The 144,179-nt window shown below is 42.7% G+C and overlaps 3 protein-coding genes across 10 annotated transcripts; all 3 read right to left on the reverse strand.

Moving 5' to 3' along the window:
• Positions 1-732: 732 nt before the first annotated feature.
• Positions 733-55,783, reverse strand: chn1 (chimerin 1). 4 transcript variants are annotated; one of them, XM_064327242.1, is made up of 14 exons: positions 55,666-55,783; positions 55,235-55,363; positions 49,127-49,165; positions 48,945-49,000; positions 37,507-37,538; positions 37,130-37,243; positions 32,992-33,283; positions 11,540-11,617; positions 9,412-9,496; positions 4,343-4,516; positions 3,815-3,892; positions 2,753-2,890; positions 1,916-2,021; positions 733-1,670 (listed from the first exon to the last, which is right to left on the reverse strand). In XM_064327242.1, the coding sequence occupies exons 1-14, from the start codon at positions 55,766-55,768 to the stop codon at positions 1,499-1,501; spliced, it is 1,596 nt and encodes a 531-aa protein (XP_064183312.1). In that variant the 5' UTR covers positions 55,769-55,783; the 3' UTR covers positions 733-1,498. The 4 variants fall into 4 exon arrangements, with proteins under 4 accessions (XP_064183312.1, XP_064183310.1, XP_064183314.1 ...); XM_064327240.1 differs by having other exon boundaries at positions 32,983-33,283; XM_064327244.1 differs by having other exon boundaries at positions 32,983-33,283; positions 55,650-55,755.
• An 8,828-nt stretch (positions 55,784-64,611) lies between these two features.
• On the reverse strand, positions 64,612-91,805 carry atf2 (activating transcription factor 2). Of its 4 annotated transcripts, none has more exons than XM_064327245.1 (12): positions 91,492-91,805; positions 88,486-88,555; positions 88,288-88,384; positions 86,639-86,757; positions 86,374-86,499; positions 85,135-85,313; positions 84,354-84,468; positions 83,250-83,336; positions 78,098-78,253; positions 76,852-77,058; positions 71,386-71,491; positions 64,612-66,567 (listed from the first exon to the last, which is right to left on the reverse strand). In XM_064327245.1, exons 2-12 carry the CDS (start codon positions 88,531-88,533, stop codon positions 66,386-66,388), a joined length of 1,422 nt encoding a protein of 473 aa, XP_064183315.1. In that variant the 5' UTR covers positions 88,534-88,555; positions 91,492-91,805; the 3' UTR covers positions 64,612-66,385. The 4 variants fall into 4 exon arrangements, with proteins under 4 accessions (XP_064183315.1, XP_064183316.1, XP_064183318.1 ...); XM_064327246.1 differs by lacking the exon at positions 91,492-91,805 and adding an exon at positions 87,350-87,451 and having other exon boundaries at positions 88,486-88,518; XM_064327247.1 differs by lacking the exon at positions 64,612-66,567 and having other exon boundaries at positions 71,378-71,491.
• A 146-nt stretch (positions 91,806-91,951) lies between these two features.
• On the reverse strand, positions 91,952-94,948 carry LOC135250680 (ATP synthase F(0) complex subunit C3, mitochondrial-like). 2 transcript variants are annotated; one of them, XM_064327250.1, is made up of 5 exons: positions 94,812-94,948; positions 94,494-94,588; positions 93,472-93,549; positions 93,053-93,243; positions 91,952-92,576 (listed from the first exon to the last, which is right to left on the reverse strand). In XM_064327250.1, exons 2-5 carry the CDS (start codon positions 94,530-94,532, stop codon positions 92,462-92,464), a joined length of 423 nt encoding a protein of 140 aa, XP_064183320.1. In that variant the 5' UTR covers positions 94,533-94,588; positions 94,812-94,948; the 3' UTR covers positions 91,952-92,461. The 2 variants fall into 2 exon arrangements, with proteins under 2 accessions (XP_064183320.1, XP_064183319.1); XM_064327249.1 differs by having other exon boundaries at positions 94,797-94,885.
• Positions 94,949-144,179: the final 49,231 nt, after the last annotated feature.

Below are 144,179 nucleotides of genomic sequence, written 5' to 3' on the forward strand. Positions count from 1 at the left end.
TCCGACTGCCAGACAACCGCTCTTACCTCCTGAGCTATGTCGCCCCAGAATGGAATTTTATAGTGAATTTCAAAAAACCAGATGCAAACATTTCCCCATAAACTGCCATTCTGTTGTCTGCTGTGCCAGGACATAAACTTCAAAAGGAAGGCACACCCCCAAGCCCCTCCATGTCCTAGTTTCCCAGAATCTCGTCAGGAAATCTAAAAATAGAGAAATACAATTCCACGCTACTTAAGAGATAAACATGGCACGGCTCTTCCCAGCTATCATAGTTAAATGCTTGTACTGCACGTACAATTACAGCATTGGAATGTGCAGACATTGCACAGGAAAGATTTAGCTTGTGGCAAGGGCTGAAAATAAAATGTGTGAATCAAAGTGACATTGTTTTTTCTATGTGGCCAGCAATTAAGAATGCAGTGACAGGAGATGAGGGTTGCCTTGGGTACCTTGGGCATTAGGGCTGAGAGCGAATCAGTGTGAGGGCAGCCGCAATTACAATGATTGACACAGCGTTAGAGGGGCTGTAGGATGAAGGTTGCGCTGTCACTCCAAATATGCAAATACGAATGCACAAACCTCATTTGTCAAGGTCATTCTTCAAGTGCAAATCAATGTAGAGGAGCACGGAGCAGTCAAAGCTAATTTCTTTCTTTCTGAAATAACACAATACTGCAGTTTCACTCAACGATTGGACTAATGTGCTCAACCAAGGTGACACACGAGACATTTCATTTTGGAAAGCAAGTTTTAATAAATTAATATATTCATGCGCAAATCAAGTACAAAAATATTACAACCAAACCATGAACTAAACACTGAATATTGCAAATTTAACACAATGGAATTTTGAAGGCCGGGTTCATTCAGAGAGGCATGAAGAGAGTACATTGGTTTCTTGGATTCTGTTAGAAAGAAGCTTCAAAATTAACCGAAAATGGTACTGCATATATATAAAAAAAACAAAAAACAAAAACAGAAACAAAAAAAAAAAAAAAAACAATTGGTCAAATATATCATCACAAAGGCATTAAAAAAAATACTGTATCCTATGTCACATCCAGGTACATAGTGTTTCACAAAAACAACGTGCCCATTTGGCAACAATGAGCTACATCCACAGGACAAAAGAGCATAGTCACAATGCTGTACAACCTTAAACACATGCTGGGTTACTGCTAAAAGGCTATCCCAAAATAAAGACGCTCGGCCATGTTTGGTCCATCTCCATTTTAATGACCCCCGACAAAAATGGGGAGGCAGACATGCAAGACCTGGGTTCAAGGTACATAATCCACACCCATCACAGGGGGGGAGGGGGCAAGGTTATTCAGTAAAGGTCCACAGGAAGAGGAAATATGGGGCGGTATCAAAAAAAACAAAACAAAAAAAAAAAAACCTTCATATTGGAGTCTTTGCACCAACGAAACGATATCGAGCTGCATTATATGAAAAAGTGATTCCTTCATTCACCGTTTTGTCGAGTTGATCCCTTTCAGAAGAGAATGTCTTCATTTTTGATGAGCGACTCAACCACCTGCCTCTGGTAGCGGATGTCGTTGAGCGCCGTCATGGCGTCCAGGTCCGGGGCGCGCATCAGCGTGGGCCCGAACACTATCCCCAGATTCTCCGCGTTCATCAGGTTGTCCTTCTCGTTCTGGGTCACCCTGCGGAGAGGAAGGCCGTGGGTGAGGTTGGGGCAGAGCAGCGAGCACGGGAATAACGTGGAGCTGAACGCGCAGGCCTGAGAGACGGCTGAAAGCCTCCCTGGCGGGGCGGGGCGATGCCGCGGGGGGGCGGGGGGGGGGTTCTGGACGGCGGGATGTGGAAGACACAATTTCAGCACCAACATTTGTCAGCCGAGGCTCCCCCACAGACGCGCGCGCCAGCAGAGACGGCGGCTGCAGCTCACCTCTTTAAGTGGGCCATGAGGTACCTCAGGGTCTCACAGTGCGCCAGCGGCAGGAGCTTCAGCGCCTCGTGCAGGGCCTCCAAGCGCTCGTCAGGATCGGTGAGCTCTGGAACACAGCGAGCGTCCTGTCAGACAAGCCTCAGGAGGCGTGGCCTCCCTATCTCCATTAAAAGCAGCGTCCGTCCCCTCTATCCCCCCCACAGTCAGAGAGAGGAAGGCCACACCCCTCTGAGGCTTGTCCTGTCAAACGCCAATTTCAATGTCAGAAAAGCCTCAGGGGGGCGTGGCCTCCCTCTCTGCATCACTCTGCTCACTCTGTTCGCCTTAGTGAGCACCCCCAGTCCTTTCCACAGAGACACACATCAGCATTCCCTCCCATGTTCAGATCAGAGCCTCGCGTCCTCCACAGAGAATCAGAGGAACCACACGAGTGACGACGGTGAGTGAAAACCATCGATCTCCATCGATCTAGCATGGCGTCTGAGGCTACAGCGCGCTCTTCGCGGCACATCAGAACACCAGTCAAGGCATCAAGCTCAGCCCACGTGTTTTAAAGACGACGACGCATCACGCCGGAAGCTCCAATCGCAACGCGGCCCCTTTGTTCCACATCGCGTGGTCTTTCATGCAGAGCGGGAGGCGAATGTTCGCTGAACACCGTTTTCACGCATCGCGTTATCCAAATCGTACCGAAAGTGTCCTCACGCCAAATACGTGTCACTAATGGTTTCTACTACGCTCCTTTTTCCCCCCAAACAGCACTCTTCACTGATGCACATGCACAAGCACACGCACACACCTGCAGGAGGGTAAGACGCATTTGTTTCGCTCACTCACTTGCTGCTTCGATGAACCGGGGGTAGGCATCGTATGTGATGACAGGAATGGGCAAATCCCTGAAGTAAAGTTTAAGTGCACCAGTGATGATATTGATGTCTTCATAAGCATTTACAGAGATGTCTGCCTTCTCTCCATCTGACAAGAGACGAGGGAGAGGTTAGCATCACAGCGCAGGACAGCAGCGATAACGCAGGCCCCTCCCCCTCCCCCTCCAGCTCCAGCTGAGCGAAGCCTGGCCTAATTCTGCAGCAGGGCTGCATCTGTATGGCTGTATGGCACAGCGCTGTGAGGGTGCCTGACACTGCACCAGGAGCATCCAGAGAAAAGGCTCTGCTCTGCTCTGCTAGTCATTGTGTGAGGGGTTTCCCCTGCTCTCACACACACACACACACACTAACACTAATAAACACACACATTAAAACAAACACACACTAAGACAAACACTAAAACAAACCCACACACACACTAAAACACACACAAACACTAAAACAAACACACACACACACAAACACACACTAAAACAAACCCACACACATACATACACACACTAAAACAAACCCACACACACACACACACACACACACACAGACCAACAAACACGCACAGACATGCACAAACACACACGCACGCGCGCACACACACACACACACACAAAACACACAGCGCTGGACAGGCGCATTGCTTTGAACTTTTCCCCCTTGTGTGTGACCTGAAAGACCCTCATAAAACATGGGGCTCTTTAGACAAGAGATCTGATGAGCTGTGTGGAGCTAATGCTGGATGAGTCTGATCAAACAGACAGTGACGCTCCTTGGTTTTGGATCATCTAAGGGTAAGCAATCCTCTTACATGCATGAACTCATCCTCTAATTAATGTACAATCTTCTCCTTAATATCAAATAAATGAACGGTCCATTACATAAATAGTAATGTTCATCACACATTGATGTGAAGATGTTAAATATGCAAATGGCTCTTAGGCACACACCACACAGCTTTCCACATCAATATTTGGGGCACATGCAGTGCCCATCAACAGGAAGTCAAAGGAACACATACCTCTGTCAAATGCCAGCTTGACATCTTCAATTAAATCACTGAATCCTGATATCCTGTACAGCCCCTCAGACTTCAGACCTGAGCGAGACACAAGCACAAAATCAATCTTATCATGCACCGCTGACAGGGACCGCCCACACACGCCAAACGTCTAATTTCAGTTTTTAATAAATGTAAAACACAATTAATATTTAGTCTGTAAAACCCTGAAACACAAACAGTGCAGTCTTTGTGTAGGAGTGGTAGCCTTCATATACACGTATAGCCGGCAGCACGAGGTGGAGTAAAGGCCCCCGAAAGCACCCCCAGCAGACAGACTTAAGAGCTCTCTCCTCCCTGCAGCTGCACCAGGGGGACACAGATCACTCCCTCTGAGGGCGTTAAATCTGTCTGCGCGAGGAGCGTGGGGGGAAATAAAGCCTCCGTGCGAATCGATGAGGCGCAGGGCGCGCGGCGGCTCTCTGCGACAGCAGCACGGGGACGACCCGGACTGGCGCCCGGCGTCCGGCCTGTCCGGTGCAGGCTCACCTCTCGACTCGATCTCCCGGATGCACATGTCCACCACCATGGGCCGCTTGGCGTTGTGGGCCTTCACCAGGGTGGTCAGGTCGCAGCTGTACACCTTCTTTACGTGCTTCAGATCGGGCTTGCAGTCGTTGGGGACCATCTTGGAGCACTGCTTGTGCACGTTGAGCCCGCAGTCTGGAGGAGAGAGATAGGGTGGAAACCCTGAGCAGGATCCTCACAATCCCATTTCCAAAGCAATCCCCCAGACAAACACCATCCCAAGCAGGGGGGCACTGGTCCATTCACAGCTGCTAACACTCTGCTCACCCAGTTAAGGGTTTCAGAAGTCACAGTGTCTAACACGCCTAGTAAATTATAAATAAATGAAAATACATGCATGGAAAAATCAGTGATATGACTGCAGCTGGTCTGGAAGTGAGATCTCATTTCCTCAGGTCCACTGAGAGAGCTAATGGCCGTATTGATTGCTTCTTTGTACGCTGCGGAGACTGTGAGCCTCTTTGATCAATGCTCGCCCTCTGAGTGGCATTGCTCACTACGGTGCTCATTGACGGCTAGTGACATCACTTCCTGGTGGGCTGCTGCCGTCAAGAGTTCGGAGTGAGGAGTGGGGGGGAGAGTACTACACAAACATCGCTTCTGTCTCCTGATTATTCACTGCTTAACTGCAGTACGTGGGCACTGAAAAACTAAATCTACATTTGCCCTTTACCACAAACAGTCTCACATTCCGAGCAGTGGCCAGTGAAGCGTGTCACACGACTGGTTGTTTAGGGAGGGATGCGGTTTTGTCCAGCCAGACGCGCACTGGGCGGAGTTCACATTAACACAGCGGGCAGAGAACAAAGGATGGGCTGAGCTGGAGCTAAAACACCAGACATTTAGAATAGGGCAGGGCCTACCACACTGCCTACTGCCTGAGACTGTTTGGGTGAGGTATATTGTATATTAAAACAGGTAAATCCAATGGCAATTTTAAACACTCATTTACCAGTCATTTAACAAATAATTCATTAAACTGTACCTCAAATGTAGAGCAATCTTGCAAGGAAAGTAATGTTTGACACACTTTGAATCGAAGCCAACGTTTCCCTCTTTCAGTCTGTACGAGATTCATTACAAACAGTCAATGCGCCAGCCAGCTATCACATTCACCTTTACATGAATAAAATGCCACGTGATTGGCTGGGTGGAGACAGGCCAGTTCAATCTGATAAACTGCGTAGCTGTGTCACGCTGTGGTTTGGTTTAATTGGCCAATGGCATGAAGGCAGGTGCGCTGAATGGGCAGGATAATGCGCTTTGTGGGAAGCTGTAGACAATAGCGACCCGTGAGACCTAGCAGGGCTGGGAAGTGCTCATAGATTCAAATGTGCACGGCAGTTTTAATGACGCCTGTTTGTATCAACATTGCACAGCAGGAGAACGGCACACAGTGCATGTAAACACACGCAGACATATGTGTGAGCGTGGGCGTGTACGCACATTCCTTCAGTGGGCGGAAGGGGAACATGTCTTGAAACCTTTCAAAACTGTTTGTAAGCACACAGGCGCTGATTGTACAGTGTGATAAAATGTAGTATGCTATACTCTATCCATTCTATCAACCAGAGAATTTTCAGGTTGGGCTGACAAAGTGAATCAATCATTGGAGCAGAATGCATATTTCTGGCTGGGAATTTACCCAGTTCCCATGTCTGGAAGCCAGTATCAGTATGACCACCATGCCAGACGGTGACTCTTAAGACATAATATGCATTTATATTTTTTCAGTTTTTTTTTCTTCCATAATTTTTAAATGCCACAGATATTACAAGCACACATCAAAACCCATCATCTTGACATGGTCATGATTACTAGTAGTCTCAATAACGTATTCCCTTGCAACAGCAGTTTCAATAAAATAAACTATTTTTAATTTATAATAACTAAGTTTTCCATACTGATTGTTGCTGTGCCAAGCTTTTAAAATGCAGACATGTTCATTTTTACAGAGCCCTTTGCCCTCTATGGATTATTAATCAATGCACTTATATGGAAATAAGGATGAAGCAGGCTCCATGCCCAGCCCCCACGCTAGTGTGCATGTGAATGAGCGGGGCGCAGTGTGTTTGGGGGGTGGGGACCGTGGCCTCAGAGAGCAGGGTTCACCTTGAGCAGACTCAGCGCGGCAGCCAGCAGGCAGATGCAGGGGGAGCCCCCCTCCCCACCGTGAAAACAATGAGCGCAGGCCAGCACGCCCCGCTCTGCTCCCAACCCGCACACTGCTGCAGGCCTCACGCGGCCTGTTCCCCTAGCGCTAAAGGGGGAACGGCCCCAAAGTCGGAACACGCGCGCACAAATACACGATGCGATGAAGAATCACATCAGATGAAAAAAATGTCCATGTTACACACACTACAGTTAGCAATTTTATATTTTCAGAGGAACTCACAAGTCCTTTATTTATATTAACCTATGGGGAAATGTAATTACCTCAAAATACATTATTCTTTCAAGTGCTGGAGACAGCTCTGACAGCTCGATTGTGCCAAATCCAATATTCCCTTTAATACAATGCTGTTGTGTACCTCGAGAGCTCAGTGTTTTGCACTGTGAGCAGTGACCTTCAGTCCCGGGGGGGTTGGGGGGGGGTCTACACACAAGGGGGCTGAACGCAGGCCGGCTGGCTGTGCCCTCAGCTCCACTCTCAGGGCTGGGACAGAGCACCGAGCCCAAGCCACCGTCCCATCTGTCCTGGGGACTGTGCGGGGAAAGCGAGACCCACAGCGGACCGCGCGGCTCACCAGGACGCGGCGAGCTCTCGCTCCGTCACCTCGCCTAACCTTCAGAGCTCCGGAGCCGCTCGACCCGCGCGCTGCGCAGTCAGCCAAACGCACTCCATCCATCGATTGGCTGATGGATTCATTTAGCGACCGCGGGACCGCGGCAGTCGCAAGGCGGCCCGAGGACGTGCCTGGAATGACCTGCGGGGCGGGGCCGGGGGGCGGGGCCGGGTTTGGGCTGCTCAATGTTAATACTCCCACGTGCTCACGCTCTGCGTCTCTGGCCGCTGGGGGCCTTCTGCAGTGACATCTTCACAAACGCGCGCTGGCACGACCTCCTTTCCCAGCACCGCCCCACATAAACATCTCACACAAATGGGGGAGGGGGGGGGGTTACATTTTGGAAACACAAATAAGATGCATATCAAATAAGATGGCTGCCCTAGTTTCTGGTATCCATGTCAGAGGCTGAGGAAGCCAGGGAAGCGCGTCTAAACATATCCTCCCTCCCTAACATGCTTGGCTATGAGTGCCCCATCGGCCACTTTCCAAAGCAACAGATAAATGATTCATCACCCTGCGTCCACAAACAAAGGTGCACAACACTCTTGTTCCATAAATAATGCATGAAGTACACACATCCCACAGCATTACAGCAGTAATCTGTACAGAGCCCCAGAGTCTGCGTTGTATAGAAAATATCTGAAATTCATATTCAACATGCTTGACACATGGTGTCTTTTTAAATTACAGTATCGTTCTGATATGATAGTCACAAGCTGTAATGCACACCAATGACAGCAAGGGACAATGACTTCCCATTACATTTCTCTCTGAATATCCCAACCAAAGTTTTAAGAAGAACAACAGCACGAAAAAAATAATCAATTTCGTTTCTACCAGATCACCAAATGGCTAGTAACACAACGTTTAACTGAATAGAATCGGTCAGAAACTTGGCATCGATTGTAGCATTACCTACCCCTGATTTCTCACAAAGCTCCCATAAAGAGTTCTGATTCCACACTGGTTACATAATTCCTCTGATCCATAGCTAGATTATGGGATTTCCTACAACACATGGTTATTTGGGCCTAAACTGTAATTAAAAATAAAAAAAAACTAGGGCAACGATGTATACTGGGCATATACTGTAAATGGGCTTCACAAAACACATTCACACGGTTAATCTCCATTCAACACATTAACTGTGCACAGTTGCATAATACTTCCAGCTTTGTGTCAGAGCCTTGTAAAGTAGGGAGTGTGCCTTCACATATCAAAATAAAGCTATGAAAAAGATGTACTTCACAGTAAAATCATTTACCTTCACATTATCACAGTAAATGACCACATCAACAGACATCACAGTAAATCGTGTACCGGCAGGTATTACAGTAAAGGGGTATACCTGCAGGTGTCAGTAAAGGGGTATACCTGCAGGTGTCAGTAAAGCGGTATACCGGCAGGTGTCAGTAAAGGGGTATACCGGGAGGTGTAAAGGGGTACCTCCCGGTATACCCCTATACCAGTAAAGGGGTATACCGGGAGGTGTTACAGTAAAGGGGTATACCGGCAGGTGTTACAGTAAAGGGGTATACCGGGAGGTGTTACAGTAAAGGGGTATACCGGGAGGTGTTACAGTAAAGGGGTATACCGGCAGGTGTCAGTAAAGGGGTATACCGGGAGGTGTTACAGTAAAGGGGTATACCGGCAGGTGTCAGTAAAGGGGTATACCGGCAGGTATTACAGTAAAGGGGTATACCTGCAGGTGTCAGTAAAGGGGTATACCTGCAGGTGTCAGTAAAGCGGTATACCGGCAGGTGTCAGTAAAGGGGTATACCGGGAGGTGTTACAGTAAAGGGGTATACCGGGAGGTGTTACAGTAAAGGGGTATACCGGGAGGTGTTACAGTAAAGGGGTATACCGGCAGGTGTTACAGTAAAGGGGTATACCGGGAGGTGTTACAGTAAAGGGGTATACCGGGAGGTGTTACAGTAAAGGGGTATACCGGCAGGTGTCAGTAAAGGGGTATACCGGGAGGTGTTACAGTAAAGGGGTATACCGGCAGGTGTCAGTAAAGGGGTATACCGGCAGGTGTCAGTAAAGGGGTATACCTGCAGGTGTCAGTAAAGGGGTATACCGGCAGGTGTCAGTAAAGGGGTATACCTGCAGGTGTTACAGTAAAGGGATATACTTGCAGGTGTCAATAAAGGGGTGTACCTGCAGGTGTCAGTAAATGGGTGTCCGTGCAGGTGTCAAAGTAAATCATGTACCTGTATGTGTCACAGTAAACACATTTACCTGCACATTTGACTCCCTGAGCAATCAGCCCCCACATGAAGTTGGCGCAGTATTCACACCAGTGAGGCCCGCGGAATGTGTGCACCTGTGGGAGACAGCAGGGTCAGTACTGGGGCCCCACACCCATCCCTTCAGACACACACTAACAGCTCAACTCCATCAGAATATTGTGAAGATATTTCTCTCTAATGTACAATACCTTTAACTTTGCAGAATGTCTTTTGATTGTATATAAAAATAATAAAAACAGTAGTAGCTAATAAACATTAGGCACTGTGCTCGCACAAGGCTCAACAGAATCATTGTCAGTACAATAGAGAATTTAAAAAAATACAGCAGCAGCTCAACATTTGTGTTTAGCTCGTGTAAAACCCAACAAAACACTGGATTAAACAAACAAAAATAATTAGGAGGATCTTTTAGAGGAACTCCCAGCATGCAAAAACTCAGGCCTGACTGGAATGAGCCGAATGTTTGGGATTATCCCTGCGCTGATAAGAGGAATCAGAGCAGAGTCAAATCTGACTGGATGTTTAATCTACTCAAACAATTAACGAGGGAGGGCATGCGAAAAACAGGCGATGCGGAGCGGGGGGAGCTGCCAGCTGAGGGGGCGAGTTGTCATGGAAATCAGCTCAGGCAACGTGAAAAGCTGCCTTCCCACAGAGAGAGGAAGCCTCACTCCGCCAGGTAACAGCGCAGCCAATCAGGAGTGCCCCCTCTCCCTCTCCAGGGACAGGGAAGCCGACTTCCGCAGACTCCTCAGCCAAACCACTTATCCTCCGCAGTTCAGCCGTTTAACTGAACCCTTCCGAGCGCAGAGAGCGGCTCTGGGCTGCCAGCGGAGTTCTCAGCAAACGCAGCACGAGAGGATTAGGCAGATAATGCCACAAAAAGGAGACGCCATTAGGATTAGAAATGAAAAGCATCCCTGCCGAAAAGACCTGGGCAAACCCCAAAAGAAGGCAGTTTCTTTAGCGCACCGCTAACGTACCGTCCGGTCCAGTAGGCCACATTAGGGAATAATTACTGCCAACTGAGTGGAAGGTAACTTTAAAATCGAATGTCTTTGGATACATTTTTTGAATATATTTTCCCAAAAACAAAGCAGTAACTAATGTGGGCTGGTGGCCACACTAAGTTTTATCCTTATTCATAACTGCCTTATGAGGAAATAAAGGAATTCCATCAAGCTCAAGGCTGTTTCTGCCCTGAACGCTTTCACAGTAAACAGCAGGCACAATGCTGTGCGGTTCCTGTCCCCCAGAATGCTCTGAGGCTGGGCGTCTGTCTTTTAGAGGAAAATGCTCAATTCAGGTCAGAGAGCCTGAAAGCAGAAAGGCAGGACAGGACGCTGAGGCACTGCGTGAAGCGGAGGGGATTGCGTGGGGATCTCAGAGGGCACGCGTCCGTCTCCCAAATGGGGCGGCAGTGGTTCAGCTAACAGAAGACAAACAGGGGCACCCTCCTCTGCGTCACCTCCGCCCCCCTGTCCCCCATTCTGTAGCCTAATCTCCCCCATCTGCTGTCCGAAAAGAACAGCGGCACCCCACACGGCTCCCAACAGATCTGCCTCTTTTGAAAAGGGCTCGCAGAACAGAAGCACCCACCCCCAGCCTGTGACATCACCGCAGACAAACATCTCAACTTCCTACACAATAACCGACCTACACAACCACAGTTACTCTCAGTGCATCAGTTCCCATGTGAACAGATAATAAATGCATCTCTACTCACAGCGAGTGGGTACATACACAGCGGGTGGGTACATACACATTCTGTGGGTACATACACAGCAAGTGGGTACATACACAGCAAGTGGGTACATACACAGCGAGTGGGTACATACACAGCGAGTGGGTACATACACAGCGAGTGGGTACATACACAGCGAGTGGGTACATACACAGCGAGTGGGTACACACACAGCGAGTGGGTACACACACAGCGAGTGGGTACACACACAGCGAGTGGGTACATACACATTCTGTGGGTACACACACAGCGAGTGGGTACATACACATTCTGTGGGTACATGCACAGTGCGTGTGGGTACACAAACAGCGAGTGGGTACACACACATTCTGTGAGTGCATACACAGTGAGTGTGGGTTCGGGGGACCCTTACCTTGAAGTTGTGCACTTTCTCGTACTTGGGCGTGCGGTCGTTCTCCTTCAGCGTGGCTCGGCGCACCAGCGAGGTGAGCTGCGAATAAGCAAACAGTTTGAGCGGTTGCCAGAGCGTGGCGGGGGGCTTCTGCGGCCCCATCCTCACCCCCAGCGCCGCCGCCAGGATGTCCTGCTGCCCGCCGTCCTGCTTGGGCTTGTGGACCAGGGACTGGTCCCCTTTCCTGCCCGCACGCGACTCCCTGGACGGCATGGGGACGCTGAAGCACGGCACCCCCCCGGGGGGCTCTGCGCGAAAACGGAGAAACGCAGAGAGCTGCGGTGTGCGGAGGACGCGCGGGCCGACTCTAAAGCCCCGCAGTGCTCAGTCCCGGACCAGACTCTGCGCTGCCTCTGCCATGCCGTCCCAAAGAGATGCCCGTCGCTCTAAGAGCACACGGTGAAACTGAGAGAAGCGAAATAAAAATACAAAAAAAAAAATCCCCAAAACAAAGCAGAAAACTTGCTTGAAATTTCGCAGACGTTTAAGAAGTCCCTTCGCGCAGGCGAGGCTGTGGCAGTCTGGAGCGGCAGATTGGAGACAGAGGGGTGAAAGCCCAGTGTGCGCCTTCTCTGCGCATCTATATGCAGATTTGAGTGCGGTTGTTGTGTTAATCCTCTCCTGTGCGGAGCTGATACTGGAACACAGGCAGCACTGTGTGTGGACTCCGCCAGAGCGGAGGAGAGAAGGAAGAGGAGGGGGGCGGGGCCAGCAGCAGTCACGCTGGATTAGACGGGTCACATTATGGAGCCAGCTAACCAATCAGAGCCGAGCTTACTGTGCCTTATCCCTAATACTCCCTTCCCCCCCCCTAGCAAGCAGGCAGGCCAGTGAGTGGGAGCAGAGAAAGAGGAGGGGGGGAGGGAGGGAGAGAAGAAAGGGATGGTAATGAGTGATGAATGAGTCACGCATCATCACTGAGGTTCAGAGTGGCTCTCAGCGACCACCACGCAGGGCTGGCTTCCGTACCCATCAGGACTGGGAATGTTTACACTGCCAGAGGATCACAAAGAGACCCTCGCCGCACTGGCTGGGAAAAACAACACCGCTCACATTCTGTTCTGTTTTCTGGGCTCACTGACTCAAATCATTCTACTTCAACTTTATCTGTACCCTAAAATAAAGATAACATTAACAAAAAGAAGAAAGTGTTCCATTTGAAACTCATATTTGTTTAAATTTATATCACCCATCAGAACACCATTTTTCATAGAATGTAAAAACTCTATAATATAAACACGGCTCCAGAACAGTCAAGTAACTGGAGAGATATTATGCAAAAGAACAAATTTTTCATAAAAAAGGGTAGCAGATTTCACTCATTAAAACACCCAGAGACAAGCCCATATGTCCTCCCTGGATGCAATTAAAATCTGTTAGATATACTGTTCCCCAGGTTCAACTTTATTCTTCTGATTTAAATGTAAAAATAAATAAATAAAGATGAAAAGGATATGTAAATGAATGCTAATTAGAGCAATGCTATATGCAAAAAAAAAAAACAACTAATAAATGCAAGCTGTTTTTATAAAAACTACCTTCACTAATGCTCCACACAGATGCACACTCAAAACATCAGAAGGCTACAAATATTATTGTTCAACCAGAAAAAAAAAATGCAAAAAGGTGATTTCTGGGACAGTATTTGGATTAATCTATGAAAATGAAAATAAGCAGCCCATCACATTTGGCAGGGTTCTCCCTGCTGCAGTAAAACAAAGGGAGCAGGGCTGCTGAACACTGTGCGCGCTGCGACGGTCACGCTGCAGAGGGACTGATTCACTAACGCCCACGCTCCACATCTGAAGCACTTTCCCTCCCACACCTCAGAGGCTGATTAAGGCCAGCGGAGAGGAGCTCGCCCAGTCGCCCCGCTCCCCAGGCTGAACCAGGCGGGGCTCCAGCCTCCGGCTCACAGCCGGACACGGACCCTGGAAGCTGAGGCCGGAGTGAGCTCCACTCTCACTCTCAGGGAACCCCGCGGTGCCTCAGGACGGGCACCCGAAAGCAGAGGAGCTCTGTCACGAGGACTCCGCCCCCTCCAAACTCACAGCCACTCTCTCGGCCCTTCTGCCAACTGACATTGATGGATCTGCTCATTTGTCAAACGTTTCCCTGGTTGGGTTTTAAAAAGAAAAAAAGAAAAAAAACACACACCAGTTGATTCAATTAATTAGTCTTTTCTGATGGTCTTGTCCATCTGAGAATAAGAATTACTCCTCATGCATCTGCTTCTTTCTGCACAAGTTCAGATGTCATTTGTTACGGCAAAACGTTTGCTGCAATTTTCCCCAAAACAATTCAAATATACAACTCCTTCATAACTTGGAAACTGAAAATGCACATTTCCCTTCATTTCCCCATTGCTCCAGCACTAATCATGAAAGATGTATGAATAAAACTATGAGGGGTGATAGATAGGCTCTGGCTGTCAGGAAGCACATATAATAATGTGTGATAATCATTCTCCTCCCTTCTCCTGCCAGAGATCACTGCTACACAAACACATTAAGAGCACTACATTCAACAAAAGTCTCTTCCCTTCTCTCTTTACCCACAGAATTAAAATGGTCTAATCGATGGTCTAAGCATCAAGGAAGCACACATGACTTCCTGTAAGTGAAGCTGCATGGGGTTATCTCTGAATAGCTACCAACAAAAGCAGACCTTCTGCAGTCTGCACAAAGCCATAATGTCTACCACAAGCGTGCTTCCAGATAGCACTGGAAAATTAAAATTAATTATTTATGAGAAGCAAAACATGGAAACCAAAGGAGCTACATGTGCCATATAAATGGACCAGGCGCTACCAGGCGCATGCATAATGGTGACAATAATGACAACTGGATTTATACAGAGCCTTCAATCTATTAGAAAGGTCCTCAAGAGTACTTCACTGTGAAAAAGGGTCGCCAACCTCAACTGCCGCCAATCTGTGAAATGCAACAGCCATTTTGTGCCTTAAAAGCCACTCATCCAAAGTGGAGAAGCACTACTATTCTATCTGGGGGATGATTTGTGGCCAGATTGGCAGAGCCAGATTGGGGATTTGGCCATGGCACCAGGGAACACCCCTGTGGTTTGTGAGAAGTGCCATGGGACTTTCAATGAGCCTGAACCTCGATTTAAATATTAATGAAGGTGGTGATGTGGATTTAAATAATTTTAAATAATAAAGATCATTAACATTGTGCGGTTAGTCACAGTCAGATTAAAGAACAAATTTGCAGGAACACATAAAATATGTATTTTTTGCCATCTGGAAATATTTCAAACACCCAGAAAACAATATACAATATTCATATACAATATTCTACTTGACAACATAGTGCTCCTAGGATTTAGGAAAATAACTTGGCATAGATAGAAACAACTCTGATCACATAAAATATGAATACTCAATGTATAGATTGCCATTGGTGCTTTCAGCTACATGTTATTAACACTGATCTTAACATTTATACACGTGTGGGTACTTGTCCATTGCCAATTCAGCAATTCAGTGTGTTAACACAATGTTCCCACCTTTCAGACTTGAGCACACAGCCGTTTCCTTGTTTCTCTCACAGTCATAGTCTATGAAGTCCACTAGATGTTGGTGAAATTCTGGATGGGACTTACATTACGAAGCCAGATCTGATATGTGCAAACAGAAAACTGAGTATACCCTAAACAACTAGAGCTTCTCTCGGCCTGGCTAATGTTTCCGCATGAAGAAAGGACACAGGGCAGCATATATGGACATGTCATATCCTTTGTAAGGTCTCATTCTTGTGCTTTTACTTGTTCCAAAGCCATGTATCACATTTGCCGCCCATGTTCTGTATTCTATACTCAGAGGGAAAAAAAACATTTTTAAAAGGGTCTCACCTACATGTTAATGCCACACCCACAGTCTATCAACCAAAAATGGGCTGATTTTCGAGCAGTCATGGAACTGCAACCACCATTTCTGTTCCGCTTAGCTTACACATTCTATTTTAACATTACAAAACACCTATGTGCGTGCATCATGCCTTCCCTAAACTTAATGCAATTGCATTTTTATGAATGCGTGTGGAAGGTGGTGTCTACATTCAGTGTTCACAGCAATGAGGTGAGTGGACATCCAGCACGTTTGTGGTCAATTCCACTAATGCAGTATGAATTAGATTTTCAATCAATTCTCTAAATTCCATTCCTTCTCAATTCTATTAATTCAGCATGTTTAAAAGTATCATTTTGAATTCATTCTACAAACATGAATTGAAATCAATACTTTCCCCAAGCAATTCCTTTCAGCTGCCTTGAGTTCAATACCATTACATCCTTAAACCAAATCCTCTTATTTCAGGGACATCTATAAAACCAGTTCCACTGTTTAAAGGTCATTGGAATGCCACTTTCTGATCAGTTCTCCACTTCTTGTTAAAGTTTTTATGATGAATACAGTTTAATGAATTTTATGATGAATACAGTTTAAATAGGAATGTACCCCAACCAAAGACAATCAGAAAAGGTTAAAGTGTCAAGGTGATCATTAGAACATGTTTTTCATTAATGGTGGATTCATGAAAATTGATGCTGAAGTCCTGTTAGTAGAAAAGCTATCCTGATTTCTCATTAATCAGGCCAGCTCCTGTGGCAAGAGTGAAAAGGAGCTGCAGCAGCAATGTCCACAGTGACCTTCAATAACAACGGATTTAACCCTTCCTGAGCCGAGGGAAAGGCAGAGCAATAACGTCCTCAGCAGGGAAGGGCAGGGACGCGCATACGCCGAAATTCGACAGCACCGATGAGCCGTGCTTCCCACTCACAGAGATAATAAAACACAATCAGCCTGAAAAGCATTCCTTCTGGATGTGAACCAACGTCAGGCTTGACTAAGAGCAGAAAAGATCGCTTTGGCCTCATTTAAAATGTAGCGTGACGGTGCGTCCACAATTAACTCCTGCACAGTGGAGATTTATTGCACATGGGCAGCACTCGAAAAGCACGGAGGCCAGTGGCTAAGTTAAATTAGCCATAGCAGCACTCTAAAATGGGCAAACACCAAAGAGAGATAGGAGTGTGTTTGGAGCTGAGATGCAACACTCCTCTCTCTAAAGGAACGTAGGAGGCCTGTATTACATAATGTTATATAACCCGAAAGGGATGCGTAATTACACGTAGATACAAAGCTCCGGAGTTGGGGAGCGGTAGGATTACTCAGATTGGCGCCCTGGCGTTGATGGTTTCGATCTCGCGTTCGAGTCGTCGGGCCTTGTGTATCATTATCGCCTCTGCCCTCGTGAGATCCGTGTAAAGAACCGGACTCAGGAAAACAGGGCCGGGTCCAGGCATGCCTTAGGGGAGAACGGCCTGCTGGGAGTCAAAGTGCGATAGAGGGCTCTCTGTTCGTACAGCACGGTGATGCTGTAACACCGCAGGTTGGTGATTATGTAAGCCGGTCACAAGGAAGGGCGGGGGAATAAGAAGGCGGGAAGGAGGACGGACGGTAACCTTGAGGAATAACGCCCCTCCTCGCGCAGAGACCTTTGTTGTGTCACCCGGACCGGCAGAGAGAGAATGGCTGTCCAAGTGAAAGCCGGGCAAATTTACGGGAGGCCGCGAGAGGTTACCACAGCTCGCCACGACAATCATACAACCAATCCAAGCACAACAAATGAGATCCGCACAGCGCGCTCCGGGTGCGCGTCCAAGCAGCCGCAAGCTGCACATTCTGCCTCACGCTAATGGGAGCCATTAGTCACTCCCAGATCCCCACGCTAACACAGCCCTGACTTTGTGCTGGGGCACCAAGCACTAACACCGTGTCCGGGGTAGTCACATTTATGGTATGATCGTGAAGCCACGTACATCCTAAGTGCTGAACGTGCGGCTGCATTTGTTCTCTTGTTTATACTGAGCGCATTACATAAAGAGAGACCTGGGACTGCAGGACAGAACTCCAGAAAGAGCAGAGAGCGCGTGATGACTATCACAAGTGCAGAAACTGCATCACAGATTACATAACGGCAGTTTCAGTGTGAAACGCTGAGATTGTGTGGGCACTTTGTTCCGCCTACCTCCCACAGGCGAAGCAGCCTCTGCTCCCAGCATCATCTCTGGGGCAGCGGAAGGACTGAAATAAGAGACTTCCATAGGCGACCAGCCCTGGCTTAATCTGGGGAGATAAGCACTGCAGTGCCCCCAGCGCACAGAGCAGGCCGACCCCCAGCCACCGAAAGCCACAGTCTTTCCGCTTACGCTGCAAAAAGCCGAAGCAAAACAAATTATAGTGTTTCAAGACAAATAAATTACCTGGCTCTGCCCCCCGCCTTGACAGTGATGCATGGGGCTGCATTCACAAGCACATGCTGCCTTGCACACGCCAAGGTCACATGAGAACACACGCTGTGCATGATGCATTAGGGCCGGCATGTTTACATGTGTGTGAGGCTGGCAGGAAGCATGAACGCCTGTGGGTTTCACATACATCCAACCTGCCCTGATGGTACCAAGTCTACTGTGTGATTTCCCTTCTCTTCTTTCAATATGGCCTTTTCATTACAATAAGGTAAACACAAAAATAAGAAAAAATAAAATTATCAAAATTAAGAATTAATGTTGTTCAATGAATAACCACAAATAAATTGGATTAACAGTATATTAAATGATAGAACTTCGACCTTAGTGAAAACTACAGGTTTCAAATAAAGATCTCAGGGTCATGAGGAATCATTTCAGCAGGAAAATGCCTGTTCCATCGCATTTATTAGTCCAGCAGTTCATTAGATAATTTTCCAATTCAAAACCTTCTGAATTATTTATGCCTCATGTGTGTGAATTTCAGCAGACAAATGAATAAGTAATGGCCCCCAGCAAAACCCCAGTCTAAGTGAAATATTTTCCATTCAAACGGCTACTAAAATGAAATACTGATATTTTCATTTCTTTATTTAGTTAAAATGCCTGTCTCGGCAGCATCCAATCTTTCGCTGCCCTGCTTGGCTGCGGTCAATGGTCTGGGATTCGATACCAGACAGTCGGGTGTGCCACAACTTCAAAGACCAGTGTTCAGTAGCACATACCAGTCCTCAGCCCAGCATACAGATATTTACTATGCATGGGCAAAGTACCTGAGTACTTGAATACTCGAAAGACGACTGCTCAAGTACTATATCTCCTTAAAAACAAATTTATGATAATTAATGGAAGTGAATGCGTAATCTTACTTAATTATATTTACGCTGCAGCATTAGCAGATCTGTGTTTAATGAGTAATAATGTTAGCTTCTAGAATCCTTCCTCAACAAAAGGCATTTCCACAGCAGAAGTGGTTTGGACGCTGCCAAGGCACAATGGTGAGTAGCCTACGCTACAGTGTAAGCCTATTCTCTGGTGTTTCGTGTAGCTAGTTATAGCTAATGATTCCGGTTTCCATCTTTGCTATGATGACAGGAACTGAAAGAACTGACAACACCATATATAATCTCTGACCAAAAGCCTTTTCTGACATTTCTCTAACACTAGAATCCCAAATGTCTACCCTCCTGTGTAGTCCATCTCTGCTCGTTGTTTATTTTTCCTTCTAAAAGCTAACCAACAGTATTTGGAAGACATTTGGAAAAAAGTGATTATTACAGGGCAAATTAAACAATGGCAACAAGGCGTGCACAATATATGGCATGTTTTAATTAATTTAAAGTGACAATCTCGAAGATTTCAGTTTCGTTCTCTATGGCGGTGCCAATGGCGAGAAGCGGTAATTGCAGGTGTGTTTTTGGACCTCACTTCCCATAGATCCAACCGGATCCAACCAGTGTCGCCTGTGTGACGTCAGCCAGATGGCACGCCAACTATAACACTTACTATTTACTGAATAAAAAACGATTGTTATAAAAGTAACGTTATGTACATACTCATTCGTTGTCTAACATTAGGCTAACTCAAGATGTCTTTACACTGCCGAGCCGGGTTAAAATGTCGTAGCAAACCTGGGGTAGAATTAGTGATTATCAATTTCTGCAAACGTTCTTTATCCACCGGTATGAACATCTTTACACTGCAGAGAAGAATTTGCGGGATTCGCTGTGGCTTGTGCAATTATGTATCTCGTGCACAATAAGCAGTCTTTTTCGTGCATGATTGTTGTGTAGTATTTTTGAAACAACTGCCTTGCAAAATGTTACCCCTGGTGTTTCTGGTTTTGCTAGCTAAACTGTTTGAGAATAAAGCTGAGCTGGGTGTTAAATTAGCAATCAGAACAAGAAGAATAAAACAAAAACAAAGGAGATTTCATCAAAAAGGGCATAAAGGCTGAAGGAACATATGAGGAAGCGTAATAAAATAATAACAATGCTAATCCATACTGCCGTATTCTTTTATTTCGTTTTCTCCTGCATGACGTCTTCAGAAATCAGACCCGGCTCTGCTCCACATAGCCCGGCTTTATTCCGATCATTATAATATATTGATGAACTCGATGGCAATGTAAATAACGGTAACGTTAAGGCCAGTTCAGATCAATGATTCGCAACAAGGCGAAACAGTTTTAGAATGTTGCAGAGAAAATTGCAGCGGTGTGAACTGGCTAGTAGCAGAGCCGTTGTCTGCCCTGAGGTTTTAAAAGACCGTCCTTGTCAAATCGCCAAGTGCAGTTTTAGAACGTTTACAATCAGACGTCTTGGAATTTTGCAAGTTGCACCCAGTCTCGTTGCGAATCATAGATCTGAACTGGCCTTAAGTTAGCTACACTGTAACAAGGTAGCATTGCATTCGAGAGACGGTTTGCAAGGTCGGTACCGGTCGGTAGCGTTAGCTAGCGTTTTTTTCTAATTGTTAGCCGACATTAGATTGTGTTAATTACATTAGCTAGCTAGCTAGCTAACGCAACGTTACCTGATATGAGAGATGGATACTGTGCGCAACGTTGTCTAAACTAATGTTGTCTTTCTTGACATGGTCCGGTAGCTGTGCAAATAGCTATGTAATTTAGTAAAGTTACATTGTCATTAAATGTAATACGAAATCTACATCAACAAATAATATGATCTCTCATGTTACACAAAAACTTTTTAGGGTTCCATAACTCCCCAACCCCCCTTTCTCTGTTATTGTAACGCATGCAGCACCGCCGCGCTCACACACAAGTGAGTTGAAGCCTGTTGCGTTCGTTCCGCCTACCCTCTCTGGCGGACCAACCACTGGTGGGTGATGAAAAACGCGTCAGTAACTGTGCGCCGCTTGTGATTTTTTCCCGGGAATGTCGCCACAGACACCAAGTTTTTCAATCATGAATTATGATAATAATAGTATAAATTGATATAAAAATAGGCTCAATCACCATTGTATTACCCAATGCAGCAACAGATAGTGACTTAAAAGACACTTATTTTAATGAAAATCTTTACACTTTAAGACAGTGACATAAATAACAGAGTAAGCTGATCATCAGCCTCCTCTAGGTACAGTGTTGTTTCCACACCCTGCACTAACAACACTCCAAACGCAAGCAGGCACTCAAGCTATCCCTCGGCTACTATCCAAATGCCCATCTGTGACATCTCCCTCAAATCTGCTGCTTCCAGAAGACCACACCTTTAAGACCCTTAAAAGAAAGCCTTGCCCACAAAAACAGGAAAAGAAGGGAGTAATCAGTCCACTGGCAGTGAATTCACATTTGCTCAGCTAGACAGCAATGATCCAGAACCAAGCAGGAGCAGGTAAACTCGGCATTTTCTACTGCAGTGCACTGCAGTGGCTGGAGCGAGGCCAAATGCGGAACGTTCTGGCTCTTCACTGAGGCCAAAGTGATTACAGGGGTGTGCGGAGGGGGAAAATGATGCCGTGTAATACGCAGGATGCGTGGGGCTCCCGGCAGGAAGCTGCAGCAAACCGAGATGGACGATTACATTTATTACTGGGAGGTTGCCGGGAGCTTTACAAGTTTACGTAAGTAAATGTCCTCAACTATGCAGGCGGAGAGAGAGCCTGGCTCGTGCGTCAGACGAGGGGAGGTCAAAAACACTAGAGCGGAGCCAGTACTGTACGCTCAGTCCTTGAGTTAATAGCGGCGTCCGCTACTGTTCTACAGCCCACTGTAAGCAATCCTGGCTGCAGCAGATCGATTTGGTTACATAACTGTGCTGCACTTCTTCACCCTCTTCCCCCGCAACACGATGACAACACAGCGCAGGTGCGCCAGCTTTCCATGAGACGCTGAAGTTTCATAACCACAAGCTTCAGCGCTCATCTGCAGCCGCGCTGCTCTGTCCAGAGAATGTGTGCGTGTGATTTAAGCATGAGCTGCTGAGGGACCAAACAAACGCAAAGGAGTCTGGGAAATTAGACAATACAGACGTGAATGAAGGTTATACGAATTGGCGAACTGTCAAAAAGACACCATACCAGGACAAAACAACAACACAAAAAATCTAACAAGCGGACAGATGCTGAATTACCTTTAAAGGGGAACACAACTGAAAATTTCAAAGCACTCTTACCAACCAAAGGTCTGTCAGAGGGCTTCTCACTGTAACACAGGAATAGCTTTGAGTTCCAGTGGCTTGTGATATCAGCTGGATATAAACCACTGACATTTAGACTGGAGTAGATACAGACTTCCTACTGTGTTCACTATTGAAGTCAGAAATATAATAAGGAGAAATCAATGCAAGGTTTGGTGTTCTGTGTCACAAAAAAAGTGCATTGGAGATGTAAAGATTTATCACTTTCACCCAGTAAACAACAATTTCACCTTGGCAAACAGAAGACTGACACTCCTATAATAACCCTACCTATCATACAGTCAGTTCTGCTTTACAGTGTGCTCTTCATATTATATAACAGACTGTGTTCTACTGCATTAAATTATTAATTTCCCAACACAGAACAAGTACCAACAAAAATCTAGCACTGATTTTGTCATATTTAATTTCGGTCTGTCTTCATTAGGGAACATGGCGGAAAAATGTGTTACTAGCCCAGTCTATATACTAATGGATTATATCCAGCTGACATAAGGAAATGTCAAGATGTTCCTGCCTTTCCTGCCTTAACCCTACACCACAATGGAAAGTTCTGGATGAACAAGTACACTTCTCACCAAGGCCCAGCAGAACCTCCAGGAGTGGCAGACACCCTAAGTGCATCAGTACAAAATCAGTTGCCCGTGCCCGTTCACTTGCTTTAGCTAACTGCGCTTCCTACAGCTAGGCCTTTCTCATTACTTGCAGCTAACTGCTAGCTCATAAGCCTAGCCTTTCTACAGTTCACTTGCTTTAGCTAACTGCTAGGCCTTCCATACAGCCTAGGCCTTTCTACAGTTCACTTGCTTTAGCTAACTGCTAGGCCTTCCATACAGCCTAGGCCTTTCTACAGTTCACTTGCTCTAGCCATCTACTTACAGTGCTTTAACCAGCAGGCTAATAATGGCAAGACTTTCCAACCCACATCCTACGTGAATAGTCACATGGTTACGCATGTTTAGCATTGTTTCCAATACAGGGATGATATGCATGAATGACACCAGTACTGAAAGCGGAAGGCAACATGTTTTGCACAAACAGTGGCACCATGGGTTCCACTTATGCACAGAAGAACACAAAGATATTCATAGCTGCAATTGCACATTTTTTTCATTTGTGTGCTGGGGGGGGGGGGTGTCTCAGGGCCAACAAAAGCTCGAGGCCTAGGGGAAGAGGCAGGCTTTACAGCAGAAGTGCTACTAAACGCAGATTTACCATAAAATACGACAGCCACTGATATTCTGGCATACATGGTCTTTATAGTATCCCAAATAAACCATGACTTGGGCTGTTTTTCACTTTTGCGAAATACTTTAATGTCAACAAAATATCTTAATGCAAACAAACCAGCGTAATCTAAGTGGCTTATTAAAACAAAGTAGCACTTTAAATATAATGGCTTAATGCAACAACAGTATCTTCTCAAAAACTCAAAATCACATGTACCTGTATACTTTCATAACCAAAAGACAAAAGTACATCTTGTAGTTGCTCCAGAAATGCCAGGTTTTTGGGGTTTACCCTGACACTAAGCTAGAGAGTGAATTGTTACCCAAGACTCGGTGAAAAATAGAAGTAAGAAGGTATACTCAGAAAAGGGCGAGTAATAAACCATGTCTTACACCCATAACCAGGATACTGGGTTATTTGAGTTTTGGCTACTGTAATAGGGTATTTACATGACTCATAGTCAAAATGCTTGTATATTTGGGTTAACATCAAAATATTAATGCAAGTGACATCAGAGCCAGCTATGGCTACTTTTAATCACAATCGCTGGGCAACTGCCTGAAGTTTCAACCTATTAACAGCCCTAGAATAAATGCCACTGTATATAACAAGCAGCCTTCCTGCCCAGACACTCGACATCTGTGGGTCCCAGAGCACTACAAGGTCGCGGGACACAAATGAGGGTATAAATACAGAACAAAATCAAATCCTTTCATTCACCTCCAAACCAATCCATGACAGGTGGTATATTGTTAGGCACAAATTTCAACAAACAGAGGTAGATTCAATATGTCTGGGTGGACGAGGGGCTTGTTTTCAGACCTCGATTTAACCTGGTCCTGGCAAAAGATAATTTCACATTGCACTGGGTAATCCGAGAACACAGCAGAGCTGGACCTGCCCAGGCTGTAGTGTCCTGCTGTGGTTCAGCTCAGATAAGCCACTGGTAATGTATTAGTGCTTAAGTTTACTTCATCTTCCTGTTCTGACTTTAAATGAGAGCGCATGTGGGGGCGGGGGCACTGTGTTTGCGTCGTCTGGACGGGGCGTAATTAAATCTGCTCTAGAGCACGTGGTTCCCATGGGAACTGGAGCGCTCGTGTCTCCTTCCTGTGTACGCTGGTGCTTATCTTGTTTGCCGAAACGAGCTCGACTGTTTCCAGAGGGAGGGCTGCGTTACCGCCTGCTTTTCAGCTTCACTGTTTGAATAATTAAACGCCCTTATTTTAATACATTCGACAGAGATCTCTGAGCAACAGACATGTCTGAGTGGCCCATTACAGCCCACATTAACAGCTTCAGGAGACTTGCAGTTTACTGACAAAGAGTACACTCCGGCTTAAAGTAAAGAAGGGAAAAAGGTGCAAAGCAAACAATGCTTGCAAAGAGACAATTCACACAGGTTATCCATCTGCACACTGAATAACCAAGATGACAGATGGTGGGTCTTCAACCACTCCAACTGTATTTCCACTTAACCTATAAGCCTGAAGCTTGTTGGTAGTTAAATACAGAAAAATTTAACAAAAAAACATTTGAGTTATAGTGGCACCTGCTTTCTACATGCCACTGACAATTACACTAACCGTTGGTGATCATTTTAATATTTCTACCATCGAGTCACCAGTCTGGCATTTTTGACTTGAGGCAATGATTTAAACCAAGAGGCTCCGTTTCATGAATAAGTAATTCAAACTGACAAACAGATGACAGCTGGTGGTGTTGTGATGAAGATGTCTGCCATTTACTGCTCGTTAGCGTGTAAACAATGGGCGGGGTGAAGAGGGGCCTGGTGACTGTGCGCTGCACGCAGAGGCCTGTGTGGTGCGCATGGCGTCCCGCCTTTACTCGTGGGCGAGTGTGGGCCACATGGGCCGACTGAGTTCCTGCTGGACGCCTCAGACAGACACCTCCCGTGCGCCTCAGGTACAGGGGGCGACACACAAGAGCAGGCCGGGGTAAACCACAAAACTAAATACAATGGTCACCAGCAAAATTCTCCCAAAATATGGATGTTGATGGATGATGCAATACTCCAGTGAGGACAGTCTTATATAAATACCTTTAAGAGAAGCCCACTGACTTGCAAGGAGGCACTGACATAACACACAGTGACCGGTACATTAAACCTATGCATGCAGACACAGTTTTCACCACAGCTTATAGTCACGTAATGCAGTTTCTGGGCATAGTGAACAGTTGCACACTGATGAGGCCTTAAGGAATGCCTTCAGAAAGGCAAGTCTGTCTGGCAGTTAACTAAACAGAGCTGCATCTGTCCACTTAATGCCAGTACTGTCAGTCTGCTTTAAATACATCTAATTAGACCTGGGCCAATTACTTTACCAGCTGGTACAAACACAAGCGCATGTGCAATACAATGGAAATGGCCGCACTCCATTTTCTAATATCTCTAAATATAATGCCAGTGGAAAGGGGAAAAGGACATTCATTTTGCTATGTTTTGTTCACCAGAATTACTGCCAAAATGACCAAGGACAACCGTTGCGTCTGTGACATTATGAAAACGCAAAACCTTTGGGATACAAACACTTTTGGGAGCGAGGGAACTTCAAAACAAAAGAGAACTTCTGTACATTTTCTCCATGGCAAAAATCACATTAATTTAAAGTGCTTTTGGTCAAAAACCTTCCCCAGAGCACAAAAACACTCCAAATCAGATTCAAAACAATTCTCTCTGACAGAGCTTTTTGTCAATATTAGCCCCTCTAGGTAAATAAATTGTGTCTATATGCAGAAAATGGAGAGGAGAGACACTATGAGAGCATTCAGTGAAATGCCACGCAACGGGATAGTTCTCAGCTTCGCATCCAATGCTGCGCTTGTGTTCACTAATTCTTTGCTTAATTTCCAGCTTTAGCCATCAGTCATAAACTATGAAAACACTACTACAACACTGGCATCTACTCGTTTTATGGTACCCTTGGTCATAAAAATCAAAGCCCCACTTTTCATTAGGTTTTTTAACCTAAAAAATAAACTGGTGCACGCGAACATCTCCTCCAACCCCAGACAGATGCTGCTTGCTCCCCTCGGGGATGGTAACTGCCCCTGTGGAAACTGCGCTCAATAGAATGGCTCCACTAAAACCTCTCAGGTCACACACCCGAGGTCTGGCAAAAAATATATATTTTATTAAAACTATGCTGTAATCAATATTTCCTTTACTGCCTTTTCTTTCCATTTAGATAATGGACGGCCCTGCTATTCATGATGGCAATGCCTGATATCCTTTTCAGGTTGCCCAGTTGTTGTCTACTTTTTTCATTTTCGATGTTTATTGCGGTCTATTTGCCGGATATTTGTCTGTTGTAGAAATGCAACCCACTATAAAAGGAAAGGAGAAAAGAAAAAAAAATGACTTAATATGAAGCTGATTACCACAGGTGTTCTCACTGAGTGGCCCTCCCCTAATATGGAGTATAAGATATAGGTCCTATATGTTTTGTGCATCTGACAAAGGTCTTTGACCAAACACTCAGCACTTTCAATAAACATGAAATATGCAACAGAGAAAATACATATACTGTTAAAAATGTGTATTTCACTGTACCTGAGTAGATAATGATTGCATGACTTGCCCCCCTTCAAAAATTATAATTTTCCATGGACCATGATGCACAGTTGGTGGTGCATTTCCAGTTTTTATTAATGGCAAGGGCAACTTGTTTCTGTGTAATAGTCACATTCAGCACCAGTGATAATACCAAAAATAATTTACATCTTTTAATTTAAAAAAAGTGCCTTATTCAAGTAGACAGGAAACACAGAGGGTAACAGATAGAGAAGGGATCACAGTTCCTACAGACAATACCACACGTCTCACCAGAATCTATGTTTTATAATAAGGAGCTTTGATATGACATAACTGCAATGGCTACTTCCAGGTTCACTTCAAACAGGTCAGTTTATAATTCAGGTATTGTTGGAGGCTCCCAGGTAAAACGCTGAAGTGCTAATGTTACTTCGCTAATGCAGTTGCCCCAACGGATCAAGAGAGTTGCATCTGAGACTGGTTCCCTGTTCTGGGGACTTGGCTGAAGCATAAAAATGCTCTCTGTTTTCGGTGCCTTTGAAGTGGAAGTGAAACGCTACTGGGCTTTCGGTTACACAACACAACGCTGCCGTGGTGCCCAGTTTGACTGTAGCAAGTCAGCTGTGGATAAACTCCCGTTTGCACTCCATGTGCTTCAATGGTCTCTGACTCCACTGGAAGTCAAGTCTTAATCATACAGTGGACAGTCTAAGATGGACAAGCTCTCCACTGTGTGCCTTGTTTGTTTGCTTGCTGTTAGTGGATGTTCAATTCCAAGTGAATGGAAACATACCCTGCCATGAGTCAGGGTCGTTCTCATTAGGATTCAGTGCTTGTATATCCATATTGTCTCCACTGTGAATGGATGAACACACAACTGGTCCCACAGACTCACGAGAGAGCCTTGAGATTTGCCACAAAAGTGAATTTATGGAATACTCAAGTAAATGCAATGAAGGTGCGGTTGTAAACCAACATTTTCTCAGGGAAGACTGACACAAGGTGATGCAGCCTGGTACTTGTGTATGTGGCAATGATGGGGGGATCCAGTGTCTTCGCAAGGTAAACTGTAGCCATACAGAACATAGAAGCTAGTGACAGAAAGCTGAACTTTGTCCAAGCTTACTGCTTCTTCAGGTATCTATATTCTAAACAACTATGAGTTCAATAATACTGCTCAACACACTGTTAAATAATAAGTGTGTTCACTTCAACATGAAAGCTAGGCAATGTATCCTTCAAATGCCAGCTTGAAAAATTATATTATCCTTCAAACGTCTTTAAATGAAAATAAACTCAGTAACTGAGCCACCTGCTGAGATCGTGTTCCTCAAAATCAGTTTCTCCAAAATTAAATAATTTGTCAGAGTGATCCAGGTAGGAGATGCAAAAATACATGTATAGCTGCATGTAATTCCACAAATTTCTATTCAGTAAATTACAATGAGGGGTCTTGTGGCATGTGTAAATAGTTATCCTGAATGTATTAGGATGGCAGGTATGCCATCTGCCAAGTAACCTAAAGGCATGCCCAATACCTACACAGCATGAGAGTATTGCATTTTCAGAGTTTCCTACAGAAATAACCAGAATGACCACAGACTTACAGACCTTAACAGCATTAATTTCTGTACTTTCCGACCTCATGTAAACACACAGAATTCACAAAGAACTTCACATATCCACACAGTAAACCTCCAAACTTGGGTTATTTTGTGTTTTTTGCCACCTCCTTTTTCCTGCCAATCACATCATCAGAAATGTTCCAGTATCACTATCAATAACTATCCTCATTGGACAATTAGTTACATCTGCCAACAACATCTCATCTTGAAATTAGCCAATTGCAGAACACTCCATACACAGGCAAAAGGACATAGTAAAGCTTTGTGGTCGCCATCTTGGCTTTGGAACCAATGTTAGACAGGGAGTCACAGACATGCAAATTCATAACTACCGCAAACTTTCTTCCATCAACTACTCGGAAAGGACATTACATTATAGAAGGGCATAGAAGTCAATTTTGGGTGGCCCCTAGTGACCCCCCCCCCCCACTCCTGACACCAACCCTGCACGAAACCCTCAAAATATCCACGCAGCTCCTCATAAAGTGTATGTCAACTAACCTCAAGAACTAAACCATTTCTGTACTTGGAACAATATTTCTTCTACACCAACTGCCAAATTTTGATGGATTTCAATTTTTAAAAAATAATATTCCACTAAAGTCAGTGTCTTCTATATAACCCCAGCTGCGGCCACGTAGTGTTTTCCATTCTGGGCAATTACCAGTCTTGGCATGGTCTCCGTCCAGTCTTTTGGTGGTTTCTACTCTGCCAGGGTGGCAAGAAACTCACAGGCACATCTAAAGACCCATATAAAAATGGCAGGATTGGGCTGCTGTGTGAATCAGTCGGTTAAGGCACCACACTGTAGTGGACGGATGAGCCTCACGGTTACGAATTGAATTTGGACTGTGCCAGTGCCGACTGCGGCCAGTAGCTTGACAGGTTGACACAATTGGAAATTGTGTCACTGAGTATACGGGAGGATTCTGTTGGTTAGGATTCTGAGTTTCATCGCCCTCTCTCTAGCGACCCCTTCTGGTTGGTTAGTCGCTTGTGGACAACATGTTAAAGCTAGATATGAATGGTCTTCCTCTGACTCCACTCTGCAAGCTGAACTGTAGTCTTATTTTCCCATCGCTCACTAGCTAGCAAGCTAACTAATCCAATAATTGGAAATAGCTTTCTAGCCTTTTAATAGCTTAAAGACTTTAATAGAACTCACGATCCCACACCCATATGCTTGGTATCCTGTCAGAATCAGGAATAAATTTCTGTAATGCAAAGGCCAATGCAAAAAATAATAGTCCATCTTCAGATTTTTAGGAGTTCAAGCCTGAAGGGCTGAAACCCTATTTTTTCTGCTTTTGTGCTGGTTTATTATTAATCTTCTTCAGAAATGTTTGCGCAAATACCCGTGAGATGGTAAATGGTAGAGACATGAAATTCTGCCCATTGATTGGGAGTTGTGTGCAAGTGCTGCCCAAGAAATATGACCCCAATCGGCCTGATGGGGGCGCTATAATTAAAGGTCAAAATTTTGAACTTTGAAAAGTCATAACTCCGATGCCGTGAGTTCAATTTACACAAAATTTGCTACAGACATCCATCTATCCTCACTCTACAAATTTGCCTCAAGAACCACTAAAGTCCATGTCACCAGATTACTGGACCAAGCTTATCAAAAGTTATTCAAAGCTTGTTGATATCTTACTGCGTTTTGAAGATATTGACCAATGAACTTCAAAAGGGCGTGGCTCAGCACATAAATAGACCAAAGTCAACAATCGTTGGGCCAATCATAGCTCAGGAGGTAAGACCGATTGTCTGGCAGTCGGAGGGTTGCCGGTTCAAACCCCGCCCTGGGCGTGTCGAAGTGTCCTTGAGCAAGACACCTAACCCCTAGCCCCTAACTGCTCTGGCGAATGAGAGGCATCAATTGTAAAGCGCTTTGGATAAAAGCGCTATATAAATGCAGTCCATTTACCATAACCCTTCCACTTGTAAAGACTAGGACAATTTTAAAAAAGGGCAATTTATCCCAAAAGACTGGATTTTACATTAGCTACATGAAAATACAATTGGCTCAGGGACAATGATTCTCCTTCCATTCCTATAGTCAGTAAAAAAAACACATATACCCTAATATACAAAGCACAGCTTAAATAGAGTGCATGATTGACAGAGCTGAAGTATTTCATAGAGCTTATTTTACCAATGAGGATATTCTGAGGGTACACCCAATCAATATTTTATATTCAGATAATATTAAGAGGGTGTATAAGACTTATAATTAGTGCAAGTATGAAAAAGAAATTGAATTTGAGTCAGGCGCATAAAATGTACTACAGTCTACACTTAAATCCTTCGTATTATCAAATGTTACGTATGCACAGTACCATTTAAAAAATAAAAATAAAAATTGGGGGAGGGGGATCATAATAGTAAAAGAACAATAAAGTTAATTGTCGCAGAACCAAGTAGTGTTTTATGTCTAGTATACAGTTGAGGCCAAAAGTTTACATACACCTAGCCTAAAGACATTAAAATTCAATTTTTCACAACTCCACACATCTCATGTTACCATACATTTCCTGTGTTAAGTCAATTAGGGTATCTACTTTATTTCCATCAGAGTTAATTTCAAAATAACAGCTAAGAGACAGATTTATTTATATTATGGGTCAACAGTTTACATACACTTTGTTAGTATTTGGTGGAATTGCCTTTTAATTGCTTAACTTGAATCAAACGCTTGGGATAGCCTTCTACAAGTTTCTCACAATACTTTGCCAGAATTTTTGCCCATTCCTCCAGACAGAACTGGTGTCAGGTTTCTGGGCCTGCTTGCTTGGACATGCTTTTTCAGTTCAGTTCACATGTTTTATGGGATTCTGGTCAGGGCTTTGTGATGGCCACTCCAATACTTTCACTTTGTTGTTTTTAAGCCATTTTGTTACAACTTTGCAGGTATACTTGGGATCACTGTCCTGCTAGAAGACCTGGCTGCGACCAAGTTTTAACTTTCTAGCTGATATCTTGAGGTGTTGCTTCAGTATTTCTAGATAAATCTCATTCCTCATGATGCCATTTATTTTCTGAAGTGCACCAGTCCCTTTACTAGTAAAACACCCTCACAACATGATGCTGCCACCCCCATGCTTCACAGTTGGGATGGTGTTCTTTGGATTAAAAGGCTCACCCTTTTTCCTCCATACATAGCGCTGATCATTATGGCCAAACAGCTCAATTTCAGTTTCATCTGACCAGAGAACACTCTTCCAAAAGGCTAGGTCTTTGTCCTGATGATCACCTGCAAACTTCATTCTGACTTTTTTACGCCAGTCTTGGAGTAGGGGAATCATCCTTGCGCAACAGCCTTTTAGGCCATGGCGACGTAGGATTCTCTTAATGGTGGATGTAGATACTTTGGTACCTGATGCCTCCAACACCTTCACCAGTTTCTTTGTTGTCTGAACCCGTTGAACCTTTTGTACCAAAGTTCGTTCAGTCTCGGGAGTTAATTTGTGCCTCCTTCCTGAACAATGCATTGCCTGTGTGGTCCCAAGATTGTTTGTATAGATGCTCGTGGTGCCTTCAGTTGGAAATTGCCCCTAAGGAGGAACCAGACTTCGGGAGGTGCACAATTTTTTTACTGAGGTCTTGGCTGAGTTGCTTGGATTCTCCCATGGTATCAAGGGAAAAAGGCAGTGGCTCTAAAGGTAGGCCCTTAAATACAGCCACAGGTGCCAATTAACTCCCAATTAACTCCTAATTATGACAATTAGCCAATCAGAAGCTTCTAAAAAGTCATTACATCAATTTCTGGAATTTTCCAGACTGTTTAAAGAGACAGTCAACTTGGTGTATGTAAACTTTTGACCCACTGGAATTCAGATATAGTGAATTAAAGCTAAAATAAATCTGTCTCCAATCAATTGTTTTAAAATTACCTCTGAAGTGAACAGTAGATGTAGAAGTAGATGCCCTAATTGACTTGCCAAAAAAAATGTATGGTAACATGAAAAAGTTGTGAAAAACTAAGTTTGAATATCTTTAGCCTAGGTGTATGTAAACTTCTATCCTCAACTGTACATGTGATCATATGCAACATTGCTGGACCATACATTCAAGCACAGAAGTTCATCTAAAAAAATATATTTTTTGGAATGGCCTGAACAATAATCTTAGCACGAACCACACTACATGCAGATTAATAGGTTTGGCCCAAAATACACAACCCACTGCTAAATACTCCAATGATGAAGCATTTTCAAAAGATGCACTGTCATATAAAAGATGGGATGAGACCATTAGTGTCCGGTATTTTACTTGCACTGGCTACAGCTTCCTCAAAAAAAAAAAGACATCTTACTTGAGTCGTTGCTCCATAGTGAATGCAGTCTAAAAACATGGGCATGCAGACAGACAGATGGAATATCACATTCTAAAAAGGTCGCTCGATGACTGTTCCCAGAATTAATCAACACAAATGAACATGCCTTAACGAGCATTGCTGTGGAGACTGTAGTTCGCAGCTTTGTTAAGGCGGTGAAAACGCACTTGGCTTACCCTCTCCTCTAGGCTGCCCTCTTCTCCTGTGGGTTCTTTCCCGTCTGGGACGTCCTTGGACAGGACAGGCACGTGTCTCTTGAGCGCCGGCTCCCGGTTGAGCGTGGTGTAGCCTACGTGCTCGTAGATGGGGTTGATTGTCATCTTGGCGATGTACTCGGCGGCCTTGGTCTCGATGTAGAGCGTGATCAGGCCGTCCGTCACCAGGTCGTGGATGGACTCGAAGCGCTTCTCCCCGACAAAGTGCTTCCCATCGTAGTAGAGGCGGAAGTTTCGGGTCTGGTTTCCGAAGCTGGGTCCGAGGGAGAGAGGCAGGGGAGACGCGTTTAGGGGCGCGCTTTCCCCCCTGTTTGAGGTGCTGCCTGCAGCGAGCGAAGGGGGGAAAAGAGCGCAGTGCAGAGAGGCAGGGAGAGGCGCACCCTGTCTAATAAAGATAGATTGCCCGAGACCGGCCGCTCCTAAAAGGAATGGCTTGTTCTCCCCCTCCCGCCTCCTCTGTGCTTTCCCTACAGCTGTGGGGGAAAAGGGAATAAAAGCAATGCAATCCATGCAAGGTTTTAAAACTGTGGCGTCTGGATTGGGGTGTTCGGCCACTGCAACTGCTGGTCATAAATAATGGAGCTTTCTATTAGTGCTGATCGATACCAGTTGTACAGTATGATGTAGGTCCTTCTGTCTGCATCACCTTGGACACAACAGAGGCCTTTCCGAACTCAGGAAGCAAACAAAGCCAACAAATAACCATGTGCATCAGCGGTGCCAAAAACCGTGACAGTTAGGTACAAAAACCAAACTACAAGAAGCATTCTCTGAAGCTGGGCTGAACCCATTTAACACTGTGTGTGTGTGAGTGTGTGGGTGTGCGTGTGCACATGCGTGCGTGAGTGTGTGTGTGTGCTTGTGAGTGTGTGAGTGTGTGTGTGTGTGTTACACTTGTTAAGGGTGGGATGTGAGCAGAGGCCCATAATGCAGTGATCGCTGAAGAAAGAAGGGTAAAAATTATCTCAAAGTGATCATCTCAGAAAAAACCCTTGAGAGAATTCAAAACTCTGACGCAAGTTCATTAACCCAAAAAGCAACCTTTCCAAATTCAGATATAAGCCAGCACCCTGCGCCTCAGTTTAGATCATATTTAAGGAAAGCAATTATATGACAGAATTCGCAAGAGGAAACACTTTGGTGTGAACAGTGTGGGTGGAGCGGGGGGGTGTTGGGAGGCTGAAAATATCATGCTTGTTTGAATAATTGCATTTCCATGAAGCAAAAGCAGAAAAGTTCCCTAGTTGGTAGATACGTAAAATCAGATGAAAGATGAGGGGGGAAAAAAATAGTTTTAGCATCTACTGGACTACCCCCCCCCCCCACAAGCAGAGAAAATATTTGCTGAGCTGCTGCCTTTGGGGATGTGGGAGGGTGGGGGTGCACTTGGGCATTTGATCCTGATTTGCTCTGTCAGCTACCTTAAAGGATACGGTTTTGATCAGCAATAATGGCACTGCATGGAATGAGAATGCAAGGACTTGTAAAATGGTTGGCAGTTCAGTCCAATGAATAGCCAGGGAAAAGGAACAGGGTTTAACACTTGGTGAATTTTATTTTTAATATAAACATGAAAAAGTACTAAAGCACTTAGAACTGCTATGCTTAATTCTGTTTCTGAATAGCAGCATGTCTCCAAAAGTCTACTACAATGCATAAAGAATCAAAGACACAAGGACAGATGGAGAGACTGACAGACGGCCAGACAGAGCTGAGACCTCAAACTACAGCTAAGTTATAGCTGCTAAATTCAACAGTGGAAGGCCCACTGCCTCAACTCTACCAGTGCCTCAAAAGTACGTGACTGTTCCCTCATTGGAATTCCCCTCCATGCCCATAGAAAATATCTTTCAACACAAGACTGAGAAGCTTTCAGAGCATGGGGTTAATCTTTAAAGACAACCACAGCTGCCTCAACATTTTACACTCACAGAAAGGCAGGCACAACTAAATGCTGTTTTTGGATTTAATGTGCAGAAGAAAACATTTCTGCTCATGGCTTTCAGATTTTCCGGGCCGTTTTTCCGTACTGTGCGTTTCCTGTGTGAAATAGTCCCATAGTCTCAAATTGGAGAAAGAATTCATGACGCATGGAAAGATGGGACTTCTTTCAAAACTAACAGTGGGGGTTTTGTGTACTGCAGGCTTCCTGTTTACAGTCTGAAAGTGTAAGCGTGGAAAAACTGTTCCGCAAGTGCAAAGTCATGTTAACATCTACTGAGATAAATATTAGTTCTGCAACACCTCCCATTTCTGAGGTGTTTCCTTACAAAAGCACAGAATTTGATAAACTATATACATATGGAAATTGACACAGAGGCAATAAAAAAAATTGCTGGTCTTGCTGTTCAGAATTTCCATATTACTCATGTGCTGCTATGGCAAAATGGCAAGGATTCCTTAAAAAAATGTTTTTTAATCAAGATGTGAGAAATTTCCCCCGATTTATCAGCTAGTGAATCCCGATCAGTTATACAAACAAGCACAAAGCATTCCCTGCAGTGAAAACACATGCACAGTCCTGCTGCCTGCCAGAGTTTGGGAGGGAGGGGGGGGGGGGCAAGTGATCAGACAGAGGTATTTGATATTTTCACTCCACAAGCAAAACCAGGAATGTGAAAATCCAATTAAAATTACAGCCACCCACTCAGAGGACTGAAAGGTCAAGCATCTGGCCAAAGAGAGCAGGGCTGGAAGAGGTGTTGGAGGAAGGGGGCGAGGCACTGACCACACCTTGCAGGAAATGCGCTGCTTTGGACTAAACAGGAGGAACAGAGACACACGGCAGCACCACATCGGATAACCTAGCGGCCCTGGCTGGACGATCGGGCGGCTGTGGGCTGCATGCCAAAGCTGCATATGAAAGTCAAGGTCTTCCTTCCTGTGAGCTTATCTGTAGTCTGTGTGAAAATAATCAGTCTGTTTCGAGGAAGAACTGTGTGAATGTCTTCACTCTCCAGACTGGGCAGTGGGGACCACTCAATGTACCTGTCGTTGCAAATGGCAAATTGGACAATCTAAATTAGGGTGGGAATTGGACCAGCCCGCCAATATTATTACAACAAAATAAATAAAATCTTCTGCACTACTTGGTCCCGATTTATTCCCATGCTTAAAATTAAAACAAACGGAACAATTCTACTACACTGTGTGCGTCTTCAAACAAATTTCATTCAGGAATAAAAATCCTTCTTAATCCACTAAACATCTGCACCATTTAAAAATATGATTTCAGCAGCTCTAGAAAAGGGGGTAAAATAAATTAGGAAAAATAAATTGGTTCTAGTGATTCAGAACATAATGGGTATGTGTTTCATGTGCATACTGAACAGAAACATTACAGTGCAGTCAGTCCTTCCAGTGAAACAAGTGGTTTCAAACATTGTGTGCTTTAAATAAGAAAGTAAAAAATGTAAAAAATAAAAAAACAAAAAAACTGGAGAGCAAGTTGTCTGGGCAACATCATGTCATCTACATATTTAGTTTCACATCCTGACTCACATATGACTCACACTGCTGTAGTTATTTTTATTACCAGCAAATGTAAAGTGCGATGTAAGAGAAAATCTTCATAGTATTAATGCTCAATGCTCAGTCTCTGAAGGAGCATCTAGAGAGTTTAGTAAACTTCATTGGACAAGTGATTTTACTTGGTGCCAAATTTCTCCTGTTGGATTTTGGTTGGTCAGTGCTTCATTTCATGTGCCCACCCTACAGCTCCCTCAGACTTGTACTTCTTCCTTTTGACAAAACCTCTGACCAAAGGAGGGAACCAATTCTGCGCCGTGCCTTTGTGGTGACTTGGACAAATTAGCTAGCCAAGAGACCAGAGCATTTGTAGACAGATGGGGGGCAGTCCAGTTCACCAGATTATAGTCTTTTCTATATAGTCTATTATAGTCTCTTTTGCTACATACAACATATATGGTGAGGCCTAGGTCAGGATAGAACTCTCTAACAACTTTTAGAGAAGTTTCTTAAAATGGACAGCGCATCCACTACACACATCCTAAAGGAGATGACTCATAACAGAACCCCACCACTGCGTTGACGATTCCACAGCGCCACATTGAGGCCTGAGACCAGGACTTCCACTGACCGTAATGCTAAAGTGTAGGTCCCTGGCTGCCTCTGGCTCTCCCGAATGAGGTAGCTGCCCTCAGCTACACTCAGCAACTGATCAGCTTCTTCCCTGGAGATCATTCCATGATACCTGCACAACAAAAGCCAGATGATACACTCATCAGCTGGAATGATATACCTTTTAATGCCAAATGGAGTCTCAATGCAAGTAGGCATATCATGTTTGGTATACATGTTCTGGAAGTCGCTCTAGAGAACAGAGTCTGCTAAATGCCAGTAATGTAATGTAATATCAAGTCACAAGTATGGTTTGACAAAGTTCATGATAAAATTACACACTATACAAAACCATACACAGAAAAGTTTAGGAAAAAAGCAAAAAACGAAACTCACTCTCGTCCATAGTATTTGGGCCTGTTGTCCACCTGAGAATAGAAGAAAGATGGATTAAAGTACAGGACAACTGGTCAAATGTGATCAGTTTATTTGATGTCTAGTCAAATTTGTAACAAGACCCCTGAGCCCAGTTCAAATGCAGCGGGTGAAACAGCAGACACAATTAGACAGATTAAAATACATTTTCACTTGCTAATGAAGTTCTTTATTAAATCCCTCATTCCAGGAAGTGCAACGTCTTTCAATCTTAAATGCTATCTACGGAGCTGGTGGACCATGTTAGCTTATGACTGGTCACCGTCATCGTTAGAACCTGCTGTAACTAATATGATTTCAGTGCAATGCTTAGCAGCATGAAAGGGCTAGTGTAGGGAACCCTTGCTCTGCAGTTATTAGTAATACCAATATAAGAAGTAGATCAACTGATTACAAAAACACACAAAGAACGAGAAGACCATAAGCAGCCGATTTGAGCATTTAACCTTGAGAGTGACGGCTGAATGTGAAAGGTAATAATCAGTAAAGCTCTATGAATAGAAATGAGGGGCAGATTAAAAAGGCATCGGGTCATTCTCAGAGATATTGAGAGGTGCTGAGTTGCTTTGTGTTCAATCACACGAGACCCCTGGCAGCTCCCTCCCTTCCCTGTATTGAGCTCTGCTCTGGCAGATTAAATGAACATTCGGCGGGTGGGGGTGGTTTGCACAAAGCAGCCCCATGCTAAAGGATCCTAAGAATGGTATCCCTAAAACAGACACAAGCACACATACAAACACACATACAAACACACACACACACACACACACACACTTTCATTGAGCGAGTCATAGGTTAACCCCGGCTTCTTTCAACGTAATTAAGACTGATACACTTTTTTTTTTAAACAATTCCTTATCACGGTCAGGGCTAAAGAGTTAGAGAATGGTGGACAGTGACGTGACCTGCAGGGCAATGAGCAAGCTAATGAAGCAAACAGAGAGAGGCGAGGGAATAAAAACAAATCAGCTGGCTGTGATAAAATGCTATTTTTAACAATGTGCTGCCCAGTCAGTGAGCAGTGGATGGGGAGGGGGAAGGCGTCCAATCGGTGTTTGGTTACGACGATTTGTTGAGCAGTGCATTGTGCACAGCTTCAGAAAGGATTCCACATGAAAAATCTACATCAGCCAGGCTTCAGAGGTTTGGACACCAACCAAATTTTGAGAGCAGCATTAAATGAAGCTCACGCTGCACTCCTAAAACCTATGAACACTTCCTGTAGTGCCACATGAGGATCCTGTATCGATTCACACAATATTAACCTTGAACGATCGTCCTGGGGTGAGATCAAATTACGCAGACAGACCAAAATGAGAGCACAGTATCAGTAGAATACAGTGTAAAATACTCAATTCTCTGCCTGCCTGGAACCTTGAGAAAGAACAGTGTGACCATAACAAAAATAAAAATAAATAATTTAAATAAAAAGGGTCTTATTCTATTAAATGTCCATGAGAAGATATGTATATTCAAGTGCCCAATGTCCACTCGTACACAGTGAGGAACGTGTGCATGTGTCAGATGGTGGGAAGGAAATGGGAGATTTCTCTGGTTTGAAAATTATTCCTTGCTTTTCAACATTACAAACCCACCAAAGTAATGAAAAGAATATTCCATTTCAAATATTTTGGATGAAACTACCCTTCAGCTTCTGTTCATTTAATGAGGGGGACAGAAATTTCAAAGGGGGAGGAAAGAAAGCTGTAATCGAATCGAATTACTACACTTACGAGTAACCGGCTTTGAGTGAAGAGGCCAGCCGGTGTCCATTCAGAAAGCAGGATTACGGAGTTGGCTGAATAACGGCATCGAACCGCTCTTTTTACTTCAGGCCATGTTCCAAATTTGGGAGGGTTCTTGATTTTACTCGGTGTAGTTATCCAGCTGACTCAGTGATCCTGCTTCGTGATGCAGGCCCCAGTAGTCACCAGATGTAAATACACCTGTTTTACACCAGTGAACAGCTCAAACGGACGATTAAAAACCCAAAACTGAAACCACCAAGCATGGAGGAACCTGGCCTGTGACAGCAGAAACTGGGTCACTACTGGAACTTTGTGTTGGCAATGCTTCCAGCTGTGGACCCTTCCCAAGGCAGAATACCCTTCCAGGGGACCAGCTGGCCACACTGCCACGTCCAGATGAAACCCTGATCTGTGAGAGGGACTGCAAGCAGGGATCCCAACAACATAGCAGCAGGCCACCGCCTGGCTACAGAAAGAAGAACACACAGAGAGAGCTTGACGGTTGAAACCAGCGGTCGTGTCAGTTCATGGAATGCAGGACATTTAAAAACCTGCGTTTTACACTAATTCACTTGTTGTTCATAATTTTATTATGACATTTTTAACATTACTAGGATGAAAAATAACACAAATGTTTTGGCATTCTGACCAAAACTCATTTTTGCCACACAGGCTAATAATAAAAAGCCAGAGGAGCGATTTATGTTTAAATGCTCATGGTCTCACTCTCTGCCATCCTTTGAATGGTGTGTCACTGCTTGAGAGACCTACCACTCTCCCACCTTTTTCCATCAGCGCGTCAACTGTGAGGCTAGAGGCACGTCCTGCACGTCCTCCTCTATGGCGGTCAATAGCACCCGATGGCTTTGTGGGTCACCGCAGCACACGTACATCAGCTGCATCAAAAATAACGACCGTTCATGAGTGGAGGAAAAAGGGCGAAGTCTGTCTAACTCTCAGCAGAGTCCAGGCAGCGAGGGGCAGTCGGGCCCCTTTGAAGCACAGGGGCGGCAGGGTGGCAGAGGGCAGGCCATGCTGCCAGGGCCAGGGCGATGAAGACGATGCTCAAACGACGCTCATCTTCAAAGCCCCCGCAGCAGAGCGGAGGCCAGCGAGGCGTGTGCTGCGTGAGCCGGCGCTGGGAGGGCTACGCGCTCATGAGAAACAAAGAGCACACGCCCCTCCCACCAGCAGCGTTCAGAGCACTGGCCGAGGCCTTCACCAAGCGGAGACAAGCACAGAGACGCTACTGCTGCCGTTCTCAAGAGCACTGTGGGGAATATTTAATTAGCACAGCTACATGGTGAACATAAACAACTGTCCAAATTGAATCATTTCATATCAATCAACTTCCAAGCTTCATGGGACTTAGCCAATGTAAACCAAGCGCCTTCATTTTAAAATGGTCACATACTCTTTCAAATCATTTTCTTATCATTAGCGCTTTGTACTTTCAACAGCACTGAATTCATCTTTCCGCTTCCAAAATGTAACCTTGGGAAGGCAAGGTTAATTAAGGCTCCAATCTATCGAGGGCCTTGTGCGATTGCCAATTACGTGACACATCTTTATGCATGCTGCACTTAACAGCACAAGTAAGGCAGAACAGTACGCTAGTCCAATTCTTTTGATGTCCAGCAATATGATTCTCAGTCTGTGGAGCACAGAAGTGGCAAGACAGATCTAGTTCAGATATGAAAAACAATTTGCTCCAGGGTGGCCTGTGTAAAAGGCCCTTTCCATTATGCCTTCATGGGCCCAGCGATCTTTACCACGAAGGTCTTCAATCAAACGGCACGCCATCACATCCTTTACCCAAATTGCGCTTGGCACATAAATATATAACGCAAGTACTGAGTCATCTAGAGATGCAGATGAGAGCTGGAACCCTGAACTCATACAGCCTCTGCTCCAGGTGTCAGTGAGCGAGCGAGCGAGCTGCTGTTTTTAACCAGGGAGAGAGACACGCAAAGGCTAGGCCAGAGGACTTGGTGCTGGTTATTATGCACTGTGAATAGGGACGCGTGTGAATGCATGCTGCGCTAATCGCTCAGTTCAGGAGGAGGTGCCCAGGCGGGGCTTTCCCCACATGTGCTCAGTTGTAACAGGCCACTGATTGGCTGGGGATAGCGGAGCTGGTGCACTCAATGTAATACTAACGATTAGATGAGCGGTCCAAGGTAAGTCACACGTCAAGCACAATCACAAAGGCTGCTGACCAGCCTAAAGTGCATGGAAAATGCATGAACGCACTGAATACAAACACAAATAGCCAAAGATTCCTGATCCTGCTTCAGTGATGCAACACAGGATTTGCACAGAATAGCCTTCCCTGCAGAATTCCATTATTCTTCTAATCTGGTTCATTTAAAGAGACAGTAATGAAATATTTCAACCAACAAATATCTGCCAACTAAACTGTGCGAACGAATGCGCATACACAGCCACAATGTCAGATGTGGCTTCCTCAGGCCAGAATTAGCACTCCACGAGCAGAACTGCAGCTTTATAAACACATAGTCATACTTCAGCTGTTCAGTCCTGAACTGCTCTCTTCGTAGTGCAGGTGCTCGCACGCAAATGCTTATAATGCAAATGTTAAGAAATTGCAAACGGGAAGAAAAGGCAAGCACTTGGGAATAGGATGCACTGAGTGCGCTAGTAGAAACAAAAGATGTTACAGGCACAAACACAGCCAACCGGTTAAATTAAAAGCATGTGGTTAATATGAAATAGCAGTTTTAAATTCAACACATTAAAAAAAATAAAACAAAAAATAAAACTTACTTTTTACTTTTATTTATAAAACATCATCTTGGATATTCACATTATGCTGGTTACTGTCATACCCTGGGCAGTATAATGACATTTTGTACTTTCTTTTCTACGTTCAACACCCTTCGGGACAAAAACACAAATTCAAAATGGAGATAACTCACAATTAATTTCACTGACTGTTGAGGATTTACACAATGACCTGGTAAAGAGTGCATTTACGGTGTCTTCTGGCTCAGTTTGCAGCTGGCAAAGCCTAATTTGCATATTTCAAATGAGGTGTCAAATCAGGCTGGATTTCCTGAATTATAAGCCGGAGTGTAAAAGCAAAGACAGGCGGTGTTTGCTGTGAGCCGAAACCTCTCCCTGGAGAGAACAGCATTCTGGGCAAAAACCTGAGGGTCCAAACTGACTACATACCCATTTTATCATATAGCTGCCTAGGCTCGTTATAATGCTTAAAAAAAATAAAAAATAAAATGGTGGGAGATTCAGAAAAAGATCAAGGTGCTTCTTGTGATATAATTCACATGAAAGACCCCGTTCCACACTTAATTCTGGGCCTAATTAAGTGAGCACCCGATCTGCTGAGACAGCCTCTGCCACGGACCGCGGCTCAGTACCGGTCCTATTAAAGAGCGGCAGCGGCGTCCGCCCTGTCAGCACCGCGGCCCTTTATTAACATTCCAGCCATTAGCTAGGGGGCAGAGTGGGAAACACAGAGCAACCGGCCCGCTCCGTCGCGCTGTCACCGCTCTGCTCCTCCCGTTTGCTTCCTGAACGCAGCGCAGCGCCCATGTATAATTCAGCATTTGGCACAATTCCACTCCGCGCTGGGGGCTCCGGGCCCTCGAAAGAGCTCCAGAACAGAAAAGCTGCTGTACTGTGAGGCAAGAGCATAAGCAGATGTGATCTGCCGTACCTCATGGAAAAGACTGTCATTTTTAACCAATAAGAGACCTGGAACGCACAGATCCGGGAAGGCGTGAATGAGGAGGGGCTGGCAGACTCGCATGCTCAGAGCATGAACGGTCCAGCCTCCGGCACATCCAGCTTCACATACTAATGATACATGCTAATGAATTATGCACAACCGTTACCTCAAAGTTTTTAATTAAAGCCAGAGTCAGCTTAGCGAAATTCATTTCTTTTTTTAGGAAGCTGGGGTAAGGAATAAATCCATCTTAGGTTGTTCATTATAGCTCAACAGACAACCAGATCATCTGGATGAACAGTACATAAAATTTAATCTCTGTATGTTTCAAAGAAAAATTTACATTCCATGCTCTGAGATTTAATCACTATTGTTGTCATTAAAAATTTGATTTCTCTACTATTCTTCCAAACCACATCAAAAAATAAGTCTTTAAATCATTATATAATGACCTAATAAAATAATTCTGAGGTTTCAATCTGTTTGTGTCATAAATACTGTGATTTTAATTTTGAAGAAATGAATTTTTGTTACATGAGCCTTGGCTAAAGAAGAAATATCACCCTCCTTACCATTGGTAAGATTTGCCTAAGCATAATATATCAGCATTAATTTTACAGCTGTTTTGATGCAAGAGCAAACCAAGCGAATGCCATACATTTTTGAATAGAATTAATGTGCATCCATTTAAGCTTATATACCTTTAGGTTAACTTGTCATAGGTAATAGGCAGGTCCCATCACCGATGAACTACGACCTTTGTCTAAAGTCATGATTTCCCTTATCCACTCCGAGAGGCAGAGTTGCTGACACTGCCCTGAAACCTGTTTTTCCTGCTTGGTCTTTACTCCTACCGAGAGGCAACCTACTGTGGCCCTACTGGCCATGCTGAAAATCCGACTACATTTACTGAATGTATTACTTTTTATTGCTACTGCTACTTTTTTGGTTTTTACTTCAACAATAATAATAAAATACAAAAGTAGCTAATACAGTTAAAACAAAAGTAGCTAATATAGTTCCAGTTACAAATAAACACAAGAAAAAGCATAAAAGTAACAGTAAAAGTAAGGTAAAATATACAGTCCTAAGAAAGACAATATATCAAAACAAAACAAAAGAAACCATAATAATATTAATTCTAAGCAAGTCTAAAATAATGTGTAGTTAAAGGGGCAGTTCACCCAAAAATTTAAGTACATTTACACTTACACCGAGTGCCATCTACCCACTCAGAGAGGATTTGACAAGTTCTCTAGATTCAGTGTGATCTGCATCACTGTGACACAATGGACCCATATTTTGGTGGCACCATGGTTTTTGCGAGTAATGCCATGGTTACTCACAGACATCCACATAGCTTAATTTGCACATGGTTTCATACAAAACTACTTCTAACCACTCTAGTACCAAAACAGCAGCTTACAATTTAAAATGTCATGACGTACACTTCAGTTCACCAGCAGTGACCTGGGAAACAGAAAGTGAAATTCCACTCGGCATCTTAAACATGGAACGCTGCATATTCATCAATACCATGGAGGATCTGAGTTCTAATATTGCCAGTTTTTTAAACTGTCTCATAGTTCTTTGGAAGACAGAAGATTGGCACTAGGAGATGGATTTACAAATTTGTTACAAGTGCTAGATATAATTAGATTTGAACAATAGTTTGCTCTTGCTATATTTACTGAATTACTGAATATTTACATACCTGTCTTTCATTAAGCAGTAGTCATTATTCAATTTGGAGGACTTACACTTCCTCACTGCCTTCCTTTATTTGGAAAATATGTTCATTCATCCAGGGGCTAATTCCATTTGTAGAGTGATTTAACCTTGAAAGGTGCCACACAGTCAAGATTTGACACGCACCTTGTATTAAACCTGACATCTAATTCCTCAGTTAGGTGAGCTTAAGACGGGCTTGCAGAAGGGTGTCAGAAACTTTTTCTGCCATAGAGGAAGTAATAATACGAAAGCGCACACTTTGTACACTGTTCTCACTGGTGGTAGGATGCTTCAATTAAAAAGTACGCAAGACCATATGTCAAGACCAGATGTAATGCGTGTAAAAGTGTGAGAGTAGGCCCAGAGACATGCCAAGTGAAACTAAAACATTCAATAAAATTTTAAAATTCCATAGTAAAGAGATCTGGTAAATCTTCAATATCAATATAAAAATCACAAAGTATAATGATTCTATCATACATCATAACTGCTAGCAATAAACAATCTGAAAACTCAAAATATAAGACTTGGGTCTGGTTTCGGGCGATAAATGAGGACACAGAGAAGAGGATTATGTTTGTACCAATACACCAACAGTTCAAAAGATGAGAACTCCCGAAAGTAAACATGATTCAATTTAAAATTAACTATGAATAACAGCTGAGCCACCACACCCTGTCCAGTTTGCCAAGGTTTGTTCAATTGGTTGCAAATGGGAGGACAAGCTTTAATCAGTGGCACTTGATCATTAGCTTTTAGCCATGTTTCAGTAGGTATGATCAAAAACATTAGCAGAAATAATATCATTTACAATAAAAGTTTTGTTTGATACTGATCTACAATTCAGTAGGCTGACAGTAACCTTCTCAACAGTATTTGCACAGAGAGAGATTTTGTCATGACTGTAATGAGCTTATTAATATACTAGGATATAGGCCTATATAGTAAAAATTCATAATTCTGTGATAAAATCACTTCGGTAATTCTGTTTTCATTTACTTGTGCAGAAGACGACAACAACCCCGACTTCTCTGGAACCGAATTTGAACACTTCACCTAATTCTGAGCTCACGAGGGTAAACACACTGTGCCCTACACTGCACTGCCTGGTTCATGAGAAACAGCTGGAAAGTTAGTGATGGGGACAAAGGTGAGATGGAGGAGAGAAGAAGCGGTGGAAAAGCACAAACAGCGATAAACAACATCTCAGGCATGTGCAGTCCGGAGACAAAGGAAAGGACAGAACGCAATCAATCCTCATCTTCTTCAAAATGAGAAATCCCCTCTTTCATTTTCAGCTTTTATCTTTAAACAAGATAATTAGACAGAATCATACAGTTGAACTGCATTTTAAACGGTCTTGGGCATTCAGATTATAGGCTAGAGGTTAAGGATGCTAATGTGGGGCTAAAAAGGTAACCCATGGATTTGGCATGTTCATGGAAGTGAATAAAGTCAGTCCAATATGTAGCTAGAAAGCTCAGAACACCACAATATATAGAAACAAAACTACCACTATTTTCTATCAATCACAGTACTCTTTATGGCAGGAAATTTGCATTGAGGCTATCCTGTATCAATTTAAAACATATAATTGGAAATACATTAATGTTATAGGCTCCATAAATATTGGCTAGAATTAATACACTTCCTGCTAATTTGAAAGTATCATTACATTATTAAAAAGCAACTGGCCTGTCCATTGTGCTGCATGTATATTGGTGAGTGACCTTCTTTTTCCCATGGCGACGCGCAGGACGCTGCCATGGGCTATGCCTCGCAAATTGTGGTCACTCACACTCACGGACGCCCTTTGTAGACACATGTGCAGGTGGTGCTTCATTTAGTAGGACGCATGCGCAGGAGGTGCGCCGTGGGTCTGGACGGTTTCGTGCTTGTTAAAGTAGGATGAGAGCAGTACTAAAACCACTTCACACATATGCACCCAGACGTTCTAAAGAAATAGCAGCATACATATTTAATTTAAAGGTACCATGTCAGTCAGGTATTTCTGTCATGAGTTTTGTAATGGAAGAAAATGACTAAATTAGAACTATGTGTTTAATATCTACCAGCCACCAGGGGGCGTGTACTTACAGCAGCTTTTTAAAAATAATTTAGTGCTGGCAACCTCTTCATTTCCAAGATTTGTAGTTTCTTATCTCAGGTCAGATGATGTGCATTTGAGATTTGCTTGTATCACAAAAGTCAAATGCACGTCTTATTCCCAATACCTTCAAATCCATTTAATAATTTTCCCCAAACCAAACCCAACCAAACCAAATAATGTTTGATTCCACAGAGCAAGTTACTACAATATGCATAGCATGCCTACTGTATGCATTTGTCTCCACCAGTGATTAAGAGTTCAGATAAACAACAGTTGGCAAGCTGGAATGGACTGCCTGATACAGACAAATAAGAGGTCTGATTGTATGCCACAAGCATTTCAAGCCATTCACTATGACCTTTCTGAACTCGGTGACAATCGCACATGACAACACACAGACTGCCATGTTCCTCTAGTAAAACACAGCAGACAAAACAATGTTGGATCTCAAGGCGGGCAGCATGGAAAATGTAATCCACAAAATGTTTGGAACAGCAAATCCTATGCAATGTATGTAATAGTTTTGTTTGTTTCATCCAACACATTTTTAAATTAAGTTCTTCTCATGAAACGAAAATTGGGGTGTACACACCAGGTACAGTAAGCTCTGTATGTGTAACCCGAATCAGTCAGCAGTACTATAGGACTGCAGCTTAGGCATAAAGTATTATTTTTTGCTGAAGGCTAAATGTAGCTAGCCAGCTGTCAAATGCCTGGAGAGGCTGCCATTCTTGCTGGGATGGACACAGGACAAGTTTAGAGCAGGGGGAAAGCAGAGAGAAGCCCAGCTACTGCTACTAAGAGACAGAAACGGGAACAATGGCCAATATGCACACTGAGTATCTGACAATGCTAATTAGATTTAGACATCATGACATAATTTTGGTAAAAGTGCAGTTCAGTGTGGAATTTTTTCAAGATTTCATGGACACCATCAAGGGACAATTAGCCTCACAGCCTTACACTCAAGCACTAAGGTAAATACTGAATCCTGCACCACCATTAAAACTATTTCACTCTTCAAAGACAGCCACAAGTAACAGGGAAAGGGAACATGGTTAAGAGCAGTCAAATTGTTAAGAGGCCCTTTGAAGGGGTAAAAAAACCTATAGTTAGAAAAACTAAAATCTAATTAAGTATATCACAGTTAAGATTGCTTGTGCAATGAAATGTTCCCAGTGAAACAGAGTACGGCCAGCTATCATTAGCAAATGTTTCAAGAATCATAATGTAGTTGACGTGGTCTTACCAGGAAATTAAATAAGATAGAAGATAGGGAATGATATCTCAGGCCATTGATTTGGATCATTATTACACTGAGTAACCGCATAAGGACAGCACTCTATTCAGTTCATTTTGCCAAAATACTTTTGCTGGTCTTTAGGAAACAACAATTCAATGTAATTTGATCACATGATGTAATAGCAATGATAGCTAGCTTGACGGACGAGGACTCCCTATTCAGAACAGTGACAGAGACAGGATTGTTTTTCCCCTCACCAACTCCACCTACGTGCCTATGACACATTACCGACTGGATATGTCACTCCCCCCTGCCACCCAACTACATCCCCTCCCTCATCCCCTCGGTGCTCTCACTCTCAACCCCAACTGGTATCTTTTAAAACGGTGAAGTGGGTGGAGACGGGCCAAACTGTGGTCTTGCTGTACACTTTAGAGTTGAAGAGGGAGGTGGAGGAGGTCTGAATGGAGGGGATTGAGCTCTGAAGGGGGGGGGGGGGTGGGGCAAGGTCCTGGAGAGAGAGGATCGGGAGGCACAAGACTGTTCATGAAAATTGAAGAATTCATAAACAGGAGTGAGACTGGCAATGTGTGAGTGAGCACAGATGAAATAAACACAAGCTTAATAAGGGAATGGAGTACTGAGAACTGGGCTTGCAGTGTGGAGTAAAGGTCACGGTGAATCGTTCTGCTTTGGGCGGGCAGTGGAAAAACTCATCCTCTTCATTCACAGCCCACTAAAGTGCTATAAAACTCCATGACTGTGAATGGGTATAATTTATCAGATGAGCACTGAGCATGTCCCTCCCCTTCTGCCACCAAAAAGGAGGTCCATTAGGCCCTCTCTGAGATGGCTCACCTCACAGGTGCAGGTGACCCGACGCGGGTGTGGCGCCTCCTGCTGAAGCTGATACACTGCACAAGGCACACAAGCAACACAAAGACACGTCGTTAGAAGAACTGCCAGGACAAACCTGCACAGGAGCCATCCAAATATCTTCAAAGAGGGGTGAGGAATTGACAGAGCAAAACAGTACTTACAATAGGACTTCCACACTGGCGGTCTGTATTCATCATTATCTGAGGAAGACAAAGGCATTAATAGAAGATGTGGCTTGATTATAATTTAACAGAACTCGTAAAATCACCGAAGGGGGGTTTTCAGATACATTTAAACAGATAAAACTTTTGGTTATTTTAGGTATAGCAGAACTCTGGTAAGCAGGCAAGTTATTCCACAAGGAAAATCGGACCTTATTTTTTTTGGCATGAGAAACAGACTTCATGACTGAAGTGCATTGTCCTAAAATGGCTCAGCTGTGAAAAGTTTTTCGAATCCGCATCTCGAGAATATCAGCATACTGACATCCTCAGGGTCAGAGAAGATCCTGTTCCCATGGTGATGGCATAAATGATGAAGGCCTGACATAAAACAGCTACAGTTTCAAGCACAAGCGTTCTCATGGCACACTTTAATCTAGTTAGTTATTCAGGCAAGACAGCACAGCTTCACAACACCAGCCACTGCTCCTTAAATACATCAGACAGACCTAAAGGAGCTAATTAAATTTAGAATTACATTGAGGAATAACCACTTAGAGGTACAGGAACATAAATCTTTTGATATTAAAAATAAATAAACTAGAAATACCGCTTCGCGGTTGTATGCCTCCACCAACCAGTAGCCAGTGCTCTGTTTTTCGCGGTGATGTATATATAATGTCACCACTTCATAATTTTATCCTATTAGACATTTGTGTGAAACTTTGTCATAATTAGCGTATGAATTCTTGAGTTATGGTCAAAAATGTGTTGTGTGAGGTCATTTAACCAGTTTATTCTTGAGTCCAAGCGGACGTTTGTGCCAAAATTGAAGAAATTCCCTCAAGGCGTTCCTGAGATATCGCTTTCACGAGAATCGGGACAGACGGATGGATGGACAACCCGAAAACATAATGCCTCTGGCCAAGGCTGTGCCGTCGCGGAGGCATAAAAATCTGAAAAACTTAACGTGCCCCTCTGGAAATGTAATTGATATTTTTTTGGCCAAAAACATCAAAGTACCAAGTCCTATGGACTCACATAAATTTAAATACCATAAGAGACATGACATGATCCTCTAATAGTTCAGATTCAACCGTTTTTGAGAAGTTACTACAAAAAATTCAATTTGCCAACATGTTGGCTTATGGCATTTGAGTTTATGTGAAGCAATAGTACATGGAGATTCATGATACATGATGTTTCAGTGCCCCCTGGTGGAGCTCACTCCAATTGCATTTTGAATCTATGCAGTGGGACAAAGCAGTGCATTAATCAACACCAGCAATTGTTCACAATTTTGGCATGACCATGAAAAACACACATATACTCTCAGCATTACATCACTGACAATAGGTAGAGACAAAAAGCTATTTTTCTGTCAATTTTTCCATCATCTCCATTCATTTTGTCCACTACGGAAATGAGAATGAAGTGCATACAGTCAGCATACAATGCTTCCATAACATATTGTGCATAAGCTGCAAGCACAGGCATTATGAACACGTTTTCCTGCAATAATACGCAAGTCAGATATGACTAGCAACAGCATGGACTGCCAGTCGTCTTCGGCATTCCTCCTTTATCCGAGGTATTAAGCCAATACGCCCGCCTTCATGTCAACAAATAACAAGCCTGTTGCAGTCGCCATGGACCAAACATACTGATGCACAGAACTCTGGACACATGAAATGTCGATTAAAATCTTTTCTCATTTATGCTATATAATCACAGACTTAGAGAAGAGTTCCAGTCCCAAAGAGTTTCAGCATCTGCAGTTGTTTATATGGCTTCCCCTCAATGAGTAGTCAGTTTAGGTCTTCAAAAAAGTTATTTGGACTCTTTAGCCAATCAATGACTTCAATTAAGCACTTAAGCGCTGAACCACACTGAAAACTAGCAAACACTGCAGTTCTCCAGGACTTTGAGATGGACATCTCTGACTGAAAATGCCAAAAGCAGAGAGGAAGAAAGAAATGAATTGTGAAATAAGGAGAAACTCCAAGTATGCATTAGCATTCGATAAACAATCAAAAGGGGGTCCACTGGGGGAAAAAAATAGTGCAAAGGCATCAGCCTGTGCCAAGCCTACAACATAGCCAGAGGAAAGAAAGTACAATTGGAGAGTATGCTGCCCCCTCCCCCTACAAGGCTGTGTACAGGAAAGCTCTATTGAAATACCTTGGCGTAAGCACTCCAAGAACAATGTGATCCAGGAGAGGAAGACTCAACAACACTTCAACGTGACCTCTCTGAACATGCTGCAGACCACAGATTCCTGTTGCTTCATGTGCCCCCACCCTACATGGTGTTGCTAGCACGTTCCATGACTCAAAGGTGAATCAACAGCAGGGAATCACCTGAAGCTCTCTGGTTAAAAATGTAACACATTGGCACAACCTGCAAGTTTGGACCAAAAATAAACATTTGTATGTAGATACCAACATGTATTAGAATAGCTCTCCTTCTCAACTTACAACATGCAGTATTCAGCCCATGATATTTTTAAAGTCTAGGCCAGGGGTGGGCAAGGAGGGTCGTATATCAGTGTCTAGATTTCATGTCAACTTCATGCCAAATGCAGTTTGTACAGTGGTGTCATGTTCACAGAGGCTGTGCATATGACAGATTAATTCTATAGCATTTACTGAATATTATAAACAAATATCAGTATTTACCCCGCAACATAAGAAACAGTTCATAGATGCAGACAATACCACTGTAGGCATAACGTCTCTGTACAAGCTGCTTTGGAGTTGCCTGAAGTACACTTTCTTGCTTAAGACCACAAATGTTGAATGCCCCAACACCAACCATGGCAAAGCTGCCGGGTCATCGGACACCTCTCTAAATATCTGAAATAGGCCTATTCTTTACCACACACAAACCTGGTCTGGACCACACAAACACATCAAGACTCAAATAGTATAAAACTCCAGCCTGAATCTTCTCCACACTCTTCAGTATAATAGGCCATTTAAATCTGCACATCGTGATTAGGACCACCAGTTTGTCTCCATCACATGGCCCTAAACTTGTATTTAAACTGTTATATATAGTTTTGACATTGATGGATGTCATTTGAGATTTAATACATTTGTTCTTAAGTGCAAATGTTCCACTGGAAAAGTGGATAATCCATAATGACATGCATTTTCAAATAAGCATGCAATAAATGGTGAGCTAATTCAATGAGCTAGACCGCTTCAACAGAGGTTTGTACACAAAATGAAAAATAACCAACTGATCAAAACAAGTGACAGTATCTGTGGTCACGGATAAATCAACAGATGGGACAGACAATTAGACCTATTAGCTTTAATTTTTCCCTCAAGGAAACTCCATCAAAAGTGAAAAGAACATTTACAGCTGATAAACTGTATCTCACTGCAGTGAATTAGCTACTCTTTAGTTGCAGATGAAATAGATAATTAGATCATTTTTTGAAGTTGAAAAAAATGTAACTGTTTGGGAAAGCAATCTCTCTAAAGTTGACAAACTTGTGGCCGCTGGCAAAATAAGTTTTTTAATACTATCCAAGCGGGAAAATAAACATACAGAAATATGAAACATTAAGAATGTGATTATAGGCCATGGTTCTTCTCTGTTCATAAAGTTCCCCCCGAACAATGAAAAACCAATGGGCAATTAGATTCTGCTACAGAGTACCATTCAAGGCATGCCAGGTTTTATCCCAGATTTGTGGAAATGCAGACAGATCAAAAACAGGTCACATCAAAAACTGTTGTGCAGACATGGTTCAAGGCATTATTGAGGAACAAGGATTTTGTGAAAGAGCTGTCCTTAACTACTTAAAACAGAAAGTTTGGTTGACATGATCCTGTCATTTGAAAGTTGAAATGTCATAATCGACGAAAACTTACAACAAAAATAAACATCTTATAAATTAATAACACACACAGGCTCAGCAGATGCACAGAAATGACAAAACAGTTGAACATTCAATGAAGCTGTAGAAACACTCAGAGTTCTGTCAACCAGCTGACACATTTCCTATGGCTCTCAGGATTTTCGATCCAAGAGTGCAAACTGTACTCAATTCCAAGTTGTGGCAAGAAGCATAGATCCAACCCAGGCAATTAAAATATATTATTTACACAAGAAGCCGGCACTGCAATGTCAGTGGGTGAATTCAGGGAAAGAGTTAAGAAATATTTCCAAATCTTACTTAAGAAGCCAAAAGATACTTGTAAGCTGTAATTGACTCAGGGTGTCTCTCTTCATATGAAGATCTGCTGCAAACTATTGTATTACTATGAAATACTTTTTTATAGCCTATATACAAGTTCTATTCAAGATGAATGTTATTTAACTGTTCTCATCCTAATTTAAACATCCCTCTCTGCTGAAAACCAAATTCAACAGCCCCTTATACAATATTTCAAAACACTGACACATGTCCGTGGTCCTAAATAATTGGACTGAATTTTATATGCAAGAGTTGACTGTAAAAATCACTAAGTCACCATCTGTGCTTAATTAATGTAATCAGTTTATCGACGTAGACGATTCGGGGGGTGCAACTGGGATAACTGCTTAACATGTGGCATGACAAAAAGACTATCAACATTGGCAAGGACTTAGCCTAATGCACATGTGAGAAAGCAAGTGAGGCTGAATGCACGCCTCTTATCATAAGCCACTGAGAGAATCAGAAATTTCAGTGCCCCACAAAGAAACTATCAGTATATTTGATAAGTATACAGGTTTCAAGTTTAGAATCATCATCTCCTGAAATGATTTTTCACAGGAGTCCAGGTTTAGGCGCAACATTAATCCAGTTTCTTTCAGACATGCCACTGTGAGCTGGACTGGGCAGAATTATTTACTGGGACCTTTAAACAGACAGTGTCACGCAGAGCAACACACAGAAGCACAAGGACACAGCCACTCCCCCAGCATCCTCAAACAGCCAAGATGAGAAATGTGTATTTATGCCCATGGTCAAGAAAATGGCACTATTTAACGCAGTTGTGTTCAGATAGGCAGGGAGCTGAGGGGATGTGAATATCTGATACCATTGTCAGCAGCCTCAGTGCTTCCTGCCTCATCCCTGCAGTTTTGGCAGCAGAAAACAGTCTTAACTTGGATTAAACTGCTTCCTGTTCTAATCCTGACCCCCACCCCCCAACCCCACTCACAGCTAGTTGTGAGCTCTTCCTATGATTCAGCATCACTCTGAAATATTGGCACAAAATGGCTGCTCCTTTCCCAAATCAAGCTGGAGAGCTCAAAAGAAATGAGAGCAAGAGTACCTCATCTTTCTCTCACTGACACTTCAATTAGCCTAACTCAAACTTCCTTATACTGAACAGGTGAATCACACCTTTGTGGGTGTGATATTCTGTTATGGTCTGGTGAGATTGTCCTTGAGTAAACAGAATGACTGTTCAGGGTTTTCCATTCTCTAAAATTTTAATCCCACATCAAAATTCTATTTGTTTAACAGTCAGCCTGTGCTGTTCCTCAAAGGCTGTCTTGTATTTCAAGTGGACATACAAACAAAAGTGAGAACTGACTTTAGTTTAGAAAGCAATAGATACAGAAGTTACTATAGCCTAGTCATCCACGAAGCTGTTCGTGAAACGTCTGTCACTATCATAGCATTACAGGCAATGCAGCAACCGCCAGCCTTGAAGCAACTGCCTTGAAATACCTGAAACAGCACCCATTCCAACATACTTTACACGCACACTCATTCTGCAAAATAGCACGCCATACACTCAAAACAATTTACTATCCAGTCTAGTCGTGCACATTGTATTTCAAACAAGGTTCATTACATCTCAGATTTAGCTGTGCGAAGTAAAACATAATTACGGAATCAAAGAGTGGCTCGTCGCCGCTAATGTGCAACAAGCAGTGTCTCGTACTGATGGAAAAAATCGCCAAAAGCGAGGAATCTCCACACGCCCCAGGCTCTGCATCTGGTTGGCGAACCGAACTATCATCAGCGAATGTCATACGATTAAAGTTCCAATATGTAGAAGAAAATTAAACGCTCCTTCAATAAATAAACAAACATTACACTTTGGTTAACTGGCTACAAAATAAAACTGGTGGGTGAAACTGAAACTTTCAACTTACCAAAAACATTTAGAGCCATTTTATTCCTGTTATTCCGAAAGACAAAAGCCTCCTCGACAGTGCGCAGGCATGGATATCCAACTTCCCAGCCCGTTGTCCTTCGATATGCTTTGTTTGGGACACCTGGAACTTCAAATTAAAACGCGAAGGTGAAAATATTTACGATGCAATGAGTACAATATTATGAAGTTAGCCACCAAGCAATACTGCAGCTACTTAATATCAGCTACCCCGGCATCATCCAAGCTAAGAGAAAACACTCAATGGAAGGTTAGCGAGCAAGCCAAAATGATTAATAAAACACTGTCATTACTGTAGCTGTATTCTACAGAACATCAGAAATGTGTGATACAGACCTTAGACAAGAGGCTGCCACCAGTTTGCACAAGCGAGTGTCTGCAATAAGTTGCTGTACCTAACGAGAGACTCACTCAAACCGCATCCATCAGCGTTGAAGACGCCATCTTGTAGTACCACGTGATCCCCAGTCCCTTCTCCTCCGGGGACTGCAGGCTTTCCAGGGCTTGTCACCATGGATACAACTAACGTTTTATTATTTTTGTGAATGCATGATAACAACCGTGAATGTGACTAAGTGGTACTATGCACAGAAATCGCACATCAGAAATCGTATAGTATCGAAACTCAGTGAGGCTTGTTCAAATGTTTAATACAGGTATGTAGACGAAAGCCGCAAGTTCAGATTCAGAAAAGCTGGTAAATTGACATAACGAAACACGAAGGTGTATTTTTAGCTAGACATGCATATTCGTATGCACGCTTTATGTGCATTGCAGAGGTAAAGTCGTTAGCTGATTAAAAAATGTGTTGTACCAGAAAATTACCGTATAGACTAATTCATGTTGTGAATTTAGTTTTCTGGTTAGATTAACGCCCTGTCTTATAACGTAGATCTTAAAAACAGCGCAAAGCATACATATACAGACGGGTGACAAATTAAAGGGAAAAGCTGAATTAGTGTTCTTTATGATACAATTGAGCAATTAGTGTCCTATCATGCTCTGTGGCATGTGTAAAAATGCTAAAAGGCAGTTGACCTCGATTTTGGATCAAGGTGTCAAGAGGAAAAGATCTAAGTGACTCTGGAAGAGGGTTCGTTATTGGGGCACGGATGGCAGGAGCTTCAGTCAGATTAAAGTGACATCTGCATTTAGATCTATGGGAAAGACATCAGAAAATAGGGTCGGAAATTGTGGTCGAAAGCGCACATTCAATGACTGCGATGCTCGTGCTAGTGCGACATGTAAGGAGAAACAGAAGAGCAGCTCTACCTCAGGTGACTGAGAATGTCAATGCAGGACGTGAACAGCCTGTCGACAACTACATAGGGAGAGATATTATAGTAGGGCTGCAGTGCATACACCCCTCATTACAAAGACACATGTTGAGTTCAGTGGTGCAAAAACCATAGGCACTGGTCTACAGAGATGTGGAAAAAAGTGATATAGGCCTAGTCAGATTAAATATCCTTTACCATTTCTCGACAAGTGGGCACGTGCATGTGTGGCATACACCAAGAGAACAGTACAGGCCTGAATGCTTGACCCCTACAGTTAGTGGGTCTGGTGGCTCTGTTATGCTGCGGGGGGCATTTTCCTGGCATGATTTGGATCCACTTGTCCCATTTGAGGGAAAGGTCACTGTAAATCAATACAAAGATATTCTGCATGATCACCTTTATCCTTTAATGAAACTTTTCTATCCTGATGAGAGTGGTCTCTTCCAGGATGACAATGCCCTCATCCACAGGGCATGAGGGGTCACTGAATGGTTTGATGCGTATGAAATGATGTGAATCATATGCTATGGCCTTCGCAGTCACCAGATGTCAAACCAATTGAGCGCCTATGGGAGATGTTAGACAGCGCTCCCCACCACCATCATCAAAACATCAAATGAGGGAATATCTTTTGGAAGGATGCTATTCCATCTATTATGCGAGAACCAGCCCTGAAAGTTGAGCATTTTGTCTAATTAGAGGACAGTATTTTGTCCTCAATATCAGTGTGTAACCTTAAAAAATGTAAAAGATGGAACTATACATGTGGCTGTTGAACACTCTGACAACAGAAAAAAAGAGGAAATACTGTAAAATGCCACTAACTTTAAAAAGATTGCATGGGTACAAATAAACTGGAAAGTAGCTTATCCAGAAGTCTGAGTTTGCCATCCTCCCCATGCAAAGACATGTACAGGCATTTAGGCTACTGTCCGTTAGAGGCAGTGCATGGGTTTAAAATAGCCAGAGTAGGCTACCCTTGCCCATAATCCAAATTCAACCCCTAGCCCCTGGTAGTTCCCCTGGAGTGTCCTCAGTATTATATACATCACATTGAGGGCCACTCACAAATATACAAAGAACTCTGGGATACCCCCTTCAGCCCCTACATTGTTGCTGGCTCAGTCATTTCTGTTGTCTATCACAGAAATATTTCAAAGTATTTTAAAATTGTGTTTGTATTTTAATGTATTTTTAGAAGGCTCTAAAAATACATTAAAATATTTGGAAAGTATTTGGTTTCCCAGGAAAGTACTTATTTAAAGTAGGGCTGTCAAATTAACGCATTATTTTCGATTAATTAATTCATTATAAAATAACGCGTTAAAAAATAACGCAAAACGCATATAATATTATTTATTGATTATGTTAATTAATTGATGTACCGATGTTACTGTAAGTTGCTGCGTGTTGAATAACAGTACCTATATTGCCAAATAACCCAACCGTCGCACTTTGCCACACTGTCAGCCGTTCAGATACTCTGAAAAAAAACTGCCCTTCAGCTGGAGCGGTCGGTGTGGCTCTGAGCCTCTGAGAACAGAACTAATTTATAAACGACAAGAGAACACTCAGGGTGCCACTGACACCACCAAAGTGAATTTATGAACGCACCCCTCTGACACCGTGCGTCGCACAATTCCAACCGGTGGTGCGTTAGTTGCGCATGTAAATAGTAGCCTATGTTAAATAGTTAAACAAGCACGAAACCGTGCAGACCAGAGACTGTAAAAAATAGTCAGACCCACGGCACACCTGTACAAAGTGTCACGAGTAAAACCTGGCTAACTATATAGCTAGGTAACTATGGCATGTCCTTACCTCTGTAACGGTGTTTGTTGTCCTCCGTGTGTCCATACATCTGTATTGGTGGTACGCTCTAAGTAGGTTAACTAAAGCAGGTGAAACGCTAACATGTTAGGGTTAGCTAAAGTAAAAGACGATAAAGCTGTACTTAAAAATCTTGTGCTGTTCGAAGTAGTGATTTTGAGAGATGCACCCGCGCATGCCTCCTACTAAACGAAGCACCACCTGCGCACGCGTCCCACCAAACGTCCCTCTCAGGTCGTCCGTGAGTGAGTGAGTGAGTGAGTGAGTGAGTGACCACAATTTGCCATGCATAGCCCACGGTGGGGAAAAGACGGTTATGGCCACATTGGTGCTTAAGTGATAAGCTTATGTTAAATAATAATAATAAAAAATACTGTTATGACCACATTTTAGGCTAAGTGATAGGCTTATGTTCAATGATAAAACAACATGTATTTGGAAAAATTATTGGAAATAAAACAATTTATTGATTTCTAATGCCCCCTTTTGATATTTCTATTCAATGCTTTACTCATGTGCCACAATAATGTTATGTTTTTGAGTTAAAATATCTTCATTTGGGGGCTTTTCCAAGCAAATATTGATATATGCGATTCATTGCGATTAATTCAATTAATTAATCAGCATATCATGTGATTAATTCGATTAAAATTTTTAACCAATTGACAGCCCTAATTTAAAGGAATGTATTTTTAAAATACAATTTGTTAAAGTATTTTGTTTTCCATACAAAAATAATATAAATAAATCAAATACAAAGTATTTCATGTGTAAATGTATTTGAAAACACTTCAAATATCTACATTTTCAAATACAAATACATATTTGTATTTGACCCAGGTCTGGTTGCCACAAATGTAACAGTTTTTGGTTTTTGCCCATTTGCCCAGAAAATATTTAGCCTAGCACTATGAAATTTAAAGTTACAATCTCGAAGATTTCCGTTTCGTTCTCTTTGGCGGTATCAATGGCGAGAAGCGGTAATTGCAGGTGTGTTTTTGGATCTCACTTCCCATAGATCCAACTGGATCCAGTGTCGCCTGTGTGACGTCAGTCAGTTGGCACCTGGGCCACGCCAACTATAACACTTACTGAATAAAAAATGGTTGTTATAAAAGTAACGTTATATACATACTCATTCATTGTCTAACATTAGGCTAACTTAAGCTGCCTTTACACTGCCGAGCCGCTGTAGCAGACCTGGGGTAAAATTAGAGATGATCAATTTCCACAAACGTTCTTTATCCACGTTTTTCCCGGTATGAACATCTTTACACTGCAGAGAAGAATTCGCGACATTCGCTGTGGCTTGTGCAATTAGCATCTCGTGCACAATAAGCAGTCTTTTTCGTGAATGATTGTTGTGTGATATTTTTGAAACAACTGCCTTGCAAAATGTTACCCCTGGTGTTTCTGGTTTTGCTAGCTAAACTGTTCGAGAATAAAGCTGAGCTGGGTGTTAAATTAGCAAACAGAACAAGAAGAATAAAACAAAAACAAAGGAGATTTCATCAAAAAAGGGCACCAAGGCTGAAGGAACATATGAAGAAGCGTAATAAAATAATAACAACGCTAATCCATACTGCCGTATTCTTTTATTTAGTTTTCTCCGACTTGACATCTTTACACAGAAATCAGACCCGGCTCTGCTCCACCTATTCCCCGGCTTTATTCCGATCAATATATTGAGGAACTTGATGGCAATGTAAATAACGGTAACGTTAAGGCCAGTTCAGATCAATGATTCGCAACGAGACAAAACGGTTTTAGAATGTTGCAGAGAAAATTGCAGCGGTGTGAACTGATTAGTTGCAGAGCGTCTGAAGCCGTTGCCTGGGGTCTCAAAAGACCCACCTTGTCAAATCGCCAAGTGCAGTTTTAGAACGTTTACAATCAGACGTCCTGGAATTTTGCAAGTTGCATCCAGTCTCGTTGCGAATCATTGATCTGAACTGGCCTTTAGTTAGCTACATTGCAACGTTGAAACAAGGTAGCATTGCATTCGAGAGACGGTTTGCGAGGTCGGTACCGGTCGGTAGCGTTAGCTAGCGTTTTTTCTAATTGTTAGCTGACATTAGATTGTGTTAATTACATTAGCTAGCTAGCTAACGCAACGCTACCTGATATGAGCGATGGATACTGCGCTCAACGTTGTCTAAACTAATGTTGCCTTTCTTGACATGGTCCGGTAGCTAGCGTTAGCTGTGCAAATAGCTATGTAATTTAGTAACGTTACATTGTCATCAAATGTAATACGAAATCTACATCAACAAATAATATGATCTCTCATGTTACACAAAAACTTTTTAGGGTTCCATAAACCCCCCCTCCTCCTCTCTGACGGAACAACCACTGATGGGTGATGGAAAACGCGTCACTAACTATGCGCCGCTTGTGAATTTTTCCCGGGAATGTCGCCACAGACACCCAGTTCTTTAATCATTAATTTTTATGATAATAATAATATAAATATAATATAATAATAGGCTCAATCACCATTGTGTTACCTAATTCGGCGATAGATAGTGACTTAACAGACATTTATTTTAATGAAAATCTTCGAGATTATTACTTTAACTTCAAACAGCTTTGACATGTCATTAGCCGTTTCAAGTGCTTTCATAACTTCATCAAGTCAAATACAATTAAAACCAATGTACACACAGTCCGATGTTACATTCATGCCACCTAGTATGATTGTAACAGAGGTGTGGAATAATTGTGACAATACATACTAATGTTAATAAAGGAAAACCATTTCCAGTTGTAACTTGAGGCCAGCCACATCTTCTGATTATGAAGCATGGGGCTGTATTCATGAAAAAAGACATGCGTCTTTTTAACGCAGAAGCAACTTCCTAACCTACTGTGAAGTGATTTGTGGTAACGTCCAAATCAATGAAGAAAACTGTCAACGCAGCAAGCAAATTAGCATAACACATTTAACATTAAAAACTGAACAAATTAAAAAAGTCAAACACACTGATGTGTAAATCAATTTCTTTAATAAATATTAAAACACAATTTCAAATGCCTAAGATCTCCCAAAAGGGACACAAAATGTAGATAGTTTATAACACAATCTAGTGCCCCGAATCTCCCAAGCTGAAGCCCTCTCCATGACCTGCCTGTGTATCAACCCTCTTTTTTCTCTTTAGATGTCATTCTGTAAACATATAACTGCAAAAAAAAAAAAAAAACCATGTTGTTTGTTATAGCAACTCAGAGGCAATATAACAGCTGTTTCATTTATAGAAATGGGGCATCATGTTTTTTTGGTCACTTAAAATCCAGTTCCCTCTAGGATGCACTCCCCCAACCAACTTTTCAAGGACCGATAACTTAAATGATGTATGATTTGATTTATTGTAAATAAAAATAAAGTATATAAAATAGATAAAGCCTAATACCTGAAAATTACTTCCAGAACAGATTTATTCAGCTCGCTCTAAAACAAAAAAAAAAAAAACATTTCCCACAAAAGTTATCATCACATTGCTCCGTTCCTTTGAGAGGTGGTAGAATGCTGAATTTATATAATTTATATAACATTTATAACGACTCTCCCCTACATTAAAAGTTGGCATATGTGCTATAAATAAACAGACAATTTTCCCATAAAGACACAAAACCACAAAAATTTACAAAGGTAGGCGGCTTCTGTTGAAAATCATGTCCATAGCAGACGCCTGAATGGCACGCCTCTTCGGCACTCTGACCGTTTCATTCTTTTATGCAATTAAGTGGATTCTACTGTAGTTAATTTAGCGTTTTCTGGTTGTACATAAACTGCACGTCAAAACTTTCAAAACATGAAATGCCATATCGTTCACAACAAAATTGTACCAATAAATTCACAACAAACAATTAACTTGTCTGTTTGAAGGTAGCCAATTTTGTTATTTATAAGACTGAGAAGAAAATTGAAGAAAGCAGAGAAAATCACTTGTAAAAAGCAGGAAATACAATACCCTGCACATTCCTGTATGAAACAGGGTTATCCAGGTTTACTTTATTCTTTCAATTCATTATCAAAAGGACAACACTAGAGGACATTCAAAATGGGAACCTTTCTAACTCGTTTCAGTTTACCTCCAGCAGACAGCATACTCATGCCCTGAATCTTGCAGATGCTGCAATATGGAAATATACTGCTGAGACCTTGGGCTTCTCAGCATTCCCTGTGTTCATGGATGGCCCTCGTCAGCAAAACACCTGAGTTTGGCAGGTAACTTCTGTTACAGTGCTTGATTTCACATTTTGTCTGAGTTCAGACAGTTTACATCATGGATACGCAAAGCTGGCTCTCAAATCCAAATCTGGCCCTGGTTTTCATTTATCCAAGGTAATTAACTAGACAGTTAGTGCTGCTGATTGGCCAGACTGTTTTCACACCTGACTCCCAGGTAAAGGGAGGGTGGAAAACCAGCAGTTCCCAGTCCTCAGTGACCATGATTTGAGTAACAGGGTTTTGATCGTCAAAACAGCAACGCTAGTAGTTTCATTTTGTGGGCCATTCAGTGCTCTAAATGAACTCAATGAGCTTTATATGGGAATTTGTGTGTAGAAGCCATTGGATTGTGTGTGCGCACATGTGTATGTGTGTGTGTGTGATGTTTTACCAGTAGGTGTCACCACACTATTTGGCAGTAAGATGAAAGGTTATAAAGCTGATGGGCACACTTGTGTCAATCATACTTGGGTTACGGGAGGTCACACGGTTTTACTGTAGTGTAACATAACACACAGCATCGCGCCACGTGCACGCACAGAGCACTATTGTACAAAAAGGTTCCAGTGCAATCCGTCCAGTTGGAAGTTTTCTTCAACGGGTACTATCAAGGTAAATTTTTAACAAGATGTGTGTCAAAAACAGTATCCAGCAAAGTGACTAATTTTGATTTAGTCAAGATAGTCACTTCACTGTTTTTCTTCACGGGAATGTGTAAGTTCTGACAATATTATCAGAGCAATCAGACTCAAATACCTAAAGTCACTTGCTGAAGTCATAATACCCCTTGGATTGACCCAGACACTCTTCAAATGCTTAACCAATCTGAAGATGGTACAGTTAAAAAGGGAATCAAATGTCAAAACTAGAAAAACACACATTTGCTCACTGCACTCACACAATAGAGCTTGACCTCAGCAGCAGCTTAACCTATATTGTGGAGGAATCTGCAATGGCAGATTTGGCACATCTCAGGGTTGTGAAAGTCACCCACAAATAGATTGTGCTCAACTGTCATTTGTAAACACAAAAAAGAACCTCTGGAGCTGTGGTGGAAGTCTGCCTTCCCTAAAAAATAGCTGGAGGCTCCAACCAACAATTTCCTCTCAGCTTCTGTCATGTGCAATAAACCAGAAAAGCTTACAGGGAGACACCTTGATCCTTTAGGTAGAGAACTGATTCTAAAAACGGACATTTCTTGCAGTGCGTAATTCTTTTTGGTGAATCTGTGACAAAAATTTCCTCAAGCGCGTTGTGTCTAGCAAGACAAGACATCCTTGAAAGGGAGGGAGGTCTTTCCCGAGGCAAGACAATCACAGCCGCCCCCTTGCTGTAATAAAATCGGAATAAAACCATAATGTTGTCACAGCGCAGTCAAGACAATACCAAGACTGGCCATCAGCAATAACTTCTGGAGAAAACGCCACTTCCGCCAGAACAATATTTTTGCTGTGATATTCAAATCCATTATGGCTCAGAGTCTTGCAAAACCAGAATCTAGGATGTGTATTTCAGTATTATAAATGCCACTTCGATGCAAAGCCAGATTCAGCGTCAAACAGGATGTAGTCTGTCATTTCTGTGACCCTCACACAGTTCCACACTTAGAAAAAGTTTAAATAACTGAATAATGCATCACGAAAAAAGCACTGCTGATGGTTAGTTGGCATTAATAATTGCTAGTAAATGGACTGTTAAAATCAAACTCAGGAAACTCCATATACAGGTTAAAATATACACTGCTTAGATAGGAGTACACAGAGTGATATTGCACATTGTAAACATCAACTTTTGTAATATGAAAACCCTGGCCTCCACTTACGCAAATACCATTGTCTTTAATTATTGTTACTACTATTCTGGCTGAGATCAGAGATCAAATTTAGCCACAAGATGGTAGTGTTCTCCAAAAGAAAATTATTCTTGTCCACGTGTGAAAGCTAGCTCTAGCTGTACAAGTAGATTATGAAAAATCATGATGATTAAAGCAAGGGTAAGCAAAACAGGAGCCAGTGCTAAAACAGTCATTATTTTACTATAGGGGAACCAAATTAAATACACTGTCGTACAAATTTAGAGGGTTTACATATACTTTAAAATAGTTATTAAAAGATTTATTACTCTATATTCATCTAAAATGCAAAATGCATAACCTTTATGTTAAATGTTTACTGCCAACACAGTAATATAACATGTATTTTATGGACTTAAACCAGGATGAAATTACTTTCAGGACCAGTCCTGATCCCAAAGGCTCCTGGTAACAGGCAACTCAAGGGGATATAGCATGGGCAGTTTTGCTTATTAATCTGAGACACTGCTGTGAAATTGAGATAATTTACTCATGCAAATAGCACAAAACAGTAACTGTACAAATGTAATGCTTGAGGAGAAATAATTTTCTATACAGGATTTCTGAAGTCAAATAATGTAGTGAAGCCTCATGAAACTACACAGTAGTAAGCCATTACATTTAAAGAGGAAAGACTAATAGATTCAAAATAACAATTCTGTGATTTGGAAGCTACAGTAAATAGCTGACATTCTCCATAGAAGCTTAAGTAACTTTTTTTTTTAATTCTACATTGTCTTACATTTTCAACACGTGATTATATTCATATTTTGATGATTGTATTGTAGTTAAAAAATACGACAGACCTGTACAATCCCACAAGGTTTCGATTGGGATGATTTTTCCTTGTAAAAAGAATAAAGCTTATTACTGTGTCTTTAATACAGTATTAAAACAGTCATATTAAAGACATAGATTTTTTGAAAAGTCATTTAAAATTTTCTTAAAATGCCACACGTACAATTCCTTTGGAAAACAAAGAAAAACTATATTTGTTTAGCTTGATACCAATTTCTTGAACAGTCACTTAAAAACAACTGGAAATGCTGTTGTTAAAAATATACTCCTTGATCAAAGTAATTAGGTGGACAGAAACTTTGGTCAAGAGGACAAAGAATCTGAGTGATTTTGTTTTGCATATAGAACAGTCTTAGCAGGAAAGTAATTATAAAAGAAATAATAGCACATTCAGAAAAGACAGCATCAAGGATGTGTCTGAGTGATGTTGTTCAATAAAGCTACAACCACTGTATGTCACATTCAAACTGCACATGGAATGTCAGTCAAAGCACTAAGTTATTCAAAGATTACATTTCACAATTAGCGGCACTGGCAGCATTAAAAGCACACTGTGCGAGTGTTTCAAGTCTCACTCTGTCTCTCTCTCACACACACACGTACACAACCAAACATAATGCAAAGTCAACATGCCTTCCCACCTCTTGTGCAAAATATAAAACACAGTAATGAAAGTGCCTTGTTCCTCCTATGCCTCTCTCTTCCAAGTAGTGTTTAAAAAGATAAAGTTAAAAAACAGCCATTTTATAAATAAGCCAGAAGACATGCTTCAGCTGGGATGCCTCATTATCGAAGCACTGTTAACCCATTCAAAACATCCCATCACCATTCACTAATTTTTACACAAAACACACACACACACATACACACACATCAAATAAACACAGTACATGTTAGAACAAAGGAGAAAAAAGACACTTCTGGCAAAACCATGAGGAGATGATTCCTCCTGCATCCGCATTCACGTCAAATGAGACACATTTGAACAGTGTTAAAGAGCAGTAATAAATTGCTAAACCACAAAGAAACCAATTCAGACATAAATACAGCATTTTCCCACATTGAGATAGTTCCCGAAGCGTCTTCCCCGTCCAGCTTCCTTGCCAGTGTGGCTCGCTGAGAAGGGCGTGACCCCGAGGCTCATGTGATCAGCTCCCTGAGAGCGTGGCTCTGCTCCGCCGCTGGTGCGGGGGTGGCAGCCGGGGCGGAGGAGGAGGAGGAGGAGGAGCCCAGCCCGTTGGAGGTGGTGATGGAGCTGTGCTGGATGGCCCCTGCCTGGGGACTCCCGGGTGCCTCCTCGCAGGTGTCCTCCTCTTCAGCGCCTAGAAGATGGGCACAGCAACACAGGCAATGCCATCAACCCTCCCACTCCGAAAGTTCACCTTCAACAGAATGACTGTTTGCCCCTCGTTTTCACAGTTGTGTTTGTAGGTGCGTGCCATCGCTGAAAAACCTTCCAAAATTTGCGCGGCCAGCCGTGGCTTGTTTGTACTTCACAGTTCACCGGCGGCGCTGCACAGATATGGTACTGAAGGAGGACACTCTGTGTGTGAGTGTCTGAACAAAGCGGGGAACGGTGTGCCAACTGCAGCTCTGCCTCCCTGTGCAACGCCAGTGTCAATATGTGCCACTCAGTTGACCCTGGCATGTTCAGGACTGGACTCCAGACTGCACAGGGTTTATCTGGCTTGCACTATCCCAGAGCACTTCTTTCTATTCATTGAGTATAATTGGATGTAATGTGATGTGGTTTGTTTGACAAACGCTTTTTTTTTCATTGCAGATAGTTGGGTTACTGCTCACGTACACTGACGCCTTTTAGATAAACTCTGCCCTGCATGCGCTATGGACACCTGACAAAGACCTGTTTATCAAAATGTTCCTTTCCCTCCCATTGTTTTTTGGGAATGATGCAGTATTGTGCTGCATAGTATTTATGTTTTTTGGGAGCCTGTTTTAGAGCATATTGACCATAAACATTCACAATGTCCGTTTTTGTAATTTATGCATTTGCTTGGAATTGACCACGATCTGACAGATGGATCTTCGTACAGCTGGACCTCAACTAGAGGAAATCTGTTACAACACGTTTCTAAGGGGTATAAACAGCAGTAGGGTACTGGATTTGAATCCTGTGTGCTAATTCTCTGTCACGCCTCTAGGAATATGCAGTAAGAAAAAATCCCACAACAGCAAAGACAGGCTACCAGAAAAATAAATATAAACACAGTCTGCTATTTCAAATGTGACTTTAAATGTGACCCCAAGAATTGGAAATATCAGCTAAAGGTTTGACTCCATTTTGCTGAATTTAAGATGTACAGAAAGCAAACAATGCTGCTCTGCCATTTATATGAGAATGTGCCTGCCTGTGCGCGCGTGTGAGTGTGTGTGCGCATGTGTGTGTGTGTTTTATCACATCGTGTGTTTTAGTATCCTTAATTAAAGTTACAATGTCAATTTAAACCAACATCATAAGGCTACATTACATTCTTTGGCACACTGTGGAGTTTGAGTATCCCTCATTGTGTTTCCATTTGTTTTTTGTTACCTTGCCAACTACTGCAGCGACAGATGATTACAGCACCTGATCTTAATGATGCTCACACTGGAGAATATGCAAGACTTGGAGTCGAAATGCCACCAGCTGTTAGGCAGTTGCATTGAATTAATTGGATCCTGATGAAAAAAAAACCCTTTATAATGTACTGACTCATAAAGGAATACAGACCACCACAATAATTAATACCACTAATGATAAAAAGTCACTTGAAATGGCACTTGGTAATTAATGATTGGGTTTGGTATTTGAGAATGTGAGATACAGAGTCTTTTATGTAGGCTGCAATAAAATCTCATTTAAAAGGCCTTCTGTGTGCAACGTTTCCCTGAGCATTCTTACTGACTGGATTTTGATCAAATGATTTAGCACAAACGTATGTCAAAGCGCTGTAAATTATTCAGTCGTTTATCCCCGCATAAGGTCGGTCTCAGTGTAAATCAGACTAATTTCTTTGTTCTGTATTCAAATGCATATAATTACTCATGGCATTAAGTATAAGAGAGGAAGATGGGAGTATGGCTGATATATTATAATATGCAAGTTTTCAGGTTCCCAAGGCAGTGTTACACCTCTTTTTTTCTTTATTAATTTCAGTGCTGGTTTTCTCCGCAAGCAGATGGAGGCATAGGCATGCCAAGCAAAAGCGTGGCCCTGCTTGTTTGCAGGGCAGGCTGGGTAATTCCCTCCCACCTGCCATGGCTATATCTCAGCTGGATGATAAAGTGTGTTAACAGACAGGCTGCTGGAGCTGGGGGCCCCCAGGAGGCCCCTTCTCCTTGGCCAGAAAACTTCACAGGAGTTGAGGATCCCCATTTGAGGCCCCACACCAAGAGATAGTGGGGCTTTGAATTGGACCCTCCAATCAGAAGTATACCTCCTTTGGAAGAGGTGAGTAACCAGTTTTTTTTTTAAAGAACACAGTTAGCGGGCACGCTCATTTACATAGTTTGAGCTGTATGAGCTCAATATTTCAGAGACAGTAAAGCACAGGGACTTAATGGTCCGCTCTTCATGGAGGCGGTTTACACGCCGCAGACGATCGAAGCCCATCTTTCATAAAGGGAATCAGAAACAGACCCCCACAAACAAAGTGAAGTATGGCCCAATTGGATCTCAAACACTTCCAAAAACAATTGAGCCAGTGTCAAATGAGCTGTATCGATGACAGCACAATCCCGCTCAGAAGCCATCAGTCCTAGCGTATGCGCGGGCCATGTCAGCTCTGGTTAACAATGGGCGTGTGTAATGAACAGAGTGGCGCCATAACCGCCTCTCACAGGGGGAGAGCCATGGGCTTGTCAGACTCGCCATTATAATGGACTCATTTTGGAAACAATCATTGTCAATACGAGTCAGGGACGGACTTACGGAAAGCGTTAAAGAGGCACGAGACGCAGTTGACCGCGCTGCCGCGCGACTCAGCCAATCGGGGTGCCAAGTCATGGGCATGAAGCTGAGCTGACAAAAATCAATATTCTAAATGCTCGGCGGAACGGGGTATGGGGGAGGAGGGTGAGGCGGGCACAGCGGCATTGAGGGAAAGAAAGTATTGCTTGTTCTTTTAAAAGTGCTTACAGGCACTGTTTCAGCCTGGCAGCCGTTAAGTTTTACAGCGAGCACCTGAGGAACTGTAACTTGCAGGCAGCGCCCCCCCCCCCCCCCAACCCCCCTTTCCACCCCTCTCGCTCCACTGACAGGGGCAAATTGAAATGAAGTGGGTGCATATGGCAGAAACAATCCACAGATTTGCAAATTGCACAACATCATTAAATCATAACGGCGAAAGATGTTGCACTGTACATTCCAGGTGCCCTCTGTCTGTGTTCGGAGGTTCAGTCGCTCGTGACATGTTTCTTTACGGTGAGCCAGGAAAAACAGCAGATGTGACGAGGTCTGTAAAAATGACCCAAAAGCAGGCCTAACAAGTGTCAGCGCAACCAAGTGCTGGAAAACAGGGGAAAGCGCTGACAAGAGGTCGACGCGCCAGCACTGCTGGGGTTTGCAATATGATTTTGAACGTGCAATAAACCCACCAGAGGAATTAATGTGGGGTAAAACGGAACATAAAAAAATGCTTCAAAGCATCTGCTGCTCATGTAAATCCCCGCACTCCTATGCAAACAAAAGCTCCCGCACTGTTCTATCTCTATATTCTGAGTACAAAGCTTTTTTTTTGGCCCAAACATCCGACAATATTTACCCTACAGGTGAATGAGTAGCGCTCAGTCATTGAGACCAGTGATATCTGTGTCCACCAATGGCATCTACCCGTCCAACAGTGTTATCAACATTTTCAAGGGTAATATCACTGCCTTGTTGACCGTGTCAATTTCACTGCCGTACATGATGTCACTGATGGATGTGTAAATATTACTGTTAGTCATGTAGACATCTTTGTCCACAAGTGGTCAGTATACATCCAGCAGCGATACCTACACATCCAGATCGATGGGAGCCACAACCACGGCCCCACTAGGTTATGTAAAAAGCACAGCTGACAAATATCCAATACTATGAACTTCAAAGCACTAAAACCATCCCAGATGTCCCTAGATGGGTCCCATTTAAATGTGATGTACAGTAAAAGATACCACACTGGTGCCTTTTTACAAACAACTACACAGTTTCAAAGCCTAGGTTATTTCCTTAAACTTTGACATTAAATTTAGTGATGCCAAAATTATGAAGGGTCAAATTTTTGACAATTGCTAAGCTGTGTCACATTCATGACTGCCTACTACAAACAGCAGCTAATGATACCAAGACTACCTCTAAATAATAAAAATACTCTATAGCACCTTGCTGATAATTATTATTCAACTAAAAGAAAACACTTTGGGTCCTACAGTACTGGTAAAAATACTTTCCCAAGACACTGTCATCACGTGATGTCAGTAATTTGGAATTAAGTACACAAGACAAAAAAGAAACATAAAAATGTATTATTCATTTTATGTAAAAAAAAAAAAAAAAATACTGGACAAAGAAATACAAGTTCAAGCTGATTATACAATTTCCAGCAGTAAAACACACTTGACTGCTCATTTATGTTGGTAGGAGATAATACATATAAATTACATTTATTATGCAAAAAAGAGAAAATGCTGCAAAATATTTTATTAATTGTCAAACTCTGTTTATAAATGCAGTGTTACCATAACATTTACCAGTGCAAATACACTCAATGGTATTTCCGAAGAGTCTCTTCACTCAGACATTCTGAGATGACCCAGTTAAAAGTAAGGATGCTTTTGAGGATAAAGCTGTCTGTATAAATGGACTGCAGACAGGAAATATAAGCTGTCTCTGGACAAGAACGTCTGCTAAATGTAATGTGATCTCAAGTTCCTTTACACCATGGAAAATCCCTGAGAATTTGGGAGTTTATCAGCAGCTACATTCCTCAGAACTTTTCCCTCCACAAAAAAACAGCGATAATGCGGCCATCGCTCAGTCAGTTTGCGAGTCGCTGAGCCCGGGCGCGAGCGGGACGTGTTCCTCATGCCAGTTTCCCCGGGCTCATTTTGGCGGTATTTCACGGCGGGCCCGAGGCTGGGGATAATGGAGCATTACTCACCGTGATGGCCCGATCTCTTCTGCATGGCGGTTACAGGACAGTCTTTATGAGCCAAGAGGAGCTGCTTCAGCTGCGCCACTTCATTTCTCAGCAGGGCCACTTCGCTCTGCGGGAGGGGAGAACAGAGAGGCCAAGCGCGCACACTCACTCGCGGGTCACACCTGACTTTCTTTTTTTTACGGCTTCTTCTGTGGCCTTGATGCCACGCCCCTGTGGCCCCCGCACCGTACCCCCATGTTACAGAGACAGGAGATTCTTGCAGGAGATGTGTGTGGGATCGGGTAAAATCTTTACCACAGTCCTCAATGAACTCCAAAATATTTACCAATGGACCAAAATAGGCAGAGCCACGATGTATTAACAGTGACTCCCTGATGAGAACTGATTTCAGTGTGTCTCTGTTGATAGGTCTGCATGAGTCAGGATTGACAGCGTACAGTAGATTCAGGTCATGATGCCAAGTATTTCTCTCCTCTAAGACCTGCTTTAAAAGGCCCAGTCCAGCAGAAACTCTGGCCTAGTTTTAGTGTTTTTTTCTTTCAAAAGCAGAAATAGTCCCAAACCTGAACATCCAAGGCAAGAGCACTTTGGGTGAGACATCTTTACTCACTGTTCAAGTATACAGAATGCCCCTGGTATTGTTACTCCTTAAAGGAGTACCATGGTGATTTTCACACTTTCTCGGTTTTATGTGCTATTTGCACAAGAGGCATTGAAGAAACACAATGAGCAAAGTATTAAATATGTCCGTTCTGTATTTTTGGAGAAATATGCGTTTTAAATTCATCATCCTATTTTGAGAAAGTTGTCATTTTTCTACGTCACGAATACAGTAACCACTCCTATTTCCACGCCCCGTAAAGAAATCTGACAGGACACACCGTCCTGCTGTTCAGACAATGCAAATATTTGACTAACGTTAGGTTCACTTAAATTAGAGTGCCTTTAGATTATTTCTGGTTATATTCATTTAGCTAGCTAGCTAACGTTAGCTAGCTAGGAGGTTTGCTTTCATAAGGCAATGCTATCGATAACGTTAGCTTGCTAGTTTGCTTTTATGAGGACGTTATAGTTGTGCTTTCATCTTAACTTGGCTAGCTAGATAGCAAAAATTATAACTGGATATAAGTCAACGTTCTTACCTTAGCTATCTATCGATACTTGATATACTACTAAGCTAGCTAGCTTGTGAAGATTCAGTCTCCCAAAGAGAGCGCGTATCATGGGGGTAGCTATGGTAACCGGGCACGGTCTGTCAATCATAGCTAACTGACAGTTCTCATTACCACGCCCAGACGGTTCGGGTGAATTTTTATAGTGGGAAATTTAGGCTTAGAAAAATACGTTTTAAAGTACATTGAAATGACTGAAGAATAAAAAAATTATGCACATTTGTTTTGTTGTTGCCTGAAGACAACTGGGAAGTGTCACGTTCAACCACCATGGTACTCCTTTAATACTTCATGAGACTCATATTTCTCAGCGCTGAATGTGATGTTGAATGTTAAGTTTAACATATTACCAAAGATTTTGAATAAGATTATGTATTAGTATTAGCACTATGTATTAGTAGCTAAGGGATATGACTACGCCCAATTCTAATCCAGCTCCAATTCACAGGTTCTCTCAGGAAACTGAGATTACACTTATCTGAATGCACTCACAGTACAGGTCAAAGTCTCCTGTAATACACCCTTATTCTGTCTCTCTCTCTCATGACCGAAATAAGAGACACATGATCAGTACATCATTACATATGCCCCCTGTGATAAAGCGCTCATATTTCCACCTGTGGTGGGGGAGGAGACACATACTTTGAGTAGAAGGTAATAGCATAATGGATGCCGTTAGAATAAAGTACGATGCACTTCTTCAATTATGTTGTTCCAGCGATATAATTACGGCCCTTTAATAGCTGCGGACTGGCACATTTGTCAGAGGTGAACTCCTCCGATTGTCACAGCAACTTTGTAGATTCTGCGAAGATTTACACCCCACTGTCATTACAGCCCCCGGGGGAGTCAGGAATTCTGCATGCAGTAAAGGATGTGGTTTCGGGGGGGGGGGGGGGGGTGGAGGGAGAGGAGGTGTATTATTGTGAAGGTGACTTTATCAGGATTTAGCGCAGCCAAGAGCCGATGGAACATCCTGTGGCAGATTTAAGCGCTTTCTGTTCTCTTTAAAGGACCACGGCAGCCTAATCTATTAGTCTAAAAGCAGCCAATTTATTTGAATCCATCTGTTTAGGCTTGCTCCTCTTGGCACGAACAGACTGTTCGTGAAATACATTTGAACACAGCTGGCGAAGCCCCTATGAATTTCAACACCGCACCGTACTCGCTGCCATTTCCCACGATGCACCTGCCCTGCACTGCTTCACGCTGCAAGCTTCACATCATCCTTCCCCAGCATTCACCAAACCAAAATGTTCTGTTGGTAGAAGGACTGCATGTGAAAACCAAAGACAGCAATGACTAACTAGCACTGGGCTGAACATACGGACACCCCCCACATCATCCATGTAGTTTGTAATACAAATTGCATGGCTGCTGGAATGCCTTGTGCGTATCTCCAGGCTTGTGCGTATCTTGTGTACATCATGGCGTAGCTTGATGCACTGCTGTGGATCTTGTCTACACACAAAGAAACACACACACACACACACACACACACACACACACACACACACATATAGTACCCTACAAAATTATTCATGCTATATTTTCATTTAACTATTCATATAACTCTTGATATGAATAAGATAAAAAAATGTTCTCCCGTAATAATGATTTTTTAATAATTATTTTTTTCATTTCAACTTCTTCCAAGTAAAAAAAAAATTATTCCCAAAAAAATTAAAATAATTATTTGCATCACAAAAATTCACACGTTTCCAGTACTTTGTGTTGCCTTCACAAGGACAAGACAACGGAGTGTTTTTGAGATTGGTGAACATATTGGGTGGGGGTCTTTGATCATCCCTCTATACTGAATCATTCAAAATCCTTATGTCTGTGCTTGTGGACTGCCCTTTTAAATTCAAAACATGAATATTCAATCAGGGTTCAAGTCCAGACAAGGATAGCCATTGTAAAAGTGCAGTTTTGTGGTCAGTTAACCACGTCTTGGTTGATTCTGAGGTATGCTTGGGATCTTTGCCTTGCTTGAGTTTGAGCTGGCAGAGGAGACCAGGTTTCTTTGCCAAAATATTTATGTACTTGCCGGAATTCACCTTGAAAGAACTGACTTTAAAAGAGTTCCAGGACCAATAGATGCAAAGCAGTCTCATAACATCATAGATCCACCACCATAATTCACCACAGATACGACATCCTGTTCAACATAAGCATCCTTCTCCTGATGCTAAACCCCCTGCTGGTATGTGTGGCCAGAATGATCTATTTTGGTCTCATAAGAGCATAACACCTGATTCCAATGAAAGTTCCAATGCTGTTTAGCGAACTCCAGGCATGTATTATTTTGTTGATTATCCTCAATAGAGGCTTTTTTTTCTGACAACACTTCCAAAAATCCCATCATCATTCAAGAGGCGTCTCGTGACAGATTTGGAGACTTTGTGCCCCCAAGATGCGACCAAGTTTTGCAGATCTCTAGACTGTGGCCTGTCGATTATTTTGCCACGCAAACCATCTGCCTCACTGTGCGTGTGTGTAAAATGCAAATACAAAATGCAAATGCATCCTCTACCAAGCAGGTTACAACTGTTCCAACTTTTACATTGTTGACCTAAGAGTGGAGAGAGGAAGGTGGTACTTTTATTTTGTTTATTTTTTAGTAACCATCTCCTGACAATGCATTGTCTTGTTTCTCCTGATTTTTCTTTGCCTTTCCCAATGGTGATGAATGACACATGCACTTTACATGTGTGTTACGTCATTTTAATACCCCAGTGATACAGGAAACCATAAGAGGTCACAGCACAGTTCCGTAAGCATGAGATGAACTTAAAAAAGTAGTACAGTATGTTACTCCAGATTATTTTTGTTGGGTTTTATTTAAAGTCATTATTAGTGGTGCGAATAATTTTTATTATAATTTAATAGAAAAAAATTCTGAGAAAATGTATTTGTATAAAATAATGTAATTTTATAATTGGGCTCATTACCTGTATTTCTGGATTGTTGTTTTATGTAGTCCTCTTTGGCCACTTTTATCAAGGCTTTGAATAATTATGGTGTGTGTGTGTGTGTGTGAGGGTAATTTTTTTAAAGTAAACAATTAAAAACGTAATACTGTATCCATTACGTGAATTTCGCATATTTACATGTGAGGTGATACTAAGGGAAAAGATGTAAGGTGTTCTATGCAATTGGCCATGGGCTTTTTTGTAGGATACCTCACAGCTAACATACTATTTCATTGGCCCGACTGAATTTCTCAATCAAAGGCCGGAAAATATAAGGAAGCGCAAAGGCTCATGTGCAGTGCAGCTTTCTGCACTTGCTCTCCATTCTGTCTCCGAGTTTGACGCCACAGACCAAAAGTCATGAAATAGTTTTGTGAATAAAGAGAATGTGTGAATATGGTGCTTCCCATGAGCCCCAGAGCCTCCGCCTGTCCTGACAGCTCATTAAAAAGCCAGTTAAGGATGATGCCCAAGTAATCACGGATCATTAAGGCCCACTCCGCTGATCGGCTGGGTCCCGCGTGCTGGGGCAGCAGCTACCACGCCAGCCTCGCCACTGATTAATGCTTTCATACGTCCAACACTTTCCTTCCTTGACATTCAATTTTTGCCACCAGTCATGGCATCCTTCACAGTTAACAGCTTTCGATACCCCCCCCAAATCCCCAACCCCAACGCCTTCATCCTCTACCACTGCTTTAACCCTTCACTTGCATGTGGGCTACAAAAAGAAGGCCATTTGTATTTTTAAAGCAATATATTCTTACCTCCTCGCACCCATCCCCCTTCTGCCCCTCCCACGTATGTCTCTCCCTAGTTTAATGGACAGAGATGACAGCACACAAATAAACAGCACATCTCATTAAATTGTCTGGAACGCCAATGCGCCGTACCCTGGCTCGCACTTATCAACAGAGACAACGGTTACGTGAACTGTTTCGAACTTGTCAGCATTAGATCCTAATTGCTTTCTGCAAAATGAAGGTTCAAAAAGACACGTTTCCCTGGGAGATTTTTTAAGGCCATCCTGTGAGCCGGAGAGACGGGGGAAGTGGAGACACGCTCGCGCGCCGATGACATCTGGAGATACGTCTTTATTGACAGCGAGGTATCAATGTACGGGCCTGGCGCACCGCCGCTGTCATGCCGCAGCACTTCTTAATCGCCATTAATGACTTCATCACAGTGCGAGGAAAGAGGAAAAAAACAGACTCGCACACGAGACGCGCGCAAAATGAAAGGCTTTTGCCCGGCGGAGGACGGGTCGCTCTCTTGTCGCTGTTACCCATAATGCCTCAACAAGGGACGGCGGGTCGTACCTGCAGCTGCCCGTTCGTGGAGCTCAGGTCCTCAGCCTTCTTCTCCAGAGACTGGACCCACACCTTCCTCTTCTGCCGGCAACGCGAAGCCGCCGCCCGGTTTCGCTCCAGGAATTTGCGCCTCTTCTCGTCCGGGTTCTCGCATGCGGCCCGGCGACGCCTGCCTCCGCCACTCGGGCCGGGGTTGGCGGGCGGGGCTGGGGAGGCCTGCCGCAGGCAGGACGGGAGAAGCCGACAGTCACAGCTTGTCATTACGTTTACCTGAAGCCATGCTGCACAACACAGATTGGTGGACATGTAGCAATAACACATCTCGTTATTTTCCTCATCACTTAATTAGATGTGATTTCCTTATGTGAGTGCAGTCTGACGATGATCAAGATTCAGTCTTGATCTTATTTTATTTTGTTTTTGATAGAAAGGAAGAGAACTACACAGTCCCACGAGATCATCTGCCATTTGTACTATGCCTGCTAATGAGTGCATATCCATTGGAAGTTTTGACATTGACACACTACTTAAAACTGAGTGGTGACTTATGAAGACTTGCCTTCTTTCACACACACACACACACACACGCACACACCAAGCAGCCAAAACCGGGCTGTGTATTTGAAGCTCACTTCCTTGTATTGTTGAGAGATGTTGATCACTAGCACCAGTCTGGTGGCTCCCGTATAGATGTTTCAGCAACCCATTTCAATGTAAGTTGGTGGTAACAACACGGTCAAAATACGTAAAGTAAATAATGTTTTCCGACAAAAACATGTAGTCGCAATAGGTGTTTTTTCTTTGTCTATATCTCGCATGTGCCGAAGTCACTGTGTTATTTGGACATGATTTTAATATTTTGCGGACAAATGAGGGACTCACTGTGGACTGAGTCACTGTATCTCACGCTTAGTGGATATCTGGACTTCATACCCATATAAAGTTCCCCCCTTTTCCCTACTGAGCAGTCTCTTGCTCCAATTTGTACAATATGGCGGCACCCACAATCTGGATTTCCCAGGCTTCAAAAACGCTTTTCACCAAGCCAATGGAGAGTCAACGAGTGACATGACAGTGGCATGGTCCATATTTTTTCTACAGTCAATGGCACACACACACACACACACACACACAAACCATACACACACACACACACATACACACGTTCACACACCACACATGCACAGACACACGCTCACCCATACACACACACACACACACACACACACACACACACACATATGCAGTTGCTTACAGGTGCTTCTGTGGTGGAGGTGGCAGGCTGCTGGGGACAGGGCTCCTCGGGTTGTGCCGGGGGTGGAGTGTGGGTCCACATATCACTGCTCTGAGCCTCGCCTGTCCTCCCATTGGTTAACTGCGGTTGCTGCTGGGTTAGCACAGCTTTGAGCCTCTGGGGGATTGAAAGAGAACAACTAATGACAATAATCTGTCGAAAAAGTGTTTACTCCCAATGTGCATGCGGTTCAGGCAAGGCCAAAGCTGAATCATAAATACAAATAATCCACCCATTATACAAGATACCAAGATACCAAGATAAGATATGGCTCTGCATTCAAATATAAAATTTGCTAGATTTTGCCATTTCAGAGCAGCCAGGCAGTGGCACAGTAGTTGTGGTCTCATCAGAGGCATTTCATGAAAATGAATATGTTTTGTTTGGTAATACTATAGTCCATGTTAGAAGATGGGCAGAGCTTCTGCTGTCCTGACCACAATGGGAAGCTCATTCTACCACCAGGAGGCCAGAACATACAACAGACATGACCAGGAAGTGCAGGAACAGAGGGTGAGAGGGGCCAGGAGCCCAGAGGTTGCAGAACAGAGCGGTTTGGCTGACGTGTGGGGTCTGATGATCTTTTTAAGATACAGTGGAGTGATCCTTGTAGCTACCAAGGTCATTTTAATTTGGTGTGAGCTGATATTGGTAGCCATTGGAGAGAGATGGAGGGTGTAGATCAGATGAGCACAACATAACATAATAACATAATGATGAGAACAGGCCATTCAGCCCAACAATGCTCACCATTTCCCCAACTAAATTAGTGCCCTGATTACCTACAGATTAGATAGTACCTAACACTGTATCAAGCCTAGTCTTGAGTTTCTGCCTCTACTATGTGACGACCAGCAGTGTTATGGATCAGCTGCAGGTCTGAGGGCACAGGTAGAGGAGGGACTTGTAGTAGTCCAGATGGAAAATGACCACATCCTGGACTAAGAGCTGGGTTGAGAAGGCAGTGAGGAAGGAGCCGATGTTGTACAGGAAGAATCTGCGAGGCGAAACATACCACTATGATGTTCTCAGTGAGGGACAGTTTGTTCCTAGTAGATGAAAAGGTTGACACTATGGTGCCGGTTAAACAGAGGCAGAGACTTGGGAAATACAGCATGGCAGTTTTAACCTAACTGAGCTTCAGGCAAGGGTTTGCCATCCAGCTGGAGATGCTGAGATGCCTGCTGAGACCAATGTATCGAAGGGAGAGGAGAGAAAAAGCTGCGCATCACCAGAATAGCTGTGATTATGCATGATTGATCCAAAACTTTGGTTGGGCTTTGAATAGTGAGTGCTAAGTGCCCTTAGGAAAAAAATTCTAATTTTGACTGCCCAGATGAGGGAAACAAGATGGCTAAAGCAGACGTGGGTTCTAGTCGTGTTCCGTGGAGCAGTAGCAGTTATGGCTAATTTCCTACTCCCTGAAGGAGCCAACAATATCCAGCCACTTGTCAGAGGAATGCTTTCCCTCTGGGTGTTGTGTCACAGTGTCCCACATGTGGAGAGCTCTGCTTCAGCCTCTGCTGTGACTGTGCTTCACCTAGCTTAAGCCACAAGAGCAATACAACGTCATTAACCAGAGACAGGCTGTCAAAGGGGATACACACAATATCCACACATGCATATAGACGGCAGTCCCACTGGTAATTCCAGACAAACAAATCAAGTGCAACGGATTTCATTGTTTAGCTCCGATTTTTCTTGTAAACGCGAAATCAAGTCTTAATGAACGTTAAAAATTATCATTAGGTTACTGAAATATATAGCCAATGTCACCAGCACACACACTTTGCATGCTGTCACCAAGGAATATAAAGTTGACAGCATAGAAGCTGCCAAAACCAACAGCATGAAAGTATGTGCAAACTATCCTATCGAAGCGAGCGAGAATACATTTTGTTAAAAAAAAAAACGGGAGGAAAAAAAACCGGGCCATATTATAACAGCTCCCTATGCCAGACCAATCTGTCTACCAAATTTGTTTGCCGCGTAATACCCATCCAGATTCTCTTCTGGCTGAAACGAGATATTATTCTCCTGGAACGGACTGCGAAGGGAGGGGAGAAAAACAGTCGGATCCATATTTCATATCTGCCATGGAAACCTCATCAGTGTAATAACCCTCCTTCTCAAGGGTGTTATTCCACCATCTGCTGCTATATTACTTATCTTTATTTTGCAACTAATTAACAGCATAATCTTCTAAATTCAGCAAGTTAATTATCATTATTGTGGTCTTTGCAGCATCATCAGTCCTTGTAAAGTGGCGCCTGTGCACCCTGGAGAGAGGCGGAGAGACGGGGGAAGGGGGGGTGTGTGTGCGTGCATATGCGGGGGAGGTTGGGTGTGTGTGTGCGCGTATGGGGGTTTCTTGACGTGGGCTCATTAGGTGTTTGCTGATGAGCGCGGTGCTTGTGGGGGGATGGGTATGGGGGGGGCGCAGGTCAGGGAGGATTCTGCTGAACAAAAGGTTCCATGCCAGGCGAGGCTGACTTAATGTGCCTTTCTGAGCGTGTGCCAAGATGCCCCAGTCAGCTCTCGGCGGAAGCGCCCCTCCGGTTGGCCCCGGCGGCGGCCTGCTGAGCACGCCGCTGTCTCCGCGTTTGTCATCTCCGCGCCCCTCGATCCCGGCAACCCCCCCCCGCACCACCACCACCGCCCGCCTCCTCCCTACCTTTCTACCCTCCCCCACTCTCTGCCCCCCACCTCCTTGGGCTGGTTTACCTGTTAATTTCACAAGAGTGTCGTGCTGCGAACACTTACGCTTTTGTGGTACGCAGTCCATCACCGTGCCACCAATCTCCTTTACACCTCTTCATATTCCCGCCCCTCAGCCATCGCTACTGTTGCCGCGTCAACGTGTAGAGGCCGCAGCCTTTGCCACATCATGCAGGCATAATCCGCTGGTTTATCTCACCGCGAAAACAGTTCTGGAGCTACTGAATTGCGTAGGTTTGCAGTTTGATAATGGTGGACAATGCAAATAGCGATCTTTACTGATTTATATCAGCAGCTGATTGGAGGAACAGTGGCAAATGACCATTCCTCAACCCATCCCTCCTTAAAGGTATACTATGCAGGATTTCTTTCCTTGCTTGCTTGCTCATGTGTTTACAATTAAAAACATTTCCTCCTCTATTCTCAACCCCACCTACACCCCCAAGATAAGAAAGTGCACTCACCAACAAAACAACTGAATAGATATTTTAGCTATACTATCTAGATATGTCGGTAATGTTATAACATCATATTGCAGACTGTTGGAATGAAGTCTCTTTCAAACATGCAGCAATAGATGCATTCATAGCAGTCAGGCAAACACAAGTATGCCAAAATGCCTGACTGACATATCCAAGAGCAAAAACTCCCACTTCATTGTCATATGCAGCAAAGTTATGGGGTATCTAGCTTTAGCTTAGTGGTGGAATATACCTAGACTAGCCACTGCTAGCACAGCAACACCAGGTCTGTTCTAGCCTGCCTGGAAGCACGGCAACATTCTGTAACATAAAAATGCATATTTACAAACACATCAATTTACTGCCGCTTTTACTAAATTTATTTTTACATCCATACATAGACTAGATTCATATTTCTATAGCAGCGAAGTCGTATGCCTCTCCCGCCATGTAGCTCAATGGGAGGCCGCCTTCCCCCTTCAGCAGATTGGGAAAGTAGACTAGAAAGCTCCAGACTGCAGCCCTTACCAGCCAATAGCTGTGGCAAAAAAGGCACACAACCTATGATCAGAATTTAGTGAAATTTGTATAATACAGACCACGGATATTGGTCTGTAGTAGTCGAACGGCACTTGTATCTGGAAAAAATACCTAACGTTGCCAGACAACTGAATTTAGTTAGCTAATAAAGGCAACTACCCAACATTACCGAACACTGACCAGCCACTTGGTTATCATTTCTGCGCCTAACCCAACTGAAAATGCACCACTATAGCCAATCCATACACATTACCTCTTCTCCTTCTTCTTCTATTGGCCACATGCTTTTCAGACACAGCCCACAAAGAATAATGGGTCATGCCCAGAAATGTCCCAATGACTTTTCAGACTAACAAATACAGGCAGATAGGCAAGGACTGGGCAGACATGCACACGGACACAGATTGCGAGTGAATCATAGTAATGACTGAGCATGGTTGTTTTATAATATTAGCCAGGTGAAACTCCTGCATAGTATGGCTTTAAGATAACGTGGAGCCAAACTCATCACCACATTCAGGCAAGATTATTTTACCTACACACACCTAAAAAACACTTGCAGTAATACCTGCTAGAGCTTCTTGCTCAAAAATCATACCATTTCCCATGGATGACAACAAAAATACTACTAGAGTAAGAGTCATGTCTTTATGTTGTGTACTCACAGAAACCCCAAGATAATAATATTTATATTATATCAATCCAAAAGTGGCAATTGTGTTTTTGTTTCTTAGTTTTGGAAAAGTCTGCTTCAAGGGAAAGTGAAGGCCTTTCCCAAAGGCATAATATAATTTGAACAAAGAACAAAAAAGGAATACAAAGCGTAGCAATCCAATTTAAGCTCTTTCTAAACAGAAGGTTCTGCAAAATCTTGATCATTCATCTGAAAGAAAAATATTGGAGGTGTGTTCTACTTTAAACTACGATAAAAAATTGGTACTCACTGTTTATTACAAGCAATGTACACTAAATAAAGGCAAGATATACAATTCTAAAAATAATGCTATTCCTTCATTTTCTGCCCTCATTAAATTAATAAGACTGATACACACCCAACATAGCAATTAAAGTAATCTATTAAAGTGCAAACCAGCATAGTGCAAGTTCCCAGGACCTAGGCAAAGACTCAGAAACATTTTTCATTTATTTTGATATTTGTCAGAGATAGTTCCCTCTACTGGTCAAATGAGGAACTGCACAAGACTGTCGCTTCCAGTCATAGTCACCATAAGATGACCCCATTGTAATTTTTAGAACTGAGTTTACATGAAGGAGGAATATGACCAGTCTCATCTCACTCAGCACATCACCATGCTTCCTTGGGTATCATGGAGAGATTTACAGTGTTGTGGGCAAGCTGGGCTTGCGGCATATAGAGAAGGAGAGCGAATTACCATTTTGGCCTCTGATTGGATGGGTGACGGGGAGGAGGGTCCTGGGATTCCTGGCACATTAGGCATAACGGTGACGGGCCTGACAAGCTGACAGCAGAGACACAGGGAGACAGCGGCACACAGCAAATTACTCTCTCACAGTGAGGGCTGGCCCTCCCCCGGCCCCTCCCCCTCACACACCCAGCACCATCCACAGAGCTCTGCCTCACATCTGAGCCTCATTAGGCTGGATGTGCTGTTATTTTGTGGCGGCAGCGCCACGTGGAGAGGCATCACACACACTAATGAACAGTCCTGCCTGCTGCTGCCTGCCTGCGTGGAGAGCATATGGACAGAGAGGAGAGGACCACTGTGAGGGATTCAGGCAGACGCGCTGGACGACCAGAACACTGCCGCTTCACACACACGCACACACACACACACACACACATCCTTCACACAATACACAGACACACATATCACTCAACCACTTTAAAGGATCACACACACACACATACACACAAATTATTCTTTCTTGAGAGAAAAAGAGAATTTAACAGCAGGCTCTGATATACAGTAATAAATATGCTGTGACGCCTTAAGAATATAATCCTCTGCACCAGCCTGTTCACACACACACAGGCACACATACAGACACACGTGCACACACACACACACACACACACACATACAGACACACTTGCACAGACACACACAAACACACACACACACACACACATACAGGCACACTTGCACAGACACACATACAGACACACAGGGACACACAAATGCAAACACATACACTTTCCATACAAACAAACTTGCACACAAACATTCCTCAACCACAGGTGTCTAACGTAATGCATGAGCAGAAACACCAACACCCCCTTAGACACACACATGCACGCACGCACACACACACACACAGACAGCACTGAGATACTGAGTCTGCTCTTGGAATGAAATGTCCCAGATAAATAAAACTGAGCCTCTCTGGCCAGGGGCTGCAATGGTATAATAATCCGTTCATATAATAAAGCCACATATGGAGGGCATGAAAACCACATGCAGGATAAATACTGAATAAAAAACACAACAAGGAAAGAGAAAGTGTTCCAAACTTACAGGGATGGCAGTGGGAATATGTCCACTCGGGTCTGCAATGGCTGCTGGGAAGGTAAGGGGCATCGTCTGTCCATTAGGTAGCTGTAAGAGTACAGGGAAGGTTCCGGTAACAGGACTGGAGGGGGAAAAGAACATGCTGGTTACATAACCACTAAGAATTTATTTAACAATTCAACAACTTTCTATCCCAGTGTAGTTTCCTTTGCTCAATCTGAGGAACCCAACTGTAATTATAAGCCAGCCCGCAACTTTCTTCTCTAAAACCCCCCAGCTGAGCTGTCCAGTTATCGCAGCACAGGACTGCCAAGTTAGCACAGCGGGTAGAGGTTGAATGCAGGTAGCTGGTTAACCTGGAGTCGCTCGCCCACTTTAAGGTGGGAAAACATGCTGAAAAAGCCTCTGTGCCTTGATTGCTTTATGGCTATGAAGGCCCCTGGCACAGTCAGGATGTGACACCTGACACACTCTAGTGCATCACCTGGACATGCAAGGCAAGACCTAGGAAATCCCCTTCTAATAGGACACAAAACACTGTAAACAAAGTACTTTTTAGTAATATTCTCCAAATAACGACCCATAATTTTATTCACATTCTGCAGCTCCTTAAGAGAGGAACAAAATGATTGCATATTTAATGAATATACTACACTGAGAAGAGACATGTATGAAAATTATTAGAAAAATATATGACGTAATTTGGGGGGGGACAAGTTACTAAAAATGTACTAAGCACTAAAACTAGGAGAAAAAAAGGTAGAAATAACACATGTGGGTTACTTACACAACAGACCTACTTGAGGCTGGGACTTGTGTAATTACAGAGCTCGAGGTTGGTGATGGTAATGCTTGCTGTATTACGACACCGGTATCATTGCTTGCCAGAAGCACAGTCGGAACTCGGAAGGACTCAGTCTGAACTATGGTAGATGGTGGCTGTGAAACCGGCTCCAGAGAAATGTCCTGAAAGCATTATACAAATTACAGCTACATTAAACTGATACGGCCACTGTGCTGGCCTAACGACAAGTCAACATCAGGAATCGGCTTCGTTTCCTCTTCTAAATTCCCCATTCAGAAAGTCTGTTTCTTTATGGCAAAGGTAGTTAAGTGGGTAAACTTACTGGACTAGCGATTTGGATGTACAATACTCTTTGTGTATAAATCTGCAAACCCGGTAAGAAGGCTGGTCAAACGTTTACAATATAGCCAGATTGAGTAACATATGCAAAAATCCAAAATCCAAGATTAAATGCAAAACTCATCAAGTTAAAATGGCAACATTAAAAAGACTAGGACCTTCCTTTGATAGTAAATCAAAATTCTCTGCTTCCAGGCTCCCAACATGCCTATATGCTGGACACATATCAATCCTCCACTGCTACAGGTATTAAGTGTTTATAAGTAAACCAACCATAAATAATTTCTGTAACATTTACACACACCACATTCAACATAAGGAATTGTCAAGCAATAAATATCACATGGTTTGAGAGAGATGACATTTTAAACTACCACTCATATCACTCATTCAATAATCAAAGTTTAAAACACAATAAATACAAATATTTAAGCAGTAGGTCTAACAGTTACACAATGTCCCCAGCACAGTGTGTTTCTTATATTTCATCCACAGTAATGAGCAGGTGAATTTCTACTCCTACAGAGGAATCCAGGTCAGAGAAATGAGTACATCTACTGCATGGTTTTCTTTGTGCCGTTTTCTTTGTGTATGTCAGCATTACTAAAGTGGAACTCTTTTATAAATGTAAATATTATATCCCTCTTATTTAAGAAGGTCAATGCCATTGACATGACCATTATACCCAATCTATTCTAGAGCAGAATGTGATGGTACCAGGCTCAGCAAAACAAGCTCAAGTAAAGAAATCAAATTTGAACACTGCGCTCTTTAAACTGAGTTCACCTGATGTGCAAAACAATGATTTTGCATGGAAAAGGCTGAGCTGCATGCATACAGAACCACAGACTTTACTGCGTAGGCTGCAGTGCTGTGCTTCACCTTTTCATCACAGGTGGTAGACTCTGGGCGGGGCAGGGGGCTGTCTCGATGGGTCTCCACTGCTGAGGCTTCCTCCGATTTGCTTCTTAGGAGTGGCAAAGCAAGTGGAGAAAAGTCTAAGGGTAGCTGAGAAACACCACACTGTATCAAATGACAATTAAAAACTAGTGGCGCAAAACCAGCTATGTGTACTGGAGGGACTATGCTCTAATGATACAATGCAGTGCAACTGTCCTTTAGAGCCAATCTTTAGATGAAGGCTTACCTTTCTGATATCATCCTCTGTGGCCTTTTTGAAGTCATGTTCGAATGGACTAGTAAGTTCATTGAACAATCCCACTTCTTCACAATTCTTCAAGAAACGAGTAGGTGTTGGAGTTTGGTCTGAAACAACACAGGTCTCACATTAAGTGAAAGAGGACATGATTCTACATACTAGATTCAGATAGCCTACTGTATGTGAATTTAATTTGCATGTGTGTTTGTGTTCAGTGCTGCAACCTCCACTGTCTATTTTGGAGAGCACAGACAAACGTGATCTCTTCTAAAACATATAACGTCAAGCCGCTGGGCCTTTTACCTCTGCAGTCCACCAGTTAATCTGACCAGAGACAGACTCTCCAACTGGCCAGACTTGGTCACTGGCGTACAAGGACATACGAACATGACCAATTATATAGTGTCCTGCAGGTGTGCTGGCCTTGCTAGCGCCAATTTGGCATCAGACTCTGGGGTGGATCCATTAAATTAAATGGTGCCTTAACAGGACTAGCCGCAGCATAGCCCAAGATTCAGATTTGTTTTCTTATTAAAAAAGTAAAACATGCAGTCTGACTCAAATTTGGAATTGAGGGTAACAATTCTTAAAGTTTGAGTTTAATGTAAATACCTCTGAAATTCATGTGAAAATTTATTTCCAAATATTTTCATTTGCAAAATGAGTGCTCCTTTGGACAATGTGGCCTTCTTGACTCACCTTGAATGGCCATTGAAGAAGGTAGAGTTCAGCAAAATGTCAACTCAATCACTGGCATCAATTGATGTGGTGTAAAGCCTTCAATACTTACATTGGTGGCCACTGTCCCACAATATTCAGGACAATGTTCAGAGAAATATGTCATTTTTTACATCCATGTACGTTACATGCTCTAAATTATTTCAAAGTGATGGTACAACATCAGTAGTCAAAAAATCTTCCTTCCAGCATCAAACACACACCACTTCTCAAGCACTCAAGCTACCAGTGCCTGTCAGCATGACTTTGATCAAATCTGGTTGGTTAAACATAATTTGGTAAGGATAAACAAATTGATCAGCCCAAGTGAATTGAGAAACGATATGCCTGCCTGTTTTTAAGGCATGCAAGGACTTTTTATTTACTTTTTTAACATATGAGCAGTGGAAAGAGAAAGAGAAGACAGGTTTGTTTATGGTGGTTCTCTATTATTGTAAGTCAGTGAATCCATCAGCTCTTGATCTTTCTCAGTGCTCATTCAGATGATTCACAAGTGCTCCTCATTTGTGCAAATATTACTTAATGCACACATGCTTTATGATAATGCCATCTAGTGTTTTTATGGCAATGAAAGTAACTGTAAAAAAAATTGTTGAACATAGAAGTTTTTATGGTAAATGGACTGCATTTATATAGTGCTTTACAATTGATGCCTCTCATTCACCAGAGCAGTTAGGGGTTAGGTGTCTTGCTCAAGGACACTTCGACACGCCCAGGGCGGGGTTTGAACCGGCAACCCTCCGACTGCCAGACAATCGGTCTTACCTCCAGAGCTATGTCGCCCCATATCACCTCCTTTCCCTTCCCCATGTTGATGCCGCTGCATTCAATTCTTGAATTTTGCAAATCATGTCAATACATCAGTTACTTATGTTAATGAAGCCTTATTTGGTACTTACCAGCAACTATGACACCATCATTGCGTGCTGGACCAAACTTCAGTGTCATCTCATGTTTGTGTTTATGGACAGCCAAATGATCTTCATTGGTAAAACGCTAATAATATTAGACAGGAAATTTGTTTAGAGAAACCCTTCTCTTAGAAAGTTACAAAACAATACAAATGTAGAAGTAAATATGTTTGGTACAATACATACCTGATTGCATCCAGGAATAGTGCATACAAATGGTTTGTCATCACTCATATTCAGAAAATCCTTTTATTCCCTAATTGTGACAAAAGTGGATATGAGTACTTCCCACACTTCAAAAATAACAACTGTATTTATTTTTACACCTATCTTTTATACCTTGTTTTTTTCTTATTCACTAATTTGAAATGCTCAGTTTCACTTCTAGGCAATTGCATCAATATCCTTAGACAATCGGGTGAGTGCAAACAAGCACACACTATGCTACAGAGTGTGTGCCAACATCCACTTCATTTCACCCTGAAGTCCAGCATATGTGTTGGTGAGCTGCACTCCATACAGTTTATAGTAAGTGTCTGAAGGATCAGAGTAGCTGCTGGTGCGTAATAAGACATTGCCCAAGCAATGGTACAGGCATTTATGCCCATACAATGTCAGGATTAAATACCGTGGCCAATAATTACCCCATGCATTGCCCATATGTTTAAAATGTAATATAGGTTGCCTAGTTTATGTTGCAATAAACTTTCCATATAGGCATCTGTGGAAGTGACTCACCAAAGCATGTTGTTGCAGGGCCTATGTTGGGCATGCTAAAAAACATACGTTTCCTTTTATGTCAGAGATGCCCAAATTATGGCCTGCTTGCCAATGCAATACATTTTACTAAAGTGATGTGCAAAACTCTGATTTAGTCCACTAAGCTCAGAACTGGGCATGCAAATTGCTTAGTGGCTCATCCTGTTAAAAGCATACTATGTAGGACTTCTTAGCCTGTTTACACAATAAAAAAAGTCTCCTCCTCTGTCTTCAACCCCACCCACCTGTGCCAAGTAAGTTACCCCACCTAAAGTAGTTAGCTGGATAGCTAGAGGTCATATTAGTACCGTGAAATGAGCAACCGTGAGTGACAGTAAGAAGGCAGATTCGATTACAGATTCATTCATTCCATTATGTCGAACGTAACAGGAGTTTTATCATTGGAACTTTAAATTTGAACATTTCAGATCCTCCCAAATGTCCTTATGTTCATCAGCTTCACACCACCGGTAACATTACTTACAGGTCCAACAGAAAACAAGTCAACTCCATGTCGCTTTGCATCCCCTTGGCCAACTTCAGCTGACGCCACCCAGGAAGAACAATTCCAAGGTTAACTCTAGTAATTCAACGAGCCCTGTCGGCTTGTCTTTTCGCTTTGCTATATCTGGACTTCTTTGCTAGCTAGCTCTGTAGCTACACCCACCCCTCCACACACAAAAAACAGCGACACACCCAGAAATGTCCCAAACACATTTTAGAATAACAAATAAAGGTGCACGAATTCTGCAAAACTGTGTAGAGAGATTGCCAGGGCATCATAAATATGCCTTAGTGTGGCTATTTTACGATATTTTCAAGGCATAGCATGCCTTTAATACACTGTTCACTTGCATGGATGGGCCCCATGGTCCAGGATTGAATCTAGACTGATATGGCTGGTAGCACGACAGGGCAGCATAAAAATTGGCAGTAGTGTCACCCCACGTTAGGGTTCAGTCAGCCAGCATACGCATCTCATCTCTCTCTAGCAGGTCTGCTTGCTAAAGTTGCACTTGAGTCTTCCTCAAACTCGCGTTTGTACAAGTTTTCCCTGTGGGCTGAAGCGTGAAAAGAAGCTGGCGACATCACATGCTTCAGAGGGAAGTGCACGGTTTCCTGCAACAGACGCACCATGAGCACGGCCGTGCACTATTGGTCATTCAATGGGGAGACAATGGGGGGAAAGCATTAAAACTTTGGGCATGCCCATTTTATGTTCATGTGCGGTTATTTAATATTGACACATTTATGGAGAGGCAGGACTGGAGATGGAGATGTGAAGGACTGTGCGTGTGTGTGGGTGGGGGGATTAACAACACTGGCAAAATCAAGTGGGACATGGTTAAGATAACTTTACAATTTTCTATTACAGTGCAGCTATCACTGCATTTATGTTCCTAGCAGAGCGTGATATCAGGAATATGTCCGTTTAAATAATGGGAAAATACCCTACAGTATATAATAGTAGTAAAAATAGTAATATAGTGATGAACTTAATGGTTTTTACTCTTGTTGTGGGAGGGTACTGGGATGCGTAAAATGTCACAATATTATTTAAAAAATTTTAAACACAAAAGGTACATTTTTCTAGTTTATAGCACGAAGCTGCAGAGATGTTATTTTGTAGCCATATAAAATACACAATGATTACGTTTCGATATCCAACTAACGTAGACTTGCAAATGAAACCCCGGAAATTAAATCCAATTGGTGGATAAAAAATGCCATCGATCTGAAGAATCAGGGAGTCCTCCTTGTACCAGGGACAGCGCCGATAATTTGCGGTATAGTTGTGATAAGCAACTTGGTGCAACTTATTTCATGCCGATTAACGAAATATTAAATATGACCTAGATCAGTCAGGTGTCAAATGAGCCAGCGAATAGACATGCTGTGTGATTCGTTAAAACGAAAAGCTTAAGGAAATGTCTTCTATAAATCCACACCAACGGTGACGCACAGACGTAGTACGAACATTATGCAGGAAATCTACATCAAATACAGTGGGAACCGCTTCCCGCTAGCTTTCGCAGTGTTCAAAATCAAATTCAGCCAGGCAAGACATGCTCATTTACTTTACGTTAACTATGCTTGTGCCCTTTCACATCAGGTCAGCAAGTCATCCAATTGTAGAAGCTAGAAAATAGAAAACATTTACGTATCAAGCAAGCCACACATCGTACGGTGATCGTACTTGTTTGCACTCGATGCAGCTTGAACTAAGAAAACAAGCAACCACCGTCCCTTGTCTTGATTCGGGCTGGGCTATCAGCGTCGCCATATTATTAGCGAGTATATAGCAACCCTATTCATTCATCACACGCTCTTAGTGAAGTTATTTTATTCAAAACTTAGCAAGGACAGAACCTTATCAGTGCAGTGTTTTCACCTCACCACCACTGCCAATTTATATGGTCCATTTACACTTACCCGGTGCTGAACCGTTCTGCGGGCTAAATCCCACGGCTCTCGCTACATCTCGCGAGCACACCAACTAAAGCCTTCCCACTGCTCGCAACTTCCTACGTCTGGGATATTGCGCACTGTATCGCGCGGGATAAACGCGATTTAAATAAAAATCATTACCAGAGAATACATAAAACAATTGACTTACGACGCGAATACCGGACAGTTAGGTGCAATGCAACTTTGCCGTGTTTCGGATTTTACTAGGAAATCGTGCCAATGTCGTATGCACTCCCTGCAAGGGGAATTGCCAATCAAAATGACAAATAGCAGGGTTTCCAAACTAATCTACTTGAACGAATACCAGGACATGCATCTGCACAATTGTAGTCACCAAAGCACTATTTTGCATTCCATTCCATATCGACAGAACGCATTACAGTCAGTAGCTCACAGTGGATCTAAAATAATTAACGCAAGACAATTTAGCACCAGTAAATAACGGAGGTCTAAATTTATTAATGCCATTTACAAAAGCACGATCTGGCAATCAGTGGCCTTTACGCAATTTCATCCCACAAACATACTGCAACTGACCTGCAGTTAAAACCTTTATAGAGGATCTACCCTGTTCATCTTCACAGCTTTCAATCAATGCATTAGAAAAAAAAATGTATGGAATAAATGTTCTGAATTCATATACTGTATACAGTGTGTGCAGATGGCCAGTTGACACTTGAAAGCTGATCACCCAACCGGAGGAAGGAAAACAGGATTCCCACAATACAAAAGTTAACTGCCATTTTTTTTGTTTGCTTTAAATAGTCCAATACATGTATTTTAATTCTGTATTTGGTTACATGTGTACATGCCTGTTTTGACAGTGAACAACCTGGAAAAGTATGTTTTATGATAACACAGAACAGTTTTTGTAGCCACTGTGAAATGCCATTACATCTGTACTTTAGATGCATGTTTACAGCCATAGATTTTTCTACATAGCAAACAAGATTAAGAATGCAACCATCAAACAGAATAGACCCATGGCTTCAGACAAGGCGAATCCAAGGATGGCGTAGGAAAACAGCTGCTGCTTTAGTGAGGGGTTCCTGTGGAAAATACCAAACAAGTTGGTGTTTAAGTATGTACTTCTCTCCACTGTCCCAAGTGTCTCTCTAAATGTCAAGAATTGAGAAAAACTACTGCAGTTCTACAAGACACTCTATGGGTACGACATTAGAACTGCAGTGGAGAAGAGACTTCAAAGGGAAAAGCATTTTCATTCATTAATTTTGTCAACTAAAAGATGGAATAAAACTCTGCAGTGCTCCTTGCAAATGTTTTTCAATAAATGTATGCAATATTCAATAAATTGACATAGTATTGCAAGAAACACAACCTTATTTAACAGAGATTGCTTAAACACCTGCAAATAGGCTCATCCTGCATGCAAAAAAGGGAATCTCTACCGTTTCTTTACTGTATCCACTCTCATCAGTTTCACAATTAAGCTGAGAATAGAATAGACAGTGAATGACTTATGAACAGTATTAGAGTTGAAGCTGGAGGCAGACCGAGCTCTCACCTGGCATATCCAATGATAAGGCTGCCGAACACTGTTCCAATCCCAGCCCCAGATCCAGCAACTCCAACAGTAGCAGCACCAGCACCAATAAACTTGGCTGCAGTGTCAATGTCCCTGCTTACAGCACTTGTCTGGAAGCCTCTTAGGGCTACCTGAGACAGGCCATTCTGTGGCAGAAGAGCTGCATTGGCCTGGGAAAAAAAAAGGTCAAGCGATTCACCAGAGAACCATCAACACAAAGTTCACAACATCCTTAACCGAGGAGTTCAATTTTATTGTCAAAGGTTCATCTGGACTGACATTCATTCTGCAGTGAAATGACATTGCTGTTTAGTCCAAGAAAGAAAAGCACATTCAAGGACAATAGCAGTTCACACCCATGAATCAGTGGTTTGAAGGTCAGAAATGCCATTTCTCACCTCTCCTGTTCTGGTCTGAGGTCCAGACAGCACAGCTGCAGAGAGGGGTCGGTATAGAGCCCGGGAGCCAACACGCACCTGCACCCACAACAAAGGAAATGTCAGAATGACATGTAGTCCCGAAATAAGACACCTACTGGGCAGCGCATTTACTCAGAGTAAAGGTGACTGCAAAGGACTCAAATGTTAAGTAACATTCACACAGCTTCCGAAAATGAGGAATGTCTGTTTAGAGTCAAAGTAAAATATTGCTGAACTACAACTAAGCTTTCATTGGTTCCTAGAGATAATGCAGTGCAAGATGCAACATCAACCTCAAGTAATTTAAGCGATACAGCTGCTGTCAAGAGGGAGGCACATTGAGCGTTGCTGCAGCAAGACCTTCTTAAGGAAGCAGTTTTACATGAGTACCTGAGACACTTTTAGAGTATGTCCATTCGCACAGCTGATTAACACTACAGTACAGCTTTTGTATTGCCCCGCCATAGCAATCTGGCTTCCTTAGCACACGCCCCAAGTTACAGGATATACATCACCAACCCAACTTACACAACATGGCCAAAAGTCTACATGCAGACTTTATACATTTGGTTTGCTAAACCACTTGCAGAAAGTTTACACGCATAGCTTGCAGAATAACTTTTACATGCTATCACGGCGTAGAATGACCTTGGAATTTAGAAGCCTACAAAAGCTAGCTAGTATATGAACTTTGCTTGTTAGCAAAGCTAAGTTAGCTTGAGATATTTTGGGGGAATAGCCATCATTCAAAATCGAGCTACAAACCCGGTGTCCAACGATTAGCTAAATTGTGTCATCTGAACTATATACTAGCTAGCTATAAACTCAAAAAGTATTTTCATTGTTTAGCTTACCCAATACACTTCGCAACATCGATCTATGGCCAGCAAACCAGTTTACTGACTACTCGCATTCAAGTTCAACAGGCCCCGTGCAAATGCAACCTGTGAAAGTGTTAGCATCGTTTGCGTTGCAATTCGTATTTCCAACAAAACACTTACCAGTGCAGGCGTAGAGACGAACTTCGCACAGGCATACATTTTAATTTCTTTACTTAACCGGTTCGTTCCGATTTGATAGAAACCCGAGTCTGTCCCTGAAAAGACAAGCCAAAATTAGCCAATGTTAGCTAAGGTCAATAGAGGTTTGCAGGCGTAAATTCTGAATGAGAAATTACAAAATAAAGGCTGAGCATACGCTTGCCCCCACACTGAACGGGGATGGGATCGGTCCGGCATTAAAGCCATTTTTTAGAGAAGATGACACAGGATTGTACATGTTCAAGTTTTCAGCTCTGCATTTACCTTCGCTTCACTTACCGGCAGCAGAGGTCGAACCACAGAACGCGCACTACGCATGCGTCGACTTTATTTAGAATCCCGGATGATAGCTTTACGACGTCCAAGGTCATTTCATTAAAACTTTATTGAAAACGCTGAAAACAATAACACTTCTATTCAGATAACCCACTGATAAAATAAACATAACACTGATTACGAACATTATTCGAAATTTACTCTCTTGAGAGGGAGAATATTTGAACTGCAGTATACATTTGATATGAGAGTACGATCATCGCATTTTGTTACACAATCGCTTGTGTCTAGTGCACACACAGATTGCGATTGATTATTGGAATTATATATTGTCCTATATTTATTATTCATCCAAGTTATATTTTTTCCATCCAAAAATGTAAAGATAGATAATGTACTTAATAAATAAACTGCAGTCTAAAAATTCAGAAAAGGGACCAAACAAACAAAATATCTGCCCCATTGACCGTATCTCTTCAAAATATTGTCATTTGAACTGATGAAGGAGCACGCAAAAATATCAGAGCACAAGGCCATCCCTCTGGTTTTGTAGGAATGGAATATAAACTGTTATCACCATGAATCTAAATAGTAAATACCACCCTTTGCATGGCAAGCTTGGAGTGGGGACTGAATAGGGCTGAAGCTTGAGAGCCGTTCTGCTCTGATAGCATGCTTCACACAGCTCTCTGCTCTTGCTGCTGCACCTGTTGAGGTGTGAATCATGCTCCTCCCACAGGGGGTGTCCCAGGGACCTGTCTCTGCACCCCTCAGACTGGAAGTGTAGAGGCTCACCGGCAGAATTTATAATCTTGATGAATGACTCACTAGCAGCTGGGGCAGGGAGGCAAAGGTAATGAGCGCTGAGAAATGGCTTTCTTTCCACTGGCTTCAGTAATTGAAGCATCCCCCACTGGTTCCTCTGGCGGGACATATACAGGTGCGCAAGGGGGTTTGAGTCATAGCCTTCTGATCTCACTCAGGCTTTTTCTTTTTTTCCAGAATCCCTCCCAGGACTGATGTCCCTCATTTCCCATGCGCCAAAGGGAAATGGCAGGATCAACAGTTATGAAGGGCTCCGCTGGGCAAATGCGTTCTCTTTCTCCAAATATGAATACAGATTCATTCAAATACCTGCACAAAAATTCAATAGACATTCATGCTGTTTGTGGTTTATTTGTTACCAAGGTATACCTGTATATTCAAGATATGAATTTCAAAATAAAAATATTGAAGAAACACTATGAACATAATTCAGATTTTATGTCAGTGAAAGGAAAAACTAATCTGAATGAGGATTAAACATTAGAATTCATCCTCTCTGCACTACTGCGTGTAATATACTACATTCTATATGTTGATTTATGACTTGTGTGTGGATTTTTAAAATTTATGTATATATTCATTTTAACAATTTAAGAATTACTTGTATATATGATGATAGAGAGGACTATTTATATCCAATTATGGTCAACTTGGCCTTGTTATTTTTTGAGGGCATGGGTCTAAGTCATAGATGGCGAGTTCCAGTTGTGGAAATCTAAAGTATCTTCAGGTTTTGTGGTTTCCTTTCAATCCTGCAGCCAGTTTAGAGTTTGGAAAGAAGGTATGTATACTGTTCAGCCAAATCTGTTACTTAAATGAAACTCTGAAGTTCTATAACAGCAAACACTAGGACTTGATATGGAAATCCTTGAGTTAAGTCATACATATCACTTATTGACCTGACTATTCACCTCACTGTAGCATGCAGAAATTCGAAATAGCATTTTATAGAAATATTGACCAGCTGTAAGGAGAGGGATGTCTTTTGCTATTACGATAATGCCCAGCAGAGGGAGGTGTTGGGGCTATTGTGACTGATGGGGGCTGTGGCTGACAGTCACCTTTGGTAGCCAAAATGTTTGTTTATTTTTAAATTATTTAATTTATTTTTACATTTGGGAGGAGAGCTGCATAGATTATGCTGTATGTTAATATGCACACAAGATACACAATAATAAAAAAATGTGTGCAAGTATTAGGCCTATAGCTTTTTTAATACAATTGTATTTTTATGTTTTTCATCAGAGACCTACCTAAGATGCAGCCTTTTACTACATCAGTGTTTCATGCTTTCTGCATGCACGCGCACGCACATACACACACATACATACACATGCGTGTGTTACGAGCATTCATCTGTTTGTAAAGAACATGGTGAAAGATGCTTCATCTGAGCATACTACATTTCTCCACTTCTGAGTAGACCACGGTACTTGCAAATGTACATTGTCAGGTGTAATGAGTGGTTTGTGTGCTGAAACCTGGGAATGTTATCTTGCTATGTAGAGTTCTTAATGGGCCATTCTTGATGAAACCGCCTGTTCACACCTTAGATTGACATTTGCAGTCAAGGGATTTAGAATTACTTTCCTGTTTAAAAAATGTGCAAATATCACAATATAGGAGTATGTGGTTCCACACACATTTGCCCTTTGTTGATTATGTCTTTCCCTCAGAGTTCAATGGTAAGATCCCCCTAGACACTATTCCTCCTAACCCATCAACAAGTTGTGCTGTCTTCATCACTGAAGTACCTGCCAAACATGCCCTGACCCCTCTTTCAAAGTTACTGAGGTCTCACCTTCTAGTCATGCCAGTCATAATTATAGGCAACCAGGCAATTGTTCCGACCAGGCAAAAGTTGGGAGATGAAGATTGCCATTGCAGAACAATATGTTGTAATTATTTAACCAATTCATTGTTGATTTTGAGGTATGCCTGATAATTATTGTCTTGTGGAATGATCCATCTGTGGCCAGGTTTGAGCTTCCAGGGGTGGGGGATACTAAGTTTTTGCTGGAGTTTCACCCCTTTTCCACCAAGGCATTTTGAGGGCCGGTTCCGAGCTGGTGCCTAATCTTGAACCAGTTCTTCACGTTTCAACAGCAAAAGAACCGGCTTTCGGCCAGGAAAAATGGTTCCAAAGCAGCACCAACACTTGGCTGGTCTAGAACCAAGAATCGCTTACGTCAGGGACTGGGGGCGGGATTATCGTGACCGACCAAGACCAACTAAAACTTTGTGACCGCCAGGTAGAGTGAGAGCACCTTCGTTTGGCAGACAGGAAAACGTAAACTGATTTGCAACTATATATGAAATAGGAAAAATATCTGTAACAACCTGTACCTTAGTTATGTAGGAAAAAATGTCCTCGTTATCCTCCAGTGGTTATTTTTTCAGTACTTTTAATTTTTTTCTGTGCTGGCAAATAAGTTAGAGGTGGTCCAGAGCTAGCTTTTGGTTGCTAAGGGGATGTGTATCGACCACCCCGTATAAATGAATGGAACTTGACATAAAAAAGCTAGCATACTGTTTAAATGTCCTGTCTTGCGTATTTGAGATTAATATGAGAAAGGGTGGTCACTATCAGCATGTCTAGGAATCCGTACATATTCACTGTTGTAACCCAAGTCGCAGGACGCAAAATAGCCATTAGGAAAGCAGTTTGAAATTATGAAGCAACGTCTGCGCCATTGGATTTAATGGGTGATGATGAGATAATTCTGAGCGTGTTGATGGTCTTAAAGTTGATATGGTAAATAAGGCTGTAATAATACAACTAAATATATATGTATGAAGTTGGTTTTTTACATTTAGACAGTTTATTTTCTGTATTCTGGTGGAAAAGGGGTATTTGTGATCCTTTCGACCTTAACATGAGCCCCAACATTCAAGATTCAAAACAAGTTCACAACACCAACAATCTACCATCATATTTCAGTGAAGGTATGTCTTTCCATTCAACATAAGCATCCTTTTCCTGATACCAATTTTGGTGTCTTATATTTTGTGGTTTGACCTGACGATTTGTATTACAAACGATTACTGTTTTATTATAAAATAATGTAATCATTTAATAATATAATTTTCCCATTTTCTGAGCATATAACATAGGTCATTACCGATGCTGTTCAATTTATACGGCTTTTTATATTTCTAATATATATATATATATATACTGTACAGTGAGCTCCCTAATGTTTGTGACAAAGACATATTTTTTCTTGATTTGTCTCTACTCCACAATTTTAATCAAACAATTCACATGTGGTTAATTGGTGGAATATCTGGTACTGAAGTAGACAATGAGATAATTGAGTTCCTTGAGCAACATGGGCCAATTGCTAGGGTAATTCAGGTTGCTAGCTCTGAAGTGCAATTTGATAACACAGCCATTGTTGCATTCCAATTTAACTGAGCTATCCAGTTGCTTCAAGATGGTTTACCATGTTACCGCCCTATATCTGTCCCAAAGATTATTAACCACATCCAGCTTCTGTCAAACATTTACTCTGCAACTGAATCATAGTGGAAGTTCGGAATAATAAGCTGAAAGATGAATCTCTGTGTTAAACAAAATCTTTACTGGAAATGACTGTATTTCCTTAGACAAAGGCAGAAAACTCACAGAACTCTTCTGTGTTTTTCTATACAAACATCTTATTAAAGGAGACAAAGAACTGTGAGTAAGCCTTGCTTCAATGTTCAAAATAAAAGACTATAAATGAATCACAAATATATTGCATTTTCTTGAATATTCTAAATCATGTCTTTTAACATCACACGTAAATAGTAACTATTATTGTAAATAGTTTAATCTAACAAACATTTTATCAACTTAATTTAATTCCAAATATGAACTATATTAAGCTGCAACAGCAATGAAGGGCTCAAGCTTAACCCTTCCCTACTTCTCTACTGCTGAGTTAAAAGCCATTGCTGAAGTGAGTGGTGCAGACTTTGATGAAGTTCTGCTTGATGAACTAGATAGAATTCAACTAAATTCTACAAAATCTGACCCCCTCAGTTGAGTGGAAAGGGTTTACAGTAAATCAATCACCATCATGCACATCTGATACAAATTCAGCCGCATCATTAGCAGATTGATAAATCCCAACCACTACATTAACATACTCTAAACTTCCTGAAAGCAGCCTGCCTCAACCTAATGATGGGGTCGAAGCTTCACTTATACTGTAGGTGCAATGTCAACAGACTTCTTACCACTTGATCATCTCAGCACATCCAAAGTCCAAAAGGTGGTACTTTGGCAAATTGTAAAAAAGAATGACCTGTCCTCCCAGTAGCGTGGCTTTTCTAAATTGTCCTGTCCGATCTTGGAAGCTTATTATGCCATATGGTGTAGTAATGTTGAGTTCTACCTCACAGACTCTTCATTCACTGACAAGCAGATGGTCAGAAAGATCCTAGAAAGTCTTTTACATCCAACATCATGGGCCTCATTCTAGCCCCCATATTTAGTTGAGCTTGTTCGATTCAGTGTATGGCAACGTAGATGGTGGTGACAAGCTCTTAACACATTTTCTCAGCACAAACCAAAACTCTGGGGGAAAAATATCTGTCTATCTGAAGCAACCACATATAGCATTGAACAAAGTCATGAAGAGAGGTGGCATTGGTGCTGGTGATTCTGACCACCAGCTGCAAAAACAGTTTTGCAGGGGCCTTTCCTATAACAACAGCTTAATCACTAGCTAACAGCTAGTTTAGCAAGCACTACCTGCTAGCTAACAGCCAACCACATTTGCCTTACCTGGTGGTATCTTTGCCGATTGCTAACTTATCACATTGACAACACTTCCCACTAACTGTGTTATTGCTGAACTGCATGTTTCTGATCAGGTCTATGAAACTCCACACTCACCTGAGAAAGATTTTGACACTGCCAAATGCTAGAGCATCCACTCACAGCCAAAAGCAAAGCTGCTGACACCAATTTAACATTCGACTTCGGAAATTCTGCTCTGCCAGAGAAATGGAAGAGAAGCGTCCCAGTCTGGATCTAAATGAGTATGTTGATGTCTTTGCATGCCATGATCCCGAGTTTTGGACATGCTAGGAAAGTTTTGACTACATTTAAGCTTAAAGAAGAGACTCCCTCAAGCAAAGGTCAAGACCCATACACCCAAACGATTATGAGGCAGTGAGAAAGCACCTCCACACACTTCTTGAAGCAGGCGTTATAATGTGAGTATGAGTCCCCTTATTCCTCCCCAATCATTGTGGTAAAGAAAAAGAATGGTGAAATCTGCTTATGTGCCAATTACTGAAGCTCAGCGCTCACAACATAAGGGGTGCTTATGCACTACCAAGTTCTTGAGGAGACATTCTCAGCCCTTAATGGTTCCCATTGGTTTTTGGCAGTGGACCGTAAGTCTGGTTATTACCAAATTGAGATGGAAGAGTCTGACAAGCCCAAAACTGCCATTGTGTGTCCTCTGGGGTTTTGGGAATGTAATCATATACCCCAAGGCATAAACAGCACACCCAGCACCTTCCAGTGATTAATGAAGAAATGCTTGGGTGACATTAATCAGAAGAAAGTGTTGGTGTCCATGGGTGATTTAGTTGTATTCTCAAGCACCTTGGAGGCTAATGAAGCTAGGCATCTTCATGTACTCCAATGCCTGAGAGAGAATGGCCTGAAATTATCCTTGCTGGTTCTCTCAGACTTCAGTGCGCCATCCTGGGCACGTCATCTCCAGAAACAGGGTTGAAACTGACCCTGAGAAGGTGCACTGAAAAACTGGCAAAGGCCCCAGATTCTGAGAGAGCTCAAGTCTTTCTTAGGTAACTGACCTCACCTCAGGGTATTCACTTTGATGCAAAGGCCATAAGATGCCTACCTGTAAGGGCAAGTACTTTAAAGAAAATTAGCCTTCTGCAGAACGATGGACACCTGCCTGTTAGGAAGCTTTTGAATACATCAGTATTTTTGGGTTTCCGAACCCACAATTACCCTATTCTCCACACGGATGCCAGCACCACTGGTCTAGGAGCCACTTTATCTAGAGCTGTATATTCAAATGCATGATATTGCCTATTATAGTAGGGGACTTTCTGTTAGGAGCCGGGCTCGGACTGGACCCAAATGCAGGACTCAGAGACAGCAGTAGATGGAATTCAAAAATGGGTTTATTTGAGTACAGACAGAGGGCGGTAGGAACCAGGGCAGACTTGGGACAGGGACCGTGAGGGTAGGTGCGGAGGTCCGGGATCCGGCTTGGCGTGGCGCTGAACAGGCTGTGGTAGGAACCCAGGCAGGCTTGGAGCAGGGGCTGTGAGGGTTTGTGAGGAGATCCGGGATCCGGCTTTGCATGGCGCTGAACGGAATACCTCCGGTGTCGGTGGCGGAGCTGGGCTGGAGACTGGGAGGCCGGCGAAGGACGGGCTGGATCGGGAGGTTGGAGCTGGGGAGGTAACTGGGGAAAACAGGGGAACACGGAACAAGACGCAACGCAGACAACACGTAGGTACGACAGACAGGGGAACACTGAACAAGGTGTATGAACAAACAATCAGTGGCCAAGAGAACAGTGCAAGGTGAGGAAACCGAGGAAGGTGCAGAGAAAACGGGGTATAGAAAATAGTGCTAGGCTAGGTTTTAAACGCGATTGCAAGGTGTGACGCTGGGCAACAAATCAACGATCTGGCCAAGGCAGAAACAAAAAGTGTGGCTTTATAGTCTGGTGCTAATTGGAATTATTCAGGGGGGGTGTGAGGAATGCGACCTGAACGAGTGGGGAAATGGCTGAGGGCTGGAAGTCATTAGGGAGTGCCGGGGGAAAGATCACGCCCACCCTGTGGGGAAAAGCAAAGACATGGTGAGGAACAAAGCCCAAGGAACAGAAATAACTGGAACACAAGGAAAACCATATGACAACCGAAACACGGGGGCATGACACTTTCACCTGATGAGAAGAGATATCCAGCTCACATGCTGGAATTTCTGACTCTTAATTATTCCTAATGTAGAAAAATTTCAAGGCAATCTGTATGGCAACACCTTGAAGGTTGTAATGGATAATAATCCTTCATATACATATACACACTCAAGAGAATGTTAATCCTTGGAATGAACTGGCCTGCATCCAGGGGTCGTGGTGGCTCAAATGGTGGATGGGAGATTATTTTTCATGGGTGTGAATGACCAGGGCATATCAGATCTCAGTGCCCAGAGCATCCCAGGGAGGGGACATCTGCTGGAGTGGCACTGGTGATGCCATCGACTGTGCCATCAGTTGGGTGTGATTTTGTTGAGCAGGTAGTGCTTGCTAAAGCCTCTCCTAATGTCTATGATGCTTTTATCTCCTAAGGTACGGTGTTAGAAACAGATGGTGGTAAGGTGGTACCTATAAAAATCCTGTGAGACACTGGTGCAGCTCACGGTGAAGCCACACTATACGCGGCCCCGCCACGTGGCGGCGCCGCCTCCATTCATTTTGAATGAGGGGTGGCGGCCAGACCCCACAAGGCATGTTGGGATTGCCGGCGGCGTGGCAAGAGGCGTCGCGGTAACCAATCTGATTTGATCTAATGATCCGTCAAGTAAATTGTCCCCATTTTTTTCTCATTTTAGTTCCACATTCTATCGTTCCACATTTTTAAAAAAAATGGAAGACTCGCTCATAATGTCCGTGTCGGGTTACCCATGTCTGTACGATCCTGCGCTGCCCTCCTACAGAGACACCAACAAGAAGAACGCAGCGTGGAGGAAAGTTGCAGAAATTGTCGGTGTCTCTGGTATGTGGATAGCCATTACCATGTAAATTTAACAGAAGATGCAATGCTGCCGAAGAGCTCGTGGCTAGTGGCTAGTCGATGTCAGACAAGCTAATGAACGTTTGCCTGAATGCATGCCCATGAATGTATATTGCAAACAATTATATAAAAAGAGGTTACAATAAATAAGTGATAACAGCACATACGTTTTACCCAAGGTAATTGTTATTCTGAATAATATTTATCGGATGCAGAGACCGATCTAGTTGTGAGAGAAACTTAGGCTAAGTGAAGTCAAAGTGACCATAAAACTAATAATGTATTAGTTGCTAGCTGTTTGTGATAGTTACTAACAGCCTCTTAGCTAGTGAACCAGATCTAACTTTGATTAAATTATCCGGCTAATTAGCAATACAATGTTAGTGTTGTTATTGTTGGTTGTCTAGCTAGACGTTAAAAGACTATCTAGCTAGGCAATTGATTTGAATGTGACATAATGTGACTGTATATACAGGTCCATCTTATTTTGTTAAGTCATTGGGCTGATGTTGCCTGCCATAGGAGGCTACCCCAGGGTGATTATTGATTAGAACAATTGCATGACAATTATTATTAATTATTTTCATTGTTTTAATTTAATCAGAGGAGGTTTGCAGACGCAGGTGGAAAAGCCTGCGTGATACATTTATGAAGGAATCAAAGAAAGAAAAGGAACTGATCAGGAGTGGGGTTGTGGGAGTCCATCGACAGCCATGGAGGTACATGGCTGTCATGGGCTTCCTGGCCCCATTCATAGAGTGCAGGGCAGGTAGCTCTAATATTGAGCCCCCAAGCCAGCCAGCCCCCTCAGCAGCCAGCCAGCCAGCCACCCCCAGTAGCAGCCAGCCAGCCAGCCACCCCCAGCAGCAGCCAGCCAGCCAGCCAGCCAGCCACCCCTGTCAGCAGCCAGCCAGCCAGCCAAGCAGCAGGCCCTTTATCAGTGCTGCAGCCATCCCCGCCAACCCAACCTCCCATAGGGAAAAGAAAAAAGGCGCAACACGTGGAAATGTCCTCATTTGAGGATAGAATTGTACGTGCTCTAGAGGAGCCCACCCCCATCCCAAAAGCTTTGGATGAGGATGAGCTCTTCTTTCAGGGTATCCTACCTGAGTTCCGGAAGCTCTCTCCCTCCAAGAAGCCAAAGCCGAAAATTTTAATACACAAGCTTATAGTTGAGGCAGGAGGGGGAGAAAATGAATAATTTGCCTGACAAAAAAGAGCCGTTCCACACTGTTTTTGGTAACTTCTTTAATAAAAAAATAATTCTTTGTTTAAATCTGTGTCGTCTGCTTGGGTGTACATTTCATAAAATTATTAAAGCAAGACTTTTAATTAATTACTTAAAATAATGGTGTGGGGGGAGGGGTTATACTTAACCTTTTTCTGGAATACATTTTGATGTGCATTTATTTTGCAGCTTTTGCATAAGAGTGCATTGTGGGGAAATACATTTTATGTATTCATTTATTTCTTTGCTTTTTCAAGAGAAATGATGTGGCTCTTAAAAGAGCCGTTGCTTTGTAGACTGGGCCAGACCGGAGGCTACACCACTTGGTGCTGCCAAGCACCCTCCTCACTGAAGTATGCGCAGAAGGTTTCCCTTGCTTGGATAGCTTCCCTGGGTGCATTGTTGCTCCCCACCCTCCCCATAGGTCTAAGAGCATCATCGACGGTGTCGGGGGTGAGTGCTGATGCTGTGTCTCTCCTCGGGCCTCTCATGGTTTTCACCCGCAGGAAGTTGTGGAGGATGCAGGTGGCCTTCACACAGAGCTCCACCTTCTCAGGGTCCAGTGTGATGACCCGGCGATATATCCGCCACTGAGAAGACAGGATCCCAAAACTGCACTCGACTGTCAGCCTGGCTCGGCTCAGCCGATGACCCTCTGCTCACTGTGGATGATGGAGCCTGGGAAGGGGCGCATGAGGTTCCTGCAGAGGGGGAAAGCCTCATCTCCTACCAGGACATAGGGGAGGCTGCCACGCTGCTCTGCTCCCGGGATGACGGAGTCTTCAGGGAAGTCCAGTGTTCCATCCAGGAGGCGCTTGCCAAAGTTGGAATTGGCTAAGGTGCCACCGGCACTGTTCCTCCCATTCCCTCCAACATCCACAACCCTAAACCGGTAATCTGAATCCACAACAGGCAATAGGATAATGGAAAATGTCCCCTTGTAGTTGTGGAATCAAGAGCCAGAGTTAGGTGGAGCCTGGATGACCACATGCTTCCCATCGATGGATCCTAGGCAGTTAAAAAAATTCCAACGCTGACGGAAGCCTTCTGCAATGGTCCTCCATTCCTCCATGGTGGGTTGGGGCATGAACTCCTCTACCAAGCACTGAAAAATTGCTCCAGCCACATCAGGGACAATGTCAGCCACAGTGCTCCTCCCCACTCGGTAGCTGAACATAATTGTTCGGAAGGAGTCCCCAGTAGCAAGGAATCTGTAGGTACATAATATAATTAACAATGATTTATTTGTGTGTGTGTGTGTGTATATATATATATATATAAATATATATATATATATACATACGTACACACACACACCCATATATATATATATATATATAATGTGTGCGCTGTGTAGGATATTATTTATTTGGCCAATGCAATACAGGACTGAAAAGTTTAACGTTATTATTCTTAGAATCATTATTTTGTAATACCTTATAGGCATACCCAATTTCATCAAGACAACATTCTATAGCTGGTTATAAGTGAATACATACCGTAGGCAAATGGCAAAGCGAAACACGACATTAAACCCGGTCAACATTTAATGAACACAACTGTCTGTCAAAAATAGGTGACACACCCACAAACAGCCGTATAGTGTGGCTTCACCGTCAGTCGTTGCTTCTGGGAGAAGCAATCAACCTACCTGCACCTACTTCTAGGAGGGAAGTTCTCCTAGCAGGTCTGGGGAGAGGGTTTGAAATGGTCCCTTTACATGAGGTTTATTTGTGGTCTGACCTGGTCATTGGCCATTTACCATGGGCATGGTATCTTCCCTCCCTGTTATAGCATTGGCTTGCTACTGGGTAATGGTCTTGATGGTGCCCAGGTGATCCCCATAGTGTCAAGTGCTCCTTGTGATGAAGTGAACACACAAGAGCTTGAGCAGGAATTTCCAGAAGTGTTTATAGCCTGTGTGCTAACTCAAGCTCAAGCTAGCATCGATTGTGAGGTGCCTCCCAGCGGTACTGAAGAACCACTGACAGGCTTATCAGACACCATCATTACCACCCTCAGGGAAGCACAGCTGAAACCTTGCCTGAGTCAAGAGACATTGGTGGAGTCTCAGTGGGCAGACACTACTCTGAATGATGCCCTTAGCAGATTGGAGAAGCAGTGATTACTGGGGACTACTTTTTGTAGGATGGAGTCCTGATGCGGTGGTGACGGCCTCCCCAGCGACCTGTGGAGGAATGGAATGTGGTTGACCAGGTGATGTTACTGCTGTCATATCAAGAGTGTGTGCTCCAGATGGCACATGAGGCACCTGTGGCAGATCATGGTGGTGTGCGCCGAACTTTGGACCAGATTGGGTGTCATATTTGGTGGTCAAGTGTGAGATTCTGCCGATCATGTGATACAAGTCAGCAGATAGGGAAGCCCAGTCATGCTCCACCACTGGTTCTCCTGCACTCGCTGCCTGTGATTTTCGTACCATTTTCTCAGCTAATGGTTGATTGCATAGGGCCCTTACCAAAAACGAAGAAGGGGAACAAATACCTTTTAACTATTCTGGATGTAAGCACTCATCTTCCAGAGGCAGTACCATTACATAATATATGGGCCTGTACAGTCATTGACTGTTTGACCCAATTTTTCACATGGCACGGCTTGCCAAAAGAAGTGCAGTCTGTCCGGGATAGTAATTTAGTAAAGTAGTTTACCCCTGCTGTGTTTCAGACAGTTATGCATACACTCAATATACAAGAAGTGACTTCATCAACCTATCACCCTCAGTACCAGGGTGCTATTTAATGTTTTCAATGGACCCTGAAGGAAATGTGGTTATACAGTTGAGGCTAAAAGTTTACAGACCCCTAAGCTAAAGATATTCAAACCTAATTTTTCACAACTCCACACATTTCATGTTACCATACATTTCCTGTGTTAGTCAATTAGGGCATTTACTTTATTTCCATAAGAGGTAATTTCTAAATAATAGCGACATATATAAGAGACATATTTATTTCAGCTTTTATGTACTATATCAGATTTTCAGTGGGTCAAAAATTTACATACGCTTTGTTAGTATTTTGTGGTATTGCCTTGTCATTGCTTAACTTGAATCAAACGCTTGGGGTACCTTTCCCAAGCTTCTCACAATACTTTGCCAGAATTTTTGCCTATTCCTCCTGACACAGCTGGTGTAACTCAGTCAGGTTTGTGGGTCTCCTTGCTCGCACACGCTTTTTCAGCTCAGCCCATAAATGTTCTATGGGATTCAGGTCAGGTCTTTGTCATGGCCATTCCAATACTTTCACTTTGTTGTCTTTAAGCCATTTTGTTACAGCTTTGGAGGTATGCTTAGGATCATTGTCCTACTGGAAGACCCAGTTGCGAGCAAGTTTTAACTAGCTAGTTTTAACTAGCTGATGTCTTGAAGTGTTGCTTCAGTATTTCTATATAATCCTCCGTCCTTATGATGCCATCTATTTTCTGAAGTGCACCAGTCCCTTTTCCAGCAAAACACCCCCACAACATGATGCTGCCTCCCCCATGCTTCACAGTTGGGATGGTGTTCTTTGGATTAAAAGGCTCAGCCTTTTTCCTCCATACATAGCACTGATCATTATGGCCAAACAGTCCTATTTTGGTTTAATCTGACCAGAGGATACTCCTCCAAAAGGCTAGGTCTTTGTTCTGGTGATCTGCAAATTTCATTCTGGCTTTTTTGTGCCGGTCTTGGCGTAGGGGTTTTTTCCTTGCACGACAGCCTTTCAGGCCATGGCGATGTAGGATTATTTTAATGGTAGATGTAGATACTTTGGCGTCTGATGCCTCCAACTCCTTCACCAGTTCTTTTGTTGTTGTCTTGGGATTCAGTTGAACCTTTCAGACCAAAGTTTATTCAGCCCTGCGAGTTAACTTGGGGCCTTTCTGTGTGGAGTTTGCATGTTCTCCCCATGTTCACGTGGGTTTCCTCCCACAGTCCAAAGACATGCAGGTAGGCTAATTGGAGACTCTAAATTGGCCGTAGGTATGAGTGTGTGAGTGAAAGGCATTGTATCAAACAATCTATCAAACAATGAAAGGCATTCAACAACCAGAATACAATATTGACATCGCGTTGGTCCAATGATAATTTCCAAATTTCATCGTCAATTCTCTACCACTGTATTTTATTATCACGTGCAAATTGCGAACTACTTTTAAAACACATCACTAAAAAATTACATTTTATTTAAGCCTTTTCTAACAGAGGAGGCTGGTCCAAATTTCCTTTTTTCAGATTTACGTTTCCCTTTTTTATCGAGCAGCAGCTAGCTACTTGCGTTAGCCAACGCAACAGTTAGCTTGTTGTAGCAGCCCTGAAGGACTGAGCTAACGGCGAGAATGGATTTTGAAAAGAGTGGTGCTGCTATTGCTAACGAGGCAATTAACGGCAGCATGAGTGAGGGGGTCACAGAGAGGCATGGTTGCAGACGCAGAAAGTGGGATGGGGAAGAACATCTTGTGGATTATTTGTTGTCACAGCCATTCCACAGTTTGGATTACGCAGCAGGTACGGATCAAGACTGCTGGATGACCAGTTCCACAGATAACCATGATCAAAAATGCTAATTCTAGTGACACATTCACACACGAGGTTCATTCCCATCCAGAGCCCGCAGTGATTAAATGTGTCTTTCCCTCTCGGTCACCTGGCCCCTTTTTTATATTCATCCTTTGTGTTGTAATATGATATGTAAGGAATAAACCACGACGGGTTGTCCCGTTATTGGAAAATAATGCATGGTCGCTTAACCAGCCCCGAAGTAGGCTACAATATTTTCCAATAACAGGACATCCCGGAGGGGTTTATTCCACTTATACAAGGCGTTACCAACAATGACTAGGGTATATGGTTACTTCTTTATTTATTGATTTTTATTTTCGATTTTTTAATATTGAAATATTCTTCCGCGGGCGTTTGGGCATATTATTTTACTGTTGGCAAGCAAAACTCTGGTTGGTAGTTTCATTTGCACCTCTGGTCGTTAATTCTATAAAAACAATGATTCTATCAAGAAAAAATAGTTCCTTCTCGTTTAATAGCCTGCCATACAGTTAGCACCAATTTTGGTAATTTTTGTCATTACATTATTTAATAAAACTGCATGAAACCATAAGTCAATCAAATTCATCTCCCTAGCACTGTCTTACTTTTTAAATGTTGTGGTCGCGCAATGTAGAGATAACGTTTTTCTAAGACCCTCTGAAACTGGTTTTGAATGCCAGCTAGCTAGACAGGTTCGCCATCACTTGTCACCTAGCCAATATTAAAATGATTGGTTTTAGGTCAGAATGGTCTCACGGCATGCTTGTTATCCCGGCTAGCTAGCTAGCTAACTATTGAATTCTATTCAAAAACAGCGGTTACTATAAACGCAATCGTTCCCAAACACACCGATGAAAATGCGTCCCATAGCCATGAATTAAATGCGGAACGCCTATTCTACTGTCCAAATAAGGGACGATTCCGATTTGCGCAATGGCTGGCAACCGTAAATAAAGCTAGCAACATTAACTAGAAATGTGATTCAACGTTGCCATCAGTTGTGAAATTGGACATTGAAAACGGGAGGGGATGTATCAACAATTTGAAAGCGAAAGAATAATGTTGCTGTTTAAACTGCTTTAGAATGCTGGATTTTGTAGCGAATTGATTTTAGAAATGTTAAAAGGCCGAGGTGTCCCTTTACTGAGAAATAATGCCCACCCTTGGACTAATCAGAATCGAGTATTCAGCCAAGCCATTGTATAAATGATAATATGATATTTGTTCCTTATGGAAGACGGGGATAAACTTTGGGTGCATTACTTACCTTAGTTGTATAGTAAGTTTGCATTGGGTTGCTAGTTGGATTATTGCTACATTTGAACATAATAACATAACATAACTTGAACATAAGAAAGTAGAGCTAAGTAGCCAACTAGTGTAAAATAACATGACGCCGTGGGTTGGTTTTCTTCCTGTCCTCCCCAATTTTTTGAGTCACTAGCCGCCACTGATATATATATATAGTAACGCTGACATGGACTGTGGGGGGTAGACACACACGCCCACACCCACATGCAGGTCACGAGGACTAGTCATGGACTGTTGGGGGCGGCACATGGACTGTTGGCAGCGGCAACGCTATGTGCACACACACACGCAGACACACCCACACACATCCCACTACAGGGTCTCTATCCCAGTTGTCCGGGGGTGGGATTATTAATTGGGGGAGAGAGATGTCATGTCACTGTTCTGTGTTTATTTGATTGGGGGGAAGATACACTCTAGGGGCTTATTAGCCATACAGTTGAGGGGTGGGATCAGACGGGGATGTTTTGTGTTGTTGCAATCGACCATGAGGTCAGTTCCCGCATGTACTGCTAGGACTACCGCTACGCCGGTTCTACCGCGAGCTAGCTAGTTACGAGATAAATAAATGTGCTGTTTCTGGGGACGGCCACCCCATTTTTGTTGTTTTGTGGGTTATCTTCCAACCCTCCGGGTTAGCTGCCCTGTTAGGCAATAAACGGTACTGTTCAGCCTAAAACAGAATGCTCAACTCCGTCTCCATCCTTCCTGCTACCCGTCGCAGTGCTACATTGGTGTCGGAAGTGGGATTAAAAACTCATGTCAACCGGGTAGTAAAACATGGACTATACGGAGATGAGCACCACCGAGGACGACATGGAGAGAATGTTTACAACTCCCCAGGGAATGGGAAATGGGATGGAATTCACTGCGACGCTGGATAGCGAGACTGCAGCGGAGTGCAACGGCAGATTGGATCATGCTGGGAGTCGGGGAAATGACTATCAAGAGCCGAGGAAGGAGGTAGAGGAAACGGCAGGGGCATGGAAGGGTTTGCGGGGAAGTAATAGTGCCCGGGCTATTTCCATAAATGCGAAACCATTGTTCAAAAAATGGTTTAGAGAAATGTATGTCGAAATGGTGAAGGAGTTAGAATCTGACGATAAAGGGCGCCAGTCTAATGTCGGTGATATCGCTTCCAGGTTACCAGCACTTGAGCGTGTTGACATTGGTAGCCTTCCGGTTAGCTAGCTTGGCCTAACAGGCCCCTTGGCTAGACAGTTTAACCCAGCTGCTAGCCAGACTAGCCTAGCCCATGCTACTGGAGTATCCATTGCTCAGCCTATGTTTGATAGCCCTGTGGCTAACCTGCTTAGTGTAGCCCATGCTAATGCAGAGTCCATTGCTAAGTTGGTGCATGGTAGCCCCACTGCTAGCTCACCTAGCATAGTAGCCTCTCCTAGCATATACAGCTATGATGCTTCGGCTAGCGCGGCTGGGCCCCATGTTAGCCAAGCTAGCGAGGGAAGTACAACCCCGGAAACCTGACCATGTGTTTTGTCTGTTTCCTCCGGAGCCAGGGCAAGTCAAGCTAACCAATACCCTGTCCAGTCCAGCTGTCATCTATCCCTAGACCCCACAGAGCGGCTAACCACAGCTATTGCTTCAGCCATTGCATCTGCCCTGTCTGGAGGCGCTGCAGCCCCGGCCTCAGCCCCTGATCCGCGGAAAGACAGCTTGCGTGCCGGATGCTATGATGGCCATACTGTATGGGAAACCTATTGGACACAATTTCAACTCATAGACAATGCTAACCGTTGGAGCCAGACTGAGAGGACAGTTCGGCTGGCTGCAGCACTGGAAGGAGATGCTAGGAGGGTGCTACTGGATCTTTCCGGGAGTGACATGGCAGACCCCTAAGCCATAGCCCGGGCTACAGAGAGGCAGTTTGGTTACCCCACATCCACAACGGTGACCAGGCATCGCTTCAACTGGAGGGTGAGGAAAAGTGGTGAGAAGCTAGGAGTGTATGCCGCGGAACTACGCCAGTTAGCCTGCAAAGCCTTCCCTGAGTTCAATGAGGAGCAGCGGTTCATCCTGGCAAAGGAAGCATTTATCAGTGGTCTGACCGCACACCCCCTACGCCAACAGGTTCGGCTCAGCAATCCACTGTTCTGGGAGGATGCGCTGGAGCGCGTGCGGGAGGTAGAACAAATTTTGGGGGAGGGATTGGATGAACCCCCTCACAGACTACCCTCTCAGCCCCCGCGGACATGCAGGCCTGCCGCTTTGCCCCTAACCCACAGTTCCAGAGCTCTTAGCTTGTGGCCAGAGAGGACACATTCGATACTATTGCCCTGCTTCCTATCCTGATTCCGCTTCCCACTAGCAGCCCCCGGGAAACGGAACAGGAGCAGAGTAAAGGGAAGTACCTCCGCTTCGGTTGCCACACCTTCCCCACCCTCAGCTGTGATGAACAATTGCCTTCAAGAAGCCTACCCCGGGTCCCTCACGTTGCTGTCCGAGGGGTGTCATTTACTTGTGGAAGTGGAAGGAAAACCAGTTTGGGCTCTGGTGGATGCGAGATCCACTGTGACCCTGGTTTGTCCTGAGCTGCTGACTGAAGGACATGGCCCCAACCCCCACAACAGCCCCTCATCACTGTTGCTGGTGACCGTGCACCGATGCTGGGCCACTGCATGATGAACATTCAAGTAGCTTATTGGAATTTTCACCAGCTGGCCTGGGTGGCTAACATCCCAGAACCTTGCCTGCTAGGCCTTGATCTCCTCAGAAGGCGGGGTGTGTGTTGGACTTGGTGCACAACACTGTCTCAATGACGGACGGTTCAGCCCACCCATTGTGCTGCCATACACCCCACATGCAACTGGAGCATCGTGCTAGCCCTATGCCCCTCCCCTAACCAGACCCAACCTCTGCCTCCCTAAGCCCCCACCCAGTGTTGACTTCAATAGCCCCCAAAGACCAGATGATCGGACAGGCCCCCCCATCTCCACTCACAACTTGTGCCTCTCACGTTCGGCCAGGCCTTTTATATGCGGCGGCAGCCTATAGGGCACTCCTGCCCAAAACCCTAGCTGATCGTGGCCCCCCCTGCCATGACACCCCAGAACCCCGTGTTCCCCCCCTGCTGCCGAGCTCTGCCAATGCCACCACGGTGGAAAGACCACCCCCTCCCCCCTCAAGAGAAGAGGTGGTAAAGTCGGTGTGGACCCAGAACAGAGAGGGTCTAACCCAAGAACAACATCGGTTCGCTATGGGATGTGCTGTTTGAGTATCGGGCTGCCATTGCTACTTCTCCAATCAATGTGGGACGCACCCATCTGGTCCAGCACGACATTGATACAGGTGAGGCCTGCCCCATCTGCCAGCGACCACGCCGACCACACGACAGGCAGCCGCAGAGAAGTGCTTAGAAGAGATGTGCATAGCAGGAGTCATCAAACCATCAGATAGCCCCTGGGTCCCTAAGAACGATGGCACCTGGAGGTTTTGTGTAGACTTCCGCCAGCTCAATGACGTCACCATGAAGGACTCCTACCTCCTACCCCGTATCGATGAGTCCCTGGATCACATCGCCGGCTCCAGCTGGTTCTCATCTCTGGATTTAAGGAGTGGATACTGGCAGGTATCACTGTCACCAGAGGTGCGCCCCAGGACGGCGTTCACAACTGGGTCAGGGTTATGGCAGTTCACCACAATGCCGTTCGGCCTGTGCAATGCCCCAGCAACTTTTGAGAGGCTAATGGAGAGAGTGCTGCATGGCGTCCGGACAGAGTCCTGCCAGGTGTACTTGGATGATGTCTTAGTCCACGGACCTGAGTTCGACGTAACCTTGGCTGCCCTCAGTGAAGTGCTCTCCAAGATAGAAGTGGCTAGTCTGAAGTTGCACCCAGACAAGTGCAAGCTGCTTCAGTGGGAGGTGACCTTCCTGGGCCATCGTGTCAGTAGGGAAGGAGTAGCCACTGGCAACGACAAGGTCGTGGCCGTCTGGGACTTGCCAGTCCCCTGAAATCTGCAGCAGCTGCGTGCATTCCTTGTTCTGGCGTCTTACTATCGCCGTTTTGTTCCTGGCTCCGCCACGGTGGCGGCACCCGTATACTGCCTCACTATCAAGAATGCCCGGTTCGACTGGGGCCCGGGACGACAAGAAGCATTCAACACCCTCAGAGCTGTGTTGTGCCAGTCCCCTGTCCTGGCAGCCCCAAAACCTGGCAGTGACTTTGTGCTGGATACCGATGCAAGTGCTGAGGCTATGGGCACTGTTCTAACCCAGGTGACCCCCGAGGGCAAGTGAGTAGTAGCCTATTACAGTCGTGCCTTCTCCAGTGCAGAACGTAACGACTGCGTGATGAGGCGGGAACTGCTGGCTGTTGTGGAGGCTGTTAACCCTCTGCAGTCTGAGGATAAACTGAGGAACACTGGAGAATTGTGCCATGCTCTGACATTCGTGTAAATTTCATCAACTGTATATACGGTGATTCCGAAGTGTTTCATATCTTTGTTTTCAGCACAAACTCAGCTACAATAATATGGCAGCAGTAAGTAGGTCATAATAATATGTGGATTGTAAATTGCTCTAAAAACACAAATTGTAAGCAGTAGTTTTGAACATGCACGGGAATGTTGTAATAAAACACACTAAACGATAGTATCAAAGTTTTTGGATCACTGAAATGTTCATCAAGGTATTGGGTATCAAAAGATGACAACATATTTTAGCAAATCCAATGAGAAATATAAAATATAAATCAAATACAAATATTTGTGTATATAAGCGTGCAGTACATGGACAGGCCAAACATATGTGTGGATGGCTTTCTCACAGTCAAGATTGATTGAATAGGCATCTATATGTCCAATTTGTATTGATATGTATGTGTTTTGGTGCCCAGCCTTTCTGTTGCGTGAATGATTGTATGTTTCTTGGTATAAATGTCTGTTCGTAAATGTGAATGTAACATGCTGCGAGGGAAATGTCCCCATGGGGATAAAGAAGTTCTCTATGTATGTATGTACAATATGTATTTTACAAGTATTTATTGTACGTTACAAATATACAATCACTTGTACATTTACTCAAATTCAGTTCAGAAGCAAGTATAAACATATGTTTTCTGGAGAAATATGCTTCCTGTAGTGACTGACCAGCAGTTTTCTACATGAATTTCAATGTGTTCTATGAGGCAATACGAAATATTTGACACTTTGATCTGACACAAAGTTTGCATGACATTGTAATATGGTAAGATTACAAAACACAGGGCCAAGTGACTTGAAAGAATTGAGGAAATATTGGGTAGCATTGCTTTGGAATACATGTTATTAAATTTCGGTGAGGCAAGATAGCCTATATTGTTTGTAGTACCGTAACTTGGCGTCATTTTGATATCAATACTTTTAATGGCAGGCCTGGATTTTGGCAGTCTGAATGAATGAGTTATTGACGGTGTATGTCTTGTATGTGTGAGTAACTTGGCATTTTTGTACATTGAAAACATGTTTTTTATGAGATATATACATACACACACACACACACACATATATATATATATATATATACTGTATATACATACACACACATATATATATATATATATATATACACACACACACACATATATATATTTTACATATCTATATGATACGTATGTATCTTATATATTATATAGATAGATAGATAGATAGATAGACAGACAGATATGCAAGAAGTCTTTAGCCACTTTAACCCAGCGTCTCTGTGGTCCAAAGTAAGAGGGATTCTCTGTGGCAGCAGACAGTGGTAAAACTCAAGCCCTTCACCTCCTGTTCTACTCACATCCCCTCCCCCATCAGCACACACTCGCTTCCCCTGTCTGAAGAGCTACACATTACAGCTAGAGACGTTCTATTTGCATGCGGGCCCCGTCCTTGCCGGATGCACTCAGACTCATAATAAAAGGCACTGACCTTCTTAACCTTTATGAATTACAATTTGTGCCAGCAATGCGTCCTGTCAGAGGCCTCAGAAATGTGGGCACCTCCACTAGGGTGCATGCGCACGTGTTGTTTCTGCCGTTGTTAAGGGAGAGGGGAAAAGGTTTTTACTGTTCCTCAGCGGAGCCCTTGACAAGCCTGGAGGAGCCAGGCTGACAGTGGAGGAGGTCTCCAGCAGTGCCGACTGCTCCATGCTAATATTGGGGCCTGCGTGCTGTAGGAAAATATAGGACTGCATTGGTCTGCCCGGGTGGAAGGGTGTGTTATGGGGTCTATTAGTAGTTAACAATTTGGCATAAAATATCTCCATTTGGCTGCCATTCTCCTCAGTCTATTGGCCTCCTCAAAAGCAAATGGTCCTTCAGTAGTCACTTGAAAGCTGTGGCCACAGTAGGCGGTTTGGTAACACATTTGGGGTGAACAGGCAGCACAGCTGAAAGATGTTCCAGATTACAGCCAGACCAGAATGCTAAGAATTCTGGGACATTTGTATGCAAGGTCCTGATTTTTCCTGAAGAACCCATGATAATACTGATCTTTGTACCACTGCTGAGCAGGGAACTGGAGTCAAGACCTAGTCTTTCCACTATCCAAGTACTGCCTTTATTACCCTGCTACAGAAGGTTTCCACCAGAGAGCCAGGCAACTTCTCTTGTGAACACAGCATTGGAGGCCCAATTATTGTTCAGTTGAAATGGACAGATTAGTAGTCAAATGAACATCACATCTATTACTTGACTACATGCATACCATGAAAACAGACACAAATTCAACTGAAGTAAGGTATCTATAAAAGTTTATATAATGTACTAGGAAATATAAACATGCTACTATTATGCATTTCTGAACAGTTTCACACTTTTTAAAGGGATAGTTCACTTTCTGGGTTTTAGTACATGCTGGCAGTTGCTGCGCTCTTGACAGTTTGTGTGTGCAGTGAAGGATATTTTAGTGCTTCTTTCCTTCCTTCTCAGTTCTCCAGCACTAAAAGCTCTTTACTCTGAGGGACATGTATAGCAATAAAATGAAACTAATTTTTGAAGAATAATCCGGTAATATACATATGTACAACCTCTGGAGGCTCAATGTCACTATCTTTATGGGCAGCTTTGGAGTTACCTGAAGCATATTTTCTTGCTTCAGACCATGAACTCCTAATGCCTCTGTACCAGTCACTAATATCTAAAATCTCAATCAGTATACACAGTGTAAAGCTGAAATAATATCATAAAGCCACAGAAAGTGGAATATCCCTTTAACACAATTTTTCACACTTGCATTTCTGTTGTTGCACTTGTGTCTATTTATCACCCCCAGCTTATGTTATTTGGAAAACCTGGATCCCCAATTTATGAGGCACCGTCACCACTTATCTTAGCTGGATAGACAGTACCCACCACACTCTTTGGCTATGTGGGGGAATTCTGCTGCATCCATCCTTGGATACTGCAGAATTTCTCTCATTGGTAGTGAAGCAGAGGAACAACCCAGGCTGGAGACTGTTCTGGTTAATAGGACAAATGTGCTTGAAAACTTAGGGACATGAAATATATTATGGGTTTTAATGTGATGTATTTAAACTCAAAATGTAATGCTGTAAAAATTATGTTGTAAACTATTTCTCTTCATCTAAAAACAGTATACAAATGCATTTTACTTCTTAAAAAACACACACACACACACACACACACACAATATATACATTCATAAAATATTACAAAGCATATTCATTTGTACATTGGTACATGTAAATCACCTTTCAGTGAGGTGGTGGTGCCTGAGGGCCACATTTAGAACCTACACTGAGCCAGTACTAAAACTTACATTTAAAATTTAAAAACTTAACAAAGGACAATATGTATATAAATGATGCCATTTAAAGAAGTTATTTTTGTGAAAATGTGATTAAATTAATATGCCACAGGACTTCACAGAAACAGTAAGAGCTATAATCCTTGGATTCTTTTTAAAGACAAAGACTACAAGAATCCATTGATATGTGATTAACATATGTGACAATTTTTTGGTGATTTGTCTTTTCAGAACTTATCTATTGCTGTGTCAAAACAGAGTTAGCCAGAATCATAGTTGTCAGTTAAAATAGAAAGTGGAGCTGTCTGAGTTTGCTGTAAGAGAGAGTTTTGGAGAATTGGGGCAATGCAGAACTTCTGAGAAAACCACTGACATCTCTGGGCTTACAGATCAAGAAGTAAAAGAACTCAGCCATAGGAAAAAGACTTTCACTTGCATTTTAGTCATACAAATAGAGTTCTCAGAGGGGCCTTGTTATTTTGTGAAGAATGAGTGGTTTTTGGTGCTCAGTAGGTTAGATTCTTTTTGACAAGATATATGAACTGTTGTACGATTAATGTTTAGCCACAAATGTGTGCCGTCATTCCATTTCCCTCAAAAAAGCAGCTCTGACTTCTGCTGAGTGGAGGCCTCTGTCCATCTGAGGGCAAGCTGTTAATTGTCAAAAAAAAAAAAACACCAGAGAATTTCCAATGGGAGCATAAAAGAAGGTAAAAGCCAGTAGCGCTTGGTCGCACTCCACATAAATTACATGGGTATACTCCGTTTGCCATAAAACGTGTGCTACAGTTTAATTGCCTGTTACCACAGAAATTTGCAATGAATCAACAAAGAAAATATTTTAATGTGGCTGGATTCCAAGTGCTCAACAGCTGAAATTCTGTGCCTCTTCCCTAGATACCCTCCCTTCCTCCAACCCTTCTCTTCTCCATACTGGTCAAAATGGTCCTCTGAAGATCGTTAATAAGATGTTGACTAGTGGGAGGTCTGATTCCTTTCTGAATACTGGAACTGACAAGAGCTTCTCCAGGGGACCAATAAAAATGTCTTTTTATCAGTGAAACGGATATGGTTACTTATAATAATGGTTGTAACAGCAACTAAATCACCAAAGCAATCAATGAGACATACTAATTAGGTTAGTCTTGGATCTCAGGATTTAAAAAAAATTTCCAAATGACTGCATCACCCTGCCAATGGGAGTCTTGATCACCCAGGGGCCAGCATGTGTCTAATCACACCAATTTGCTCAAAATCTCACTACCTTCAAATGTACCTCCATTTCACAAAATTAGTATCAAATGGGCTGTTGAGAGTGAGAGAGAGAGAGAGAGATAGAGAGAGAGAGAGGGTGAGAGAGAGAACGGCTTTCATTGTGGTAAAGATTAAAAACTGCTGCGCTCCCCCATGCACACCCCCACATTCCCTTCTGATTCCTCCTCTGCTCAGCGTCAGGGTTGGCAGTCCACGGCTGCGTGTGAGGGGGAGCGTAGCTGACAGGGGCAGCCGCGCGATGATTGGTTTACAGATGCACGCTTCCTCTGTCGTCTTCAAGGTCGCAGAGATTTACAATCAAAGCGCTTATGGCTCTTTAATAGCGGGTGTCTGAGGCTGATTAAAAAATCTGGGAGTGGGCCTTCGTTAATGGAATTTGCTTGACCTTTTTTTGTTCTCAACTATGCAATATCTGAATATATTACCACATGACAAATAATACAGGCATGCACATACGGTGTATAATTCATAAACAGACGGATGGCAAGGCAGCTATGCGTGCAGGCATCTGTGAGATATGTTGATGGGTATAAGACAGGCAATATGTGGCACATTACTGTAAGTAAGGCAAAGAAATTTGCATTTCAGATTAAAACAATGGCAATTAGGGTTTATCGCTATTTGTGCTTTTACGAAGCTGTAGGAGTAGACCTGTATGGAATGCTGGAGTATTTAACGGGCACACGTATAAATGGAATTTAGTTTGTTTGAAAAGGTTATAAGGTTAAACTATGAGGAAACCTTCATTTATTTAATTTACTTTGCACTAAAAATCCATGCCTGACAAATCCCTTTAAAGTACCTAGAAAGCGATCAGGTGCCATAAATTGAACTTTTTCAATATTTACTCTCAAAAAGACCTTCCTGTCATTAATTGCCTGACCTACATCCTAGTTCAGAGAACTAATAAAGTTTGTTTGGTGTAGGTCCTGGTGCTGCAGTATGTCAGTAGCAGATGCCTCCCTCAGAAAGTTCTGGAATGCTCAATTAGTTGCTTTTATGGGGCCCATTAATAAACATTAATTTGCTTTCTCAAGTGCAGTTAAACACCGCAGTCTGCTTCAGTTATATGCATCAAAGCCCCTGGTTTCCCAAGCTGGTAGAGTTACAATGCATTCCTTACAACTGGCGGGACAAGACTAAAGTGGGACTGATTTCAAGTGGAGAGACCTAGAAGCACCTCTGCCAATGATCCAAAAAAAGAACAACCTGGCGAATCTAGAGAAGAGGACGCTGGGAAACCCAGAATTGGTGACAGATGTTTAATGTCTGCTGCAGAAATAGATTTTTACAAATTCCACAAATTGGGTGCTACGGGGCAGAGAATTTGTGTCCTGAATGTCTCTTCTTCCATCACTGGTGTTAATTATGGGAGTCACAGCAGAAATATGATTGATAGCTCAAAGAGATGGGAGAGAAACAACAAGGGATTTTGTCTCAACAAAGAAAAAGAAGGGGAAGGGAAGCCAAAAGTGGCAGAAAGTCATTTGACCGTGCTCCCAAATGCATTATCTGGAAATGAAGTGAGAGCTGACTTTTGACAGCCCTGTAAACAAATTATGGGGGGCCCGGCACCACACTAAAGAATAACCCTGGAGCACCTAGCAAGCCTGATCAGAGAGGAACGAGCTGTGAAATGGAGCCAGCAGCGTGGAAGTGCATGAAGGGAGAAAATCCATAAAATGCGAATAAGCCAAATGGCAAGTGTCTAAAATGTCCTTATTCACCCCTGTTATTACTGCCACCTATTCAATCAGAAAATATGCAGCAGTAGTCTTATCTACTCCAGCAGATATCAAAATTGCAAATTGGATGAAGATTAGAATGTAGAAGCCTCATATGGCCTCTGTATTGCTTCTCAAACTGCACTCTAAAAATAATTCAGTGGCCTTTTAAATGCAACAATAATTTTAAAAAAAGTTACTTGGTCTCAATAAAATTACTGAATATCACTGAAGTGATTATTTGAATTGACCATAACTAAATAAATGGCAATAAGTCCAACTAGTAATTTTGTCTGAATCTTATTTAAATTATTTAAGTTTATTTCATGAAAAGAAATGAGGATTTGACCGACAAATGACATTGCATAAATATTGTTGAACATTTCGTTGGCATTTACTTAAATTATTAAGAATAGGCTAAGTATACTGTTTGATTAAAGAAATCATTAGGCATTCCAAATCAAAATTATTCATCCTAAAGAACAATTTTAAAATATATAGACGTCTGGTGCTGTTCTAGAGTTCTAGAGCTCCGCCCATTCTCCCAGAGTTTTATGTGGCACAACAACATTCAGGCTGATATTGCAAAATAAATGTTGTTACAGTTGCTGAAAATGTTCAAGTGTTACAGTGGTGCAGTGTGCATGACAGTAGTTTCAGTATAGATAGTTATTGAGTTATGCTTAAATTCACACGACCACTGGTTGTGCCGTTTATGTGTGGGAAGAGGAACCTCATGCTTGTATTTAGTGTATAGTCATGTAACAAAAGTTATAGTCTTTAAACCTGAAAGCCAGAAAAGTGCTAACACTTTTTTTGACAGAGCTTATCAAGGCTGTAGGTTTTTTTGAAACTTAGTTCCTGAACGAAAAAAGGGCAGTGAAGTTTGTCTCAACTGTTGCGTTGTTATCATTAGCATATGGATTTCAATGAGGTATTGCAATGAATTGGGCTTATTCAGAAGAGAACAACATACTCATTTGGATATATTCACATTTTCTATAGTATCTACCCAGAATTTCAGTGATATCCATTCAATTTGCTTTTTCATGGTACTAACTTTAATGAATCAGAACCAACTCAAATTATCAGTTAGATTTACAAAATTTTGAATATGTATGTAACATGATTTCAAAGTTTTAAAATTGACTCAGTATTTATTTTATTGTAAAAATGTTACAAAAATAAAACTGAATAAATTGGGGTTAAAGTTTTTACAGTGTGGAAGCCATGTTGTTAACCACAGAAACGCCCCCAAACCTGGTTTTACTCCTGTAGCGCAATAAACCAATCTAGTGCAGGTTCTCCTGAATGAGCCATTTATTAGCCTGACAATGGCCAGCTTCCTGCAAGTGTGTTTTCTCTGTTGGCATTGCTTTCCGATGCACGAATGGTCAGAATATATATGTAATGGAAATTGTGGAAGGCCAGGAGTAGCGGGGCCCAATGCATCACCATTAACCCGACATATCGTCAGGTGTTACGGTGACAGTGACCCCGGGGTCGCCCCACTTTAAAGGCTTTACCAATGACTCCTTGGTGGGCGCTGTGAGGGGCTTGGCCTGCCTGAACCCAATGGCTGGCCACCAGGTGTGGCATCTGCAAGGCTGAATATGTGATCCACTACCAGGATTGAGTTTCAAATGTTCCCATGTGCCACAGAGATTGTCATGACACATGAACAACTGTTCTTGATCATTCATACCCACCCCATTGCCACAAAGATACAGCAAAAAAAGGAACCAATGGCATTCATGCAGGAAGTAATAGAATGTTTACTTATCTCAGTGGAAAGTTAACAATGCAATGGCTGTTAACATTTTGAAAATTACAGTGTATTACATAAATAGAGGATATTCAGTAATGCTTTTATTATTTGTATTGCACCTATATTAATAAGTGTTTTAAAAAAATGGTTAACCATTTAAAGTTAGCATAAATTTAAGAGCAAAATATTAATAAAAAACTATGCCAGTAAGAACAGAGTTTTCCAAAATATGCAAAGACTATCAGTATGACTAATTGATGCCATAAAAAGTACAGACTATCATTTGTACAGAATGAGTGCTTTAAGAGGAAGTGTCGAGTGACCACAAAGAATACTTTACAGCCTCAAACATGGTTCATATTTGGAGCTGAGCAGTATGAAGATGCCCTTCCTTCTTTCAAATTAAATCCGTGGAAATGTTTTAAAAGATAATCAGATTTAAATGAATGCAATTGTAGCAACAGGAATATGTGCATTTTACAATAGTATACAGATTAGAAATAATGGCTGAATGGAGCAGCAGCAGCCTTTATTAATTGCATGGCAAATTGAAGCTGTCTGCTGTTCTCTAGTGTTATCCTACCTGCAAAATACCTTGGGAAAAAATTAAACACCAATCAAAGTACATTTCTTTCATCATAATTTCTGATTGTCAGCGTCACCTTTCCACACATAGCATTTAGCAGCATAACAAATCTTAGGTTTTATTGACTGTCTCATTTTGTTACCTTTCATATTTCATTTTTATGATGCATTCAGACACAATCCTGTTTTTTTTAATAGGTATCCACACGATTTTTGATGTGGAACATAATTTATTCGACATGGAAATATGAGAAACTGAATTTAATTGATGGCGGGAGAGCCAACAGCTCCTCGGCAAGATGGATCCCAGCCTCGGTCTCTGATGGAAGAGCTCTCCTGCAGCCGGCCCACTCCTGCAAAAGTGAGGATCCTGCTTTTCCTTCCCCGTCAGGTAGATCATCTATCTAGGTTTATTTTTTAAATTAGAATATGAAAAATAATTAGCATTGTGTTTAAGTGCGTGTCAGATTCATTTAACCGAAACACGTTCAGATAATGTAAGAGTTGCTTTACAGCCGTGGTTTATATTGGCCTGGAGACTCATAAGTTATGAAATGTCAGGATTCTATGCATTCTAATTGAGTGGAGACTGGTTAATGGTTGCGGAAATTCAACTGCTTGACTTGATATTCCCCCGTGTGCTGTTTCACAGCCAAACCCATGAGCCTCAATTAAATAACAAAATGGGAGGGGGGATCTTAAAAACATCTATAAAGCTGAAGCCTGCACAGAAATAATGTGTGGCCCCACTTTGTGTCAACAAAGGCCTGGTCTTATCATGCAGATTATTAAAGGTAAACCTTTTCACTTCAGGGAGAAAGAGCTTTTCTGTGGCCCGGGATCTGAGAGTACACTGAGTTTCGACTGAGAATCGTATTATTTCCAGCTGAGTCCTACAACAATGCCACATCATAAGAGCCTGAATGTGTTGTACATTAAACACATTTTCACGACCCCTTGAAACTGCACAGATGATTCAGCAAATATAGCCTTCTGTTCAATAATAATATGTGAGCAAAAATCCCTTCCTGCATGTGTTCCCTGGTCATTGTTTGTGGTTCTTTGTAAAAGCTACTAAATCTGCGCTGTAACTCTAATATCTTTGGCTTGTCCACCATGTTAGAGACCTGGTAATAGGTGAGCTGGAGGAGCTGGTGCACTTGTGTCTGAGAGGAGGCTGAGGGGCTCATTGTGTTGATCTGGCTGTCAGTGGCGTAATGATCCTAGAAGCTCACCATACTCGTCTCTAATGGTCTCACTGAGTCACGGTAGGAATCGCAGTCCGGCCGCTCACTCCATACCTCTACTTCTCCTCACCGTATCTGCAGAGAAGGCCATGCTCCTGTTTACACCCTCTATAATTAGGTGTAGTCTAAGCAAAGGTTTTAATAGTATATCCATCACATCTTTTTTTCAGATGTGATGGATATATTATTCCTATGATGTACACTGTATCAAATCATACCCTTTGCTTGTTGTTTGCGCAAGTATAAAATTCACCATCTTAGTGTCAACAGTTACGCTTGGTGTTCAATATTTTTATTATTGTATACTGTTATGGATGACAGTGTAGAATAATGGTTAGAGAATTGTGTGTGTAACTCTAAGGTTGTGGGTTAAATTCCCAGCTGGACTGCTGCCATTGCAACCATGGACAAGTTACTTAACCTGAATTGGTTCAGTAAAAATATCCATCTGTATGAATGGATTGTATGTACAATAAATAATACTACTAATAATATTTTTGTGAGTCCCTCTGTTTAAGAGCATCTGCTAATACCCCCTGATCATGCATCCTGGTGTTCATTTTCCAAGTCTTTCTCGATCAGCTTTTCAGTTACAGCAATGTTAAATAGTAAATTGTACTGTTCATAGAATGATCTACCTCTACATGTGAAAAATATTTCTTCTATGAAAGAAGATCCTTGGTACCAGTCTGTTATATGGAACACTACGTGAAGCTGCATGGAACAGCATTCACCACAGTTATTTTTTTCTCCATGTGTAAAATTAGTATGTAAAGTATGTGTACCACACAGGAACTTATTAAACTGGGTCATGCAGACGAGGCATTCTGCAGTTCCAGACGTGATTAGGGAACTTATCACAGATTTGCACAGATTCTCATTTCTTTATGGTACTCTGACTTTAAACCTAATACTGCTCCACTGCGTTTGTACCACAAAAAATGGATTTCCAATAATTAAATTTTCTGTGGGGGTTTAAGTGGAATCCAGGATGCAGCATAACTCTGCCGATGAGCAGGGGGATTCTCTGGGCCCTCTTAAAACGCTGGGTCATGAGTAGAAATGTTTTAAAATAAATGCAGGTTATTTTGCGCATGCCCCACGTTCGCATTAAAAGCTTCTCATAAAGTACAAAGGGAAGTGTGTGCGATGTGTGGACCAATAAGAAACAGATGGCACAGGGGTTCTCATTTGAAAGACTTCCACACCAATGCTGCAGTGATGCAGTTCTGCTAGTTTTTTGTGCTCTCAAATTTGAGCACCAGAACAAAAAGGAAGCATTTGGCCATAAAAAGTAAAAATGACTCATATCTCTTCGTATGTCTGCTGGGTGTTCATAATTGCATTCATCAACTGTCAATCGTCCACTTTAAAATGAGCAAACTAATGTACATTCACAAAGTGTTTTATTTTTCTCTTCAGTCACTGTGGTAAGCAAAACTAACATCCTCTAATTCGTGGAAAATGAATGACCTTTTTTTACAATTTTCAATTTGGAGCCGGCAAGTACGGCCATGATGAATTGCTGAATGGTCCATTTCCCAGCACTCTTCCTTGCTAACCTTTCTTGACAGCTTCGATATTGCCTACCTGGTAATTTGCTCTACAATAATGGTTACTGTGAGATGTCTTCTAACTATTTCCACTGCTTTTAACAAGGATTCTTAACACCCTCTGTAGGTGACAAAATGCAATTACAAAGCATGAAGTGCCCCGTTGAGGCTGGCCATCAGCATCTGCCACCTCCTTTTCCCAAACACAACTGTTTCCATTAATGGAAAAAGAGATCCAAACAGATTCTCCAAACATTTGCTACAAATAAAACTTTAATCAAAAGATATGAAGGCGTTTTATTGATTAACAGCATTGGTAATTAAAGTGTACAGCTGACATTTTTTCTTCCCTTCTGCTCTTGTGTTCATCCTTAGAGATCACTAATTGTTGTACGGCTATTTATTGATAACTGTGTTTGATGAATGCAGATGTATCTGTTTGGGGAGGGGCGGGGTGGTGGAGTGGGGTGGGGGGGTCTGTTGATGGAGCGATCATATTGTGTGGAACACCAGGCTTGTGGAGGAACAGCTGTTGCTGTTACACATGCCTCCACCCACTGGGAGGCTGTGTTTCACAGCTATCCTGGGTGCATGTGCAAATGCGCGCCGCAATAAAGCGCTAACTAACATTTCCAGAACCCCTAACAACTCTATGAATTTTATGACACATCATGAGAGCTTTGATCTCTGTCCAGCACTTAAACCTTAATTATCAGACTAATTGCTCTGGCTATATTCATTTCCCTGGTAATCCTTTTGAGATTAGTCTCTATGTTCAATAGAAGGCTTACACTTTAATTAAAAGGATTATTAACCTTTAGGATGTAGCAATGTGGGATTACACCTTGTAACATTAGTGTCAATCCAGAGAGAATGTATCGAGACTGATGTGCTGAAAAAGAATTTGTCCAGATGTGATCAGGAAGCACTGCAGCACTGACATCCAGTCATTCCAGAGTTCGATGATAAATCAAACCAAAGACTTAAGACTGTGGACTCACTTGTAGTTGAAGCTAATGGTCAGACCACCAGATACTGCTCCTTTTAAGTTGGTTCATGTATACTTCCATACGGCTCCATCAATAGCAAAATTTAGTAACAGGAACTGAGAAGGAATTCCATTCATAATTCAATTGATTAAATAATATTAATAATAAACTTTGTTAATCTTGCACAAACAATGCAGAAAAAACTGTGTTTGAAACGACTGTGAGATTTGAGAGTTAAGTAGTGTGGATTGAACAATCGCTTTGTACCACCTGAAATCAATCCACAAATATCTTGGCACCAGAATATATAACCTTTCACCCCCAAGACAGTCAACGTGGGAAGTGGTTTGGAAAATAGAGGAACAAGGGTGGGAAGAAGGCGGACTCGAGGAGGGATAAGATGACTTAATGATAGCCATGTGACGATAGGTAATGATAATAGGATGTGAATAGGCTGAAAGGACATGGAGCTGGAACTGCAGACACTTACACATCTTACACAGTCAGGGTGAAAGAACATCTCCCGCAATGGACTGTATCTGCTACCATTCTACATTCCTGATTACATCTGTTTGCAACATCATTTTTTACATTGTAAAAAAAAAGATGGAAGAGTATATACTGAGGCCCACGTATATTGTACCCCTGGAACATCAAAGCAAAATTAAAATAACATCTGGGGGCTAACATCGGAATAACTGTGGTAGCATGAATTATACCAAACCACAATTTAATATCCTAGATCTTGATTCCTTCTTCATTCACACTACAAGAATTATTGTGTGCAATTCATTGCATTAGAACATTAGAATAATTCCCGTGGATAAGAACAACAACAATGATGTTTTGCCTCTTTCGTAGAATAAACCGCAACCCTTAATTACAACATTAAATGCACAAAATAAACAATTATAAATTAAAATAACCAGACATAAAACAAATCAGTACAATTACTCAACAGCAAAAACATAAAGGAAATAAAATGCATTCCTTCATAGACTTTCATGCATATCTTGCACAGTACATCCTATGCACACATCAGACTGCACCCTATTAATATAATTTAATGTAAAATACTGCACAGTCCTCTACATTAGAATGTTCTTTGCTATTTGTTTAGAACATTGCTGTTTATCACAGTTCTAGAAGGCTCCCCATTATTGAATGTATAGTAGCCTATATTATATTCTACTGCTACATTATAATGCTCTCACTGAATAAATTTACTGTAGGCCACCTCTACTTCTGCTCATAATCAGTTGTGCTGACGTAAAAGTAAAGTGAAACATTTGATATTGGACTGAATAAGAGGCATACATCACGTCTCAGCCCTGCTATAATAAGGAGCCAGAGCAGTCTTCATTTGGATATACTAATTAGTCAATTAATTTGTGGTTAAGAATGATGTGAGTGGCTCATCCATCTTCCGGGCACTTAGAATAAACATTATGGCGTGGTTGGCGTGTGGATCATTAAAATGTTCTAAGCACTGAGAGCGGAGAGGGGACTGGAGACAGAAGCCTGGAGGACTTATTTCTTGTCTGACCACAGGCCCATTAGTGACAATGAGAGCCCCGGTGAATTCTCACACCACGTGAGACACACCCTGCTGCTTCCCTGATAGGCTCTTTACAACCTTTTCTTGAGGTTGAAACAGATGTGGCAACCAACAATTATTTTACTGTCAATTAATTGCTTTGCTTAATCTAGCCACTTATGAATCTCGAGCACATTTCACAAAAGTACATGAATAATTAATCCGCACTACACGGAGGAAAGTGGAAAACGGTTACATGCCCTCGAAAAATGGGTAAAGGCAATGGACAGAATTTTGTGATTATTTGACTGATGGGGGTGAAATGTGTTTCCCGACGCTGACGTGGTTTGCCTCTGATGGCGCAATCCCATGGTCCCTCTGCGTCGCGGCAGGCACTTGAAAGTGGGTGCGCTGACCTTTGTTTTTTTTTTTTTTTCAGCGAGACAAACCGCAATCGTATTCATTATTTTGCATCGATTTTCCTGTCCTAAAATTGCAATGGCACAACGTAACTGCAGAAAACCTGCAATGATGCCTTTAAAAGAAGAGCAGGAATATATGCAGAGTAAGAGGGAGGGAGAAGAGAGTGAGGGAGAGAGATTAGGTTAAAAATAGTTAGCATATGGCAGAATAAGATTGAGTTTCCAGGGCTTTGAAAATTCACTCTAATTATTCAACAGTATCCCTCTGTCATCTCTCCCAACGCATTCCCGGACTCGGAAACGCAAGTGACTCTCACTATTATACATAATTCGGCTGCTTAATTGGCACGAATCGGGTGAAAAGTGGGCTAGGGAAAATCCTATGAGACTAATAGGGGCACATATCAGTGCCTTCATCAGAACATTAGTCCCCTAGGTGATTGAAGTCAGCAAATATTTCATGAACAGGACTATCAAAGTGCCTCACCTAGGAAGCCCTGCACACACTTTCACTGAAGAGCTCTCCTGTCAGATGTATTTATAGCAAAGGGGGAGGACATGACGAATGCTAATGCCGTGGAAATTATGCAGCGCGGCATTGTGCCCATAACGATACGTTAGACTTGAACAGAAAGGTTAACTAAACTAGTCATTTAAGTTATAAGTGGGCCAGTGCCATACTTAAAATAGGACGCCTGGCTTTCGATGCACTAAAAAGTGTTTCCCCCAAATAAAGACTGGCCTTGCTTATGAAGGCTTCTCGGCGTATGTATTTATTCTTAATAGCGCAGGCACGTCGGACACACGAACATGGCCGTTTCAGCAATATTCCCAAAAGGCTCATAATGGAGATGAGAAAGTTAATTTTAAACAGCTTAAGACTTAAAAAAAGTGATTTTCCAACAGCAGCCATTGATTTTGTGCAGCAGTGTTGCTTAAGCACTTGAAAGGGCAAGGGAAGACAGAATTTTTCACTCCGGTCCTTGGGTTAGTAGAAACAGTCATTAAACATAGTTATGTCTCACCTTGAACAGCAGGAAGAAGATGCAGTCATATTGTCTACTATATATCTAAAGAGAAGCCAAGGACAACTTGTAAACCTAGCATTTCCCCCATTCTCCTTTGGGAAGAGAAAACAAATTCCTTTTGCTCTTCAATATAAGCTCCTTCCTTAACATGGGAGGGAAGACAGGAACTCATGGATACCTTAAGAGTGAAATGGTAGTAGGCCTACCCCACGTTAAAAGACGTCAATGAAGGACGGCGGTTAAACAAAAAAAATATGGAAGGTTTTCGGCACACTGAACATATTGAGGGCACAGGTAACAGCTCATCCCTCCCTTTTGACTTTATAGTTTGGCAAGCCTGGAGGATACAGGCATTGTGGCAAATGTTTAAACTGAATGGGCCCTTGAGCAAAATCTTTGTCACACATATTACTCACGCTGGACAAATACATGGTCCACTCAGCAAATGACAAGGAACATCTGTGTTCTATTCAAAGCCGGTTAAAGATTGCGTAATCTGACAACCTTGGGAATTGATGATGGAACAGTACACGTGATATTACAATGGATGCATCAAATCATCTTATCATTTAAATAGCGAATGAAAAATTAATCTGAAACAGTAATTTACGTAGTGATAATGGGAATCACTATGTAGCAACTATAGGTATTTTTTGCTTAAATGCTTTTGCTTAGTTGATTTGACTGGCAACAAAGAAGTTGTGATCTATAATTTGGTTTTTGTATTCTGACCTGTCATCAGCATAAGTACTTAGACATAGATTTTCTACATTAAACCATTATAAACATAGTTTCAACAAAATCTGTCTTGTTTTACTGTGATATAAATGTGTAGCTACCTTGGCAGCTAGCTACCTCACACAAAAAAACATAGCAAGAGGGACAGAGAACAGCAGGTCAAAATGACACAAATCTGAACCCTCAACAGCACATGTAGTGACCAGCCAGTAACAGTCATTCCAAAATTATACCACTCATACATTAATACATTGTAGTAAGCCATATATACCATTTGATTATTCCTTTTAAAATGTTCAATTTAGTCAATTTAGTTATTACTATCGCGTTTAGCCAAAGCAAAAGTGCATTTAATAAGTACATGGCAAGCAAAACCGCCAGAGTTAGAGACAGGCAAAGTTACAACAAAATAAATGGGGGCGGCAGGTGTTGTCTGAAGACATTCTGTTACAGTAAAACAGCTAGTCACAATGATGGTCGGACAATGGAGTGCAGGCCGTTTTTGAATGGCAATAAGTCTTCTGATTTGAATCTCAGAATTTTGAGTTCCACAAGAACTGATGAACAATGACTGGAATAAACAATTCCAATTTTGCAAAGGACAGGATTCTACAAGCTTGTCATCACCTTTCAAAAAGAATGAAGACCTTTAATAGTTTCACAAGAGCGTTTTTTTCCCCATCCTTATCTGACCCCTAAGAGCACTGAGGATAGCCAGCTGCTTGGGATGTGGATTCATTTTAAGAAGCCCAAATGACTCCCTCCACCTCAGAGAGCAGCTGTTGAGTTAGTTAGCCTGGGGAAAGGGATCATGACAACAATATTGACTTTAAATTACGGCAATAGCTGCTGATCACAGCGTCTCAGGAATACACTGTGGATCAAACAGGAAGATCAAACCTGGATTATGAGAAAGCCACAGACAGGAGCATATTCCCACTTCTGCTACAGCCTTACAACAGAGCAAACCCCCGAAACCCAGCCACTAAGCTGTTTTCCCTCCCCACGTGTAACGCCAAGACCTTACACAAAGATCTCATCTGGATTTCAAAAGCCGCCATTGATTAAGAAGAAAGAAACTGCAAAGGAAAGAGAGAGCAAGAGATCTCTATTGACACACCACTAAACAATAAGTTATGTGCGTAGGACTTTCGCCCAGATGTCTGGGAAATCTCTTCTCATTTTCAGTTCCTGTCTGTGGGACACAAGCAACCAGAGGGAAAGCATGTGTGCCTTTTTTGGGTGTGGTGTCCCACAGCTGTGGCTGAAGTGCAGGAAGTGACTGAGGAAGTACTGCTGCAGTGTTTGTTGGCCTGATATTGAGCATCTACCTTTAGAATAGAACTCTATGGCCTTTGATTGCTGCCCCTGTGTCTATAGGTTGCAGAAGCTTGCACACTGGAAGATATTACTTCTATGCAGGAAGAACCCTGGAACCAAGGCCGTCTTTAGGGGGCGGCAACCGGTGTGGCCGCACCAGGCCCCGCCCTTCACAGGGCCCCACGGTGAGAGGGGAAATTAATTAATTTATTTTATTGTTATTATAATTTTTATATATAAAATAATACATGTAAAAATATATGTATGTTTGTGACACAGGGAACACATAGCTTAAATGGCGTTTTTGAAAGCTGACGTAATGACGTTATAGGAAGTAGGAAGTAACAATCCCTATGCAAAAAAAAAAAAAAACCACGATCTCTATGCTGCTCATGCTGCTCACAGTCTGTAGGTGCAACCCGTAGCCAAGCCTGACGGCGTGGTAAAATGGCAAGCAACAGCAGAGATCGAGACAAATTTAGAAAGTATGGGTCGGGAACGAAAAAAAAGAATCAAGAATAATCATGCGTTTTAATTTTTAACGATAACAAAGCAACGGATTTTAACAACAACGGTGTAGCATTTGCGAGGGGAATCGTAATCTTAACGGCAACTTAACACCAAAGGGGAGACGTCCCGATAAAATAAATCTCTGGTCAATTTACTATGCAAAGTAGACATGTGCTTTTTATGCAAATCACAAGGCTATTCGTTGTCTTATTTCTGTATTTATGTAGGCCTAGTGTCGTGATGACTGCATGTGTTCACTGAAAGACTAAACAAAAAAAAATTAATGCTGTTTTGTAAATAGTTTACTCTTGTGATCAAAACATTGATATGAGACATAATTCTGAGGCTGTTCTGTAGTAGTGTTTCTGTGACCAACAAAATAACAAAACATTGGGGTTGGCTATTAACAGCTGGGCCCCGCGTGGGTGTACTTGCCCCACCCCTTGAGACGGCCTTGCCTGGAACTGAGGCCTGTTGTGTAAACTGTTGCATGAGCTGTTGCACAGAAAGGCCATGGGAGCTTGGCTTCCCTGAGGTTACTTGCCTTTAAAAGTGCACAGTGGAAAAAACAAAAAAGAGCTGTATTTATTTGCAGTGACAAGTACAGCCCAGTCAAATATTCCTATGTGAAACACGGCTGAGGACAGCTGCCTGTGGAATCTGGTGTATGTTTCCCAACACATGGTAAACAGCATTTAGGATTCATAAGGATTGTCACTTACCTTTGGCTGATTACAGAGTTGCTCATTAGTAATGGGCATGTGCGTGTAATTTAGTGGTTTGTGAAAGGAGACTCAACCACAGACTTACTCAAACCTTCTGTCACACCTTTCTAAATTGCAGTGACAGCTATGCTGACCAATGGCAAAAACATGTAATTATCCAAATGACCAAATACTTCAGAACACACCTGGAAAACCTCTTCACATTTCTGAAACTGACATGATTAACTTCACAATTAGGAAAACTGCAGGTATCATTCAACTGCTCTTCATGGCACTTGGTAATCATCACTTTTCGGTTTGGCCCAAGCATAACTCAGCAAAAATGAACCAAATTCCTCCACACACTCCTCCTTGTTCAGGGAGTTTGACTGCCTTGCTGGATATTTTGTTTTCTAATAGCAAAAGAGGCATCATACCATTGCCGTCTATGTAGTCAGTGAGTTAGTGAGGCACAATTTCACTTCTATGGCAGCATCGTCCAGACATTGCCAAAAGAATGATTGCTTTCTCAAAGAGTTTTCGGTCTGTTGGACCTATAATTTTTTATGAGTATAGGCTATAAACCCAGTTAGGAGAATTTAAAGCCTGAGGGTCATGTAGACCACAGATGCTTTTCTGGGAACTTTGTTAGTAGCTAATAATGGCATCCAAGATGGCATCCAGTGGCAGCGAGACTGGGTGCATTTCTCCAGCCCAGGACCAGCCCTGACACCATCCACATTCTGCCTGTTTTCACAGCTTTGCAGCTCCATCCTTGCTGCTCCAGCAATAACTTTAACTGGCATTTAGAATTAATTACACTGTAATCCTGTAATTAATTCCTAAACGCTTCACAGCAGAGAGAGAAAAGGGCAAACCAATTATCAATACATTTTCACCTTACAGAAACAGGCATATTATGGTAATCATTTTCACAACATGCGGGCAGAAGAGGCCGTTATTTTTACCCGCAGATGCTGTGGAGGCTCTCCTCTGTCCTTTGGGTAGACAGGGAGAGGGTAGCAGCATCCCGCCTGGTATGCAGATAACACCTATTTTCATAACCTTGCCTGGGATCCAAATGGAGACTTTCCTGACAAAAAAAGAATGCCAAGACCTACTTAGTGTTTTGTTTTTTTCCCCAGGCATGCTGAACCTGTTGCACATGGCCGTAGCAGTCGGGGGCGCCGGTCGCACACTGTAATACCGCTGAAAGAGAGCAGCTTAAAAGCTGCTGGGTCAACGCGCTGAATAGCATCGCACCTTTGCGCGCATGTTGCATAGTTTCTACAAAAGCTCAGACAACTGCAGGCAGAGATGTGGAGAATGCAAACGCACGTGTAATGTGGCTTGCAGTATGGACGCTGCCTCAGGGTCGACGAGACTGGGGGACTGTGGCACCAGAGAAGAGTGAGCTGAGGGGGGCATCACACTCTCACAGACCTGCCCGTCCATATGCCATCAGGAGGTGTTTATTGCTCTGAGACCTGGAGGCCCGGAGACCTGGGAAACGTTTCAGGTCTGGTGAAGAAGAGAGCTAAAGACTCAGCCCTTTCCATCTACATATAATATAAGAATTATTTAAAAAATGAGCCGATTGTAGAGGCATTGCCTGCTCACAGTGCAATGGTGGGTAGGTCAGCGAGACTGGCGCATTCCATTGCTCTAACATGTGAATGATGGCTTTATCTGGAGTGGGATTTGGGGGTGGGGGGTCGGAAGATAAAACTCAGGTCGGTGTAATTTCTTTCCCCATGAAATGGAGGGAAGAAAACATGGGGCCTGCTGAGGAGGCAGGGCACACTCTGGGAGTCTCCATCATCAGCTCAAACCACGAGCACGCCGTGGCAACCCTCCAGGTGGATACTGCAGCCCGGGCGCTCGGTGTGGAATGGATCAAATTCAAATTCAATATTCATTATTCTCCCTGCCCGCATTCCGCAGCAGTTTCAAAAGCGGCAAGGGTAATTGCCTAATTCATCCCGTGTATCTGTGGCAAGCTTAATCATTGTGTCAGCTCCCTAATAAAAGGTTATTATAGAAACAAAGATCCCAATTTTACATATGTTAGGCAGGGGAGAGCTCCGGAAAGCCGGTCTCCGAGGTAAACCGGCGCATTCTTGACAAACGACGCTTGTGCTGTGATCAGATATTTAACAAGAAATCTCCTTATTAACTAGGTCTGTACAGATAATTAGCATGTGAGCTTTACATTTTAAATCTGGCATGAGCTGTATCATTTATCAAAAAGCCAGAGTATGCTGTCAGGGTTCTATAATAAGGGACTGTAATTGATGAATGGAGATTAAGCAGAGATTGGAGAGGAGAGGATGAAATTAGGCCATGGAAACATCTGAAAAGGCTGATCTCAATATTAACATAACTAATATGGAATTATTTTGGTAAATGGATTTTTCCCCAGTGAAATGTTGTGATCAGTTTACGCTGTGGCTTCAGAGCCCAACTTCTCAGCAAAACCAATTCCATTCCGATGTCATGCAGGGATGATATGCGCTGCTCTCCTCTCATCTAGATATGACGGAGCCCCTAATGTGAACCCCAGGCGCAAAGATAGCGGTTCTCGATAGTGATTTTTTGGAGAACTGCACTTGAAAGATGGTGGATTTCCAAAAAATCAAATCTTTTTTTCCAGCTCCTATCAAAAGTTTTCTCAGTCTCCTGAAGGTATGATAATGAACTGTCGAGAAATATGAATAATGTATGCACATAAAAAAAATGTTTGTTCACATCACAAGAACTTATGCATAATTTATGTGATTATTTTTCTTTATCTTAACATTTGGTTTTAGGATATTTCTGCATTGATATAGGCAAGGATTATCAACATTTTCTTGCAAAGTAATCATAATTCACACACTGCACGAGGTGCTTTACTGCCATCCCTCAGTAAAAAAATATAATCCGTTCTGAAAGAACAGCGTTGATCTACGTATGCTGCATTATTCATGGCCTGTCTGTAATTGGGGTTCAGTATGAATAAATCTGCATTAGCCACTGTTGTTTTTCTCAAAGTGAAAATGTTGGTGGGCTTTAAGCACAAAGTGCGTATCTATTCCACACTATGACACACTCACCGATGTTGGTGGCATAAAAGCCACCATTCACATAACACACTGAAGAGCCAAACTTTGAAGCCTTTCTTTGCTGAGCATTGACTCTGATTATATTGATTACGTGACAATGAGCATTTTAGATGTCCATGTAGATACAGTTGCAGGTAAACTGCATAACTGCATGCAGTTGTGTAGATGAAGGGGTAGAGACTTTTCTCTTGCCCACATCCAGCAGTGTGAGTGAACAGCTGCAGGTATAGTCCATATTCCACCCCTCCAACACACACGCACAAACACACACGCCCACAAGCACAAACACACACACGCACACACACAAACATACAAAAACACGCACACACACACACACACACACACACACAAACATGCAAAAATATACACACGCACACACAAACATACAAAAACATACACAAACACAAACATGCACAAACACACACACAAACACAAACACACATGCGCACAAACACAAACACGCACACACACAAACATACAAAATCACGCACATACACACACACACACACACACAAACATACAAGAACATACACGAACGCAAACATGCATACACACACACGCACAAACATAAACACAAACACACATGCGCACAAACACAAACAGGCACACACGCACCCTCTCCCCCCTGCTCCCCCAGCCGTGTTTGGCAGCGTCTCCGTTCCCCGAGTCTCCAGCTGTCCAGTGGGGTGCGCCAAGTCACAGCGGGAGAGCCTGCCTCCGTCTGTGGCACGGGTCTTCACGGGGGCTCGTCTCTCTCCTCACATTACTCACTGGCAGACGGAGCGGGCTGCCAGCGCCCCGCAGGTCCACCCTGGCACCCCTGCCCCGCCGCTCACACCTCTCGGCTGGAGGAAATGATCCAGGGGAATCCGGGAGAAAGGCCCGGCCACTTCCGTCCAGCAGGCAGATCCCTGGACAGCCTCCTCCTACATGGTACTCTCTCTTTGCGGCTCGCCTCTCACATCTCTCTGTTGTGTCATCTGGGTCTGCTTGTTTTTTTTCTTCTGTGTGTGTTTGTAATGTGGGTGATAGGGCCATAGCTGAAATCGCAGTCAAATTAGCAGTTAAATGAAAGGGTTCTCACTCAACTAAATACATTCATAGCTATTTTATTTAAAGTAGTGCCACCTTATTTAATTTGGAATAGTTTATATTCTGTTGAAATTAATATAACAGCAATGGACAATTACGGGTTAAATTATGTATTTCATTGAATTCTTGTTGTTGCTGGATACACACACGTAGTACAGGATCAAATCTTTAATTCAGAAATGAATACAGCTGGACTGCATGAACAACATGAGTAAGCATGCTGGAGAATGTATGCAAACTTTGTTATTTTAAAATAACTTTACTAATAAGATTTAGAAAATAATTTAAAGATTAGTAATTATATTAGTTTTTTGCCCTGAATGTTTCATCAATCATTATGTATAATCATTTATAATATAATGGATAAATTAAATACACAGAGCACATTCTTTTACAGATTTTTCAACTGAATGGATCAATCTCATATAATTCATAGATTTTATGTTTTTAAATTTACTCCAGTATTTCAGAGACTAGTATATAATAGATCATGCATCACATGAAGATAAATGCTAGTAATACATACAACCTGACTGAAGTCTCAAGAGATATTGTAACTGAGGGCAGTATGAAGCTGTTTCTTTGTTTGTTATAAAAATTGAAATATACATACAAAAATGCTTGATCTTATTACCTTCATCTATATTTCTAATAGACTAGATTAAGTTCAATTCTTGAATTAATACCTTGTGAAAATGCAATTATAAAATTATGTATAATCTTCAAGAAGTTCCAAGACGAAATGGGCTGCAATTTTAAAGCATTCCCCCCTAAAGTACTTATAATATCTCAAACATTAGTTTTAAAATGTTTTACATACATGTGCATGTAATACAAACTGTAAGAGTGGTGATTTTAGCAATCAACGCACTGCATTATTTAAAAAGCAGCAAGGTTTAACTGAGGATGCAGACCTTTCCACAGTCTGTACATTCAGCCAGTGCACAGTGCTTCTGCCTGCCTACAGGGGGCTCTAGTGGTCCACACATTTCACCTTTACGAGACTATGGCAGGAGCAGGGTTTCAAAACTGCTCAGATAATTGTGGAGGAAAGCCCTTTCACTTTAAACCCCCTCAGCACTGCCACACGTAAAATCATAAACATTATATCATAAATATATTTATGAATCAAACAATAAACAAACAAAATATTCCAATAAATGTAATGATGTTAATAATAAATATTCTACTTGCAGTCCCGCATTTCAAATTCCTGGTGAAAATGACATCAGTGGTCTCATCTGAACAGCATACAATATGTGAGTATCTGCTACCTGCATGTACTCTGTGTCTGTACGTATCTATCTATATCAAATTCCATGATAGTTCACAGTACTTGATGAGCTAGCTCAGGAGACTTCTGAATTTTAATGATGTTGGAGATGATATTGTGTGTCCTTCAGCTTGTTATACTGACACAAGCACTCCATAAATCATAATACCTAGCTATCGTAAAATCAATACCAAAGTGCTACCTCAGCGCTAACCCTTAATAAGTTTTTCAGCTATCTAACAGCTTAAACTTTGCTGTAATACTGTTCGACCTATAGGTTAAGATCAGAGCATGCTTAATTTGTTTTGTAATAGAGCTTTCTAATCCTTAATGAAGCGGCCTATTAGTAAAGCTTTTGTTGCCACATTGGTGATCAGTTGGTGGAACAGCCATTGCAATTAACTATGTATCTTTGTCCTGGAGCAAAAAAAAAAAAAAAAAACAGGCTTAAACAGTCAATAAATGTTAATCCAGTCAGAACTGGTCTGTGGCTTTGAACAGGCCTCACGCAGTGTTTTTCACATGCATTTGTTTCATCTTACCTTCGGTGGCTCTCCCGAAGGACCCTGGCTCCCAGCTCAGGATCCTCCTCCATCTCGCTAATAAGAGCCCACATGCAAACAATATTGTCCGTATTAAACACATTATTAAGAGACTTTGGGCCAAACGCGGCCCTCAAACGCACTCAGACCGGCCAGCGCAGCATTTTATTACGGAGTGCAGCGCAAACCGATGGCTTTCCTCTGAGCGGCTGAGTCCAGCGGAAATTTAACGATTAATGATCCTCAGTGAGAGAACATGTGAAGCTGTAAAACTATTAATAATAGCTATTTTCTTTTCATGCACGAAAGCCAGAGGAGGTGTTTTTAATTTTCTTACAGTATGGATTTTTGAATAACTTTATACGACAGGGCTCCATTGAAGTGCCTTTTTTCTTTCATTTTCTTATAAAGAAAAAACACAGAGACAAAAATAAATTCCAGTGTAATGAATATATAATATATAATAATATACATTATAAAAATATTACAGTCTATTTGAATGTGTCTGGGTTTTAACTGACTGCTATCACTGTGTAAATACTTCACAGAAATATAGTAAAACACATGTAAAATCAGCCTCCTTCCTGTACCAGAGAAAAGCTATTACCATGACTTGTGAAGCGTAAACAGTGTATGAAAGTCAAATTGAAATGTGGTATAATCTGGCGAGCAGGGACCCTGCTTTCAGAAGCAAGACTTCACGAGCCGCAGAGACGGGCCGTGGGCGATGGCTGGGTGATTCTGAGCGCTCCACAGGTGGGCGGCACAAATGCAGCCGACACAACTGGGCACTGAACACAGTGACCACGCCCGAAAGTTCCAACTGACAGAGGTGGTAAGACTTCAGCAGCGTCACGAATGACTGAGGGACCAAGTAGGTAGCGAATCATATGACAGGTTATGGAACTCCTCAGGCAAACAACGGTTAAACCGAATGTTTTTTGAACAGGACCCGCTTATTCCAACTAGGTGGTCCACTAAAAGGAGCACTCCCTAGCTACCTGGGTGGCTGAGATAAAAACAAACATGTTTACCCAGTGTGTGGATTTTAAAAGGGGCCCCAGTCAGCAATGCGGGCGTACTGGTAGGAGGGACACACACAGGCAGGAGGGGTTTTGTGGTCTTTTGTCAGGCGTGATTTATGCCCAAGGAGAACTGGTGGGCCAACCTTAAAGGTCTCAGCACCTGACCCCGGAACAGCTGTGTTTAAGGTCTGTTGCTTATTAGACAGATCTGCAGACAGGGCTATGTGAACTGGAAACGTGCACCAATCACCGCGGGCTCTCAGTCTCCCGGCCACTTACTTGGGCTTTACTAATGTGGCACTGAGCAGCAGGAGTGACGTTGCCCTCGTGTGTTGCCTGAGGGCCACAGCAGTGACAGAATTTCAAGGGGTTAAGGGTGACAAAAAAAGACGTGACTCCCTGATAACAGTTTTACATCCTGATGGGATTTTGTATTGAACACCCACTTCATTGAATGGTGTTTCGGTATAATATTTTATTCTGTTTGGTATTGTTGAGTACACTGGTTTCTCCTGTAAGTTGTGAGATAATGACACATGCTAGCATGTTATAAAAAAAACTGGTGACACATACATAGATGTAAATCACTCGAGGGACAGTAATTGAAAGTTTTCTCATCCAACTGAAGGGCCTGTTTATGTTTTATATATTGTTCTTCTTACATTTTAGATTATTTGGCCAGGCAGACAGAGAGGTTTGTGTGCAGAGAGCATATTTTATTCTACACATATCCTCAATTTCACCTAATGAAATAACAATTTATTTGGAGGGCTGTGGCTGGGTCATGTTCTTTCTTCACGCACATATATCCAACCAAATCCCTACATATATAATATATAATATATCCCAAATGCAGAGAACAGCGGAATGCTGAATGCAGTAGCAGGTAGCCACCAAAACTGACGACGTTTGGCATTTCTGACTTGGCTGAGAAGCAAGAAATTTAATCTGTAAATTTATATACAGGCTCCAAACTCTTTGAAGTCAACCTTTACAGCATTGCTGCCATCGGCAAACCCAGTCGGCTAGGTTTATGGTCACTTTTAAAGAACAAAACAAAAAGAAATAAAAGAAAATGAAATGGCAGTAAATGTAATAACATAGCAAACAGGCACTCGGATGTGCATCGGTCTCCAAGGTGGGCCTGTGGACCGAGAGAGGGGAGGGGGCGGTTTTAAAGGGCTGAGCTGAGGCCTGCTGACTGCTGCCATGGGGGGCCACCCTGAGGCTGACTGGTCACCACGCCCTGGGTTTATATCGCTGTGAAACCTGAAACCGGATCCAAATACTGAAACGCTGCTGTTTCATATTCTGTTCCATTCCAGTGTCTTTATTTGAGCGTACAGAAAGAGAAACCCTGTGACGGCAGACCTGTTTATGACGAGGCCAATGCACACGCACTTCCAGAACCTTTAAAAGATAATATAAATCTGGAGGTGAAAATTACATGGCAATGTGCAAGGGTGGACAAAAAAATAAACAAGCCATTTTTGAGCTGGCTGGCGATATAACCTTCAGAAATATCCTATTTTTCATTAGAGCGGTGTCAGGCAGCGATGTCTTTAATAACGTCCATTTCAGCACCAAGGAGAGGATAACTCATGCTTTAGGCAAATAATGAATGGAGAGGGAGAGGTCCAGGCGCAGTTAAGAGCGGGAGCGGCTGCCAAATGAACAGAGCAGCCGTGAATGCTCAAGGCAGGCTCGGCGTCACACAGCAGCTCCCTGCATTAGCAGGATGCAAATGAACACAGGGACGCTTCCTGAAGCGGCTTTCTAATGGGGCGGGAAGAGGGGGAAGGGGGGAGCTGTTAATTACCGTCATTAGAGCCAGGGACGAGAGAGGGGACTAACAAGGCGTCACCCTCATGATGCTGGTGTTTGAAAGTGATCTTCACCAATAAAAACATGTCAGACCCCGCAGAAAATTGCAAATTGGCAAATTTGCTGACGCGGTGAAAAAAAGAAAAAAGTGCTGACTATGAGTGGCCCCTCCGGTGATGGATGCATTCTTGACACAGTCTTGGTGTTTGGACTTAAGAAATAATGAGTATCAATGTCCTGGCTCTGGAATATGCAAAGATAAAAGAGGGCCTTGTAGCTTTAATTAAGGGAGGCAGAGGCAGGAACTGCTCACAGGGAAAGTGACCCGACATGATCATGTTCTTATTCCTGCCACTTTTGAGCTGAATTATGGCCAAGGAGCTACAACCTTACAGAGCTTTAATAAGGCAGATGTGATGCTTGTACAAGCAGTATTTGGGCAGCTTGTGTAGACATTTTTTAATAGAATGAATACTATAGTACAGCCTTTTCCCCCCTGCTCTTAGTAACACAAAGAGAGCTCTGTTTTTTGTATTAAGAATGTTTCACGTGAATCCTCCACGTCAGGACTTCATCACTAATACCCATGATTAATAACACTTCTAAAAGACACTTAGGATTGTTCTGTGAGAAAAGCAAATCATGTGGGTGAGTTTGGACTATTTAAAAATCTGCCATGTCAGGGTGATTTGCCTGTTTGTGCATTGTGAAACAGGTTAAACGGTCTATTTACATACATCTATTTATTATCTTCTAAATTTTCTCATTTTAAGCTCTAATTAGATATTAAATGTTAATTGATATTAACAGCAGATAAATCTGTTTAATAACTGATAATAAATAATTCTACAAGTCTAAAATATAGTGTGTGAGGAGATATGTTAAAGATGGCATAACATTTCATATTTTCTTAATTCCTTTTAACAAATCTTGTTTGATTTTTGAACAGAACACAATAATAAACAGTAAGCGCTGGCCATGCTTTGTAAAGATTTATATCATCAGGTATAAAGGGAAGGTCGACGCCTTAGCACAGAATCAAAATGATCAGCGTGTCAAGCCCTCCCCTGATTATCGGGGGGTTCTTCTTCCTTTCCTTCTTTTCTCCTGATGTCTCCGCTGTTGAGAACAAATCAAAGGCACTATTTTACTAATCTAACACTGAGCAGACTGCAGGGTGACCGTGGGCTAATGAGAGAGTGCAGGTGATGTGAAACAGACAGACTGAAATGGATAATTAGGGTGCCGAGTTTCACAGGCGATGGCTTGTACAGGAGACTGGGGACATTAAGTTCCATTTCAGAAGTTTTTGTTAATTGCCCATCTTCCCTTACATTGGTAACATTTCAGGTCTCGGCTGTTTCATTTGACTGAAATGGCAGCTATTGCTTCCTTTTCTGCAGAAGGTCAACATAAAATGTGTCAAAATGATTAGCATTCTAATAGGAACCAAAATGCCCACAAAATAACTATATGGTGTGCTTCTGTGGATTTTGTTTCAAATTTGTCTGTGTCTGTCAGACTAAAACTACAGAATAAAATCCCTCATTAGCAATATAGAAAATATAAGCTTTGGTACATTTCCCTATAACAGTGTTCTGGACTGGTAGAGCAGGGCAACGCTCTGTACAACCATCTTCATATTAGTATCATAGTATTTCCTGTAGCGCTAC

This window comes from Anguilla rostrata, chromosome 3 (genome assembly GCF_018555375.3).
Source record: "Anguilla rostrata isolate EN2019 chromosome 3, ASM1855537v3, whole genome shotgun sequence".
Classification (NCBI taxonomy): Eukaryota; Metazoa; Chordata; class Actinopteri; order Anguilliformes; family Anguillidae; genus Anguilla; species Anguilla rostrata.

What these genes read in the sequence shown, in the direction of transcription:
- atf2 (XM_064327245.1), bottom strand. Translation starts at nt 88,533, where the DNA reads ATGAGTGATGACAAACCATTTGTATGCACTATTCCTGGATGCAATCAG. An exon ending in ATATTCCCACTGCCATCCCT is followed by an intron (nt 83,337 to 84,353) that starts GTAAGTTTGGAA and finishes CTCTGCTGTCAG; the next exon opens with CTTGTCAGGCCCGTCACCGT. An exon ending in GAAGAGATCGGGCCATCACG is followed by an intron (nt 66,568 to 71,385) that starts GTGAGTAATGCT and finishes CCCATCTTCTAG; the next exon opens with GCGCTGAAGAGGAGGACACC.
- chn1 (XM_064327240.1), bottom strand. Translation starts at nt 55,768, where the DNA reads ATGGTGACAAGCCCTGGAAAGCCTGCAGTCCCCGGAGGAGAAGGGACT. An exon ending in GCCAGTGTGGAAGTCCTATT is followed by an intron (nt 49,001 to 49,126) that starts GTAAGTACTGTT and finishes TGCCTTGTGCAG; the next exon opens with TGTATCAGCTTCAGCAGGAG. An exon ending in CCGGGAGATCGAGTCGAGAG is followed by an intron (nt 3,893 to 4,342) that starts GTGAGCCTGCAC and finishes TGTCTCGCTCAG; the next exon opens with GTCTGAAGTCTGAGGGGCTG.
- LOC135250680 (XM_064327250.1), bottom strand. Translation starts at nt 94,532, where the DNA reads ATGTATGCCTGTGCGAAGTTCGTCTCTACGCCTGCACTG. An exon ending in CTCAGACCAGAACAGGAGAG is followed by an intron (nt 93,244 to 93,471) that starts GTGAGAAATGGC and finishes TTTTTTTCCCAG; the next exon opens with GCCAATGCAGCTCTTCTGCC. An exon ending in CTTATCATTGGATATGCCAG is followed by an intron (nt 92,577 to 93,052) that starts GTGAGAGCTCGG and finishes TATTTTCCACAG; the next exon opens with GAACCCCTCACTAAAGCAGC.